Source organism: Microtus pennsylvanicus, chromosome 5 (genome assembly GCF_037038515.1).
Source record: "Microtus pennsylvanicus isolate mMicPen1 chromosome 5, mMicPen1.hap1, whole genome shotgun sequence".
NCBI lineage: Eukaryota > Metazoa > Chordata > Mammalia > Rodentia > Cricetidae > Microtus > Microtus pennsylvanicus.
Window position 1 is genome coordinate 51603289 of NC_134583.1, and position 111436 is coordinate 51714724.

General features: G+C 46.7%; 3 protein-coding genes and 1 non-coding gene across 16 annotated transcripts; 1 reads left to right on the forward strand and 3 right to left on the reverse strand.

Annotated features, from left to right (window-relative positions):
- The first annotated feature begins 9789 nt into the window (after window positions 1-9789).
- On the forward strand, window positions 9790-60827 carry Ampd3 (adenosine monophosphate deaminase 3). 7 transcript variants are annotated; one of them, XM_075971878.1, is made up of 15 exons: window positions 9790-9952; window positions 19646-19871; window positions 32536-32740; window positions 34477-34636; window positions 36899-37118; window positions 38639-38768; window positions 46954-47148; window positions 48894-49025; window positions 49539-49702; window positions 50213-50339; window positions 51342-51505; window positions 52447-52567; window positions 54825-54998; window positions 58296-58406; window positions 59254-60827. In XM_075971878.1, exons 1-15 carry the CDS (start codon window positions 9829-9831, stop codon window positions 59428-59430), a joined length of 2430 nt encoding a protein of 809 aa, XP_075827993.1. In that variant the 5' UTR covers window positions 9790-9828; the 3' UTR covers window positions 59431-60827. The 7 variants fall into 7 exon arrangements, with proteins under 7 accessions (XP_075827993.1, XP_075827997.1, XP_075827995.1 ...); XM_075971882.1 differs by lacking the exon at window positions 9790-9952 and adding an exon at window positions 10009-10198; XM_075971880.1 differs by lacking the exon at window positions 9790-9952 and adding an exon at window positions 10297-10764.
- A 1175-nt stretch (window positions 60828-62002) lies between these two features.
- On the reverse strand, window positions 62003-89153 carry Rnf141 (ring finger protein 141). 7 transcript variants are annotated; one of them, XM_075971891.1, is made up of 6 exons: window positions 89043-89153; window positions 81797-82059; window positions 78469-78577; window positions 71989-72170; window positions 68350-68457; window positions 62003-65063 (listed from the first exon to the last, which is right to left on the reverse strand). In XM_075971891.1, exons 4-6 carry the CDS (start codon window positions 72129-72131, stop codon window positions 64913-64915), a joined length of 402 nt encoding a protein of 133 aa, XP_075828006.1. In that variant the 5' UTR covers window positions 72132-72170; window positions 78469-78577; window positions 81797-82059; window positions 89043-89153; the 3' UTR covers window positions 62003-64912. The 7 variants fall into 7 exon arrangements, with proteins under 7 accessions (XP_075828006.1, XP_075828003.1, XP_075828005.1 ...); XM_075971888.1 differs by having other exon boundaries at window positions 81866-82059; window positions 89043-89147; XM_075971890.1 differs by having other exon boundaries at window positions 81866-82059; window positions 88955-89122.
- Window positions 80059-80165, reverse strand: LOC142851509 (U6 spliceosomal RNA). Its single transcript, XR_012910822.1, has one exon. It is a non-coding gene; the product is annotated as a U6 spliceosomal RNA (small nuclear RNA).
- Window positions 89154-95821: 6668 nt separating the features above from the next.
- Lyve1 (lymphatic vessel endothelial hyaluronan receptor 1) lies at window positions 95822-108751 on the reverse strand. Its single transcript, XM_075971893.1, has 6 exons — window positions 108561-108751; window positions 104797-104965; window positions 104564-104703; window positions 98862-99158; window positions 97986-98064; window positions 95822-97505 (listed from the first exon to the last, which is right to left on the reverse strand). The coding sequence occupies exons 1-6, from the start codon at window positions 108643-108645 to the stop codon at window positions 97319-97321; spliced, it is 957 nt and encodes a 318-aa protein (XP_075828008.1). The 5' UTR covers window positions 108646-108751; the 3' UTR covers window positions 95822-97318.
- Between the last annotated feature and the right edge of the window lie 2685 nt (window positions 108752-111436).

Sequence of the window (111436 nt, forward strand, 5' to 3'; positions counted from 1 at the left end):
GTCCTCCTGCTCCCTGACCTGCCTGTTTGAACTGTGACACTTTCCTCTCTGCTCCCTAGAGCAGCCCTGCGTCCTTGCCCTGAAGGGTTGTGGGAAGTTGTGTGGTTGATAACAAGCCATCTGCCCTGCCCTCTTCATGCTTTAATGATGCAAAGAAGTAGTGGAATTCTCAAGAGCACTGAATTCCCTTTTAAGCTTTCGGCTTTTATGTCCTTTATATTTTTATGATTTTTATTATTTTGTAGACAAAAAGGCACACGAATCATAAAAAGGATATAAGGCTAATTTTCTTTCGTAATTTTTTTATTATAGAAAAACATATCGAAGGTAAATTTGTAATTTTAACCTTTTTACATGCGCAGCTCAGTACTGGTTGAGTAACCGTTACGTAATTGTGATAATTTCTTGTTTGTTTGTTTTAGAGGTGGGATCTCGGTTTGCAGCCCAAGTCTTCCCAGAACTCCCCATCCTCCCAGCACTTGGTTTACTGGCTGGGGCCATCGTGCCTGGCTTTCTTCACACAAATTTTGCTGTTTTATTTTCTGCATCAAATTATTCTCTTTTTCCCTCCCTCACTCTTTCCCTTCTTTCCTGACTTCTTCTCCTTCCTAACTGAATCTCTCGCATCCCAGGCTGCTTTGAACTCCCTGTTAGCAGAGGATGAGCTTGAATTTAAGATGCTCTTACCTCCACTCTCAGGTGCTGAGACTAAAGGAATGTGGCCCCACGCTGGGCTTATTCAGCCTGGGTAAAATTCAGGGCTTTGTCTGTGCCCACAAGCGCTCTAACAACTGAGTGTCTTCCCTAGCCCTTCTCATATCAAATGTTTTTTTAATGTAACATATTTATTAATTATCTGAGAATTCCATACATGAATGCATACAATGTATTTTGAGCCCATTCATCCCACCCCATCCCAACTCCTTCCAGGTCTATCCCCACCTTCTCACTCCCTTCTCCTTTTAAGATAACTGTTGAGTCCAATTTGCATTGGATGTGGGGCCATCCACTAAAGCATGGCCAACCAACTGGGGTTCACACTCTTAAAGAAAAGTGACTTCCAGCTGCAGCCATCAGGTGTCAACGGCTCCTAAATTGGGGGTCAGGGCTCATGAGGCCCTCCCTTCTTCATGTTCAAGTGTTGACTGCCTTGTTTGTGTGCATGCAAACACAGCTACCTGCTGTGAGTTTCTAAGTACAATGATCCTGTCATATAGAGAAGATACTGTTTCACCTGAACCTCTGGCTCTTAAAAACCTTTCTGCCTCACCCACAACCACATCAAATTCTTAAACAGACTATTTCCCCCTTGACCAGAAGTATCGTATCCCGTGAGACTGTAACCTCATTCTTAAAGGAGTTCAGGAGCTTGAGCCATAGACTTTTGTCTGGTACCACGTAAGCAGGCCCTCTGCCAGATGTCCCTGGTAGAAGCCACAGTGCTACGGAGGCATTGAGTGTGGACAGTACAGCGAAGAACTGACAGAGGCCAGCCTTCTGGAGCCTGCCACACAAATCTGATGCAAATACTGTGTGACAAGACAGACACATGGTCTGGCTTCTGGTCAGCTTTTGCCTAATTGTTTGCTGGATGGTTGTCGGATGGTCACTCCTGAGCCAAGTATAGGGGAGAGGAAGGCCCAAGATGGGAAAAGTTAGAAGGAATGCTGGGAAGGAGTATGACCTAATAGGGATGCATTCATGTGTGGGGGGTAGTGTGGAGTGGCAACAATGTGGTGAGTACCTCTCTAGGAAGCAAAGGCCCTAGCCTGACCTGCATTCTATACACCTCGCTCTCCCTATTTCCAAATATCACAATAACCACATTAGAATCAGAAACCCAGAGTCTTGTCTGCATTCTATATACCTCTCTCTCCATTTCCAAACATTACCATAACCGCATTAGAATCAGAAACCCAGTTTTTAAACCGCAAGGCAAGAGATAGTGGAGACTGAGGGCTGATGATTCAGGGGAGTTCCAAGAAATGGCTAAACAAGCAGAGATGTTCGAGGTTGCGGTTCCCAGGTATGAAAAGCCAACTGCACTTCTGCCAGAACCTCATGCCTGTGTCACCTACCTTGATTTTGGATGAGTCTTGGAGAGAATGCAGTGACAACAGGCCATTCTTGGGTGAGAAAGGGACTCCTAATTTAGTTAGACTTCATCTCATTGAAGAAACTGCATGCTTGTTAGGCATCCCTTTCTCCAAACCATCAGCACCTGCTGTGCTCTCAGACCACGGAGAAACACAGGCCATGCCCCAAATCCCCAGTCACCTGTCTCCTTCAGTACAATCCAGAGAGAAGTGAGGGACCTAAGCCCAGATATCTCAGCCCTCAAAAGACCTAGTCCTGGTTTCTCGTGACGCCTCTGAACTCGGTCTCCTCTCCCTGTCACAATCCCCAGAGCTTGCGCCCTGTAATCAGGGCCAAACTTCTCACACTAATCTCTAGATTGTTCTGACTGGACCCCATCTCACAAAACAGGATCCGGCTCTTCACAGTGAAAGGATTGCTCTACTCTCTGCTGCTGAGAAGCCAGCTCTCTCAGGTTGGTTTGTCCCTGTGGTGTTGAAGTCCTAAGAAGGGATCAGTCTGTAGCTGAAGTGTGTGCGGGCAAAGGTTTGCAGCCTGCTACACCTCAGTATCTGGGTGGGCTGTGATGTCCTTCCATGGTGGGAGCCAACACCTCTGCCCTGGGCACCTTTCCTTCCAACCACCGGCGATTCCTGCTGCTCCATTTCTTCCCTGTTGCCAGACCATACACCATAATTTCAGTCCCCCCAATTCAATTAGTAGCAGCCCTCAGGCCGCTGGGGTTGGGGGCTGCCGGAAGCTGGCCAGGTACCTTTGAAGCATGCTTCGGAGCAGAGCCCTTTCCCTACAGTCTCTTTTTGGGTTGGGGCATGAAGTTTAGCTTCTAGCACAGGAGACTGTGAGAGGAAGCCGCAGGGAAGCTGGGAGATTAGGTGTTTGGAAAGTTCTACATCCATCTTGAATGCGTACACGTTCATAGCTGAGTGGGAAGTGAGTAGCTCTTAATACTTAAAACTGCGTCAGCAAGTCCCAGACCCCAGTGTACCTGAAGCGCCTCCTGTTGGGGTGTCCACGCCTCTGGCTCCATGTGTCCTTCAAGATGTCAAAAGAACCCACTAAGTTCATTGGAGGAGAGGAGCCAGCTAGGCGGGGTGTTTCCCCCTGGAGACCAAAGCATGAAGAAAAGATTGGTGTGTGTCCCTGCTAGGGTGGGCAGGGGGACAGGTGTCTCAGGGAGGTGGTTGTAGTGGCAGACGCTATCTGCACAGTGTTCACACTGACTCAAGTCAGTGGAAGGGAAGGCTTAAATCAGTGGTCTTTAAAGCGGGGCCTGCAGAACCACCCACTGAAATAGAGAAAAAACAGGAAGATATACATACATATATATGTATGTATATATTCCTATTTGTAAATATTATTTTATGTGTGTATATATATGTATATGTGTGTGTTTAGAAATTTCTCATGCCAATATTTACTAAACAAATCCGCATAGGCACTTCTATTCAGTCCACAGTCTGGTGTCCATTATACATAGGCAGGAAGAGAAGTGAGCTTGGGAACCCCTGGTCCAGCTGCTTTCAAATATAGAAGGGGCCAGAGTCTTCCAAACGACTTCTACCACAAGACTGGATAGAAAGATTATGCAATCTGACTCTGCTGAAGCTGTTCGAAAGGGTGAGTGGTTTGGAAAAACCCCTGCAAAGGCCCAGAGACAGATACAGAGTCAGAAAAATGACAGCGTATAGGCAGAGTTTCTCTGTGTCCCAGCAGCCTTTTCAAATAACCACTTAGAGGCTTAATATTAATTATAAATACTCAGCTGATAGCTCAGGCTGGTTACCAGCTAACTCTTACGTTTTAAATTAACCCATATTTCTTATGTATCCTCTGCCACGTGGCAGTACCTTCTTTCAACACAGCGTGTTCATCTTACTTTTTTCTATATCTGCTAGAAGCCCCCAAGACTCTGCCCTCCTTCCTCCCAGTGTCCTCTCGCTGGTTGTCCTGCCTATACCTCCTACCTAGCTATAGGCTAGTCAGCTCTTTTATTAAATCAATCAAAGGAGTCTTGGCAAAGACACATCTTCACAATGTACAAAAAGATTAATCCATAATATTTCCCTGCTTTTTGTCTAATTAAAAATCAGGTTTTAACTTTAAGATAGTAAAACTATATATATAACAAAAACAGTTATCAAGAATTCCAGCTACAAGATCTAGTTCATTTGTATTTAGCAAATTCAGAGAAAACACTCTATTATCTATCTTTCCTTTATGAGTCTAAAGTTTTATACCTAATTTACTTTTTTTTTTTTTTTTTTTTTTTTTGGTTTTTCGAGACAGGGTTTCTCTGTAGCTTTGGAGCCTGTCCTGGAACTAGCTCTTGTAGACCAGGCTGGTCTTGAACTCACAGAGATCCGCCTGCCTCTGCCTCCCGAGTGCTGGGATTAAAGGCGTGCGCCACCACCGCCTGGCCCTAATTTACTTTTTATCATAACTAAGGAAAACTATAAGTTTAATTATTTAGTCTTAACTCCCTGAAAGACTCCAGAGGGTATAATATTACCTAACAACAAGTACATCTGTTTGCCTGAACAGTCACCGTAGGTTCTTCTGTCATGTTGGGACATCCAACTTTGGCCCACAGGCCTGGTATATCTGACAGACCTGTTTCAAACGCGCTCTATATCAACCTTGAACCTTATTTCCTATGGAAATAAAAGCATAACCTCTTCCCCAAAGTAACATATCTTTTGACTTCCACTCTGAAGTCAAGATGTTTTTAAATTCAATCCAGCAGTTCTTATAATCCAAAGTGTCTTACCAGTTGTTCCTTCATTAGCAATCAGAAAATTTAAAGACAACACAATGACATGCAGAATCCAGACTCTCTGTGTATTTTCCATATTTGATGGCTTATTATACTTTTTAACTATTTTAAGGACTTTATTATTTTTAAACTATTTTTTAATCTATGACTGTCTCTACCCTTTCTCTTTTCTGTCAAAACCCTATGTATATTTATAAACACACTGTAATCCATTTAGCGTCCTTTTTTTTCATCTGGATCTGTCTTCACTGAGCATCTGTAACCTTTTCTGTCTGCATGAGCAGAACCCCAAACCTGCCATGCAGCACACAGATGGAGCTGGCGGCTCAAGATGCCCACAGGCAGCAGCTGGGAGGTGCCTCTCTGTGCTGCAGGCTGTGTGAGAGACTGCGGGAATCTGCCATGCAGTTTAGCTCACAGAGTGCTGGCAGCTGCAGGAGATGCACTCTGTACTGTGTCTCTGTACTGTGGCCGGCATGAGAGACATGATACTAGGAAGCTGTGTTTGGCTCTGTTTTGAGCTTTCTCGGGTTTTATGTGGATGTAGAATGCCCCATGTGGGGCCAATTTGTAGGCAGAAGTTTCCATCAGACCGTAATCAGCTCTCTTCCACAAGCCACTTCCCAAATAACCACTCAGAGCCTTCATTATAAAAGCTCGGTCAGTAGCTTAGACTTGTCTCCAGCCAGCTCTAGCAACTCAAGTTAGCCCATATTTTTTATCTGCCCTCTGCCATGTGGCAGTACCTTCTTTCGGCACAGCATGTTATCTCCTGCTTCCTTTTCATCTTGCTGGCGACTCCTCTGACTCCAGCCTTCTTCTTCACGCCGTTCTTTCTGCCCTGATAATCCTGCCTAGTTATTGGCCAATCAGCTTTTTATTAACAAGGACAGCAATACATTTTCACAATGTACAAAAGGATTATCTCACAGCAACAGTGTTAATAGGTTCCTAGGTGATGCCCTTGCTTTTTCTTCTCCCTCTCTGCTCCACAGAATTCAGGCCTTGTACATACTACACACATGTTCTACTACTGAGCCCTATCCTCGGCCGTGGCAATCTTCTTTGAGGCTCTTATCTAAGAATAAAAGGTAATATGTCAGATGACATTGTTGGAGAAAACTGCCACTTTGTTTGCCATGGCGAAAGTCGCTGCACTGGTCCAGAGAGAAGACAGTTATAAAGGCACTGTCATAGTTACGGTTCCCAATGCTGTGAAGAGACATCATGACTATAGCAACTCTTATAAGGGGAAACATTTAATGGGGTGGCTCCCTTACAATTTCTGAGGTTCAGACCATCCTCATCTTGGCTGAGAGCATGGCAGCATGCAGGAAGACACGGTGCTGGAGTAGTAGCTAAAGGTCCTACATTTTTCAGGCAACAGGAAATGGTCTGAGACACTGGGCAAAGCTTAAGCAAGACAGACCTCAAAGTCCACCCCCACAGTGACACACTTCCTTCAACAAGGCCACACCTCCCAATAGTGCTACTGCCTATGAATTTATGGGAGCCAATTCCATTCAAATTACCACAGGCACCATATGGAAACACACTCAGGAAAGAAACATCATGGAAACGCCAAAGAAAGGAATTTAGAATATGATGTGTTATGCAGGATGAGTAGAAGCTTGGGTGTAAGTTGCTAACATATTTTATTGTAGTAAGAAGGAGTGGGCTGTGTCCCGCCACCCAGCTAGCTTAACCTCCAAAATAACCACACAGAAATTGTATTAATTAAATTAATGCCTGGCCCATTAGCTGTATCCTCTTATTGGCTAACTCTCACATCTTGATTAACCCATTTCTATTAATCTGTGTATCACCACATGATTGTGGCTTACCGGCAAGAGTCTAACCTACGTCTGTCTCAGGCAGGAGATTCATGGGGTCTCTCCGTCTCTGCTTTCTTCCTCACAGAATTCTGTTCTGTCTACTCTGCCCACATAAGTTCTGCCCTGTCGAAAGGCCAAGGCAGTCTCTTTATTCAACCAATGAAAGCAACACACAAACAGAAGGACCTCCTACACCATTTTATCTAGTCTTTGTCATATGTCTTAGCTACGGTTCCTCTTTTCATTGCTGTGATAAAACGCCATGTTCAAAAGCAACTTGGGGAAAAAAGGGCTTACAGTCTGTAGTCCATCGTCAAGGGAAGCCAGGACAGGGACTCAGGGCAGGAACTTAGAGTCAGGAGCTTATGTTAGTGGCCACAAGGAATGCTCCTTACTGGATCGCCTCTCATGGCTTACTCAGCCTGTTTTCTTATAACACTCAGCTGACCAGCCCAGGGATGGCTCAGCCCACAGTGGGCAAGGCTCTCCTTCATCAGTTATTAATCATGAAAATGCCCCACAGACTCATCTACAGCCAATCTTATAGAAGCATTTTTTTCTCAATAAGATCCTCCCTTTCTAGATACGTCTAGGTTTCTGTCAGGTTGACAAAAACCAATCAGTACACCATGCTTCTTCACTATTAACCAAGCTAGTTCTTTGGTGATTTCAGACATATAGTGTATTCTGGGTACTCCTCGCATCCCCGTCACCCTTCTCGATCCTTCTCCCTGACAATCCCTTTCCCAGGTTCATCCTTTAGTTTGTGAGGCCATTGGACTGGGGCTATCCACTGGAGCATGGCAGGGTCACTGGTGGGCATACAGCTGAAGGGAATGACTCATTCCATGAACCTATCAGTAGGGAATAGTTAAGTCATGAGTTAAGGATCCCTGAGCCTCTGTTCCTTCCAGTTCTTGCTGTTGATGGGCCCATTCCGGGGCAGCCCACAACTGTTGAGAGATTCTGATTGCCCAGAAGATGCCATGCTTCCTGATGACAACATTCAGGCAAGCCCATCTACTAAAATAAGGATAAGGATGTATTCAGAACAATGGACAACTGGTGACCCCGCCTGAAGACTGCAGCGTGAAACCAACTGTCCATTCTTCCCTGGATAACTTCAATAAAATTGAAGGGATGTGGTTCAGAAACACCCGTAAAACACAGTGGGAGCTTTACAATGCTTTAAAATAAAATGTTGGGGGACACAGGAAATCCTATTGCTCAGAAGTTCACTGACCATCTCAGGGCCAAGAACTTAATATCTGTGCAATTTAGAGATGTGTCTCTTTAACTTAAAGGGCAAATCCAATCTTGCTGACCTCTGCTGACTATGGCTGTAACAAGTGTGTTATATAGAGGGTGCGCGCACACACACACACACACACACACACACATAACAACAACAAAACAGAAGAAAACAAACAAAACCCCATAATGTCTTTCAGGTAAGGGAGGTATTTTTAAGGGAATATTAATAAATGAACCATATTACAGGATGCACTATGAAAATGGCATTTGAACTGCCCCTGCCGAATAAGTTTAATGACAGAATGAATGAGTCACCTTTCCCCTTTGTCACAATCTCCATGTATGTGCCAAAGCCAGTGGTTGTCTGGTGTCTTTCTCAACTGCTCCTCACCTTGCTTTTCTGAGACACAATCATCACTGAATCTCAAGTCTGTTGGTTTATCTAGACTGGCGGGCTAGTAAGCCCCAAGTGTCCTGCTGCCTCTGCCTCCCCATTACTGGGATTGCAGGGACACATGGGTGCAGGGCCACAGTATGTGACCAAACTAAGGTCCTCATGCTTTTGAGAAGTTCGTTTACTGACTGCACTATCTGGCCAGCATAGTGTTTATAATCTTCTAATCACTATCTCAATGAAAATATCCTATGTATTAAAACTATTTTCAAAAATGGTTGGTAAACACTCACTGGGAACATTGATTTCAGTTTCCTGTGGCACTTCACACTTACAAACTGGGAGGTGTTATTTAAACAGAATTATGATTTAATAAGTGGAAAGACAGAGTTTTGTTTATTGTTGCTTGATGTGTTTTGTTAGAAAACAAATAACAACAGCCAAGGGGTTGGAGAGAGGACTCAGCAGTTAAGAGCACTATCTCCAACACCCACTTGGTGGATCACAACCGCCCATAACTCCGGTTCCAGGGGATCCGATGCCCTCGTCTGACCTCCTTAGGCACCAGGCACAGGGGTGGTGCACAGATATACATGGGAACAAGTTATTCATGCACATAAAATAAACTAAAACAGAACAGTAGCCATTGGAACCAAGTATTGCTATTAATTGAATATGCTTTAGTCTCATCAACTATTAAACTAGGGTTTAGTAAACTCTGATTAGGGTTAATAAATTAGCTTAACCACGGTGCTCTCACCAAGTGGATTGTGGCCAACTTTAACGTGAAGAGAAAAAGATGCAGCAAACCATTCATTAAAAAGAAAATGATTTGCTGGGTGTGGTGGCACGCGCCTTTAATCCCAGCACTCTGGAGGCAGAGGCACGCCTTCCACAGCAAATCCCATGCCAGTCAGGGCCACAGAGTGAGACACTGTCTTATTTTATTTTATTATTGGCTCATCTTTACCACCTCTTTTGACACTTGTTAGTGTGCTTTGTAATGTATATTAGCAGTCACCTGTGTATCATGTAAAAATAAGTAGATCGTAAGCATCAGGTTATGAAGTAGAACGAATAAAATTTGGTGCCTAAGGGAGACAGCTGTAAAGTGAATGAAGGCAAGCAGGGGCAATAACTTAAAGTCGACAAGTCAAGGATGGGTCCCCAGCGTGGCTTGAAGACTGGGTGCTTGGTGATGTCAAGACTAGACTCACAGGCAGACCATTAGGAGTTGGGCCTGGGACCCTCTGTCTGAAATGATCTCTGCTCTGCTAGCACTTGCTGCTCTGGAGGATTCCGAGTCTAACAGCTCTCAGCAGGCAGGAGGCTGTTAAAACCATGGGGATGGGCCCGGATTCTCTGAGAGAGCTGAGGGAATGATCCAGGGAGCTGGCATCCTGAGATTCTCTGGAGCTGGAGCAGCATAATGGAAAACCAGGCCATGGAAGCTGAGAAACCGGTCGCCCAAGCCTATGGAAAGTGTGCCTCACACAGCGTGTCTGTGCGAGGGCGAGGGCGGCAGGCACCCGGTGCTAACTTTGGGAGTTCTGTTCCAGGAAGGAAGGCGTGGTCAGAGGACTCCAGTGCTGGGAAGAGGTGAGCAAGGCTGTACAGAAAGCTCCCGCTGGCCTTGGCAACTCGGAGGTCATTCCGGACTTTGAGGGGCGGGCATAGAAACCAGACCGCAGAAGGCTGGAGAACAAGGGAGTGTGTGTGTGTATGTGTGTGTGTGTGTGTGTACACGCGCACGCCTGTGTGTTGGGAGGGGCGGGAAGGTGATTCAAGGGACCCGGTGGACACCTGGAGAAAACCAATGCTTGAAGATCGGTTTAGCTACCTAGAGTAAGTGTCCTGGCGGGGAACTGAGCCTCCAGAATCTTGTTTGGGGGAAAGTCCTAGTGGGAAAGGGAGGAGGTCTGCAAACACCCTGGGGTGCTGCGTGCAGCTGGGCTGGTGGTAGTGAGGCACAAAGCGGGTATCCCGGCTGGCATCTGACCCCGGACTGTGTCGCGGCCCCGCGGAGCCCGGGTGGAGCCGGGCTCGCTTCCGGCCGAGGACAGGGCGGCCACCGCGCCCGGGTGCTCAGGTTTCCTGCTGGTAGCGCGGCCCAGCGCCTCGGGTAGCTGCGGGTCCTCCAGGTAGTGCGCGATCCCGCTGCGCAGGCCGCTCGTGCCCCCCCCAGCCCGACCACCCGGGCCCTGCTGCGCAGCACTCAGCTCGGTCCCCGGGAGCTGCGGGCTCCTGCCGGAGAGGCAGGGGTTGCAAGCGCGGCCTGGTCTGGTCCAGCTCCACGCGCTCGTCCGCACAGGCGTCAGTGCACTGCAGCCGCTGCCCTGTGCGCCCTGCCTGGCGCGGCACCTGCGCTCCAGCCCGGCAGCCAACCCCCATGGCCCTGCCCTCCGAACCGGGTGAGTGCGCACGATGCTGCGCCGCCAACCTTGGGCTGGCGTCCTGCGGGAGTCCCCTGAGAGCGAAAAGACCTGAACCTCCGCAGTGCCCGCCCCCAGAGCTTGTCCCCCGTCCCGTGCTACCTTTCCTATCCAGCAGTGGCCTGGGCTCCACAGGCCTCCGGTGAGCCTGAAGCGGGTTCCTGGCATAGAACAAATTCGCAAGATTTAGGGATATTAAAGATTCTGGGACTTGCTGGCTATTGAGTTCCTGGACAAGTTTCTAGGCGCCCGAGACCCGTGGGATGCGTTCGGCTGGGGTGGACTTCTAGCGGGAGGCAGAGGTGTGGACGGGATGGTGGGGTGATGAGTCGTTTGAGGCCCCCCTTCTTACCTCCTCTATCACCGTTCAAGGGTGGAGTACAGTTCTCTAGTAGGTTGGTTCCGCCCTTGAACTTCCTGCGTCGGCTTTGCGAGCAGATTTGCTAATGGCTGGTCTGGGTTGGCAGAGGCCTGTCATGTAAGATTGATAGGCACTGGATTAGAAACAACTCCTAACTAGATTGTCCCCGAACTGTATGTAGCCAGAAGCTTCTTAGTGATAAATAAGCCACGTTACCGAGTAAAGGCTGGCAGCGTCGGGTCCAGCATGGTCCTGAGCGGCTGTGGATTAGACTGCAACACTCTAAGAAGACCTGCCTGCCTGGCTCCAAGGAGTCATGGATGTTGCCATGGAGCCTCTGAGCCAGTCGGAAGGAGCCCCTGTCTGCTCCATCATTAGCTCCACCTCTGGGAGCGACTTGGAGGGCCTTGGCTTGCTCTGAAGAGGCTGAGCGGTCACCGTTCTCTCTAGGTGGGTTGGTGGGGTACTCTTAGCCCAGTCTCAGACCTGAAGTCCTGGATACGGGTTAGCAGGCTTTCACCTACATCGAGACATTTTCGAGATAAAATGTTTGCTTTTCTTGCTCTTACTCTTGCGGTCACTCCAGATGGCCTCTAAGTCAATCACAGATCTTGACAGAATCTTGGACAGTGCAATGCAGGCTTAGAATTAGGGAGGAATATACTTTTCTCTCCTGAAACATTCGGCGGCCTGGCTCTGCTGCCGTACCTTAGCCTGTTTTCTCCACGTGCTGTTTGCAGTTCTAGGGCAAGAGACAATGGATCTGCCTTTGTCTGCTATGAGGGTGCAGGCTGATGGCTCGAGTCCAGGAAGTAGCAATAATAGAGGGAACGACTTCTCCCCCTTCAATCTGCCTTCACGTTTAAGCTTGGCTTCCGTCTTCCCGTCCTCCGGTAGGAACTGGGAGAGCACCAGCTCCACCATAATGTTTGATAAACATCAAATAATCAAATAAAAGGAGTCAGTGTCTGTGTGAAACTTTGCATTCATTTTCCTTCTGGACTCCCTTGTATCTGATATCACGATGATGAAGAAGATAATGACGCTGACAGGTAATACCTACAAAAGACACATGCTAAGGTAAGGATGAGTCTAAACACTTCCCATGTGCTGAGCGATTAATCATGGCATCTCATGGCATTGCTATTTTTATTACTCTTCTATTATAGGGAATAAAAAAGCCACGGAAAGTTTCGTCATCCGCCCAAGGCCATGTAAACAAGAGGGGAACAGGATTCAGTGCCGGGTCGTCTGACTGGAGTCTGTAATTTTAACCATGCACACAACTGACTCCTGAGATCCCCAGAGGGGGATTCTACCTCAACTCAGGCCATTCACTCATTCATTGTCTTATGTAAACATCTTTTCAGGGCGCACGTGTGTGCGTGCGTGCTTGTGTGTGCGTGTGTGCATGCTTGTGTGTGTGCGTGTGTGCCGAGTGCCTTGGCACTGGGGTATAATCACAGTGAGATAGATGATGTGTGTGGAGATGATATTTTGCAGGTGCCCAACTCTTGTCACACATGTCTCAGGAATGAGAAGGAAATTGGCCCCTCTGGGCAAGCCTGTGTCTTGCTTTTAGAGAGCAGAATGATGTGTTTCATAATGAGTCATAATTTGATCCCAGCCTTTGCTGCCATGTAGGGACAATTAAGTGATAAAAGTGAACACTCCCTGGTCTCTGGAGTAGGGGATGCAGGCTTGGGTCTTGTTATCTTAGTTCATCCTGTTATCCTTTCACGAGGGATCAGGAGGGAAGTGAGGAAGCTGGGGAGATGGCTCAGTGGGTAAAGTGCTTGCTGCTCAAGCATGAGGACCTGAGTTCAAATCCCCAGAACCCTCATAGAAGTTGGGTACATCAATGCCCATCTGTAACCCCAGTCCTAGGAGGACAAGACAGGCTGATCCTGGGGCCGTCTGGCCAGGCTAGCTGAACAGTGACCAGCTCAGTAAAGGGACCTTGTCTCAGCAGGATATGAGGAACAATTGAGGAAACTGACATCAACCTCCGGCTTTCCCATGTTCAGGTGAGTGCACCTGCACACACATGCACACATTTACAACACACAATGCACACACATACATATGCACACACTCAGAAATGAGACTTTGAGCAAGGGACAAGCACGGCTTAGTCCACTGAGGCGTGTGGGCCACAGAAGCAGCAATTTGCCCGTCTCAAGGTAAACCGTGAGGTTGAGCATCACAGGTCCTCCTGAGACAGAGTGGTCCCTGTTCATTTAGCCGTAAAGGCCCTTGGCCATTATTCTGCCCTTGCCATCAGAGCAGAGCTGCCCTACTGCTCTGCCTAGACTGGTGGAGCTGGCTTCACAGTTAGCTTGGTCTCAGGATGGCAGCTTTCTCTAAATTGGAAACCGAAGACCAAGTGGAAGGCGTTCCCTAGCTCTGATGCCACAGGATATTAATAGATGTTCTTTCCCATGACGGGATGGCCAGTGAAGTGTGTTCAGTGGCTCTCTTTACTGCGGGACTTCTCACTGATGTATCTGCTAGTAGAAACTGTGGTCTGGGCTTTGGTGGTGCATGCCTTTAATCCCAGTATTTAGTAGGAGAGCAGATGGATCTCTAAGTTCGAGGTCAGCTTGGTCTATGTGGTGAGTTCTAGGACAACGGGGACTACATAGTAAGACCCTGTCTAGAAAATAGCAACAACAACACCAAAACCAAGCCAAGCCAAACAGAAGCTGTATGGAAATCCCTATGAAGGAAGCCGTAGTTTCAGATCTTCTTCCCTTTTGGATTCTATAGACTGCACTTTGTTTAGACCAAGGCTATCTAATCCCACTAAAGGGGCAGAATAAAATTATCTGAGTGTGTTGGACTTAGAGTCATGGTCCAGGATGCTCTCTCTGATCACTTTCTTCACATGCCATGGCCTTCCCAAAACGCCCGCAGTGAGAATCATTTTCCCATTTGTCTTTTGACAGAGGTGTGTGTGTGTGTGTGTGTGTCCAAAGGACAGAGAAGGTGTCAGAGCTAGAGTTACAATATGTACATGTTGGGATTGAACTCAAGTCCTCTGCAAGAGCAAGAAGCACTCTTAACCCTCGAGTCATCTCTTTAGCTCCTTGACAGAATAAATTTAAGGGCTTGACTTCCCCTTCCCACATACTATAAGCACACTGAATTATTTAATGAATAAACATGGCTCCGCTTCCAGGTTGTGTGTGGCCTGCTGACTGTACTGTTTATGAAACAGTTGTGTGCACAGGTGGATTGCGATCTCTGGGTTGCTAAAGCACAGCAGGAGGTCATGTGTCAGCCTTGTAATTCTGCTCTGGGCTCCAGGAGTTGCAGTGTGGGCACAGCAAGGCGCAACCTTTCAACTGGACGTGAGCAGGTGACTCAGGTCCAAGACAGGGCCACAGCTAGCCAGCTGGTAAACAACTGACCCGTGCTTCTGGGCTCATCGCTTCGGGATTGAAGCAGCACTATAGAAATAGCCATCTCACTCAGGGGACTTTCCTAGACCCACACAGTTTGGTGAGGTCGCCAGAAGGCTTCTTCACTTTCCTCAAGGGCTGGGGGAAGGCTATACACAGGTCTCGTGTATACCTTTTTATGTCTGTGTTGTCCTCTGTGGATCACTTGTAAAAAGACAGTTATAGAATCCAGCCCGTGCTTTGGGACGCTACTGTGAGTAGGGGTAAGGAAAGGAGGGCTGGGGTGAACTTGGTTGGGTCAGGTTTGGGGTGCTTCTGTCCTGTCTGTGATTGTGGTGTGTGTATATGCATGTATAGGAAAGAGAGGCAGAGACACAGAGAGAGGGTTGAAGGGAGTCTGGCCACACATGTTAGCTGTCCAGTCACCTGGATGTGTGGTTTCTCTTAGGAAGAGGAGGGTAGGCTTTTCCTCTCAGCTGCCTGCCCTTCTGTCGCCTGTTTCTGTGTGGAGGCCCCTTATTCTCGGCTCTGTTCTTTTCTGGCCAAGGAGGAAGCAACCCATAGTCCTTTCCTCTTTTTTGAGGGGGAGGGAAGGAGGAGGAGGTATTGAGCTCCGGGGTGTCTGTCGACTTGTAGTGTGCCTTCAGGAAGATTGTTTTGCTTGACAGGACTTCTGAGAGCAGGCAGAACAGTCTCTACTGTAGATGAATTCCGTTGATGAGGGGAGCCCTATTGTCCCATCAGGCCTAAAGTGGGGTTCATACAGGAAGCAGCCAAGGTGATGGCATCACCAGTCCCCGCTCAGCTTTCATTGGAGCCTGGGCGTTGGAGGGAGGGCAGCTTATCTTGTGTGGCTGCCCAGGAGGGCAGCGGTGCTGGTTGCTTTCATTTCTTCTGGTGAAGGCTGGGAGCAGCGCCAGGACGGGGTGTTCAGGATCCTACATCCATTCTGCCTTAGATAACCAGCATTACCTGAGGCCTTTAGGGCTTTTGGAAATTTTCCACTTGCATTTCGTATTCGCAGGAGAATTTCCAGCCCAGACTTTGCCTGCTCACAGATATGCAAAGCAGAGACCTCCCACCCCAGCCACAGCAGGGAGGACTCAGCTAGCTGCTCCAGCCCTGACTCAGCTCCAGGCAGCACAGGCAGCTCGCCGCCTGTGTGGCATCCTTAGACTCATTTATGGAGACACCAGGCTCAGGTCTGTAACCCGGGTTCTGCATCGATGTTCTGGCAGGAGGAGGGAACAGGTTTCTTAGTGAAGGGAAGGGTTTTGGTGGCATTGAGCCACATTTCCGGGGGTTGTTGGGGAGGGGGTTTTGGTGCTGTGCAAAGTTGCTGTTTGTTGAAACTGGTGGTGTTTGAGACTTTCTAACTCCTGGGCAATTAATTGTTCAGGCTCATGAGCGGGTGCTGTGTGAAGCAACAAGATAAGCTGTATCGTTAGCCGACTGATGCTGGCAAATTCACAGTTAAGTCTTTGCTGGCTTCAGTTGGCAAACGGTTGGAAACCAGGCATGATGGGGCAGCTGGAGCTGAATGAACTCTACTTGGCATTAGCAGAGTGGGCTCTTCTTGGCAAGACCGGCCTGGCAGGTGTTAGTGGCTGGAGAGGGGAGGGATGGCGAGGGTCTGTCTAGGATGGCCAGAAGGCGGCAGATGTGCTGCAGGGGTTGAGGCCCAATGAGATCCATTTGCAAGTCTAGGACCGCGAGAAAGTCCCGACCAAAGTCCTCATCAGTGTGTGGGATGCTCATCAGAATTCTTTAGTTGATTCATGCAAATTTAAAAGGCTCTGGGTGGGAGGGGCCAGGAGGGAAGAGGTAACGTGAGGAAATGACCAAAGTACATCACATACATGTATGAAAATCACATAACGAAACCTGTTATTTCACACAGTGAATTTACACTAGTAAGAATTAAAGAAAGAAAAAGGAAAGGGTCCTATGGGGAAGCACTATTCCACGATCCTGGAGTCTGTGTGCCCGGTAGAGCTGGAGAAGGCGGGTTTTCCTCCATCAATGCTCTCAGGCTCCGCCTAACCAGGAGCATGTATCTTCTCTTGGGGCCCAGTATGAGGGAGGCAGGTTCAAGCTAAGGAACAGGGGAGGATCAGCATAAGGAAGGTGCGTGACGAAGAGTATGTTTGATTGACTTTAATAAGTCAACAGAGCTTTGGGGATGAAGACGGTGGGCTATGGCGGAAGAAGCCTCGGGCGTAAGAGCTATCCCAAATGCTCCTTCGTGGATGGTCCAGAGTGGTGTGTCTGGCTCAGGTTATGTGCATCTGTGGAGGGGGTGGTTGTACACAGGATAGGAACCAGGCAGAGAGGGTCTCTGTGGTACAAACTTCTTTGAGCCAGTATTCTTCTGTGTGGGTCAGGTAGGAGAGGACCCATCAGTCAAATCTCGGAGGAAGAAGTTTGACTTACTTTCTTCTCATGGAGTCTTAAGACCATCCATTTTCTTTCTATTATCGTAGTATCCTAAAAAGTGAAATTAGCCAGGTGTAGTGGTACACGCTTTTAAACCAGCACTCGGGAGGCAGAGGCAGGCAGATCTCTGTGAGTTCAAGATCGGCCTGGTCTACACTACAAGCTCCAGACCAACCAAGGCTACAGAGTGAGCTCAAAAAAAATGAAAATAAAAAATGAAATTATAGTGGCATTAATTATTAAAATAAGATATCCCAGCTGGGTACAGCCATTTATACATTATAATCCCAGACATTAGAAAGCTGAAGCAGGAGGATTGCTACTAATTTAAGGCCAGCTTGGACTAGAGTGAATATCAGGTTAGTCTGGGCTATATCACAAGATTCTATCTTAAACAAAAACAAAGCAACCCAAACCAAAGCAGCTATCCCCTGCGGTCCGGTTGTTTTGAGTGTGCAACACTCTTATGTCATCTGGTTGTTTTCAGTGTGTAACACTCCCGTGGCCCTGGCCATAGGGGATGCATTTTTTTCTTTTTCTTTTTGTTTTTCAAGACAAGGTTTCTCTGTGTAACAGCTCTGGCTGTTCTTGAACTAGCTCTGTAGACCAGGCTGGCCTTGAACTCACAAAGATCCACCTGTGTCTGCCTCTAGAGTGCTGGGATTAAAAGCATGTGCCACCACCGCTCAGCTAAGGGAATGCGTTTTTATATCATTGTAATCAAAACACAACACAGTTTTGTATATTAATTCTTTATTTACTGTTCACAGGATCTTTAAACTGTGGCTACTCCTGTTCCTTAGTTCAGGTTATTTCCTTGCTCTGGCAGGACTGCGTCTGCTGCCCTTTGTCTGGGTCTCTCTGTGTCTGCTTCAGAGATATGACATGAGGTTTGGGATACTGTACTTGACCGATGGCCTAGAAGCTGGGGGACAAGGGTCTCACTTTGTCCTTGCTTGCCCTCCAAGCCTGCATCCTCCCTGTCACCTTCGTCTTGAGCCTCTGCTCTGACAACCCCCAACCACACACACGGCCAGTTCTGTTCCTCTTTCTCCTTGCAGGGGACAGACTTCAGCTTGTTCTTGGCTGATGTGCTGTCCCTGGCTACTCCCTGGACCCTCATGTTTGGATGCTGGGTGGTCCTTCCCCTCTGTCTTCCTTAGACTGAGAGGCCCAGGAAAGACACATCCCTGGGGTGTGGGGGAGGGAGGGATTTGGTTTCAAAATCAAGACCACAGACATGGCTCTGACTGCCCAGTACCAACCCATTTTCTTCCTTCCTGTTCGTCATGAATTAGCCTGACATGCTACAGAGAAGACCAATGTACTGAGCCTTCAGCACAGGAAATCTCTCCACTACTTAGAATTACGCCACTTACAATAAGCGGGCTCTAGAGACCATTTATACCGTCCCTTAATCTCACAGATGAGAAAAATTGGAGGCCTCAGAGCAAATGACCCAAAATGGCCTAATGAGCCCTGTCCTCTAATTGCTTCCCGTCCAAGACTGAGCGCAGCAAGCCCCATCCCACCCTCATCTAACCTAGCCGACAAAACCACCCTCTCTTCAAACAGCCTTAGAGAAACTGGTAGTAGGTGGGTGGGGACCTCCCCCAGCTCCCCTCCTCTGCTACACCTTACAAAACTCCTGGGGAAGGATCTGGACTGTTGATAAGGTGAATTTACCCAGTGAATATGTTCAGGACAGTGAGGAAGAAGGAAGGGAGGGAAGGGGGAGAGAGGGCAGGAAGATGGGAGAGAGGGAGAGAGGGAGGGAAGGAAGCAGCAGCATTAAAGAGAGGCAGATGGGGAAAGCTTCTTCTTTTAGGAAGTGAATTATAGGTGGTGGTGGCACACACCTTTTATCCCAGCACTTGGGAAGCAGAAGCAGGTGAGTCTCTGTGAGTTCGAGGCCAGCCTGTTGTACAAAGTGAGATCCAGGAAAGTCAGAGCTGTTACACAGAGAAAACCTGTCTTGAAAACAAAAAGCAAAACAAAACAAAACAAAAACAAATAAAAAGGAAGTGAATTATCAGCTGAGTGAAGGATATTATTGCTTAAAACCTTTGATGTATGTTCAGTGCCCTGTTAGATAGTTCTGGAAGGTAGCAGGGGGGAGACTTGGGATTGTGGTCTCTTGAGTCCTTCTTTTCAGCTCAAGATCTCATTTCTTGAATGACAGGGCTCCTGGGTATCCCCAGGCTGTGCTGAAGCTCACTGCTTGGTCTGAGCTTGGGCCTTCCCTCTTGGGGAGCAGGTGTGAACGGGATGGTGGTGCAGCAGGGCTGGTGGCCCCCGGCGGTCTGGAAAAGGGTTGTTCCGAACCCGGTCCTCACCCTTTCTATTTTGGAAGTGAAGTTAGGAGGGTGGGGCTGCCCATTCCCACACTTTTGAGAACCGGAGAAGCCTAGGTGATTAGTCTGTCCTTTGATTTCCGACATTTGCTGCTTATGAAATGTGAGCCGCCCTCCGCACCTCACACCCACTTACTAATGAAGCTAGTTTTGAAATCTGGTCTGCTGAGCTTGCTCTGGGAATCCATCTCCATATCCACAGCTGACTCAAGGACCAGGCCTGGGGTCAGTGGCCTGGGCTTCACTCTGGGGACTCAGGACATCCTCAAAGCCAGGAAGGCTCACATTTGGTCTTTCTTTGCCAGCCGAGATGCCGCGCCAGTTCCCCAAGTTGAACATGTCCGATTTGGACGAGCAAGTCCGGTTGTTGGCGGAGAAGGTGTTCGCTAAGGTGCTCCGAGAAGAGGACAGCAAAGATGTCATGTCCCTGTTCACTGTCCCTGAGGACTGTCCCATCGGGCAGAAGGAAGCCAAGGAGAGAGAGCTCCAGAAGGAGCTCGCAGAGCAGAAGTCCGTGGAGACGGCGAAAAGGTTTGTTCCCACGACCTAGCTTTCATGTGTGTAGAGTGTGTGACCTGAGTTGGGGCATCTGAGGGAGAAGATACGTCCCTGGGTCTTCCGATGCTTCCTTAATCAAAACCACTTAGCTCACTAGGTATTTACTGAAGGATGCCTCGCTGCCTCTGCCTACGTGAAAAGACCAAAGCCACCGTTCTGCTGTTAGTGCAGATTCATGTGCGTGCAAGAACATGCGTGTGGGGAACACGGGCATGTGTGTGACCTACATGTGGAGGCCAGAGGTCAACCTCAGGTGTTGTTCCTCAGAAACTATCTACCTTGTTTTATATTAAAAGGTTTATTTATTTTAATTTTAAATTACGTGTAGGCATGTGTGTCTATGTGTAGGCATGTGTGTCTACGTGTGGGCGTGTGCCTGTTTGAGTGAGTGTGGGTGCCTGAGGAGCCTGTCTGATCCCCTGAACTGTAGGCAGTCATGAGCTGCCTAGTGTGGCTTTTGTCCTCTGGGAGAGCAGTATGCACTTTTAACTGTCAGCTATCTCTTCAACCCCAACATCTACTCGTGTGTGTGTGTGTGTGTGTGTGTGTGTGTGTGTGTGTGTTGTGTGTGTATGTGTGTGTGTGTGTTTGTGTGCGCGTGCACGCGCATGCTGGAGTATGTACACAGGTGCCTGAAGGGGCCAGAAGAGGGTGTTGGCTCCCTTGGATCTGGAGCTACAGTTCCTGCTTGAGACAAGCCCTCTGAATGAGCCGTGTAAGACTTTAACTGCTGGAACCCCTCTCCAGCCTCCACCTTGTTTTTTTTGAGGGGGGGAGACTCTCACTGAGACCTGGGGCTCTCTGATTAAGCTAGATTGGCTGACTAGTGAACTCCAAGGACCTGCCTATCTCTGCTTCCTGTGTGCTGGGAGTATACATGTTGAATATCAGGCCCAACTGTTTATATGGGTTCTGGGGCTCAGAGCTCAGGACTTCATGATTGTGCTGTGAGCACTTTACCAACTGAGCCATCTCCCAGGCTCCTCTGCGGCTGTTATGGTAGCAGATTATAGGTGGAAACACACACTGTTTTCATGCAGCCTTCCCTCTGTGGGAATTTGCGGAGCTCGGTCAAACACCAGTTCTACTTGTTCCCAGTTTTTCTCAGCATGCTCTCTCTCTGCCAAGCATGCATTGGGACCGAAGGTGTCACAATGTGTACTGTAGATAAAGTTTCTGCCCCATGAGCTTACACTGGGTGTGGACAAGAATTAAGTAACTGTACAAATTAATAAAGAAATGACAAGTTATGATAAGGACAGGACTAGTCTGAGTCTAACCAGAAGACTGAAGCCACCCGAATACTGGAAATAGGATAATAGTGTAAAGAGCTGGCTGTATGGGGATGGAGAATACAGAGGAGAGCTTTGCCATCTAGGACACGCAGTAGAGGGCAGTCACCACCTCTAGGTGAGACCTACAGTACAGAGATGGGATGTAGCTGCATCTGGAGCTGGGATCACTGGGAGAGCTGGACTAGGCAGTAGCTGAGCGCTGCCTTCAGGGCCAAGATGCAGGCCAGGATTCCGTCCCTAGCTTTACCCTTCCTGGAGCTTCTGTGTTTTTACAGTCTCTGCCATTGGCCAAATCCAGTTCAGAAGGCAGATGACACCGTGGGAAAGAGAGGAGAGGGCACAGACTAGATGGAAGGCAAACAGGTCTAAGCGTGGCATTAGTACTGTGATGTAGGCGGATCAGGAAGTGAGTGTATGTGGGGGGACCATTGAGAATGAAAGTGCGCTATTTAAAGAAGGGGTGGTTGAGGCTGGTTTTAGTTGATATTTCAAGTCTAGCTGTGGTTTGGCACATGGCAGTCTGGCAGGTAGACGGGCCACCCAGAGCCATGGGCTGTCACACCTTCAGGAAGCCCATTCAGTCAGAGGGAGCAGTCCTCTGCCCTGTGGCTGGAGTGAGCAGGGCCCCATAGGCTAGCCTTGTGCTCCTAATAAACAGTAAGGTCTCAGGGAAGAGCAATGGGGAAGTTCTCACTTTCTTACTTTCCTGGGCAAGGAGAATTATAGAGGAATAAGACTCCCTGGAGTCTCTAGCAAGGCTGTCAGCGGGGTACCTCTCTGCGCTGTACCCCACAGTGCAGGGTGCCTTAGACTTAGAACCCTCATTGAACTCTCCCCCTCCCCGCTCCAGAACAGACTCTTGCAAGGTCCTCATTTCACTTTTTTTTTTTGAAGCAGGGTCCCATGTAGCCCAGGTTAGCTGTGAGCTCTTGATTCTCCTTCTTCCACCCCTTAAGTTCTGATGTTACAGGCGTGAGCCACCATGCCTGGTTTATATGGCAGTGGGGAGGGAACCCAGGGTTTTATGCAAGCCTCCCACCATCTAAGACGGAGCCATATCCCTAGCACGGAAGTCCTCCTCTTTGAAAACAAGCCCTACTTCATTTTTCTTGGCAGGATAGGATTCTGGCATTTCTGTGGACAGATGAGGTTGATATTTGTATAAAGAGGCAGGGCCAGAGTTTGAGCATCTGTAGATCAGTCTCTATTTTCCTCAGATGTGCCTGAGCCCTTGAAGGAAGGAGCCATCACCACCACTGAGTGCCCTTGGCACCAGAACTCCTGCCATGTTCATCCCTGCAAAGTAAAAGGAGTCAGACTGTGGCGTCCCTTGTCTACACTGCCCTGGCATCACAAGGGCTGGCTCTGGGGCTGAATGCTCGGCAGAGCCTTCTGTGTGCTGTGAATAGGGCATTCTGGGCCTTCATAATGAAAGCAGGAGTCCCTGGCATTCTGGGCCTTCATAATGAAAGGAGTCCCTGGCATTTGGTAACCAAACATAATAAGTGTCTGAGGCAAGTTTCCACAGGCATCTTCAGAGGGAGCCTGCGCTTTCCCATCAGAGCCCAGGCTCAGAGCAAAATGGAAGCTTTGTTACTCTTGATCCAAATGTCACTCTGTGGTCTCCAGAGAGCTCACAGCAAATGCTGCAGAAATGTATCCTGTCCTTTCCTGCTAGGTGGAAGTTTCCTGGTTTGTAGCCATCTGATTCCCTAACTTGGGCACTGCGTCTGCCTCTCACTTCCTGGAGTCCAGCCCAGGCCTTAGCCAGGCTGGAGACCAGAGAGAGTCAGCAAAGAAAAGGTGTCCTGCCTCCCCATTGCCACTACACACAGAGCAGCCAGGTTCTGCGACTGACTAGCATGCTCTGTGACTCAGGGCGAAGGAAGAAACCTCTCTGGGCCTCAGGTTCTTCCCCATCTAAAAAGGGGTGATGATAATGACCAGTCTTTATGGGACAATTTGAAGAATGATGGAATTAGCATATGCTTGCATGCCTAGGTCATAGTTCACTATGTAAATATTGCCACCCGGCTTCCTGCTACTGAGATGGGCAGAATGGCACCCACTGCTGCCGGATGCTAATGGTGAGCCAAGTCCTAGGCCTCCTGGTTTCGCATGCCTTCCTTCTTCCTCATACTAAGCCTGCAGTGGAAGCTTCTCATGTCCCAACGAGGCTGACTAGGCAAGTAGAGCTCCCAGGGGTTTGCACAAGGGACAAAGTAAGTGACAGGACACGTCCTGTGATCCCACAATTTACCCAGGACACTGCCCTGCTCTCTGAGTGATACCTGATGCTGCTCCCTGGGATGTAACCGCTGCTTCTGAACGGCATGAAGAGGACAGCCAGACATAGCTTCATTTCTGAAAGCCCCCTGGGCCCTAGACTGTCAGATGTCCCAGAGACCCCTGGGGCTGAGTTCATTCACATGAGGTTTGTTTCTTCACTGCTTACTAGAGGTGCTTTTATGTAGCCATTCAGAAACCATCATCTCCAGGGAAGATAGCTTCCCACTTCCTCGTCTGTCCATCGGTGATCCCTCCCCGTATTCTGAGATAAGAGGTGGCAATGAGCCTTGGGACACAGGCCAGCCAGCAGCAGCAGGTCTCCAGGTCCCCAGCCAATGAGTCTATATTTCCAACTGTGACACAAAATATGTCTTCTAGTTTGGGACACACCCCTCCCCCGTCCGTCTGCTCTGAAAGCCAGTGGTACTCACAGAAGGCTTTCTTATGGAGCCATCTTTCTTCTCTTATTTAGACAAAACAAAACACCTACAACTCTTAAATCTAATACAGAGGCGCAAGGCGGAAGCTGAGCCGTGAGCAGAAAAGACGAGCGCCCATCATTTGGTAGCCTGCCATGGAGGACTGCCAGCTCTTGGAACAGGGCCGGGTCTAGACACAGTCCTGGTGGAGCTTGGGGCCAACTCAAGGCTGCTCAGAGAAGTTCTAATTATATAGGTCTGGCCCAGATCTGTAACCAGCAAGACCACTCCTCGAGGGCTGGCTGCCTCTGACAGTAGCTAGGCTTCTGCTAGGCAGGTGGATGGGTGGGTGAGGGTCTAAAGGAGGGAGGGTGGGTTGCCTTTGAAGGTCAAGTTAGGAGGCAAACCCAGCCTGGAGGGCTCTGGACTTGCCAGAGGGTCTTTGTTCTTTTTGAGACTCACACGTGTTTCCTAGCATGTAGAAGGAACAGCTTACAGAAAGTCTTAGAAAAAACCAGAATTGTTAAACAAGTAGGCTGGAGTGGATGTTGTCTAACAACCTGGTGATCTTTTGCTATCCTATGGAGCCAGCCTTCCCGAATCCCCCAAATCCTGAGCATTGTTTAGACCCCAGTCTGGAACTGTGTCTCTCAGTAAACAGATAACTCATTCTATGAAAGAGTCCCCAGGTATCTGCATTCTCAATTAATAGAACCCGTCTTTAAACCCTTCCTCCCTGCCCGGATGCCAGAGCACTGTTTCTCAGTCACTAGACCTCAGTCTTATCTTTTTTTCTTTTTGGATTTTTTCTTTTTTAATGTTTTTATTGAGCTATACAATTTTCTCCACTCTGCTTCCTTCCTCCCCTCTCCCCTTCTACCCTCTCCCTGACCCCCACACTCCCAAATTACTCCGGAGATGTTGTCTTTTTCCCTAGTCGAACTTACTCTATGCTAAAGGTTGCTACACAGATGTACTTTGCAAGGGACTTCCAGTGTAACCATCCTGAAGCTTTGTTGTGATAACTGTCACTAGGAGACCTTTCCCCCAGTTTTACTGTGTTTAAATGAGTAAAAACAATAAACCACTTGGTCAGATTCTAGACGTCTTTGACCCAGCACCGGCTAAAGTGCTGACCAGAATTTTATTCTTTTTTTTTTTTTTTTTAAATTTTTTTATTGATAAAAGGAGGATACAGAAAAGAAAAAAAACAAATTTCCACCTCCTCCCACCCGCCTCCCATTTCCCTCCCCCTCCTCCCACTCTTCTCCCCCTCCTCCCACTCTTCTCCCCCTCCTCCCACCCCTCTCCCCTTCCCCCCACTCCTCTCCCCCTCCCTTTCCAGTCCAAAGAGCTGTCAGGGTTCCCTGCCCTGTGGTACGTCCTAGGTCCTCCCCCCTCCATCCATATCTAGGAAGGTGAACATCCAGACTGGCTAGGCTCCCACCAAGCCAGCACATTGCGTAGGATCAAAACCGCGTGCCATTGTCCTTGGCGTCTCATCAGCCCTCATTGTTCGCCATGTTCCGAGAGTCCAGTTTTATCCCATGCTTTTTCTGGTAACAGTCCAGCTGGCCTTGGTGAGCTCCCAGTAGATCATCTCCACTGTCTCAGTGGGTGGGTGCACTCCTCGTGGTCCCGACATCTTTGCTCATGTTCTCACTCCTTCTGCTCCTCATTGGGACCTTAGGAGCTCAGTCCAGTGCTCCAGTGTGGGTCTCTGTCTCTATCTCCATCCATCGTGTTCATAGCAGCATTATTTGTAATAGCCAGAATTTTATTCTTAACCTCACCTGACCCCAACACTAGCAGAGTTCACATCCTACTAATGCGTGTACTGGAACTCAGCCAACTTTGAGGACAGCATGGAAAACGTTCTGAGCAGCCTGTATGCAGGGAGAGAGCCTCCATCTCTCCTCTTTCTCTTTCTGCCTTTCCCTCCTTTTCTTTTACAGCTGTCCTGAGATCACGCATGTGCCCTTCAATCTGTCCACTTACCATGTGTGTAATTCACTGGGTTTGAGTGTATTTACTCTTATGTCACCAGTATTGTGATCAGTTTGAGAATATATTATTATTATTAACACTTAATTTAATGAATTAGCTTTGTTTATTTGAGACAGGGCTTTGCTCTGAATCCCTGGTTGGTTTGGCTATGCAGCCCAGGCTGACTTCAAACTCATGACAATCTTTCTACCTCAGCCTGCCCCAGCATCCCCTGCTGGAATTAGGTGCACACAGCAAAGCCTAGCTTTAATTATGTGTGTGTGCATGTATGTACAAACAATAGTGTATATATATATGAATAAATGAAAGAGAGAGGGGTGTCTTGCTATGAGACCCACACTGGCCTTGGTCTGACTCAGCCTTTTGAGTTTGGGGATTACAGATATGAACCACCATGTCCAGGCTTTGAACTTTGAGATCATTCCAGAAGAAACCTGATGCCCTTGGCCTGCCACCTCTTAGATCCTCCCACCTCCTCTCTCTTCTTATTTTAGGACATGTTCTAATAAGCATGTCTGTCTTGCTTTTCAGTACCATGGAAGATTTGGATAAGAAAATTAAGAATGTGGATTTTAGTGGCCTGAGCCTGTCTTTTGGTTTGTGACAAGAATATGATCAAAGGACCTGCCTCAAGAGAATTAAACAAATGAAATGAACTAATAAGAGTGATTAGCCAGCATGGTGCTGGGAGCATCTCCCAGTATTTGTTACTGTTTTGTTTGGTACTTGGTGGGGAGGGAGGAGACAGTGATTATGAAAATGGATACAAAGACTGGACACCTAGAAGTCTAGGGACACAATGTTGCTAAAATCGTGATTGAATAACATGAGAATGACCTGAGTCAGCCAGGGAGAATTTCAAGTGATGTCCTGCGTGCCCTGACCAACAGCTCAGGATTTAGGTATTTCATTGAAGAATGCCTTGTACAATTATTTTTGAAGAGTCAGGACATAAAGGGGCAGGCTTAGGAGAAGCATTTGGCTCTTTAGAACAGCTGCCTCCCAGAGAATGTTTTGAGTAAAATCGATAAATGGAATTTTGTTATAAATTGAGCATAGTACAGCTGAAGTGCCATTAAATTATTTTGTCTTATAAAGCTTACTAAACCTGAGTCCATAATTTTTAGATCACAGTTATTGACCACACTTTATTTGAAACATCCAATTCATCTGCTTTTACACTGAAAAACAGAGATTGTAATATTTACTATAAAAGGCAGTAAAAGGGGGCTGGGGAGATAGCGTCCTTTTTAAGTGCCTGCTGTTTAAGCTGGAGGTCCTGAGTTTGACCCTAAGCACTTTTATGAAGAAGGTGGGCATGATTGTGTGCACCTCCAGTCACAGATCTGCAAGGGTAGAGGCAGGAGGATCCCTGGCTTTGCTGGTTCTCCAGGTTCAGTGAGAGAGACTCTGTCTCAAAAGCTAAGGTGGAGATCCATCAAGGAGGACAACTGATGTTGACCTCTGGCCTCCACATGTGCACACAAACACACACGCATGTGCATACCTACCTCACACATATACATACACATGAGCATGCATATACATACTTACAAAGTAAATACATAAATAAGTTGCAGTGAGGGCTGTTTCACTCCGACCACTGGGGTCTTTCAGGAAGAAAGACAGTTGGGCAGGGCTGGGGGAAGAGTGTTGAGACAAATGGGGTCTGTGCTTGGTCAGGCTGGGAATGGAGGACAAAAAGTACCCTTCTGGTGACCAAGAGGGACATAAGACAAATAAGGAAGGAGGGGTTGTGAGTCTCTGCACTTCATAGGCTTCTGAGTGTAGAAAAGTTGCACACTCAGCCTCCGCATCAGGCTGCTGGTCACTTGGCCCTGTCCACAGAAGGAGTGGCCTCCACCCCTGCTCCTATACACTGTCTGTAGATGCCCCTTAGTGCAGTTAGCATGCAGCATGCCCCATGACCAGCTGTTTCCATGTCCTCCCCACATAGGCTGGGATCTCTGGCATCAGGCACGCAACACGTGCCAGCTCTTCAGTTTGCTCCCCTCCTTACACCAGGGGTCTCGTTTCCATGTGGAACAGTTCAGTGACCACGATAAACCTCCAGTGCAGCGGAGTCTGTGGAAGTGCAGAAACCTGCCCCACTCAGTGGCATGCAGAGCTTGCTATTAGTCATTCTTTGCTGGCAGCTGCCTCCAGGATTTAGAGTATTGCTTTTCATCTGGAGGTGCAGGGACCACTGGAATGAACGGGTGTGCTGCAGGGATGAACCCCAAAAGCCTGCCATTCTGAGAAGCCCCCTCTCTCTTCCTCTGTCCCTGTTGTTCCCATGCCCAGTCTGGATTAGGTGTCTCCTCTGGGATCCCAAAATATCCAATGACATGACCATACTGCTGATGAACATTCGTCCAAATTTCTGGGGCCATCTCTGTGTTCCTAGCGAACCCACAGAATCTGGGGTTCTGTCTGATGTACCTGTCATTACCCAGGACCTCAGAGGTTTAGAAAGTGGGGTCATGAGTGGCCCCTTGTTTCACTGCATTTCTGAGGGCTTGGTGAGCACTTGCTTTGATTCTTCTACTTGGCTAGTGGATCTTGGACAGATGCACAGGAGCAGAGGCTTTGGACGGCTCTGAGAAGACCCTACATGCAGACAGACTTCCGGACTTGGTGTAGTATGTGAATCAGATGTTATAGGAAGGCTTTGCTATAGGAATGGGCAGAGGAGGAATGGGGACATGATGAATGGCAGGGGTAGCCAGGCTGTAGCCCAGGTGGGGACACTAGACTGGTACCGGGGGATAACGTACCAGCTTACCCTATTGTCTTAAGAGCCTGGCCAGCAAGAAGCTCCCTGTGGCCCATGAAGATAAAGCTGCTCCCAAGCCCAAGCCTCAGACCTGGTATGGAATCAGTGCCTACACAGTGGCTCACCCTGACAGCTCCTTGGCGAGCAGGGTATTTCTGCCAGGTGGCTGGAGGAAGGAAGGAGCAGGCCAGCAGTGCCAGAGTGAGCTGGCTAACCCTGGCACCCTAGAGGCTAACACAAGGCATAACAGGTGGGCTGTGGACAGACAGTTAAGTCCCTGGCAATGAAGTGCCTTATATCAGTGACAACAGGTCACACTTTGTTTGACTCTGTGGGAGTTTCTGTGTCTTGCATCAGCGTAGCCAGGAACAGGTGTTTGGTAAATGCTCTTTGAATGCTGATCTTTCAGAAATGAAGGGCTGGGTGCATAGTCTTTCAAGTCTTCCCGCGAGAGACCTTATGGTTCTCTAAGTCTGTTGAAGGTCTTGGTGCATCTGTGTGACTTGTTGTTACTGTGGCACATGTAGGGCTCGTACAGCCTTGTGAGGAAAGAGTGTGTGTTTGGCATATGTGCACACTCACATACACATGTGTAGATACTAGTAGACGACTCTACAGTCTATTGTAGGCAGAACTAATCAATCAACTAATTATTCTTGTGTGCTTGTGTGGTGTGTGTAGAGGCCAGAGGTCGTTGTCAGGTGTCTTCCTTTGTGGCTCTCTGCCATTTTTTTTGTTTGTTTTTAAGACAGTGGCTCTTACTGGCCCTAGACTCACCAACTGGTTTGCAAACCCCCAGGATTTACTCATTTTTGCCCACCCCCCAGGGCTGGGACGGGCATGTGTCACCAACTCTCAGATTGTGTGAGGGAGCTGGGACCTGAACTCTTCACGATTGTGTGGCAGTCACTTTATCCTTGGGCCGTCTCTCCACACCCCATAGGCAGAAATTTTTCAATGTCTCTCTCAGCCACGATGTCGCACTCTGATCTCCAGACTCTGTGCATTAGGGTGTCACTCCTGTGATTGCCTGCAGAAAAGGCATCACATGACATGAAGGTGGGGAGCTTGTCAGTGGACTGGATTTAATTACAAAGGCTGTCAAAACAACGCTTGTCCAGGCTAAGCACAGAGGGGGAAGTAAGAGAGACTGGGAACACAGAACGCCATGAGTTTCCTGACTGAAGACAGAGCTCTCCTCGAGGATCAGAGTGAGGTCTGCAGGGGCCAAGGTGACCTCTGGCCAAGTCCCCAGGGAACTGGGGATCTCAGTCTTCACTGTCCTGCAGAATTGAATTCTGCCAACAACCAGACTGATCTTAGAAGAGAATTCTTCCCAGAAAGCCCAATGCAGCCCATGTCTGTTTTGGCCTTTGATGGCCTGAGCTTGGAGCCCTGCCAGTCCCAGCTCACCTTCTCACGAACAGGACTGGGGCGTCACAAATGGGCATTGATTCAAGTTGTCAAGTCTGTGGCGATGTATTCTATAGCAGTAGACAATAGCATTTCTACCCCCAGATGCCAGCTCAGTGATTAGCCGATGGTGATTCCATCCCCCACCCTGCCCCTCCCCAGGATGGTAGTCTTGAGTAGGTGGTCCTGGACTTGTAAGTGTGAACTCTCAGCCTGTGGACATTTTTGTATGACAGTCTGTCTCGTGTAGCCCAGGCTGTCCTTGAACTTGCTGACTATCATACAATGTCCTTTAACTCTGATCGTTCTATTCTCACCCCTGGATTATAGGTGTGTGACGCCGTGCCTGATTTATGTAGTACTGGGGATTAAACTCAGGACTTTGATGAATTCTAGGGAAGTACTCTATCAACTGAGTCATATCCCCACCCGTGTGTGACAGTCTGGCTGGAGCCACAGTGAATATGGGCAAGGAGAGCTCTCTGGGTACCAGCTGGTGGGTACTGGCTTCCTCAATGGACAGATGTATTCATTCCTATTGGGGAGTCTATAGGAGAAGCCTGGTAGGTTCTTGGCTTAGACAGTCTTCCAGACTGTTTTTTAAAAAGTCTTTCTTACCTGTTGCTCACCTGAGAAGTTACCCATTGATTCTCCATGATTGGGCCAGACCCCAGGCTAGACTGAGGCATAGGAGGATGATGTTGGTATAGAGTCGAAACAGTGATTGACAGGTGTGTGTGTGTGACACAGAAACTGGAGTCTCATGGGATGAGCTGAGCAGAGTCAAGACTCTGAGCTCAGGGTGCATCTAACACCCAGGAGTGGCCGACTGGCCCACACTGGCCTGGCATCTTCTCTCTTGGTGTAGGATGTTGGCTCAGTTCCAGGTGAGGCACAGCAGGCCAGAGGAAACCTGGGGTTCCTTGGTGTTCTAGTTAAAGTTCCTGAAGCAGCCTGGCTTGTAAGCCATGGGAGCCCCGGAGAGGCACTTCCTGAGAAGTTCCATCTCTTAGCTTTAAACAGCCTTGTCTCGAAGAGGTGGGAACACAGGTCGTTAGTGTAGACAAGAGCGAGAGTCAGAGAGGTCCACCGCAAAGTAGGTGGGGTGAACTGGGTTCTGGAAGGTTGGGCAGAGAGGAGACCAGGATGGTGCCAGCAGGAAGCTGGCTACTTCTGGGTGAGCATGGTCCCACTTGGGATGGACTGATCTCCCACATCCACTGTCACTGGGATGTCTTAGTTACTTTTCTATTGCTGTGAGGTGACACCATGACCAAGACAGCTTAGAGAAGCAAGTGTTTAATGGAGGACTTGCTTACAGTTCCAGAGGGCTAGCCCAGCTGTGCGGCGGGCATTATCCCAGTGCTGAGTCATTTCCTCCCTGACGATCCCAGGACTTGGAGTGATGCCAACTGAAACTTTTCTGACTTTGTTAACAAAGGAAGTCAAGTCATCACAAATCAGACTCACAAGGAACCATGAACTTGCAGCATTATAAACCAGCCCTGAGAGTTCGTCTTTCAGTGCCAGGACTGGAGGTCCAGGGTCCAGGCCTCACATTGGTGCTGGTCAGTTTCTCACTGACAGCTTGAAGATCTGTACCAGCTCCAGCTGCTGTCAGGATGGCAAACAGCTGGCTAACGGCTGGAGAAAGTAGCTGCCTTGGTGTGTGATTTCACGTAGGACCCCTCTGTCTTGGGGCCCTAACCAAGGAGGCGGACATATTGATTCCTCCCACCCCTTCCAGCTCCTGTGCCCAGATTTGTAGCTAAAATACAATGGTGTGTCTTTGCGAACCTGTCTGCAATCTCCCTGGAGACTTCGTTTGTCAGGGCTTAGAGCGTGGCCTATTGGAAGAGAGTGTGCTGTCCGCACCTTGGGAGATGCCTCTCTCTGACCTGTTGTCACCCTCATGTCCGTGCACTGTGGTCCTGGAGCCCCAGCAGTGCGGTCTGTGTCTGTCTCTCTGTCTGTTCCCTGTCGCACTGACCCAATGTCATGTGCCATGAGCACCGGCTACTCCATCCCCAGCAGTGATGCGTGATCATAGATGCAGTATCTGGAGGGCTGGGTAGAGGAAGTCACAAGCAACCAGAAACTTGTGTGTGGAGGTCAGAGGTTGGATCATTCTTTATTGAGCGCCACCTTATGTTTTGAGATAATCTCTTTACTGTACTTGGATCGACTGACCGGAGAGCCCCACCTCCCACCCCCTGTGCTGGGTCACTGATGCCCACAGTGCTCTTACGGGGATGCTGGAGCTCCAAACCCAGGTCCTCATGTACAGCAAGTGATTTATGATTGAGCATCTCCCTAACCCACCAGAAGCTTCTTAGTGGTACCTAGCACCTGTGGCTGACAGCAGTGGAGTATCCTGCCTCTGAGGCTCTCCCTGTTCGCAGCTGATGTCTCCCCTGTCCTGTGTCCTTGGCTCTTAGAAAGAAGAGTTTCAAGATGATCCGGTCGCAGTCCCTGTCCCTGCAGATGCCAACACAACAAGACTGGAAGGGCCCTCCAACCGTCAGTCCGACCATGTCTCCTGCAACCCCTCTGGTCCCTGGAGCCGCTTCCAAACCTGGGCCAGCACCCTATGCTATGCCTGAGTACCAGAGGGTCACTATCAGCGGAGATTACTGTGCTGGGGTAAGGCCATACCCACCCTGGAAACCTGGCCCAGTGTGTGTATCTGGGAGGTTGTGGAAAGGGGCCCAGGAACTTGAAGAGAAAAAAGGCCTTAGTGGAGACTGGGATGTGGACATGTCTCGGGAGCTGTCCCACCCTTGTGTGCAAAACCAAGGGCTTCAGGCTGCCATGCTGTGGCTGCGCCCAATTAGTTCTGTGTTCCCCAGCCCAGAAATCTGCCCTGTGAGAAGGGTGCAACTAGACCCGTCAACATTCCCAGTGTCTAGGGGAGACTATGTGATGGTGCTAGCTGTGTAAAATTAGCTCTTACGTGCTTAGGTCAGTATCTTTAAATACAGGCTAGGAATCCCTCAACCAGCGAGAGAGGCTCTCGACGAGAAAATGAGTATATTTTTCCTATTCATTAGAGATGATACTGTATTGATTTATTAATTTATGAAAGAGTGTCTTTGTTCTTCTTTATGAGTGCATAGTCTTCCACTGTGCGGTTGCACTACGTGTGTGTTGACTTCTTAGGATGGGAATTTAGATGGGAACTAATGCAGTCCATTTTTGGCCAGACTGCTGCTCTGCCAACTCCTGGCCAGGGCTTGTCTACCTCACACATGTGGGCAGAGTAATGGACGAGGGGATAGATGTGGATTGAATGCATGTTGAATGAGCATAGGAGAGTGCATGGCTGCTTCCCTTTTCCTTCCCTATGCATATCTAGAGAGCTAGGAGCCTATGAGAGGCACAAGGACCTTGCTGATCCTGGTACCCAGAAGGTCTGGGGCTAGCCACTGGGCGGGCCCACCAGCTTGGCTAGTGGCTGTTCCTCCCCAGGAAAACCCTGCCCCTTCTCTCATCTCCTTGGCTTCCTCCTGAACCCCTTGTTAGGGGCATCCTTCTGTTGTCTTGCCCAGTGGCTACTCTGAGCCCAGCCCCCTGGAAGGTGCCGAGGGGAATGAATACATCCGTGTGTGGGTATCTGAGACAGAAAGGGAGCTGCTTCCACTCTAAAAGCAAGGAGTCAGGTTTGGTGAAACGAATGAGGCAGACATATGCTGACGGCTTCCCTTTGATGACAGAGCAGGGCAAGAGAGACCAGAGGGCATTGTGCTCATGACACTTTATTACCCGCCCTGAAGGGCATCCGAAGCAACTGGGAGAAACGCAAATATCAGGGTCTTGGATGACAGGCGCACAGACGTCTGTAGATTGGCATTTCCATCAAACCGGTGATGCTGAGAAGCAGAGGAGGGGCGGTCCAGGCCCAGCCTCCCTCCCTCTGCTGCTCCAGCTCCTGCCCCCCCCCCACTTTGGCGTCCCTGCCCTCCTGTCATGCCTGTCCATCTGCAGCTCATCAAGCAAATTCAGACTTCGGTGACATTTGTCCTCACTGAGTGACTAGGGTAATGAGTCTGGAAAGGCAGAGGTCTCACGCATCTCCATATGTGAGGAGAGCCTCCTGGGGCTTTGGGGATCAGTCAGACCAGGGTCTGAAGTTTGACTTTGTAACCTCCTGGCAGTGATAGATTCTTTCTGGGCCCAGTTTCCCTAGTTGAGAAACAAAATGAAACCTACGGAAACACTTAGTGCTCAGTATGTGATGTTGCGTGGTTGCCAGATTGATTGACAGGTCGGGGTTGGCAGAGCAGCAGCCTGAGAACATAGATGTTTTGCTTTTAACATCTGGTTATCTGTGGATTTTCTGGCTTGTGGGCAGACCGTTCTTGCATGTCTTCTTGCTGCAGATCACCGTAGAAGACTATGAACAGGCAGCCAAGAGCCTGGCCAAGGCCCTGATGATCCGGGAGAAGTATGCCCGGCTTGCCTACCACCGTTTCCCACGGACCACAGCCCAGTACTTGGCTCAGCAGGGGGAAAGTGTACCTTTGGAGGAGGGTCTTCCAGGTATGGTGTCTTAGGAGCTAGTGGGACCCTTGGTGGGGGCCTGACCCATGAGTTGGTTGGGGCTTTTTTATTGGTTGAGAATTTGTCTACTGGTGATGGTTTTTTGGGTGGGGCTCCTGATGTGATTAAGACAGTACAATCAAATGGTCAGCACAGGATGAGTTGGGTGGGATGAGACACAGCACCCATGTGCCCCTGGGCAGAGGAAGCAGACTGTGAAGTGAAACATACTTGTGTTCATGTCTGGATCGTGCCAATTTCTTGGACCTGGAGCAAAGGACTCCTCTAAATTTCAGTTTTGCAGTCTGAAAAACGATGGAATGCCAGCGAAGCTGCCTCCCTGGGTGAGATTGTGTGAGTGTGTGTGGAGTGTTTAGGACAGAGCTGGCATCTAGAATGTTCCATAAATGGCAACCACATCTATGCTGCCAAATTTAGGGAAGGGGGTTGAGAAAGGGTGGGGTATCTTCCTGATGTAGTGAGTGACCTAGGAGCAGCAGAGTCTGGGACTGAAGTCACTAAAACAAGGGCATGGGGACCCTCATGCTTGAGATGCAGGGACAGGGATCAGATGAGGGCCTGAGTGTTACCTCCAGGCCAGTACCCTGGCTGCCTTAGGGGTAACTAGTACTAGGTTGTCCCTGTTTCTGACCCAGTTCTGTGTTGAGCATTCATTCCCACCAGGGAGGGACTTGGGTAAATCTCAGCCTTCCCATGGCTATTTCCCTGTTGTCTCTGGGGTCAGGTGGGAATGACCATCAGATCTGCGCTTTACATGGCAGAAGGCCCTTGTGTTCTGGGCGTGAGTGTGGTGAGGCGACACAGTCTCTGGGTGGGTGGGCTGTGACTTCACACAGGCCTTTCTAACTAACATAGGCCCCTTACACAATCCTGCACTATCTAGAGGTTCTTGGGCTGGCCTCTGCCTGTCCCTGATGCGCCATCAGCGTCGTGTTCTGCCATATTCTGCTTTCTCTGTGGCCATCACAGCTCAGGGTCATCCTGTTCCGGAGTCTGTGGCGGGACACCTCGCCCTGGGTTCTGGGTTCATCTTTCAATCAGTTGCCAAGGTTCCTCCCGCCTGGCAGGCGGCTGGTCTACAAGGTGCTGGCTGACTTGCTGTGTTTATTCCCTGGCTGAGATGGCTTATTAGGAGTCTGAGAACTCGGGGGCTATGAGAAAGCAGATGCTCTCGACTGCTGATGGTGGTGTGCCCAGTAAACCAACCAGAAGCTGAAAATGTCCTAAATTGAAAATGCATTCAATATATCCAACTTATGTTAACCATACTCAGAACATTTCTGTGAACCTACAGTTGAGCAAAATCATCAACCTACTTAGTAACAAAGTGCTGATCATCCCATATAACCCACTGAGTATTTTGCTGGCCGACAGACACACTTCTGTACAATCCTAAAGTCAAAAGAAAGATCATTAAGTCAAGTCACCATAAGCAAGGCCCTATGGTCCTGTACAGGGCACACCTGCTTATAAAGCAGCTTCCTCCCCTGGTTTTTATGGCCCTCACAGCAGCCTGCTGGGTAAGCAAGGGGTGTTTTAAGAGAGGAGTCAGAATGCAAAGAGGCAAAGGGGAAATAGTGAAGGGTTTTACTGCTTGGGTTGGGCTCATTCAAACCAGCTTCCTGCTGGACAAGAAACTCCATCCTAGGCAGTTTCTGAGGGTGAGGAGATGGGGTAGATGGGATAGGGGTGTGCGAGGTGGTTAGGAGTAAGGGCCTGGTCACTGCTCCTTTTGCTCTTTGGGGGACAGGGTGGCTTCTGTCTAATTCCTTGTCTGCATTGGACTCAGAAAAAAGTGTGGGAAGCGGGGCAACTATTCCCCTCAGAGATTCCCGGTGTTGCCCATTCTCTTACTGGGAGAACACACAGGCAGTCTTTTCTAAAACGTAAAAATAAAACAAGCATTCCTGGGGGCCAAGGAAGCCCAAAAATGTGAAGTGCATTTAATTAAACTAAACATACACTTATGCACATGTGCGCATGCACACACACACACATGCATGCATGCACACACACACGTGCGCACGCACACACATTGATGTGCCAACTTTGGGACAGGTTGATCTAGGGACTGGACCATAGCAGCTAACAACACAAATCAGTGGGTCTTCTGATACCCAGTGTGCGAAGGACAATTATTTCATGCAGTGGTGAGAGTTACACAGACAAACAGACCAGGGAAGCCGACAGACTGCACAAGGTCAGCAGTGTCACTTGGCCATCTCTCATCCTGTTTTGCAGACTTCCACCCTCCCCCACTGCCCCAAGAAGACCCTTATTGCCTGGATGACGCACCCCCCAACCTGGGCTACCTGGTCCGCATGCAGGGAGGCATTCTTTTTGTGTATGACAACCAGACAATGCTGGAACGCCAGGAGCCCCACAGCCTGCCCTACCCTGACCTGGAAACCTATACCGTGGACATGAGCCATATTCTCGCGCTCATCACCGATGGCCCCACGTAAGCCAGTTACCCCGACTGCCCCTTTCATTGTGAGGGTGTTGTGGGAAGGAGCAGCTAGCTTTGATGCATACAAACTATCCTGCATTTCCCTTTTTGGGGAGTGACAGGCTTAGAGTTGATATTGCTGTCCCCTCTGCATACACACATGCAGAAACTTCCATGTGCAGTGGCTACTTGTGTCCCTTACACCAGCTGTCACCCTCTTCTCAGGCCAGGAAACACTGCAGAGAGCTGCCAGCCCAGGGCCCGGACAAGCAGGGAAGGAGTAAAGACTGTCGCTTCAGCTCTTGGGCTTTCTGTGGTTTTGAAAGTAGCATGCAGTGAGCTTGGGCCCTTTGTGTCCCCACCCGTGTTTGAGGGCTTGGGTGGAGTTGACAGGGCTGGTAGCTCTCTTCCGGTAGAAATGTGAGCTAACCAACGAATTGTAAAGGGTTAGTTGTCTGCGCCTTGGGAATGGAAGTCTTGGAAAAGTGAGGGGCCACCAGAGTGCATTTGGGGTTTTTCTCTGAAGGGTGTAGGTCTAATCTCTATGAGAAAAGAGCAGGAAGGGAGGGCAGGCAGCTAGCTCTTGGTCCTCACTGAGCAGAGGCCAGAACTAACACCCCGGAGAGGAAGGGACAGTTTCTGGGAAGCCTTCCTTGGCAGGGGTATGGGCAGTGACTGTTGTCTGAGAAGCTGTCAATGAGAGACCTTCTTGGGACAGACACTGAAGAGAGTGACATTATCCTTCCTTTCCCACCCGGAGACCCCTGTGCTCACCCCAGGGCTCGTCTCTGCATGTAGATGATGAATTGCTGTAGGGTGGCATTAGAAATGTCATCATTGTCATTTATTTATATGTACATGTCTATATCTGCATCTGAGAAGGTCAGAAGCAACCAGGTTCTCTGGAGCTGGTTACAGGCAGTCGTGATTTGGATACTAGGAGTCAAACTCAGGTCTTCTGCAAGAACAATATGTGCTTGTAACCACTGAGCCATCTCTCTAGATTCGCGAAGGTGCTCTCCGTGAAGGTCTAGGGCAGTAGATATGAAGGCAACTGCTGTTTGGGTATGCCTAGGAGGCAGGGAGGTGTGAATTGTGTTCAGGTCTGTGACCAGGCAGCTGAGCTGGGTGTGGGAGACGTCTGGCCATAGCAGTGAGGTGAGGGAAACAATGGTGGGACTGCTCAGACACTGGCCTCATCCTGTGCCCTTCAGTCTGGGGTGTTACCGTCTCCATGGCTACGCACCAGACACTTATTCCTGCGCTAATTGCCCAAACACATAAGACAACAGAAACCTGCATGGGGTCCCAGACTTGGTGCTTTCCTCTTGTGTCTTAGCTGTCCCCTCACAGGCAAGATGGCACAGGCATGCTGGGTGGGTCTGAGGGACGCTGGAAGCATCTTAGCTCTCCTCCTCCAACCTATCAGAGCCTGACCTTTCCACCCAGGCGTCACTACCTTCTCTGGAGGTCGCTAAACTGATGTTTGATATGACTTCTTACTGTGGTCTCTATCTCTCACTGACTTGCAGGAAAACCTATTGTCACCGGCGACTGAACTTTCTGGAATCCAAGTTCAGCCTTCATGAGATGTTAAACGAGATGTCAGAGTTCAAGGAACTGAAGAGTAACCCCCACAGAGACTTCTATAATGTGAGAAAGGTACGTCACGGCCAGTATTCGAGCCACTCGCCTGGCCCTAAACAGACTCAGGGCATCAGGGAATGATGCCCTGAGTCTGTTTACGGCTAGAGCGGGATGAGCGTCAGGTCTCCTGTCTTCTTGGTCAGATTCAGCCTTCTCGCTCAGAGGAGCCTGGTGTGATAAGATGCTCAAATGTAGGAGGAAGACTGGTGAACGGCATCCTCAGACACCACGGTGCCATGCTATATCTGTGTGTGCCTCCATTGGTGCAAGTCTCTTCCTGCAGCATCAGGACAGTCTGCTAATGGTCTGAACAGTTAAGCACTGGCAGTTTTGGGGTAGCGAATGGATTAGAGTTATCACGGAGGAAAAGCTGTTAAGACTTCTTTGGACTTAGGAGGTGGAGGGTTTATATCCTCTGGAGTCAGGACCTTTAAAGTGAATCACTGAGTTGCTCCTGTCTCTGCCCCTCTTCTACCCATGGAATAGCCAAGATCTCTGGCACCTTCTGCCTTCTGCAGGAGTGCAACAAAGACAGGTGTGTGTGTCTAGAGCTTTTCACTTTCTTCCAGGTAGGTAGGACACAGTGAGGCTCAGGATCATGCTGTTGTTAAAACTTTCCAGAGACAAGGGTTGTGATGGGGTGGGGAGCGGCTTTCAAGGAAAGGCCGGAACTAAGCAGGGAAGGGTTGTGATGTGGGGAATGCGTGGCATTCCCGCGGAGGTAGCAGCACCTGCAGAAGTCAGGAGAGGGGAAAGGAAGGAGAGAGAGGGCATGCAGGTGGGGCTGGAACTTAGGTGTCAGCCAGGAGGGGAAGGGAGGCTACAGGGCCGTGGGAGGGTTCTGAACCTTGGAACCCCATGGGTATTTTAAGAATGCCAGAAGTCTCAGACTGGACGAGAAGACTTCAGAAGTGAGAGTAGGGCACGTGGGTTAGGAAGACATCTCTAAGTATGCCTGGATAGAAGCGAAAGGTCATGGCTAGACCTAGACTTGATAGCCACTGTCTGTTCCTTCTCTGGGAACCTTGGGTGTTCAGTCAGGTGGTGCCTCAGTTACTGTAGGAACTCAGCACATCCTGGCGGTCCAGTGAAACATCTCACTGAGTCCTGCCCTGGGCAGGCGTGGGAGCTCTAGGCCTGTCTCCCCATGCTTGGGGCCAGGCTGGCCTAGCTGGCTGTGCTTCTGATACGGTTCTGTGGCCATCCCTGCCCTGCCTAAACTATCCCTGGGCTGCTCCTTGGTCATGGCATGGGAGAGAGTCTCGGTGTGGGACTGTGTGGAGACTGCAGAGATGATTCCTTTTTTTTTTTTAACAATATTTATACCTATTTTATCTTTATCATAACTAAGGAAAACTATAACTATAACTAACTATTCTTCAACTCCATCAAAGACTCCAGAAAGATACAACATTACCTAATCAAACAAGAAATAAGCAACTGACAGAGGCATCTCGCTGCCTGGACAGTCACCCAAAGTTTCTCTGTACCATTGGGGCATCCATCTTCTGCCTACAGGCCCATTGTATCCAGAGACATTTCCAAGAAGCAGAAAATTTCAAAGTCAGTTCAGTCACTATCTGTTGTGTCCTGCAGAATGTCTCACAGACTCCTTCATGAATCAGGAACCCCGAAAGATCATCTCACCTTTAGGCAAGTTCAGTTGTCCTCTCTCTGCAGGTTCTCTGTGTCCAGTTTGTGCAGTAGTCCAGGCTAGAGCAGTTTCTTGCCCAAATGGTTATCAAACTCCATAAGGATCCTCTTCGATGCCCATCTTCTTCTTGAAGTAGATTGGTGTTTCCAGGAGCAGACATGTCTTATTGTCATGAAAAACCCTGTTATTAAAACATTAAATGTCCTATTCTGTAGTCTTTGAAAAATGTGAAGAATGTCTATCTAAAATATATCTATGTACATCTAGAAAATCTAACTAACATAACTACAAGCTTGATTATTATTAATGATTATCCATTAACAACCTATATACATTACATCTTTACATGAACTACACAATCACAATACCCTAATCAATATCAGAAATATATATATACATATATATGTATTTATATATATACATATAACAAAATTGACCTTAAATTTATATCAACAAAGCAAAACTTATACCAATGTAAATTATCCATATCTATATCATATCCCCCTTTAAATGTAAAAGAACATTTATAAGCAATATTTGAGAACATGGACGCAGTTTTTTCTCTCCAAACTGTTTCCTGTTGAATGGGGGCGCTGTTAATCAGGTCTTTTATGGTATAACCTGTGTGCTAGATTCATTTCAGTTGCCAGTTGAGCGAAGTAATTTTTTGAGGGTGTTCACAGCAACCTTTCAGGAGGGTGTGGTCTATCATACCATATTGGGATAGAAGCAATTCACAGGGTCTCATCCTCTGTGAAAACAAAAGAAGAAACTCCTTTCCACAGCATCATGTCCTTAGATCCAAATTTTAAAGCCAAGGTATTTTCAAATTATCTATGTTGGATTAGTTCAGCAGTATTTATAAACAAACATCTTTTAGCAGCTGTTGCTCTTTCCTCAGCATTCAAGCAATTCAAAGAGAGCATAATAGCATACAGTATCAAAATTCTCTGTTTTTTTTCCATCTTTAAACAGCTTTATTTTAACCTCTATTTCATTTATTTTACTTTTATTTTGAAACAGGTTTTCTGTATATCTTTGTCCTAGAATATCTCTGTAGACCAGGCTGTCCTTGAACTCTCAGAGATCCGTCTGTCTCTGCCTCCCAGGCATTGGGATTAAAGGCGTGTGCTACCACACCTTGAAGTCTCAGAGGTCAATCTCCCTCTGCCTTCAAAGTGTTGGGATTAAAGGTGTGTTTTACCACACCCAACTACTCTCTTTCTTCCTTTTTTTTTTTACTTTAAGAACTTTAACTTTTAGCATGCATATATTTTTTTTAACACAATGCAAATCATTTAAAGGGGTTTTTTTTTTTGTTTTGTTTTTGAATCTCTCTTTACCGTATCTCTCTCTCTTTTTCTGACCACATGAGCCTTTAAATTACTGAGCAATATGGGTAGGATTAAAGCTGTGGCTTTGCTGGCTAGATCCAGCCCATTCCTTAGTTTTCCAGCCTCACAGTAGAGGTACCGGCTGTAACCATTTTTATTGCCACAACTCTGTGGCATTTCAAGGTCCCTGCCAGCAAGCAAGCTGCAGCACTGTGCTCAGAAACCACACTCAAACACTCTGTAATCAGATCACCTGCCTGAAAGAGTCAGAGTTTGCCCTGGCAGGACAGACCAGAATGCCAGCATTTTAAAACAGCACAACTTTTTCCTGCTACGGCTGAAAACAAACAGGCATTCAATCAGCTTTTATCAACACCTTTTAAGTGTTTCGTGGCAGGACCTCTTAAAGAGCTGCCGGGTTTTGCAGCTAAAGCTGAGTCAGAAAGCCTCTCTTAGATGAGAGCGCTTACTTGCCTCCAGCAGGCAGAGCAGACCCAAGAAATTGCTGCTACCAAGAAAACATGCTTTACTCTATTCTTTCCCAAGTTTTCTCAGGCTTTACGTGGAGTTCAGTCATCCATGTTGGGCGCCATTCTGTTGAAGGAGCTGCGGGTTGCATTCCTGCTGCTCTGCTCCCTGCTGCCTGGCTAGCTTATACCCTAAAATAACAACACACAAACTGTATTCATTTAAACACTGCCTGGCCCATTTCTATTACTGTGTAGCACCGAGGTGCGCTTACCGGGAAGATTCTAGCCTACGTCCATCCTGGGTTGGAGCTTCATCGCGTCTGCCCTGCAGAGATGATTCTTGGCATTCCCTGGCAGTCTGGGGTTGATGCCTACTCTATAGCACAACGGTCTGGTCTTGGGTACCTTGGTTGGTTCATAAACATGAGTCCAGAGCTGCTGAATTAGGCTGTGCTTGCTCCTCCAGGGTAGGAGAGCTGACCTGCTGGGTACTGGATGCTTTATTTCCTCTTCAAATTCTGTGTTCTGGGGGCAAGACTGGGAGCTTAAAATCCACAGTGGCTGGAAGGGGCATCCCATCTCTGTGGTGGCTGTCATGTCCAGGACCAGGCTCTGAAGGCAGAACCTGGGGCATGGCGTGTGTCTGTGTGGGTGGCAGAATGAGTTAGGACAACTGTGAGCCCCAAGCAGAAGGACCCTTTAACTGAGACATGTGTTTTCTTCCCAGCACTTAGAAAGAAGGAAGGGCTAGGTTTGCTACTTGCAAGTTGGGCATTGGATGCAAGTGGACATTGTCCACTTTGGTCAAATGTCACATCAGGGACACCATAGGTTTCATCTGAGCTAAGCCTGACAGTGGGGATTGGCTCCTTGGAGTGTTCAAGCTTAGAGAAAGAATAGTATTATTGATTACTCATGTCTGCATAGTGTGGGAATGGCCAGCATTAGCTCAGGTCCCAAACATCAACCAGTCTTGCCTGAGATGTTACTGTTTGTGGGAACCAGGATCTCATGTGACAGGGTATTCATCTCATGTGACAGTATTCATGTATTCATGTATAACAGAGTATTCATCTCATGTGACAGTATTCATCTCATGTGACAGTATTCATGTATTCATGTATGACAGAGTATTCATCTCATGTGACAGTATTCATCTCATGTGACAGTATTCATATATCATGTATGACAGAGTATTCATCTCATGTGACAGTATTCATCTCATGTGACAGTATTCATCTCATGTGACAGTATTCATGTATTCATGTATAACAGAGTATTCATCTCATGTGACAGTATTCATCTCATGTGACAGTATTCATATATCATGTATGACAGGGTATTCATCTCATGTGACAGTACTCATGTAGGTTTTTCTGGTGAATGGAAGACACTGATCTCCAGTGAAGACCTTTCGGACTTATTCCTAAAAGAGTCACTTTTGAGATTCTAAAGTTTGGACTGGGTGACTCCTAGATGGTCCAGCTGTTTTCATTCTAGGTCCTGTGACTCATGGGAGCCACGACACGCAATGTGTATGACCAGGAGGCTGGAGGACACAGCTAGAATGTGTGGAGTCATGCTGAGATAGGCAGAAGAATGTGTGGAGTCACGCTGAGATAGGAGTCAGGCTGTGCGGCACCGAGTGAAACCAGGCTCATCTTGTCTGGTCTCATCTCTGAAGCCGAGAGCCTCAGCGCTGCTCTGTGTCATGTTTTGGGCTTCACAGCTTTGAGTTGTTTCTGTCTTTCTTGGAGGAGTGTCAGAAACTGATGTCAGGAAGGACCCTGTTGAGTGAGCGATGTGTCCAACACCATGGCTGGCTGAGATAATGTACACAGAGTCCAATAGATCAAATGTCTGGCTTGGCATGACTTACAGATGAACAACCAGCTGTGGACAGCATTCCCTGGCTCGAGGTCAGTGCCTCCTCACCCCAGCCTTGGCAGAGAGCCCAGTCAGCGGCAGCTACAGGGTTCAGGCTGGTGTACGGGAACACCTCTCTTAGTTTTCCTGGGCATATGCAAGGTGACCCAGCATGCCCACTGAGACTTAATCAGCTCTTCCTGGAGCCTGCCTGGTAGGTGGAACATACCAGAAAGAGAAGGAATAGAGGTGACAGGGAGATGGATCCATCTGATGTTGGGAGCGCTCTTGTCTTAGGGTTTTCATTGCCGTGAAGAGAAACCGTGACCATGGCAACTCTTACAAAGGAAAACGTTTAATTGGGTGGCTTACAGTTTCAGTCCATCATTATGATGGTGGGACATGGCGGTGTGCAGGCAGACACGATGCTGGAGAAGAAGCTGAGAGTTCTACATCTTTGGTCCGCAGGCAGTAAGAAGTAAACTGAGACATTGGGCAAGGCTTGGGCAATATGAGACCTCAAAGCCCACACACTTCCTCCAACCAGGCCACACCTACTCCAACAAAGCCACTTCTCCTATAGCGCCACTCTCTCTAAGCTTATGGGGGCCAATTACATTCAAACTACCACAGCCCTCACCCTAAGATTAGTGATAGTGTTTTTAAAATGTCAGCTCTAGCTTGTATGTGTGTGTGTGAGGTTGGTATAGTGGATAGTAGACAAGAGGAGAAGTTGCCAGGACCTGGGAAGAGGTCATTCTGGACCCAGGAGGGAGAGGTCTTATGACAGTGAGGTTGGCGCACATCTGTCTGCAGGGGAAAACTGATGGGATTGGCTGGTACTGGGACAAGGAACCGCAAAGACTGCGTATGCCCCACGTTTTCGTGGTGAACATCTGGGTTCAGGATGTGCCATTTCTCAGACGCTGAGACCCGGGAGATGGCCATGTTTGGACTGTGGTCAGAGACAGGGAGTACAGTGTTGGGGATACATTGCATTTGAACTGTCTTTGAGTTCCTCAAATAGAGATGTGAGATAGGCGATCAGTTAGTTCTGGAACTTTCAACTGATGGTCCACATCTGAGAGTTGTTGAGTAAAGAGGAAAGTTAAAGGCACAGGTGGGGCCTAGAGATGACTCAGTGGTTGCAGTTTCGGGTGTCCTTGCAGAGGACTGAAGTCCAGTTCCCAGCTCTCTCTCTCTCTCTCTCCTCTCTCTCTCTCTCTCTCTCTCTCTCTCTCTCTCTCTCTCTCTCTCTCTCTCTCTCTCTCTCCTTCTCTCTCTCTCTCTCTTTCACACACACGCACACACACACACACACACACTCAAACACAATCACATACACATAAATAAAAGTCTCTAAAGGCACAAGCGGCATGGGTCTGGGGTGAGGATGCGCTGTCCCAGGAGACCAAGAGGAAGAGGCCAGAGGTGAAGTGACAACTTGGCGCTGCAGTTTAGCATGCTATGGAAGACCCAAAACACTGTTGAGAGCCCACTGGGCTCCTTGCTGACACCTCCTGCAAGGAATCTGTTTCCACTGAGTGCAAGAGGAGCCACGCTCCAGGTTCTTGCCTGTTCCAGTGAGTTAGAATTAGCCCTGAAGTCTGAGTCCACACGTGGGCTTAGAGTGAGGACATTAATTGCTGTATGGGGCTTGGAATTCCTGAGTTTGGGGTGAGATAGAATTAACCGAGAAAGGTGGGGTGGCCACCTTCTTACCTCTATTGGGGAGATTGTTTTGGGAACTCCCAGAGAAGTCAGTGGGAAGAGTGGGGTTTCAATAGTTACATGAAACCCTGGAACTGATGGTACCGTGGGTTCACCCATTCATTCATCCACCCATGACTCGGGTGCCACAGACCTGGATGCAGTGCACCTGGTCCCCATCCTTGAGGAAGTCCCAGGTAGACAGACACATGTAAGGGGCGTCAGAAGGATGTGCTCATGGGTGTGGATGACTGGACCAAGTGCCCAGGCTGGGCAAGGGAGAGACTGGATTAGCTATGCCCAGGGGGCTTCCAGGTGGAGGAGGCAGAAGGAAACAGATCAGCCTGGTGGGAAGGAAGACGACCTGCCAGGCTGAGGAAAGGCATGGGCCATGTGACCCAGCATAGAGCAGCTTGGTGCCTGAGAAGTCATAAGTGGCTCCCTACACGTGATGGGGGTAGAAAGGGGAGAATTACGGTGCCTGCAGCCTTGATTTCAGGTTAAAGTTTTGGGTTCCCCGGAGCATACGGGGGCCACTGAGGATTCGTCAAGAGGGAAAAAAAACAATGAACTAAAACAAAAATATCATAATGCTGTTTGGAGGTAAGCTGGGTGGCAGGGCTGCAGGGAAGGGGGCTAACTCTGAGGCCTGGAGGAGAAGCAGGAAGGGGGATGGCAGGTACAGGTTCCACCACCCACGTAGTGCTAAGACTCTGTGCTCCACATCGAGGGCTGTGGTTCTTTGGTAACTAGAGTATAGGAGGAAGGGTTGATTGTCTGTTGGTCCTGGCCACCCAGCTTCCAAATAATCACACAGAAACTATATTATTTGCAATACTGTTTGGCCAATAGCTTAAGCGTATTTCTGGCTAATTCATATCCTAAACTAACCCATTTCTATTAATCTGTGAATTGCCACGTGGCAGTGGCTTACTAGGTAATATTGCCAACATCTGTCTCAGGTGGAAGATTCATGGCTTCTCTCTGACTCCGCCCTTCTTTCTCCCAGCATTCAGCCTAGCTTTCCCTGCCTTACCTAAGTTCTGCCTTGCTATAGGTCCAAAGCAGTTTCTTTATTCATTAATGGTAATCACAGCACACAGAGGGGACTCCCACATCACTAGGGGAGGGGACCCGGCTCACTGGCCAGGGGGGATATGTTCCAGGTGGACACGCACATTCACGCGGCAGCCTGCATGAACCAGAAGCACTTGCTGCGCTTCATCAAGCACACGTACCAGACAGAGCCGGACAGAACCGTGGCCGAGAAGCTAGGTCGGAAGATCACCCTGCGGCAGGTGTTCGACAGCCTGCACATGGACCCCTACGACCTCACCGTGGACTCGCTGGACGTCCATGCGGTGAGTGAGCTTCTGCCCTGGCACCTCCATCAGGGAGTGCTCTGCCCACAGAAGCCACCATAGCTGTGCTTGGCAGCGGGTGGCTGGGGGGATCATCTTTCTCTGCTTGCGGTAGAGGCCGTGGAAGGAATCTGGTGTTATTGAGTAACAGGGCTGGGAACAAATGTGTGTCAAAGGAAGACTATGCAGCATGAAGTCAGATGGTCCCAAGGCTAATCCCACTTAGGAGTCATGTGTCTTTAGGTGACTCATTTAAACTTTTATTTTCTTGTCTATAAAACGATGACTGTGGGGCTGGAGAGCCAGAAGCTAAGAGCTCTTGCAGAAGAGGGGTTCAGTTCCCAGAACCCACAGTCAATAGCTCACTAGCGCCTATAACTACAGTTCCAGGGACCCCAGCGTCCTCTTCTCGATTTTACAGGCTCTGCATGCATTTGGAACACATCCAGCCAAACAGGCACACACAGAGAAGTAAAAAAATATTTTAAAAAGATTTATAAAGTGATGACTATCGTGCAACTTTTAGTTTTCAAAACTGTTAGAGTGTTGCATGGTGGCGTGGTTGCTGTGGAAACTGCATCGTGGTTCTTTAAGATACAGAATCCACTACTGTTGACTCCTCCTCATACACTTGAAGGCATTGAAAACTGGGATGTCAACAGACACTTGCAGACTGGGGTTCATAGCAGCATGACCTTCAACAGTCAGAGAGTAACACAGTATTCACAGACAAAGCAAACATAACAGATACACACAGGAAATACTGCAGACCTAAAAAGGCACAGTAAGAACTTTATTCTTTTTTTTTTTCTGATCCCATTTTTCTGTGGTGTATGTATGTTTTTGCACTTGTGCGTGTGCATGTGCGTGTGCGTGTGTGTGTGTGTGTGTGTGTGTGTGTGTGTGTGTGTGTGTGTGTAAAGGCCTGAGGTCAATCTGGGAGTCACCCTGGATTGCTCTCCCACAATATTAATTGAGGCAGGGTCTCTCGATCAAACTTAGAGCTCACTGCTATGGTTGGTCTTAGTCAGTCTCTTTGGGGATCCCCTCTCTCTGCCTTCTGAAGCTGGAATTACAGGCAGGACCATGACAGCCACCCAGCATTCACCTGGGTTTCTGGATATCTGAACTCTGATCCATAGTGTGTGCAGTAAGTACACCAATTGCTGAGCCGTTTTCCCCGACGCTAACTCGTTATTTTTTTTTTTAATTTTTCGAGATAGGGTTTCTCCATAGCTTTTTGGTTCCTGTCCTGGAACTAGCTCTTGTAGACCAGGCTGGCCTCGAACTCATAGAGATCTGCCTGCCTCTGCCTCCCGAGTGCTGGGATTAAAGGCGTGCACCACCACCGCCTGGCTAAACTCGTAATTTTTGATTGTTCAGTGGTCTTGAACCCTCTGCTCTGTGTGGCAATTGTGTCCATCAGACTCCACCATCATCCTGTCCAAACAGTGCTGTGTTGACTGCGGGGACATGACCTGGCATTCAGGAAATTACAGCGAGCTGGGCATGGTGATTCAGACATGATCCTAGCCCTTTGGAGATGAGGCAGAAGGATTTCAAGTTTGACGCTACCTTGTACTACATAGTGTGAGATTCTGTCTCAAAGAAAGGGAGGGAGGGAGAGAGAGGGAAACAGAGATGGAGATGACAACATTTCCAGTGTGGCTGTCTTGTAATGGCCTGGAGAAACATGGTAGCTGCAGAGAAACGTGGTGGAGCTGACTGGTGTCTCCTGCTCATAGGGCCGGCAGACTTTCCACCGCTTTGACAAGTTCAACTCCAAGTACAACCCTGTGGGGGCCAGTGAACTTCGGGACCTGTATTTGAAGACTGAAAACTTCCTGGGAGGAGAGTACTTTGCTCGGATGGTCAAGGTGAGTGAACCCTTAGTCCCTTCAGATGCTTGATGTCAACTGCCTTCAAAAAGTAGGGGCAGGCATGACCTCTGTCCCTTCCTCTCCATGAAGACCCTTGTACCACCCAGCACTGGCCCCTGCTGGTCTCCTGCTCTCAAGCATGGGAAGGTGTGTGGGTCAATGACAGGGAAGGGGAGAGGAAGGAAGAGCTCATAGTATCCTGGTGCCACCCCTGTCTGCTTGCAGCCTGAACTCGGCTGGTCGCAGGCTGGCTCCAAGTGGAGACACAGCCGCTGCTCAGCTTGGTTCTACAGCCAGGCCCGTTTCTACAGCATGCCTGTGTCGAACCCTGGCCTCCCTCCCAGGAGAAGCCTTGGCTGGGGAGTCGGTGCTTACATGGCAACACCAGAGATTTAGATCAGCCTTCCCACCTACGAGCAAGGAGCTAAAGGATCCCAGGGCCCACTTGGAGATTGCGGTCTCCCATAGAGCTGGGATCTCTTTGGCTGACTCAGTTCTTCTTGGTACCAGGAGGTGGCCCGGGAGCTGGAGGACAGCAAATACCAGTACTCAGAACCGCGACTCTCTATCTACGGCCGAAGTCCCCAGGAGTGGCACAGCCTGGCCCGCTGGTTCATCCAGCACAAGGTCTACTCCCCTAACATGCGCTGGATCATCCAGGTGCCCCGGATCTAGTAAGTACGGTGCCCTTGTCTGCCCTGGGTTCTCTGGGGACCGCAGCTTGTATCCATGACTCCTGTGCTATTGAGGGGTGGGGAGAAGTGGTCGTGTTTGGCTCTCAGAACACGCCGTTCTTGCTTTTGAAGAATATGCGGCAAGGCCTTGGTGGGGACTTCTTCCTGCCTTCTCATTGAAGACTTGGGTGAGCCTGGGGCACAGCATGACCGGCAGAGTCCTGCACTGCTGACCTCTCCCTGTCACTCAGAGTGCCTCTCTTGTCCCCAGCTGGGCCGGGCGTGGGCTTTAGAGCAGCCAAGGGCAGAGTCTGCTTGAGGACTCATTCATCCGATCTCACCCATCCTGAAGCCCAGCGCTTCACTCTTCCGGGTGGCCTCTGACTTGGTGGGCACAGAAGATGCGGAGTTTGCAGACACTCTCAGCACTGGGTGTTTGCTCTGCTGAGAAAGTGACCGGAGCCCACCCAGCAGATCAAGTCCTAACGAGCGAGCCTTTGATTTCCCCAGTGACATATTTAGGTCAAAGAAACTACTGCCAAACTTTGGGAAGATGCTGGAGAATATCTTCCTGCCCCTTTTCAAGGCTACCATCGACCCCCAAGATAACCGGGAGCTTCACCTCTTCCTCAAATACGTAAGTTCTGGGGCCTCTCATGAGCTCAGTGTGCAAGAAGGGGGCACACCTGCTCCACAGGGCCCCGGTTGGTCTTCCTCCTCCCTCCTACTCTGCTTCCCTCCCAGCTCCTAGACCCCAGTCCTGGGCTGCCAGCTCCAAGAAGCTGTCTAAAGGACGGAGTGGAGAGGAGGCTGCTTCTCAGGGTAGCAGTTGCTGGTAATGCTGGGCAAGGTTGTATCTGTCCACAGTGGAGAGGGGCGGCCATGGGCAGGAATCCCCAGTAGAGGAGGAAGGGCGGCCATGGGCAGGAATCCTCAGCTCAGCCTGGAGATTAGAGATACTTGCTAGAAAGGATTTCCCAGGTCCTTCCCAACAGCAGAGATGCCTCTTGGGCCACTGCTGTGTCAGGCATCCAGCTGGTGCCTTACCCGACAAGCCCAAAGGAATCCTCTCCCTATAGCCCTGGAGTCTATATGGGCCCAGAACCCGCTCATCCCACTTGGGCGGTTTCCTAAATCACTTCGGTTCCGGCTTGCTCAACAATAAAACGAGGCCATAGTCACCCCCTTCCCCGCCCTGCCCCCCCTCCGCACAGTGACACTTGAGTGCTAGCTCGCTGGTGAGCTGGAAGGCCAGGAGGGCTTGAGCGATGAGAGTGGGCGCACAGACTCTCATGGAGGTTCCCCTCCCACCCCAGACTGTCACTGCTGCTGTTGGCAGTGGCTCCCGTTTCCTGCAGCACCTGCCTCTTCAGCATGGCAAAGAGAAAACTTGGCAGCTCAGACTCACCCTCATCCGGCCCAGCCTCAGGTTCTTCATTGTCTCTACTGCCACACCAGAGCTGGGCATTCTCCAGGCTGGAGCCCTATGGGACACACTGAGGGGCTGCACCCCATCTCTGTGCCTTTGAGGGCTAAGGATCCCCAACAGAAGAGTGAGCTCCTTAGCCCCGCCTGGAGCTGAGCCGAGTCCTGATGCTCCTACCCTGGCTCAATGTCACTGTCGTTACTTCCCACACAGGTGACAGGGTTTGACAGTGTGGACGATGAGTCCAAGCACAGTGACCACATGTTCTCAGAAAAGAGTCCCAGTCCAGACCTCTGGACCAGCGAGCAGAACCCACCCTACAGCTACTACCTGTACTACATGTATGCCAACATCATGGTACTGAACAACCTTCGCAGGTGGGTGAGGTGGCTCTGGAATGAGCCCGTGTTCCACACGCGTTCACTTCTGCCAACACGCACACCCAAACAGCTACTTAAATTTATCACAGCTGCTCACACATGCGGGCATGCGTATGAGGAGGCTCACGCCAGTACAGATATGAATCCTGTGTGCAGCGATGATTTGCAGGCATGTGTTCATATGTACATATTCACCAGCACACATCTCTATGTGGCCTTGTAGATCCTTGGGACATGCCGACACATATGCATGCTTGTTTACTGCTGTTCAGCCATCTGCACACATGCATTTGTGCTTTGGAAAAACGTAACTGCATGTGATTGGCAGAGTCCAGGCACAGGAGAGATGGGGGTGAAGCATGTTCAGTCGACATAAGCCCAGGGGACACAGGACACAGCCACACTCCCTTCTCTACAAGTCTGATATTCCTTTACCTTCCTTTGGGAGCATGGCTTCTCTCTGGCTAGCACGGAGTCAACCTAAGTTTGTGGTGTGGAGGTTTGGAATAGGGTTGAGGGAAGAGCATGGCACCAGGGTGGAGGGGGGCCTAGCTGAGCTCTGGGAGACAGGCTTTCCAGGTGTGGCTTTGTCACTGACTTGCTCAATGTCTTCCACATACGCCACCCTCTGGGCCTTTGCTCATTTCTATGGCAAAGAGTTTGGACTTGGTTTCTCATGGTGGATGGAGGCCACAGTCCTGGAAAGCAGGGAAGGGAGGAAGGGTGAAGGAAGGCAGGGCCTCTCTCTATTGCTATTCCTCTGCCCTGGAAGTCATGTCTCTCAGCTTCTGCGTCATAGGAGGGGCAGTTTCTAGGCTACACTGGGTTAGCTGTGCTGACCATGCCATGGGGATGTTCCCCCTGGAGTGTGTCTCAAGCTGGGGGTGTGGGCAAGGTAAACCAGGGGCATGTCCTGACCTGGAGCCTCCCTTCCACAGGGAACGAGGCCTGAGCACGTTCCTGTTCCGGCCTCACTGTGGGGAAGCAGGCTCCATCACCCACCTAGTGTCCGCCTTCCTGACTGCAGACAACATTTCCCATGGGTTGCTCCTCAAGAAGGTAGGTGGACCACTCCCCGAGGCCATGCTGGGTGTGCTGGGTTCCATTTCCTCCCCAACCCCAGAATGGTGGTCAGTGGTGCTGGAGACCATAGCTTCTGGGGGGCTGGGCTACCTGCAGTCTTCTTAGGTTCACTGACAATTTTTACTTAATTGTTTTCATATATTTTGATCATTTTCTTTCCCCTCTAACTTCTCCCTACCTCCCTTCACAACTCTCTCTCTCTCTCTCTCTCTCTCTCTCTCTCTCTCTCTTTCTCTTTCTCTCCCCCCTCTCTCCCTCCCTTCCTCCTTCTCTTCCTCAACAACAAGCAAAACAAATTAATGCAGGAAAGACAACAAACAAAAACAACCAGATTCAGCAGAGCTGTGGTTTAATCGCATGCCTTTAATCCCAGCATTTGGGAGACGGGGCAGATGGATCTCTGTGAGTTCAGGGATAGCCTGGTCTACAGAGTGAGTTCTTGGACAGCCAGAACTGTTACACAGTGTAACCCTATCTTGAAAAAAGAAAAAAAAAAGAAGTTGGGTTCACTTTTAATCATAAAATAACCAAAATCATGATTTAAGATTTTTTTTATTGATAAAAGGACAATAAAGAAAGAAAAATACAAATTTCCACCTCCTCCCAGCCTCCCATTTCCCTCCCCCTCCTCCCACTCTTCTCCCCCTCCTCCCACCCCTCTCCCCTTTCCCCCACTCCTCTCCCCCTCCCTCTCCAGTCCAAAGAGCAGTCAGGGTTCCCTGTCCTGTGGTAAGTCCTAGGTCCTCCCCCTCCGTCCATATCTAGGAAGGTGAACATCCAAACTGGCTAGGCTCCCACCAAGCCAGCAGATTGCGTAGGATCAAAACCACATGCCATTGTCTTTGGCGTCTCATCAGCCCTCATTGTTCGCCATGTTCAGAGAGTCCAGTTTTATCCCATGCATTTTTGGTAGCAGAATAAATCAGTGAATGGTTTTCCAGGATTTAAGATTTTTTTAAAAAGTAAATGGAAATTGCCTCCTTACTTTATAGAAGCAGCGCCAGTTATTCAGTATTTCCAGCCCCCTCTTCTTTCTTTTTTAAAGACTAATTTTTTAAAATTGTGTTTATACATGTGTGTCTGTGTGTGGGTCCGTGCATGAGTGAGCGCAGGGGCCTGCAGAGGCTGTTCTGTCCCTTGGACAGGAATTAAGGTTATTGTGAACTGCCTCAACGTAACTCAGGTCCTCTACAAGAGCACTGCCTGCTCTGAGCCGTCTCCCCCAGCCACCTTCCTCTATAGCAGAATTTTAACGCAATGTTAAGCACAGAATTGGGATTCCTCCACACTGACTAACAGCCCTTGCTCTGCGCTGCAATATTCCTAGGCCCCTCATTCTGGAGACTTTGGACAAAGGATTTACATGAGGTCCGTAGCTGACTCAGATTGTCCACAGCAGCCATTTAGCTTCTGCTTTGTGCAGGTGATGTCACTGAATCTGGGTACTTAGCTCTGCTACGTCCCCTTGCTATGGTCCTGACGTCCTCTCTCTGGTCACACGTGTAAGGGACCTATACACGTGTAAGGGACCTACAGCAGGGAACTATAGCACAAAACCTGCCTCCTCCCTTCAGGTTAGGTCTCCGAGGGGCTAGACTGTGTACAGCCCTCTGCTGGTCACTTCCTCACTGCCCTGTTCAAATACCTAACAGGAAGCATCTTAAAGGGGGAGGGGCCTAGCTTGGCTCACACTTTGAAGGATACAGCCCATCATGGCAGGGATGCAATGATACTCCGGTTATGTTGTATCTGAAGTCCGGAAGTGGAAGATGGGTGGGAAGTGGGTCCTAGCTATTAGAAAACTTCAAGTTTTATAATAACAACCAGTGACCCACCTACTCTGCGAGGCTCTATTTTCTAAAGGTTACACAACCTTTTAAAACAGTGCCACCAGCTGGTGACCCAATACTCAAACGCACAAACCTATGAAGGATATTTTATATCCAAACCAATGAAAGTCTGAACTTGAATGTTTCTCACACATATGGGGGTTCTTGTGGCCTGCCCACCCTGTGCAGAGAGTAAGATGTGGCCTCTCAAGCCAGAAGTGGGTATTGCAAACAGTGGGCAAGACTCCCTGCATGTCACAGCAATGAGAGGAGTGCAGGCAGCAGAGGCGGGTGGGCCTGGACATCGCCGCTTTCGCTGTCCAGACACTCTCAGCCTCTGGTTTCCGTCAGCATTGGCCAGTCCTCTGGCACATGTCTCATGAGTGTTCGCTGTTCTCTTGCAGAGTCCTGTACTGCAGTATCTCTACTACCTGGCTCAGATCCCTATTGCCATGTCTCCTCTCAGTAACAACAGCCTGTTTCTGGAATATTCCAAGAACCCGCTTCGGGAATTCCTGCACAAGGGACTGCATGTCTCGCTCTCCACTGATGACCCTATGCAGTTCCACTACACCAAGGTGAGGATGTGGGGGTTCAGGGGTGCTCCACAGCCACCGGTCCTGGGGCTCCCCAGCCTGCCACTGTGAGGATATGGGGGTTCAGGGGTGCTCCACGGCCATCGGTCCTGGGGCTCCCCAGCCTGCCACTGTGAGGATGTGGGGGAGTTTGGTGGTGATCCACAGCCACCGGTCCTGGGGCTCCCCAGCCTGCCACTGTGAGGATGTGAGCCCAAACCCCAATTTTGTTTGGGGGTAATGTGGCTTGGTGGAGTCAAGGGGTGAGTCCATGGTGAGGGGAGTCTTTGCCTTTCTCTCCATTACACCTTTTTTTTTTTGATGTAGCACAGTTATTAGAACACTCCATATTGTCTTCCTTTCTATTTGTGCAGTGGGCAGAAAACATCGTCTTCCCTAAGCTAACGGAGTCTAATAGCCTAATACACCACACATCCAAAAATTGAGGCAAAAGTTTTTAAGATTAATAGTATTTGTCCCTTTTGGGAGAGAACAAGTTTCACTGTATAGCCATGACTGGCTAGAACCTAGAACTCGATGTGTAGACCAGGTGGCCTTGAAATCACAGAGATCTTCCTGCTTCTGCCCGTGCTCTGGAATGCTGGGATTGAAGGTGTGTGCCACACATCTGGCTTTGCCAGCAGTATCTTCATGATTGTGCTTTGGGTCTCTGGGAGGAGAGAAGGGAAGGATGATGTCACGCATGGGTAACATCCACGAGAGTTCCCAGAGCATTCTACTGGTGCTGACAAGATCAACCACCAATTAGCAGGCAATAGAAGCTGCAGAGTCCTGGGCCCTTGGCACCCAGAATGGAAACCTTCAGGGGGCTTCCTCCCATCTTTATTGTGTCTGTTGCTCTTTATGGTATGAGAAAGTAGGAATGCTTTTAAAAATATTTACAAACTTATTTAAAAACAGTTATATACTACCCTGGTTTCTCTTCTGAGTGTAAAAATCTTTCACCTTTAAAAAATAGTACTGTGTCGGTTTGCTGCCAGTAATCCAGCACTGGGGGGGCTGAGGCAGTGGACCCAGAGTTGGGGGCCAGCCTGGGCTACAGATGAAACCTTGCATCAAAACAAAACAAAAACAACCAAGAAACTAAAACCAACGATGATGACAATAACACACACACACACACACACACACACACACACACACACACCTCCATCCATCCCAAAATAGTAATGGGATCATTAAATATTGTATAAATAGCAAAAAAAAAATGTTAAGAAAATATTTCCCAAAACAGCAATCCCAAGAGGAGTGGTGGTGTTCTGCAGTTTGCTTTAATATCTCACTTAATAGGAGACAGCTGGGTTCCCATCTCTGCATGCATTCAGTTTCCTGAAAAGTGGATGAAAGCAATCCTGCCTCGCAACAGCTACACAGTTGGCAAAAGGTCTCTGAATACCAGAGGTCTTTGTCAGTGCAGTTTAAGACCCTCAGCTGGAGGCAATGGGTGGGAAAGAAAGGGCTGGTGATGGATGGCAGACAGTTCCTGGTCAGAGCAGGGCCGTGGCTAAGCCCAGCCCCTTGGGACTGCAGCATCTCCCCATGTCGGGGGAGCCTTTCTTGTTCATATTTAATGTTACATTTTACTCATTTTAACTTTTATTTTTGGACATTTTAATGAAAATAGTGTGTTAAATAAAAAGCAGAGCTAGTCAGGCGCAGTGGTGCACGCCTTTAATCCCAGCACTCAGGAGGCAGAGGCAAACAGATCTCTGAGCTCCAGGCCAGCCTGGTCTACAGAGTTCCAGGACAGCTGGGACTGTGACACAGAGAAACCCTGTCTCCAAAGACAAAACAAAACAAAAACAAAGTAAAGCAAAAAGCAGGCACTATAAATGTGCCTGATTTAGCGGAGGGACGGGGCCTGGAGAGATGGCTCAGCAATTACCAAGCGCTGGTGCTCTTCCAGGGGACCAGGGTTTAATGCCCAGCACCCACATGGCAGCTCAAGACTAGCTCCAGCTCCAGGGGATTTGACACCCTCACAGACACACGGACAAGACACCAATGCACACAACATAAAATGAATTATTGAACATGTGCTGGACTACAGGGGCTCTGAGCTTTTGAAGCAGGCCACTGGCCTTGTGTGTGAGCTCCAGCAGAAGGCTCAACAGCTCAACTCAGGCTCGACCTGGATTACAACAACTCAGCTCCAGTTGGATGTATGAGGCCCTGGAATGGAGCTACTGATCACACTGCACCAGTTAATCCCACTGTACAAATTAATCCCACTGCACCAGTTAATCACACTGCAACAGTTAATCACACTGCACAGTTAATCACACTGCAACAGTTAATCCCACTGCACAGTTAATCCCACTGCACCAGTTAATCCCACTGCAACAGTTAATCCCACTGCACCAGTTAATCACACTGCACCAGTTAATCACACTGCAACAGTTAATCACAATGCAACAGTTAATCACACTGCACCAGTTAATCCCACTGCAACAGTTAATCACACTGCAACAGTTAATCACACTGCACAGTTAATCACACTGCAACAGTTAATCACACTGCAACAGTTAATCCCACTGCACCAGTTAATCCCACTGCACCGGTTAATCCCACTGCACCAGTTAATCCCACTGCACCAGTTAATCACACTGCACCAGTTAATCACACTGCAACAGTTAATCACAATGCAACAGTTAATCACACTGCACCAGTTAATCCCACTGCAACAGTTAATCACACTGCAACAGTTAATCACACTGCACAGTTAATCCCACTGCACCGGTTAATCCCACTGCACCGGTTAATCCCACTGCAACAGTTAATCACACTGCAACAGTTAATCACACTGCACAGTTAATCCCACTGCACTCTTATCACAACCACAACAGTTATCACACTACAACAGTTAACTGGTTGAACTGCTTGACCAGCTGTTGCCAGTTAGGGTTCCCTCTGCTCACTCTGTTTCTCTGTCAAAGCCTTCATCACTTATGGTCAATCTCAGAGGCTGCTGCTTTGGGTCGCACTTACAGATTCTTGTTTTGTTAGTTGGCATGAATGTTCCTTCACTTACCTAAGGAGCCTCCCTTTTATAAGGGCTCTCACAGAAGAGCAGGACCCCGCTTTCTGACCTGCTAGGCCCTCAGTGCTGGTGAGCAAACAAACCTAGAAGCTTCCTTGATTTATCTCATGTGGTGACCCGCAGCTGCACACAAACAGATAGGTGCGAGCCAGTAAAGGAAAGCCACGGGAGAGCGCTTTTTGTGTCACAAGGCTGCAGTGCTGTCTCCCCTAACCCGTGTGCTCTGGGGCGGGGTCTAGGAAGCACTCATGGAGGAGTATGCCATCGCAGCCCAAGTGTGGAAGCTGAGCACATGCGACCTGTGTGAGATCGCCAGGAACAGCGTGCTGCAGAGCGGCCTCTCGCATCAGGTGCGTGTGATTGGCTGGCCCGTCCTTTCCCCTCCATAAATGAGTACAGACCTCTGTGCACGGGGTACCTTCTAGGCACTGGGATAGGTGACAAGCTGAACAAGCCAAGTCTCAGAAGCCCTGACATTTAGGCTCCAGGAGAAACCTCAGGGGCCATCATGGCTGCCCCTCATCTACCTCAGACCTGCCCTCAGCCAGGCCTTCCCTGGCCGCCCTCCTCATTCCCCTTATTTTTCGCCATAGCATGCCACACTGCAGACACTGTGCCATGCATTTTCTTATGTGTTTTTCCGTTTCCCTTTTGAATGGAAGTTGAGAGTAGAGGCTTATTCCACGTTATGTCCCCAGGCCCTAAAACAGTCCTGGCAAGAGCAGGCACACACGAGATTCGGCACTTCAGTATGGCTCCCTTAAGAACCAGATGTGGAAACAACACTGAGAACCTGGGCGTCTGCTCAGGGGATGTCATCTGAACAGGAAGAGGGCTCTTACGGGGTCTTGGGAGATGACAGTTAAATGTCTAAGTGCCGTGTGAGCTGTTCTGGGATCCAGCCTCTCCAGGAACACAGAACTGTCTGCCCTCGTTACCTCTCAGGAGGGATTCCTCTTCTGCTTTCCACCCAGCATGGGCCTATGAGTTCTGTAATTCTCTCTCACAACAAAGGAGAGGATGACCAAGTGGTCGGGATCATGACCCGGAGGTCTGGGGAGATTTGGAGTCCCACGGGAGGAAGATGACCCTACTGAGGATCAGCTTCAGGGACACTAGATGTGTTGGGGTTCCTGTCAAAGCTGTCTGTGCGGATACAGGAATGAATCTGGTCTCGCTTCTCTCTTTGGCCCACAGGAAAAACAGAAGTTTTTGGGACAGAACTATTACAAAGAAGGACCAGAGGGCAACGATATCCGAAAGACAAACGTGGCGCAGATCCGGATGGCCTTCCGCTATGAGACCCTGTGCAATGAGCTCAGCTTCCTGTCCGACGCCATGAAATCGGAGGAGATCACAGCCCTGACCAAATAGGCGCGGCGCACCACACACGCTCTCGCCTTTCGGTTTCAAGTCTGCTGGGGCTAATGGTGGCCAGGATCTCACTAGGGCTTTCGTCTGTGTCGAGGCTGCCTCTGAAGAAATCTCAAATCCCGATTTTGGTTGCACTTTATAAACATGCCTATTCTGTTAGCATTTCTGAGCCAGACGCTGGCCACCTCCCGGGGGCGGGGGAGCCGGGAGCCGGCACTTGTGTATACTTGTTCCTCGTTTTCCACGTCTCTCGTGTGATTGCAGTGTGTATATGGTTGGGCCCGAATGTCAAGTGACTTAGGCCGGTGTGGTATCTGCCATGCTCCTCTCAGCATCTGATTGGCTGGCTGCCTTACACCCCTTCAAAGTTCCCTCTCATAAAGGGGCTACCTTGAGAGAAAATGAGGGTCTCCCGTTGATGATTTGTGCAGTTTCTAAAAATGGGGTTCTTCATGTTTAGCACCCTGTTCCTTTCTCGTCAGGAAGCCTAGTGCACCCACTGATGCCGTCACTCCTGCAGTGTTAGTTCCCTCAGCTAGGACTCAGGAATCCATCCCATGGGCCACTTCAGGGCTGGGGAAGATACAGCACGAGGTTCTGGGGCTGTTCACGCCATAGTTGCCTTTTAATGAAGGCCTCCGAAAAGCAGAGGACCAGAGGACCTCTGTTCCTTTTGATTCTAATATCCTATGTTTGCGACTGCTACCACCTTCCCCCGGGAGTCAGAGCGGGGCAGTCAAACACTCTTAGGGACACACAGGGCCCTGATTCAGTCTTTTCCCTACTCTTCCTTTAGGCCTCACAAATGTTAGATTTTTTTTTTAAAGTTACTTTAATATGGTGCATTTTATTTGAGAGCACAGATTTCTTCAGAAGCTATCATGGTCCCAGGGACCAGGTAGAAAAGTTTTTAATGTCAGTGTGGAGTTACACTTTGTCAGACCACTCATCTGTTACTAGTGCCTAGAACACAGTAGGTGCTCAATAAATGCATATGAAAGAATTAAACGACTTCCTCTTTTGGCATCTGTATGTGCAGAATACTCAATAACGTTCAGACTTTCCTAGCTATTCACAATTCCTTCTGTATCATTGTTAAATGAACCCAATTTTACCTGGAAGATGTGTATTTGATTCTAGACTATCTCACCCTGTGACTGTCATTCTTCAGTGGCCACATAACCTATGGAGCCATGTCATCCTCCTACTAGGCAAACCTCCTATCTTACATGGCTGACTATGAAACTGAATGAAAGCCTGTCGATATCAGAGGGACTGTTTTTGAAACGCCTCCATTTGTATACATTTGCCTAAACATAGTAAGTATTGTACAGTTTTTTTCATTGTACCGATTACTTTTAAAAAAAACCTACAAATAAAGTCTCTTAGGACTATGACTCAGTGGAGCAAGTATTTACTGCTTTAGATGGGGTAGAGTGAAAAGCTGTGAGAAGCGGGGGGCGTTCACGAGGAAAACTCTTGAGCTTGCTGGCTTCTGCCCACCCACCACACGGCAGCAGAGCCGCGCCTCGAGCTTTTCCCTGGCGCGGTCTTAGTCTGTTTGCCAGCATGTGCTGAGTCTTACATGTCCTGAAAGCTGCCCGGGCTTCTTTTTCTCTAACACTATGTTTTATTACATCCTGTATTTCACTGACCCTCTTGGAGGTAGGGACGAATCCCTGCTTCTGCTTGCTTTAGTTTGGAAGCAAAGGCAAGAGTAATGGAGCCAGGTTTCTAAAGGGACAGATCCCATGCAATGCTCTCTGGCCAATTCCTAAGGGCAGATGGTGGCCTTATATCCTACTTAAGCTGTGCTGCTGAAAACCGCCCTGCGTGGTGAATCTGCTCGCTTTGTCTGGAACGAAAGCAGGTTTGAGAGTTACTGCTTGCTGAGGGGTGGGCTCTTTCTCTGGGTCTAAACACAAATGAAGGTGACTGGTTGTGGCGCACATACTGTCCTATGCCTGCACCGTGACTGGAATGCCAACAAGAGGGACACAGCAAACAGCCGCTGGGCTTCTCACCTATAACGGACGTTCTATCATCTATCATCTATAAGCGGCCACCTCCTTATGTCTTCCCTCTTGAGCACTGAGGCTTAAGGCACTTTTATAGTGATATTTTGTTTGTGCTTTAACAAATAAAGCTTGCTTGAAGATTAGAGGGTGGAGCCAGCCAGTAGTTAACCACCGAGGCCAGGCACACACCTTTGATGCCAGGGCTTGGGAGGCACATGCCTTTAACCCCAGCACTAGGAGGGTGGAGACAGGATCTTGGGGACACCCTTTCAGGCTGAGGAGCTGGCGAGGTAAGAAGTGGCTGTGGCTTGCTCCTTTGTCTTTTGGCATTTACCCCTATATCTGACTCCGGGTTTCTACACCCTTCTCTAATGACATCCTTGTTCACCCTCTACTCTGTCTAATGGGAGCAGGGCAGAAGGCAAGCAGAGTCGTGTCGCCGTCTATACTGCCATTGTGCTGCCCCTCGTCACCGTGGGTGCTGAGCTGACAAAGTAAGCTTCAGTTGAGAGACACCCCAAAGCAAGGAAACTCCCAACACTTGCAAATGCAAATTATTTGGATTATCTTTTAATGAACCCAACTTCCCAGTGTTAAAAATCAGGGAACCAAAAGGTTTCCAAGCAGCCTTATTACCCAGAGATATATTAATACAAGGAAATCATCTCAAAACATAGCACACAACACAATTCCCAGAGCACAATATAAAAGTCTTCTAATAAATATAGATATTTAGTATATAAGAATTTGAAATTGCACATCGTATCAGTTTCTCTCAAGAATAAAGGAGGTTCTGCTGCCCTTGGCCTTTACATCAGTACACAGTCAAACTCTTTTCTGAAACCCAGTGTCTACGGCGTCCACGGTTACTGAGTGAGCATAGCACTAACGGTCCAAATTACAAAAATTCCCCAGAGCAGGAGGCAGTTCACACACCTCGGAAGGCACACGGCTCCTTACGATGGTAAATGCATTTAAGTACTCTTCATTTTAAGACAAAGCTGTACAGAGTAGAAAAGTGTGTATTTACCATGAGACAAAGCTACCACTTTTATGATCAGACACTGCAGCAGGCAGGCCCACCTGCCATCCATCTGGAGAGAGACGGAATTCTGCTCATCCACCCGGTGAGGCAAGCCGAGACACTGGCATTGCACAGGGGATCAGTCTGTATCTTGGAGCTCACACTGCAAGGAAAGGGCTGTGGGCAATAACTCTAAACTCACTGTTTAATGCTTCAAAAGTGAAGGATTCTTGGGGAAAAAAGTTTTGCTGAAAAGATCCCAAACCCATACAGCTATGTTATTCATTTTCAGAAACATTTTCAATTAGACAATTGAATTAAAGCCAGTGAGTCTAGTCCAAAAGAACAATTTCAATTTTTAGGGCTGGAAAATCTCTCAGAGGGTCACTTATCCCAGGGTTTTAAAAATACGTTCCATCAAGCACTTGAGAATCAACAGAGGTTGAATCATCTGAAAATATGAATTTTAAAATGCTCTAAAGATTTATTTCTGGGGTGTGGGGGTGGGTCAGAAGAGGAATGGGTCCCCTGGAGCTGGTATTATAAGCTGTTGGTGACTCCACCAGTATAGGTGCTGGGAATTGAACTCGGGTCCTCTGTTAGAACAGCAATTTCTCTTAACCAATGGGCCATTTCTCCAGCCTCACCACCCACACAGTTTTTGAAACAGGGTCCCAATGTAGCCCAGGATGGCCCTGAATTCTCTATGCAGTTGAGGATATCCTTGAACTTCTGATCTTCCTGCTTCCTCCTCCCAAGTGCTGGGGTTCCAGGAATACAGCACTAGGACTGCTTGTTTCTATGCGGTGTTGGGGTGGAACCCAGGGCTCCATGCATGCTAGGCAAGCACTCTACCAGCTGAACCACACCCCCAGCCCTGAAATAGTAGTATTTTTACAAAACAAAAGCTTTTCATCACACAAATTTATTACTCATTAAACTCTAATGAAACTGTATCACCAATCACTGTGACATTTTCCTACCCTGACTTAATGGTGACCACACTGTACTAAGTTTATAAAAGGACACCTGTATTAATAAAATGTAGCTTCTATATAATGGGGGTAACTTGTGCATACACTCAGTGCATATAGACTAAAAATTTACTTGGAAGAAGTTTCACTGCTAAGGTTTGAAAACCACAAATACAGTCAGTTTCTACAGCAGAGTAAAGCCGTCTCAGGCTGGGAAACCAAAACACACAGCTAAGGAGAGAGGACAGCATTGCACTTGCTCACACATCGGGACAGTCAGTAGACAACTGAAGTCTGCAGTACTTGGGGGGCAGAATCAAGTTAGATCTTTTTCTTTGGAAGGGATTTATTTGTATTCTCATTAAGATCTTAATTAAAAATCAATAAGCAGCAACTTCAATTGTGTACCTTTGTACTTAGAAAAACAGGAACACCTGCAATCAGTCAGTGAAATGTCTATGGACTTCTAAGAGCTCTTAAAGGTGGCGTGACTTCATGCACTAGTTCTGTTATAGGCTGAACTGTTAACAGTCTTACTCGTAAGCCATGGCTGCAATTGGCCGAGCACTGCACTCCCATTACCATATTCTTTTCAGACTCTCGGAAGAGTGCAGAGGAATGGGAAGAAGCCAATCGTTCTCTGGATTTCAGGGGTTTAATAATGCGTGGTGAAAAGCTTCGTCTCATCTTCCTTTTCTTTTAATCCAAGAGATTTGAGGAAACTGAAGCCTCTGAAAGGTGCCTTTACTTAAAACAAAGACTCCAGCTCAGGATTTGATGACTCAGAGTGACCCGGGAATATAAAAGTGTATCTGCACGAAGAAAGATTTCCTTCGGGGCATTATGGATAATCCAGCGAACCCCTCCCTAGGTCCGGAGAACAGCCGTGAAAATTCTTCCACTGCAAGACCAAGTCCCAAGCTCAGAGTCCTTCTCTGAGTGCTGCAGCACCGCAGTGATCAAGAGTAGCGCCAGAACCCATGCTGAAGTTACAGTGACACCAGGAAGCAACTGGGCCATAGTAGTGAAGGATCCAGAAAGAACCACAAGGGGGCGGAGTGCACCTCAGGTCCCAGCAGTAGCAACCCCACTGAGACATTAGTTCCAGTAGTTTAGCTCAGATGGCTACAACTTTCAATACCCTACATTTTAAACCTAGCTAAGAAGATGCAGAACACCCCCTCCCTGAAAAGTAGTAGTGTCAAGTATTGCTGCTATCTGTAGCAAAGGGTTCAAGAGCAACAAAGAACAGGTGGACAGTGGGGAATATGGCCAAACAGTAGCAAAGTGTAGCCCACCCTACATGGAAGACATAGGAAGGGAGTTTATTTAAGAATGGGACATATTATCAGAATAGCAAAAATAAGAGGGTGGAAAACCTGATCTTCCTGTGTGCGCCACACATCTCTCCACTCCTCCTCTATGACCAGTGTATTGCAGCTCACAATAACAAGAGTCTTCCTCAGTCACGGCCTGTGGGGCTGGCCTGCCTCATCGGCCATGTTAAGAATATAGTTGGCCATGTCATCCTCAGTGGGTGCATCTGATACCACCCACGACTCATTTGCTCCAGTCATCTGTAGGCGACAAATGGGGCAGTTCCTGTGCCGATCACTCCTGTCAGGGAAGTTCAAGCAAAACAAGATTATTTTCTTTCTTTTTCTAAAAAAAAAAAAAAAAAACAGGTTCGCTTGAAAAGTAGATGGCTTAAAAAAAAAAGCAAATACCATAAAAGTACACAAAAAAGAGTTAATATTTCTCTTCATCCCAATCTTTAATTCTCCTCCCCAGGGCCAACCAGTTGTCTACATATTTTACTAGGGATAAATTAAAACCTCGGGCTTGTGGGAAACGGAGGCTTGTGTGTCTTGCTGACCTTGTGCTACTACTCACACATCTCAGAAACCATTCTGCACCAGCAGATGCTGTTTTAGTCTTTCTGCTTTTCCCTTTGAGACAGAGTCTTGCTATCCAGTCCCCAGGCTAGCCTAGAGCTTGCCATCCTCTTGCGTCCACTTGCTCAGTGCTGGGACTGTAGCACACACCAACACACCTGGATTTGAGTTTACTTTGCAAAGAGCATGTACTGTATGAAGATGCCATACTGTATCTAATCTCCAGTAAAAAGACACGCAGTGTTCTCCCCCCCCCCCCACACACACACCATTTTGTTTGCTACCACAAGCCAGGGTCTTTAATTTTTATTCCTGCATCCAAGTAAATTTTCCTTTACAACAAAAATTCCTTATATGTCCTAAGAGAAAGCTACCTCTTACCAGTGGGAGAGTTGATCAAAGTGTAAATAAGCAGAAGTCACTGTGCCTTGGGACTCATGTTTAGCTAGTGGTAGGTATATGGTAGCAGCAAAGATTATTACTAATTATTATACTGAGTAATAAAGGTCATTCTTTAAAGATAGGGGCCTCTACCTTGCTATGTAGACCATTTGGCTGTGAACTCACAGAGATCTGTCTGCCCCTGCCTCCTCAAGTGCTGGGATTAAAGATGTGTGCTACCACATGCAAAAAAAATAAAAGACTTTTGACAAGTTAATTACAATTAAAGGTCTGATAAAATATCATTTGGTTCAAAACCAAGAAAAGTTTAGAAAATTGTACAAAGATGGAGCATCTGAGGTTTAAAACAAGAGATGGCACTTATATACAGGATAATTTTCTGATACAGAGTACACATTTGATTACTTAAGATTATGTTTTACAATGGGATTGCCCTAATCAAATACTACTTTGGAAACTTAAATACCATATTTAAGCTAGAAATATATTATGAAAGGAAAAGACAGTATTTTTCTCTTCTCACAGTGAAATCTAGGGTCAAAATAACCAATTCATCAACTGTTCTTTTGCTTTTGTACAAAAGCTGAGAAACTTATTCCAAAAACTTATTCCAAAAAAACGTATGGAGTTGGCATACATTATTTGGTTGATTTGGGCTCCCTGGAGATGGTTTACAAGATGTGTGGTTTTCTGTAAATAAAACATCACAATTTAAAAACAATCAATTTCTGCTTCTGGCCAGCAGAAACCTGATTTATTTTCTGTGATGGTTTCAAAGAAAATTGCCCCCAAAGGGAGTCTCACAATTAGGGAGTGTGGCTTTGTTAGAGTGGGTGTAGCCTTGTTGGAGGAAGTGTGGCTAGTGGGGGGGGGTCTGAGGTTTCATATATGCTCAAGCCACATCTAGTACCTCAGTCCACTTCCTTTGCCTTCTAATCAATATGTAGCCACCGTGTCTGCCTGCACATCGCCATGTTTCACCATGGTGACAATGGACTAAACCTCTGAAAATACAAGCCACCCCAATTAAATGTTTGTCCTTTGTAAGAGTTGCTGTTGTCATGGTATCTTTTCATGGCAATAGAAACCCTAAGACATCTTCCCACTTAAAACAACTAACACACAGAAAGAATGGTGTCAGCTGAGGTTTCATGTAAAACACTGGACACAGACAAGGATGTGACTCCCAAGAGGTGAGAGATGTCCTGTGAGTTTCCAGGACTCATAAAAAGAGGTAGGGGACCTCGGAGGCCTGGCAGGCTATTGAAGAAACAGCTAAGGCAAGGCAGCTAGAGCACTGCACAGCAGGCAGCCATACAGAGGCAGGGCCAAGAGACAGCAGGCCCACCACTGAACAGAGCACATCAGTGTGAGCATGTGAGCAGATGCCAGGAGGCTGGAATTCAGAGGGCACAGGATGTGGACCCTTCTGAAGGATTGTGTCCCATCAGTGGGGCAGACAGTGGACCTCCTATGTGGTACTGGAGAGCGCACACCTGTCATTCCAGAGTTACAAAGTTGAGGCAGGAGGAACGTTGCAAGTTCCAACTGAGGCATGCCTGGGATAAATACTACAAGATCTTGTTTCAAAAAACAACAACAAAAATTTTTTTTAAAGTAATGACTGCTTTGGGACTGAGTTGGCAATTTCTTGAGAAACATCTGTTATATATGATCTGGCCACTTGAGGTAGAAAAAGAAAAAGTCAAACTACATGTCCTTAAAACATACCTGTCCACAAACAAACACAGAAGCTTTTACTTGGCACTTATCTGCACCTACACCATGGTTAAATCTGAAGATGATTACACGGAATGAAAGAACCCAGACAAGAGAGAGAGAATACCCTGTATGGTGCCACTCTAAAAGTCTAGCAAATCTAAAGTATTTTTAGCAACTGAAAGCGTTTAATAGCTGCTCAAGAATCAGGCTACAGGTGAGTTTGGGGTGTAATGGATTGCTCTTCATCTTGTTCTGACAGATTTCATTAGTATGCACATAAATTAAAGCATATGAGATTATACTTCAGATACATATCTAGCTTATTGCATATCAATCATAAATTTTTCTAAATGCTCCATTACCTTGTAAGCAAATGACCTTAATTAGTTGACCAAACATCCCTCCAGATCACACAGCCGAGGATTTGTTCCTCTACACACATATGGTGAATTATAGTGAATTATGTGGTGGGGGGTGCTGAAAAGGGGAAAGTGTTTGATTCTAGATTCAAGATGCTTATAGTGTCTGGCTGGGCAGTGGTGGCGCACGCCTTTAGTCCCAGCACTCAGGAGGAAGAGGCACGCAGATCTCTGAGTTTGAGGCCAGCCTGGTCTACAGGGCATATTCCAGAACAGCCAGGGTTACATAGAAAGACCTTGTCTTGAAAAATAAAAAAAAAAAAAGCAAAAAAAAAAAAATTCAACGAAGTCACAGCTCCACACTTCGTAAGCATTAGGTATAAAAACACTTACACTAGCGGGCACACCATGAAACTCAGAGCAGCGAAGAGCAAAGCTCTCGTGTCAGTACTGAAGCACTGCATTCCCAGTTGTTTACTCACAGCCCAGCTGCCTCTGCCATCCCAAGGGGAGCGGATAACTTACCATTTGTCAATACACTTCTGACAGAAGCTGTGAGCACAGGGCAGGATGAGGTCAGCTCGCCCGTCCATGCAGATACAACACTCCTCCTCATCCGTCAGCTGCTTCACCCTGAGTGTGAAAACTGAGCTGGAACAATGACAGTCTCTGTCCACACACTTCCTACTTTGTTTCACTGTCTTAAAAAACATCAATAAATACCACAGTATAAAGTACAGCATGACTTACGTGCAAAGCGAAAACCAGACCACAGTTCACATCTTTGGGGGATAGCAAATACATTAGGGAAGAAATACCAAGGTTAAGTTTCTTTAAGAAACTAGAAAGACGTGATAAAAAGACAAATTCTGTGCAGTTTAAAGAAAACAAAATCTGAACAAAAACTGCATATTCAGGTCTTTCTGAAATAACTCAGTCCTTCTTAGACATATTGAATTTACGTACAGGAAATGAATCAGTGTATCATTTAATTGCCATATCAGACACATGCTGCCTCATCAACAGGGCCTTACAGTGGCACTGACAGTATCAGAGTGAAGGGACAGCACAGTGGTCAGCACCAGATGCCAAAGAAACCCAAAGGGGCTGGAGTAGAGCAGCTCCAGCTCAGGAAGCTCCCAGGAAGGAACCCAGTGCCACAGAAGCCATGCTCCTCGGCATGTGGAGTTTCCTCAACACCAACTCCAGTAGCTCAGCTTAAAATATCCATCTCCTTCTGTTCTCAAAACCAAATTTTACCTCAATTAAATCATTTAAAAATTGCATACTGCTGTTCCATGATTAGTCACCCTATAGTTTAGCTTTCTGAATACAAACTTTCTTAAAGTGATTGTAAATGTTTTATTCTCTGTTGTTCTTAAGGGAGGAGCCGGTCTGATACAACTGCCATCCCTGTTGAACTTATAGCATAGCATGTAAGGCATGGCAATAACACTTAGAACTTGCTGATTTGAACATAATATAAACAAACATCAAATGTGCAGTATGCATAGTATGTGCCAAGTAAGTATTTTTGGAAACATGAGAGAGAAATCACAGAATACTGAATAGAGACCATTCTAGAGCATAAAGTAAACCATGAAGGCATGAAAGACATGAAACGTGTGTGTGTGTGTGTGTGTGTGTGTGTGTGTGTGTGTGTGTGTGTGTGTGTGTACAAGGCCGCATGATGCTCAGGAGTTCAACTGGGAGAAAAGACTGATAATATAGCAAAGACAATCTGATTCTTGAATGTCAAAATACAAATCTGAACTTGCCCTAAGAGGCAAACTAGAATCAAGGGAACACAAATTCCTGCTGATTCAAGAAAATTAGCTGAGAGTGGAGAGTAAGAGGCAGTCTAGAGAGAGGGAATGAAGTAGGACTTGATCTCACAGCACACTTGAGGGACAGCTAGGGCCTGCTTTAAGGAGCATTACAACAGACATACCACTAGGGTGAGGTAACACATTGTTTGCTTCAGCCATGGAGAAAAGAGTGCTCACTGAACCGAAATGGTGAAATGAGTGGAAACCTACATGCATGTGGATTGATATGTGCATTCATGCATACATTTGTGTATGCACACATATATGCACATGCAAATACACATATGAACATTTATACACATCCATCCATCAGCTCATGCATATTGACACCTAGGCACCTTTTCAAATCCACACTGGATTCAGAGGGCTTAGTATTTCTGCCTACGAGCTTCCAATCACCTGCAGGACTCTACAGAGTGACAGGGCATTCTGACAGGGACGCTTAAGAATCAGGAGCAGAAGGCCATTACAGACAATAGCAACTGAATATACCCAGAGCAAATGGAGACATTGCCAGCAGAAGCTGCTCTGTGTCCCTCTCTGCTACCTTCCTCTTAGCACAGTGAGCAGGAAGAAGGAACTTTGTTCTACCTGACCAGAGGGAGCTGGAAGAGTGCCACTTCCTACCACAGAACCTGAGGGGCACACTGACAGATGGAGATCACAGGACACTTGTGCAGGGAGAACAGGAAACAAAGGCTGGAAACACTTATTCTGGAGATTAAGCTTAGTGGGAATTTGATTAGTTTTCGACAATTGAAGGACAGAAGAGATCGAACTTGTCTGGTGGCATTCCACTCACGCAGGGCACTCTATAATTTAATAATGATGGTGACAGTTAATGTACCTACACACACCGTTACGAGCCGGGCACCATTCTGTGTCCCATCTATTAACACTGTCCTCTGGGGCACATGCCATTGCTCTCAACCTCTCACAAAAGACGAAGAAACTGAGGAAAGAGAGGACTTAAGGTTTGAACATAGGCAAGTTGGTTCTAGGGCCTCTGTTGTGCTGCCTCCAGAGGGCCAGCTGATACACTGAGGATAGAAGGCAAAGCGAAAACCTTCACAGGAATTCGAGCTATCTGGACGTGAAGAGAACTGCCTCTCTGAGGCGGTCTCACAGCTCTGGGCTGGTGGTAATGTAACTTGTAGTGCATGCTGGTTTCCCTGTGGTGAAATACGGCACAGTCTGGATATTGCAGAGCACAGACAGAGCAGTCGCCTAGGATCAGTGGCACCGGAGCACCTCCAGCTCCTTCCTCCTCCAAACCACTGAGCTGCACACACTAAATGGGAGTCCGCTATGCCAATCCATATCTAGCACTACAATACTCCTCTAAACCTGCTTCCTCATAGGACCAGCTGTATTCCTGGGGACTGTAAGGATTTAATGAACTGCAAGGCTCAACAAACAGCAGCCATTAATAGAACTATACATGTGACAACATGCAGGACTGCAGAAGGCCCCAGGCTCACCTACCACTTGCAAAGTTCTTTTCTAGAAGCTGGGAACCAGGACACCACTAGAAGCCCACAACACATGAAGCCAAGTACTGGCTTACCCAACCAACTGGCACTGCTTTCCTAGTGTCTAAGAGCAACACCTCAGCACCTTCCTGAAGACGACCCCAGCAGGCAGAGAAATGCCACTTGCTTTTCATTGCTGCTGTGTAGCTACAGACGCTTTCAAAACACTCAGAATGAAACAAAACTGCAAGTGTCAATAAAGGAATAAAGAGGAACTCCTGTCAAACACATTCTTAACATTAAGAAGGACATCTCCAGTTCCCAGTAAGGATATCAACATGCCTGGAAACACGGAAGTCTTTTCCAGTAGGCATTTGCAGGTGGAAGCTTGCAACACCGAAAGCATGGACGAAGGAAAGCTCAGACAGAACAGCAGTACATGAGGCCTGAGTAAAGGAGCACCAGGCGGCAAACTCCAGACCAATACAGCGTCAACAGGCACACAGCTGTTTGTTCTTTCCTGAGTGGACTGCCACGGCCTGAAGACAGCATTTAAAAACTTAACTTCCAATTCGATAATTTCTGAAACGATTCTGTCATATTATTGGACTTAATTTTATAAATGGCTTTGACTGTCTAAAAACTCATTAAAGGGGAGGTATCAGTCATTAATGTCATAAATGCAAGAGATGGAGTGGGTTCCTGGAGAGTGAGCTGGGAGCCACCTTAATCTGGGACCGAATGGAAGGCCAGGGTAACCTAAAACTGATCTGGGCTATACCACAGGTGGAGGCAACAGGACTGAGGGAGTCACAGAGCACTGGGGAGAATGTCACCGTAACCGTGCTCCACGGTGCACGCACCTGCCCATCCACAGACTAGCCTGACAAGACGTTACAGAGGACAGGCTCCCATCGGGCTCTTCAGAGGCAGAGCTCTGCGCCAACACTCCAGCAGCTTGACTTGTGATGTCTTTATAAAGCTGAATAAACTGGTATAAATTCATGATCCGCGAGGCTTCCACAATACCACTGCTTTTGTTAATCTAGAAACAGAACAGGGGAGGGGGAACAGACACACAATTCAGTCAAATATCCTAGGAAACAAATTCATGGTGTGTAATAACCTAGTAAAGTAAGAGTCTGATTAAAGAATATTCACATTCTCCTCAGCTGTGGAGCTCGTCAGAGAACTGACTACATTTTCCCATCTGACATTCAAAATAACCTTGCCCAGATAATCAGGCATCCTGTCTGGAGTTGATAACATCAGGCAACCTTCCTGGAGCTGAGAAATGAGTTTTAGAGATTGTTATTAAAATGTATACACTTTGCTGTTTTAATTAATTCTTTTTTGAGATAGGAACTTGCAATGTCACCCAGGCTGGCCTAGAACGGGAGATCCTCCAGCCTAACAGCCTTTAATTACAGGACTTACGTACGCTATTCTGCTACCACTAAGAGGAGGGTGGCTTCCTCCTCTCCTTGTGTGTGACTTGTGTGAATGGGATGTGCAGGTGCTGCAGAGGCTAGCGGTGAACCGAGGGTAGGACACTGGCTACGTGCTCTGTCTCAGGTTCTCTCAGTTGGCCTGGAACCCGATGACTCCACTAGGCTCACACACCAGGAGGCCTCGAAGACTCAACTGCCTGTTCCTGCCTCCCCATCCTGAGATTACAAGTATACTGTACTATACTTGGCTTTTATTTTATTTTTTTAAAATATTTATTTACTTATTATGTATACAATATTCTTTCTGCCTGTATGCCTGAAGCCCAGAAGAGGGCACCAGATCTCATTTCAGATGGTTGTGAGCCACCATGTGGTTGCTGGGAATTGAACTCAGAACCTTTGGAAGAGCAGGCAACGCTCTTAACCACTGAGCCATCTCTCCAGCCCGGCTTTTATTTTTTTAACATGGGTTCTTGAACTCAAACTGGAGTCCTCGTGCTTGCACAGTGCACTCTACTGAGCTAGTTCTTCAGCGCCGTTCTTGAATTATTTGAGCAACTCTGTACTTTTAAACTAAAGCCAGAATGCTACATTAAACAACAAATGTTAGTGAATATTGAGATTTTACAAAGTTTCATTTCCTGTGAAGTGGAACCAGTGGCCTGGAGATAGTTCCTCTGTAGACTGTATCTCTACCCCCTCCATTTGACAATCTGATATAGGATACTTGAGACAGGACAGAGGATATTTTTATAAGACTTCAGAAAATCAGAGTGGGGCATATATTATAGTAACTCAGTAAGGTGAGGATATAACAGCTTTGAAGGGTTGACCAACCAGAGGTCCGGTACCCCTTGTTGTTAAATGCCCCTTTACAGGAAGAGGTACTGGGCGCCTGGCTCACAGCTCCCTAAGGGTGAAATGCTACACCGCGCCAGTCGGTCTGAAAGGGTTGACATATGTGCGCCAGATGAGAAGCACAAGGACTCCAGCAAGGAGCCGCAAGGGTGAGACAGAGGGAAAGGTGATGAAAGCTAACGTTAGGTGAGGCACTGATAGAACATACAGTTTTTCTGATCTCCTCAGTGACTTTGTTGTTCTAAGCACACAGGAAGCCACTGGAGCGCTCTGAGCCAAGACATAACATGATCTACTTTACACTTCAAATGTGCTGAGGAATGGTTACTGGGCTCAGAACACACAGAGGGACACCAAACAGAAGCTGGGACCGCTTAGGAGGTGAGAAGTGATGGCCCCATGAATCACTGAAAGTGGAGAGGCTCAGTGAGGGCCTGACTGAGCGTGGGTGGTCTGGAGCGCTTAAGGACACAAGCAAAGGACAACTGCAAGGTCATCGTCTAAGCACAAGAGATCTAAGATGCACTTCATGAAGACCTGTGTGTGTATATGTGTGAAGGGCAGAGGTCAACCTCGGGCACTGTTTGCTCCTCAGGACACCTTTCACGTTTTTTGACACAGGGTCTTGCATTGCCTTTGAATTTATTAACTGGGCTAAGCTGGCCAGCCAGGAAGCCTAGCAATCCTCCTATGTCTGCCTCCCCAGTGCTGGATTATACCACTATGCACCGCTATGCTGGGCTCTTGCTGACTAAACACTTTCTCAGTCTTCTTTTGAAGTTTTCTTAATAGGCCCTTCAGTCCATAAATTTGGGGGTTATATATTTATTTATTCTATCTGTATCAGTGTTTTGCCTGCATATATTTATGTGAACCGCATTTGTGCCTGGTGCTGAGGACATCAGAAGAGGTCATCAGATTCCCAGGAACTAGAGTTATAGAGGTTGTAAGCCATCATGTGAGTGCTGGGAAGTGAATGCAGGACCTCTGCAAGAGCAACAAGTGCTCCTAACTGCTGAGCCGTCTCTACGGTCCCCTCAGAGCATAATTTTCAATTAATCTAATAACTTTTCTAATGTCATACCCATAAAACATTCCATCTAAACATAATTTAAAAATGAATTAAATATTATTTGAGGATAATCAGAATGATGCATAGACAGGTAAGAGTGGTCTTAGCATAAATTGAAGATTAAAATATAAATGTTTATAATTGTTTAAGAATCATGAATATGAAGTTCTCAGGCAAATGTCGTGAATAACCTTGTACATTCAGCACTTGGGGCAGCGAGGCAGAATAACTGAGACTACAATACTGAGACTGGTAACTCCCCCCAAATTTTTAAAATTAAAATAAAATAAATAAAAATAAAGAGAAGAAACACAACGTTTTCAGCCTCTAATCTTTTTTCCACACTAGACTTAACTCTTTCTAAAAGAAATCCATATACTGGCTTCCCAAGATCTTTGCCAAGAAATGCAAATGAAAATTCTTTGAATAGATCTACCATCAAGAAAAAAAAACCATACAAATGAAGGTGCTAAAGGCCTTTGTCTTTGATAATTTTTAAATTTGGTTTTGTTTTTTTTACAAGATTGTGTTCCTCTGTGTAGTCCTGGCTGTCCTAGAACTCACTCTGTAGACAAGTCTGGCCTCGAACTCAGAGATCTGCCTGCCTCTGTTTCCTGAGTGCTGGGATTAAAGGTATGTGCTACCACTGCCCGATTGTCTTTAATACTTTTATTTTTCTACTTATAATCTTATTTCAAGAAAGAATTTTGCTGGTTGTGTTGATGCATGCCTTTAATCCCAGCACTTGGAAGACTGAGGCAGGTGGATCTCTGTGAGTTTGAGGCCAGCCTGGTCTACAAAGTTCCAGGACAGCCAGGGCTATTACACAGAAAAACCCTATTTCAAAAAGGAAACAAACAAGAAAAGAAAAGAAAAGGAAGGAAGGAAGGAAGGAAGGAAGGAAGGAAGGAAGGAAGGAAGGAAGGATTTCGATAGAATACAGTAATTTAAACTTAACTATATAGTAACGTAGTTAAAGCTGCTGGGGCAAAAATAATCTAATAATAATATCAATCATTAACTCCGTATCAAAAGGAACAACAGAAAACCCAAGGATTAGAAGACTGATACATTCGTATTTTGATAGTTCTACAGGTTATAGAGGTCTCCTCCTTGTAAACTAAGTGTTTGATGAAATGAGGATGGAGAGTGAAGATAATGTAGGTAACACGCGTACCAAACACAAGGAAAGCTCATCCCTGGCCATACAAAGGAGGGACCTCAGCAGGGTTTGGTCATCCGCCGCAAGCCCAGCTGATGGATGCAAAGCACAGTATTTCAGGCAGGACACAGTCGCAAGGAACAGTCCTGCCCAAAGAGCCACAGGGAAGCCAGGGACTGAACAGACTATTTCTTTTTCTTTTTAATTTATTTTTATTTCATTTGCATTGATATTTTTGCCTGCATGCATGTCTGTATGAGGGTGCCAGATCCCCTGGAATTGGAGTTACAGACAGTTGTAAGCTGCCATGTAGGTACTGGGAATTGAACCGAGGTCCTCTGGAAGAGCAGCCAGTGCTCTTAACCACTGAGCCATCTCCCCAGCCTGAGTACACTATTGTTAATGCTGAATGTTAGCTGTAAAGTAGAAACTGAGAGCTACTGGAGTTTAGAAGAGGTGAGAGAATTCCTGTGACGGGAACTATGGATGAGATGGTATCCGAGATGGACCTTTGGAAACATCAAGTGCCAACATGCAAGAGTGACAACAGCCGCTGACTGTCCAGGCATTGTTTCCACTTTAGTTGCTGGGATACCAGCTTTTATTCTGGCATTTTTCACTCCCTGAAATGCATTAGGAACCAATACTGGTTAGTCTGATCTAAACCAATTACCACCACCACCACCCCCGGTGTGTGTGTGTGTGTGTGTGTGTGTGTCTGTGTGTGTGTGTGTGTATGTGTGTGTGTGTGTGTGTGTGTATGTGTGTGTGTGTGTGTGTATGTGTGTGTGTGTGTGTGTGTGTGTGTAGAAGGTATGACTGAATAGTGACCAGTGGGTCATGAGATCTGCTGGGCCTGTAACCAGCTCTGGAGCCAGTGCATTAGGATTTGATGATGCAAGACAAAGATAAAAGGCTTTTGTTTAAACTAGTTTAAAGCAAGTGTTCTGTGACTCATAGCTGACGACCATTAAAGTGACAGAAGGAAAAGACATTCTAGTTGAGGGAACTTAATATCCGAGGGTGTGAGTTGTAAAAGTAACACTTTCAATTCACTAACATTGGTGGCATGCAGAAGGCAAAAGGGAATAGTGAATAAAGCAGAAGAGAAGTCTGGAGTCCCACGTCAGCCCATGAACACCAGACAAGAGCGGGGAGAGTCTGGAGGCGGTGAGGACTGCAGAGTGTTCAGCAAGGCCGTGAGCTGAGAACTGCGCTTCAGAAGTCATTTCACAGCAGCATAAACTGGAGCCTGGAGGATGCTGGAAGTGTGGAGTCAGCAGAGTCTATGGCATTCTTGCTCAGAAGGAACGGGGCCTGAACTATAAACAGTTTCATTTCCTCAAGGACATGGCATTTGCCTGAGCTCTTAGTTCCTAGTGTATTGCTCACATTTCTGCCTGAAGAAACTGGAAGTAAGCAGAGGTAAACCTGACAACTCACTGTGGAAAGGAACAGACCAAGGCAGTCTCTGGTTCTGAGACTCACTAGCGTTTATCTGTAATGTATGATACCATTTGTTCTAGCGTGTTATATATACATATACACAGATCATAAAAAGTTGAGTTTCCTTTTTTAATGAGTAAAATCCAGTGTTCTTTAAAAAATCATCTCCTGAGATAACTCTCTTAAGACTGTCCTTTGTCCTTCAAGATTGGCTTATCAATATTAGACTCCATCCACGTCCTAAACAGAGTGTTATCGTTTACATAATGTGTTCCAGACAGTCAAGTGACTCACCTAGGGGAGAGTTGACTGGTCAGCAATGGACTTCAAAGCATCCACAGCTGTGAATTAAGGCTTATATGGCTTATCTGACCTTTGAGAGGAGGGGTTGAGACTGAAGGAGAGCTAATAAAATTCATTTCCTCTCAAAGGCCGGGGACTAAGAATTGTTATTTTAATTAATTTACTGGGAGCAGGAAGCTTTTCTATACTCTGCAACAGCTGCCAAGATATTTTTAGCAGTTATCTAAAATATAAAAACCCAACTATAAAATAGTACATTCCTGACAAAAATCCATCCATAACTCAAAATCTCCATGGCCTCTCCGGTGGCTATTGTTTTCAGGTGAATGTAACCCAATGTTCTTAAAAGAAGGAATTTCCTAAGGTAACTAATTTTTAAGATATCGTCTCAGAGCTAATGATAGTGTCCTCAGAGGGTTCTACAGCTAGCTGAGCCTCAAAAGACAGATGGAGGGCAAAGGTAAGTTTACTACCACTTCCTCCAGTTACAGGAATCTCTGTGACTTGGCGTTGACAACAGTGAGAGTCAGACAGCTAGCCTGTCGCAACAACAGTATCACATGATGCTGTAGGGGCCGAGAAAGTGTCAACCACACAGGCATGAAAACCTAAGCTCAGACACTCAGCACCCACATAAAATCTGGGTACAAAGGTGTGCATGTAAGCCCAGCACTAGGGGAGCAGAGATGAGCAGATCCTGGCATGGGGTGGGGTTCCTGGCCTGACAGTCTAGCCAAAACAGTAAGTGAGTGTCAGGTTCAGTGGCAGACCCTGTTTCAAAAAGCAAGGTGAAGAGTGATAGAGGCAGATGCCTCATGTCGGTGTCTGGGCTCAACCATGATGTGCACATGCATACAAAGGCTAACACACACGCACACACATACACACACACATGCATACACAGACTAACACATAACACACATACACACACACCCTATGTTTTATAAGACTATAAAAGCAATAACACTTATTTATAGTCTATTACATTATTAATGTGCCTCTAACTACCCAAAGAGCATGACTCTGAAACAGAAGACCTTACCAGTCTTACCTTGGTACAGACCACCCGTACAACCACTTTCCAAAAGGCAGAGGAATCAGACCCAGGTTGGACCTCAAAGAGAAGATGTTTTTCCTGGCCAGCAGCTACCTTAGCAGTTCTGGAAAAAGGGCAAGCACATTTGTTAATTTTATGAAAAGTAAAACCAAACTCAAGAAACACTTTGCCACAGGGCAGACAAAAGCAGAAGTGATGTAAAAGCACAGGGACAGAAACGTTCTGAACACGTACTTAGTTTCCCAAGTTTTTAAAGTCAAAAGTTCTGTGGAATATTTGTCTCCATATCAGTATTTCAATTGTCTTTGAGTTTCTAAAAAGAATGTTTAGAAAAGATTGGTCTAAAGCTGGGCATGGTGACACTAGCCTGGAAGATGGCAGAAAGGACGATCAGGAGCTCAAGGAGAGCTTGGAGCAGGTTTGTGCTGCATGAGAAAACCTGCAGTAACAATCAGCCCTGACAAACACAGCTCAAGAAACCTGGCACTTCAAGTAAAAGCTTGTTGGCTTAACTTACACAAACGCTGACCAAACAGACATAATTTTGAGGAATACCTTGCTTTCGGATGAATCCTGTTTACAGATTAACATACTTTTCTGAAAGCTTTTAAAGTATACTAATTTTGAGTTCAGTCAAGTAAAGCAAATAATTTGTGATATTAAATACAGCTCTACTCCCTTTCCTCAAGAAGAATTACAAGAGCCACACTAGCATAAAGACAACACAACAATCAGAATCTTGCTATAACACCAACTAAAACTGATATGAAGCCCTAAGGCTGCACCTTCCTTTCCCACTGCTGGCTTTTCTCTGAGCACCAGCAGCAGAGCTGCATACAACTAAGTGCCTTCCAGCTAAGCCAAGCAACCTGTCTCCAGGAAGCCGGCCAAAGGGAACAACTGACATGCCAGCTTCCATGTGCTTGGTGGAAACCAAGCCACATCTCTGTGTTTGACTTCAGGGTTGGCAGACAGCAAGCAGGGAGCACTGCACTCATGAAATGCCCAACTCTAGCCCATGGAAATGAGTTTCAAACCATACTGCTGGTATTGCTTAGTGTATAAGCAGCAGTAAGTGCTTAGGTTTAATTTTCAACACTGTTAAAACAAAAACCCATCAAAAATAAACAAAACAAAACCCCTCAAATTCACTCAGGTATCCTGCCCCAGGTAAATAAAGGAATATATTTCTACTGTCGCACAGTAATTTAGCTTGCAGGTGATGTCACAGGACAGGTTTTTTTCTTCTTCTAAAAACTTTAGGTCAATAAGCAAAATTTCATCGGATAGTCTGAGTTTACATATATAAAGTACTAAAGGATGGCAAAAGTTGTGAATTACTCTTCCTAGGAGCTGGAACAGTGGAGATGGCTTAGTGCTCGGTAAAGACACTTGTTATCAAGCCTGGCCACCTATGTTCAATCCCTGGGACATACATGTTAGGAGAGGCAGATTCCTCAAGTTGTCCTCTGACCTCTGCCTGTGTACTGCCCCATAAATAAATGTAGTATTTTTAAAAGTTGAAATAAGAATAAGGTGCACTATTCTTTTGATACTACGGAATTCTCAGTCCTATTTTTTATATATAATATGGAACGCTTCACGAGTTTGCGTGTCATCCTTGCGCCAGGGCCATGCTAACCTTCTCTGTGTCGTTCCAATTTTAGAGTATGTGCTGCTGAGGCGAGCACTCTCAGTCCTGTTTTACTCATCTATATAAATATGATCTCAAAAACAAGCTATTTTTTTAATTAATAAAATCCAGTGTTCTTAAAAGAAAGCAACTCCTAATAAAAACCTTAGGACTGTCCTTTAGGCTTCATAACTTACTGAAAATAGGCACTATATTAATAAAGTATGATCTTATGTTTCATATTGTCAGTGTCCCTTATCTACTATGGGAACTCCTTCAGCCAATAGCCTTTAAGATACCAGCCCACTGTGGGCGTGGTCTCATGTACTATAAAGCATGGGCCTCTTGGCTGCTAGATTTAGTTCCAGTTCCCAGCACACACAGAGGACTGTGGATCATTGCTCTCTCTGTGAGTTTATCCCCAGCTAAATAAGCCTTTGTTATACTCCATTCCGGGCTATTGTGGAACTTTCTTGTACACCAACACTTATCCAACACAATTGTCATAAAAGCCTCTGGCAAAGTAGCATGCGTATTAGCACAAGCTATTAATAGTGTCTGTACTACTATAAATTTGTATATAGTGGTCCTGGGCTTTGAGGTGCTTGAATGAGAAGCAATGTAGGATAACAGAAGGAACTTCTGATTCACAGACAGCTGCAAGTGTCGTCAGTATTTGAGTAGTCAATTAAAATGGATAATCAGTTAAACTTTTCAAACCCTTGGTGCAGTGCACTGTGCATATCATGTGTTCAGTGAACACTGGTTAGACTGAAGAGACTAGAGAGAACCTTTAAGACATCACTTAGGGGAGCTGGAAAGATGGGCCAGTGGTTAAGAGCACCGATTACGCTTACAGGTGACCTGGATTCAATTTCCAGCACCTAATGGCAGCCCACAATGGTACGTAACTCCAGTCTCAGTAGATCTGCTGTCCTCTTCTAGCTTTTGCAGGCACCAGACATGCATGTGGTGCACATACATACATGTAGGCAAACACTTATATATATAAAATAAAATTATTTTGTACATATATCACTTAAAGTATCTTAGGCAAGTTTTAAATAAACTCTCACAGAGACAAAGGGTTGATACAGAATAAAGAAAAGTAGAAGGTGCTACCAGAGGAAGGTTTAAGAGGAGTAAAAGGTGCCACCCATCCATCAGTACTGAGAAAGCATTGGTGTCTGAGGCCATTAGAGGGCAAAGAACCCTTTATATTTTAAAAAGCTTCTACATAGATCAGCACAAAAACCGAGATGAAATCTATAAAGCCTAAGTTTAAGGTGAAAAATTTACACCATCTTAGGAACTCACTCCAGAGAGTTAAGCAGACAGTACTTCAGTGAACAAACTGTAGCCACACACAGATACACAGCTGATGCTTCTGACTGTCCGGCTTTTCCTCCGGTGACTGAGGGCAAATTCTCTTCTGTTTGTGTGCCCTTTAAGTCTTCCACAGCAGAGTCAGCCACAGCCTCTCAGTACACAGCTGCTGAGCTGCAGGACATCCTAGCATTGCTTCGCCATACCCGTTGTCTGTGTTCTAACTTCATTCTACGTTCCTCCCATCTCTGTTTCCTTTCCTTATGGTAAAATAGCTACATTAAAGTCTGCTTAGAGCAGACAGTCAATGTAGCACTTTCTAACTTATGCTAAAAAAATTCATTCATCCGAGCATATGGTTACCTTCTACACAGCCATGACAAACGGGGTCATACATGAAGGGAAAACAGGATGAAGACGAGCAAGCCTTACACATCATTGAGTTCAGCTACTCTCCCAAGAAACTCTTCATAAGTTAAGGAGCCACTTTCTCGAACCAAGGTGACGTGTTTTGCTACTTTTTCTGGTAACTTGTTAATAACCAATTGCGTCTGATCCGAAATTTGCTGTCCCATGGTGAAATGGTGTCTTTCAGAATTCAGAAAGAGTTTTGCTTCACATAATTTCTGTTAAATACAATGCAAAAGTTATTTGTACATAATTATAAAAATACCAACATAAATACCAGTAATCTCATTGTCCTAGTTACGGTAACTACTGCTGTGATGAAAGACCATGCATGACCAGAACAACTTGGGGAGGAAAGGGTTTATTTGGCTTGCACCTCCACATCACTGCTCATCACCAAAGGAAGCCAGGACAGGAACCCAAGCAAGACAGGAACCTGGAGGCAGGTGATGTGGAGGCCATGGAGGGTGCTGCTGACTAGCTTGCTCCTCGTAGCCTCTTCAGCCTGCTTTTCTACAGAACCCAGGACCACCAGCCTAAGGGTGGCCCCCCCTAGTGATCACCAATTAAGAAGATGACCTACGGGTTTGCCTACAGCCCCATCTTAGGAAAGGAGTTCCTCAGCTGAAGATCCCCCTCCTCAGATGACTTTAGCTCGTGTCAAGTTGATATAAAACAAACTAGCACACTCATCCTTCAAAAAGCCAAGAAAAACTACCAGCACCTTTAGAGGGATTCAGTCACCTCAAATGAATCTGAGACACAATTTATTTAACCATAGTTTTTAAAGTTAAGTTTTCAGAATCATACAGCTAAATGACTCACTTACAATATTGGAAGAGTGATGGGTCTCTATCAAAAACAAAGCCATTCTCTCTCTCTCTCTCTCTCTCTCTCTCTCTCTCAGACACACACACACACACACACACACACACACACACACACACACACGTCAGGCTCCAAACCAAACGCTTTCCACAGATGACACATTCACTACTCACAGCACCCTACAGGGGTAGATGCATTTTTTTATATCCCCATTCTATGGATAAGGAAATGGTTAAATCTATGGTATGGAGTAGACATGAACTTTGAACTCCTACCTCAAGAACGTCCATTTTATATACCATTTAGAAAATCTTTCGCTTTTACTCAAACTAATATCCTTACCACATAAAGCAAGAGAAGAAGTAACAATTACATAGAAAAGAATTTCATCAGAAAGCTTGCTTTATCATGTAATTTAAAAGTGACATTATAGTTTTAAGTACAAAACATGTAACTTTAGGGCTGGCAAGGTGGCGTGTGGGCATCTGCACTTGCTGCCAAGCTTGACAACCGAGTTCTATCCCCCGGAGTCCCAGGATGGGAAGAAACAACTCTTGAAAGTTGTCCTCTGACTTCCATACATGCACGGTAGCATGTGCTCCCCTAGACACACGTACGTATACTCACAAGACAAATAATAAATGTTTAAAAAATGTGGCTTCATTATAATGAGGACTACTGAGAACTCAAGAACAATGGCAATGGGTTTTTGATCCTACTGCACGTTCTGGCTTTGTGGGAGCCTAGGCAGTTTGGATGCTCATCTTACTAGACCTGGATGGAGGTAGGTGGTCCTTGGACTTCCCACAGGGCAGGGAACCCTGATTGCTCTTCGGGCTGACGAGGGAGGGGGACTTGATGGGGGGGAGGGAAATGGGAGGAGGTGGCGGGGAAGAGGCATAAATCTTTAATAAATAAATAAATGAAAAAAATGGCTTCAAACTAAAGTATATAACCATAAACATGTATCACTTTCAGTGTTAAAATTTAATGTACTATATGTTTTTTAAAGTTACTTTAAATATAGTAAAAGTACAATTATACTAAAAAATAAATCCCCCATTACTATTTTGGATCTGAACCTATGTGGTAGCAATTAATATCATACTAGAGGAATAGTAAAAAAAGAAGGGAAACTTGGATTACTAAACATTATCTCTGAAGGCAAAAAATTACATTTTAAATGTGTTCAAGTATAACAGACTCACACCAACTATATCCAAAGAGGAATCATTAAAATTCCCAGCTTAGAAAAGGTGTCCAGGGAGTTCACCTTAGTGGTTTCTGGGCAGCACAGACTAGTGACAATCCAAAACACAACAGTGTTGAACTCTATTTTATCCTAAGCAAGAACAGTTTCAAAACAAAAATTCCCAAATGCCCAAAACCTAAGAAAAATGTAAAAGAACAATAACATGAAAAGTAGGGTATGGCATTAGAGTAAGTCCCTGTCGAGAAAGGCGGTGACTTCACCCTGATGCTGCAGATAGATATTTAAACACATGCTATCTTTACTTTTCAGGTTCTATTTCAAATGTGTGAAAACATCATAAGCAAATGGCTACTGACCAGCTGGAAAACAGTGCCATACATGGTCTTTCTAAAAATTATGTTTAGCTGCTCTGTGATGGTGCACGCCTTTAATCCCAGCACTCAGGAGGCAGCAACAGACAGATCTCTGAGTTCAAGGCCAGCCTGGTCTATGAATCAAGTTCCAGGACTGCCAGGGCTACACAGAGAAACGCTGTGAAAAAATAAAAATTATGTTTAACAAGTACTGTTTGCATTGTTTATGGCCTGGGGACAGGATGGTGAGCAAACTAAAGACAGTTCTCGGCACCACAGGGCATCCAACACAGTTGGAGTGGGGCAATAGTCACACAAGTGAGCATATTTACAAAATGAGAAACACTACACCAAATAAATACAGAGTGCCTGAAAAGCCCAGGAGGGTGTTTTGAGTTGGAAAAGAAATTCTGGGCAAACACTTGAGTCCAGAAAGATAGTTTGGGTTTGCAAGACAGTCGGGCATGGTGGGAAGACATTTAGGCAGAAGTTTCCAAAAGTATCTGAGATAGGTAGATCATGATGCCTTTGAGGGAAATAAACACACTGGTGTGACCAGAGATCCTTCTCCCAATGGTGACACCAAAACAAAATCAAGACAATTGTTTAAGTTTTTTTTCAGATCATTGCCCAATCTGGCTGACCAAGACAAGAATGAAAGAACCGTATTACTGAGTCTCAGTGACTTACTAGTCTAACTACAGCAAGAAGCTGATCCTGGGGAGCATTCTGAAAAGTGACTGCACAAAAGCACCTAGGTAAGATGCGCTTTAGAGCAGCACAAGATAGGAGTCCTGAAGCTTTCGATTAAAAATAACAGTACAACAGGTTAAGCAAAGACGTCAAAATAACCCTAAACTCCCGCTAGAAGCAGACGTCTACCGTATTACACAGTGGGCTGACCACACAGGAGGCTTTAATTCAGCTCAAGGCAGCCACACCCTTTAAAGGTACCGATACAGTAGCCCACATTCCAGAGTCGTGGGTTTAGAAGCAGACTGTTTTACACGACTGTGGCTGTGTACAGCTATGTAATGATCTGTGAAGCACAACAGCCTGTTCAAATAACTGAGGAGCTACCACATGGAAGAGAAGTAGGATTGTTTTACTTGCTTACAAAGAGCAGATTGGCCAATAAGTACAGAGGGTAAGGGTAAGAATGCCCTACCACCAGTGATGGAAAGGCTGCTGCAACATACATGAGCTTTTCAATGCATAATATGAAAATGTTTAAAGACTGGAAGTTCATCTAATGAGTTACACAGAGAATTTTCCAGGTGCAAAATGGAGGTGCTAGCCTATAACCCAGTGGTTCTCAATCTGTGAGTTGTGACCCCAAAGACCACCAGAAAACACAGATATTTACATTATGATTCATAACAGTAGTAAAATTAGAGTTATAAGGTAGCAACAAAAATAATTTTATGGTTGGGATCACTACAACATGAGGAACTGCATTAAAGGGTCACAGCATTAGGAAGGTTGAGAACCATTACTCTAACCTAACATTTTGCTCTCAAAATGAAGCTTAACTTTCAAGCTTTTACTGTCCTCGCCTCACAAACAGACTCTCATCAGCCAGCCTGATGCTTTCAATTCCGTCTACATCACCTAACAGAGAAAACCAAACTTCTGAAATGGTCTCAATTGAGACTTAATGGAACTGATGACAACTGGATCAACATTTGTAGGGGAGGCAGCTGTTCCCTCCTTTACCTCTCAGGGTCTCCCGCTGTTCCCAAGATTAGCTAAAACAAGATTAGCTATATACAGTTTTGGTTTTGGTTTTTATACGTATGGGGAAGTCTTCACAAGAAAAATATGACCGTAAATAGGACCCAAAGCAGACACTTACTAGGCAGTTGTGGAAAGATGCCCAGACAAAGGAGCCGGGGCTGGGGCAATTTCCCCTGGTAAGAACCAAGCACTTTTACATGGTTGCTTCACCCCCTATTTGAGGAGGAAGAGTAGGATCTTTTATCTGCTACTTTAAAAAACTGTTTATGCTCGTGTCATATTTGGTACCCTATTCTGCTCATCAAAATCCCATCTGCAAAGAAGCCTTTGTTGTTTTTTGAATTAGACAATGTTGCATTGTCTCACTGGTACCCTAACTTTGAGTGGCAAATACCCATTGTCTCACTGGTACCCTAACTTTGAAATGTTAAGGTTTACAGTGTGAGGCAGCATATTGTTTTCCTGTAATGGCACTTAGAATCCAGGAAACTGAATCAGTGACCCCACACCTACCTGAGGGCATGGAACCAGGGTGTTCACACTGGATAGGAGGGATGGCCTTCATTTAACCAATATTAACAAATTTCTACCACTAGTGTAAAAATATGACAATTACTTATGTGTAATATGGAGACATTGACATTAGTATCCACAAAAGCCATCTGCTGAAGTCACCCTCAGTCACCAGTCAATTACACACCTCCTCCATGACCTGTGTTCTGGCTTTTGAACAACAGACAAGTGTATACTATTTCTCTAGTCAACAACACTGCACTCCTATCACTCATCTAGTATCCTATTATTAGCTCAGTCATGCATCCACAATAACATGGAGCACAAGTTAAAATATATTTATGGAAAATGTAAAACTGTAAAAACTTATCCCTGTTATCTATATATATTGGGAAACGACACAAAATATCTCCCTTGAAACCATAGAACAGTAGTGCCGCTTGCAGACATAATTTGCTGGTAAACCACTGGCAAAAAGACAGGTCTGTGGTCTGGACTTCTCAGAGCTAGGAGGTGGGCTCTCAAATCCCGGAGCCACTTTTAGCATGGCCCCTCTAGAAAAACAGAGATGTGCTTCCTGAAAGCAGCTGCGGGGTGTGTGTGTGTGTGTGTGTGTGTGTGTGTGTGTGTGTGTCCTAAATAAAAGCTGTTATTCTGAAAGTCACAGGGAAGAGCAAGGATTCCAAAAATGCCACATTCTTCAGTGGGTGGCACACGAGCCGCTGTGGTTCAATGCTCCTTCTAAGACTATAACAACTGCAGCACCAGTAATGCTCATGCACAGAGACTCTGAAAATTTAAACCACAAACCTATCCAGAACTGGATTAGCGGGAAACTGAGACAATCAACATGCAAGATGAGTAGGTGAGGGCTAGGGAGCTCAGCTGGAGGCTGAGGGCCAACCGGAGCTCTAGCCCCGAGGTCATGTGAAAAGCAGAGGCTGGGAAGGCAGAGAGGACCCCTGGGACTTGCTAGCCAGTGGGTGCAGTCTAACCTGACCCAAGGTTGACTTCTGGTGTCCACTTAAACCCGCCCCCCCCCCTTCCACACACACACACAGAGACGATGATCAGTTGACAAGGATTGAGGTATTAATGGCACCTTTGAAATCTGTTATAATCTTAGTAATAAATACTAAGTTCTACACCCGGGTCTTGAAGGACACTATTTACCTTATTATTCACTGCTTACACAAACTCTAAATCTACAAAAAGTACCAGCTGTTGAATTAACAGAGATATAACAGTCCAATGATTAGGCTGGTCAGTCACTATAGAGTCTAGTATCCCTGTTCTGGGGCCAAAGGTCTTAAGGAGGAGAAAATGAAACTAAAGAATTCTTTTCACAAAGACTGGAAACCTACAAACAGAGTACTGGTCAATTGCTGGAGTTCTAATAGTACTGGCCTACTTAGTAAGCGTACTTATTTTTTAAAATATACTAGATTTGTATGAATTCTCCTTGCAACTTTTCTGTCTGTTTAGGAAGAGAAGAGAAATCAACTTCCTCTAATCAGAGAATTTAGATGTATTCAGAGAACCAAACAAGATCAAATACTGTAGATATTTCTCTTATATATACTGTTCCCTTATGTCAAATGACAAAACCTTTCTGAAAAAACACAATCATATTAAGGAGGAAAACACACAGAAACTAAAACCAGATGGCATTAAGGTGTGTGTGTCGGGGGGGGGGGGGGGGGGAAACCATGCTACTTATGAGGGTTCTGAACACAGAAGGCATATCTTCTCAAAGACAACTATCAGCTCACGCCCAAGCCGAAATTCTGAAGGATGAACTTCATTCTATAGCAACAATGGTCAGGGGAGGAGTGGAAACGACTTAGTTCGAGACATAGGATTAAACGCAACTTGGAGTGTTACTGTAGCTACATATATCCAGAAGGACAAGAGACGCTGGGCATCAAGAAATGGGGCTGGGTCAGAATATGCAGGCACACTGCCATTTACTTACTAGCTAGGCTGGAGAAATACAACAGTAAACCCATATTCTGGAATGAAATTGCACACAGAAGGCGACTTACCCTACAATTATGATTAGCAAGGAAACTTTTTCATCAATGTCGGTTCTCAAGGTAGCAATTATTTTGACAAGCAAAGGCCCAGGTGAACAGCCTGGGCGGATCGGCCAACGCTCCAGGCCCAGGCTCCCCCCACCCCCCTCAGGAGCCCTGCCCTGCCCTGCCCTGTGGCCACCCTCCCGCCTCGGCCGCCGCCCCTCGGCCCCTCCTCGGCGCACCTGCTCTGCTAACCAACAGCTAAACTGCTTATTGCACCAGCGCCAAGATTCAAAACTGTCAGAGCCGGTCGGAAACCTCTCCTCAGCACCACCGCCCACCGCGAAGGCGGAAGCAGCGCATCCACCCGCCCTGGAAGCCGGTGCCCCAGGCCCCGCAGCCGAAGCCCTGACCAGCACGGACTAGCTCCCTCGAAGCCCCGCAACGCAACCTCGTGCTGCGCGGGCTTCCACTCCCGCTCCAGGACGGTGGAGCGGCTGCGAAGGGACACGGCGAGGGGGCGGCGCTGCAAGGCTCACCCCGTTCAAGGCATTGCTCTTCCAGCGCCAGCGACGCCGCCTCGGCCGCTGCTTAGCTAAACCCGCTAGGCGGCAGCGCCGCGTCGGCCGTCCCAGTCGCACCTCAGTGACGCAAGGTCACGCCCTCGCGCGTTGCCTGGAGACGAAGCTCCACCCCACCTGCTTGCTTTGGAGGACTGTATGGCTGGAGGCTGCTGACATACACTTGCAGGCAAAATGTTCGCATGCATAAAAGTCAATAAAATAAAATAAGTTTTTTAAAACACAGAAAGAAAGAAATGGCAAACTGCAGACTTGGAAAAAGCAGAATATATTAAACAAAGGACTTCTAATTAGAATACACAATTCTTAAACCTCAGAAAAGAAACAACCCCTTTTTTAAATGGCTAGTGAGTGGACAAGCCTTCTAGATTATAGATGGTGAATAATCACATGTAATGCTGTCTGACAACATTATTCATTAAGGAAATGTAAATTAGGAGGAAAATGAAGTGTCAGCACAATACCACAAGAGCACCTAAGGGCAATATGAGATGGTGACAAGAATGCTGAACTGGGATTATTATAGATTGCCTGCAAGATGTGTGTAAGATGATACAATTATAGTGAAAAGATCGTGGTCCTTTTAAATTGTTTTTATTGATCTATACATTTTTCTTCACTCCCATCCCTTCCTCCTCTCCCCTTCTACCCTCTTCCGTGACCCTCACACTCCTAATTTACTCAGAAGATCTTGTCTTTTTCTCCTTCCTATGTAGATCCATGTCTGTCTCTCTTAGGGTCCTCTTTGTTGTCGAGGTTCTCTGAGGTTGTAGACTGTAAGCTAAGCCACTTATGAGTTGAGTACATGTTTGTCTTTCTGGGTCAGGGTACCTCAGTCAATATGGTTTTTTCTAGATCCATCCATTTGCCTGCAAATTTCAAGATGTATTTACTTTTTACCACTGAGTAGTACTTTATTGTGTAAATGTGCCACATTTTCCTTATCCATTCTTTGGTGAAGAGGCATTTAGGTTGTTTCCAAGTTCTGGCTATGACAAACAATGCTGCTATGAACATAGTTGAGCACATGTCCTTGTGGCATGATTAAGCATCCTTTGGATACCCAAAAGTGGTATTTCTGGATCTTGAGATAGTTTCCTAGTTTTCTAAGAAATCATCATACTGATTTCCAAAGAGGCTGTACAAGTTTGCACTCCAACCAACAATGGAGGAGTGTTCCCCTTACTCCACATCCTCTCCAGCATAAGCTGTCATCAGTGTTTTTAATCTTAATATTTCTGACAGGTGTAAGATGAAATCTCAGAGTTGTTTTGATTTACATTTCTCTGGTGACTAAGGATGCTGACAATGTCCTGAAGTGTCTTTCAGCCATTTTAGAGTCTCCTGTTGAGAGTTCTTCGTTTAGGTCTGTACCCCATTTTTTATTGGATTATTTGTTCTTTTGATGTCAAATTTCTTGAGTTCTTTGTATATTTTGGATATCAGCCTTCTGTCCGATGTGAGGTTGGTGTAAGCAACCATTTTGCCTTATTAAGCATTTCCTTTGCTTTACAGAAGCTTCTCAGTTTCATGGGCATTTTTTTTAAAGCTAAGCACACTTGGTCTAACCACATAATGCAGTCATCCCATTTCTAGCACATAACCATGCAAAAATTGGGTCACCAAAATTGGAATTATTTGTAATAGACCCAAACTAGAAACAACCAGATGCCTGATGTGGTGGTTTAAATGAAAGTGGTCCCCATAGGCCCACAGGAGTGGTACAATTAGGAGGCATGGTCTTGTTGGAATAGATGTAGATTTTTGGAGGAAGTATGTCACTGGGGGTGGGCTTTGAGGTTTCAGATGTTCAAGCCAGGCCCAGTGTCACTCTCTCTTCCTGCTGCTGCAGATCCAGATGTAGAACTCTCAGCTACTTCTTCCTGCCATGACAATAATGGACTAATAATGAACTGTAAGCCAGCCCCAGTTAAGTGTTTTCCTTTAAAAGAGTTGCCATGATGTCTCTTCACAGCAATAGAGCTCTAACTAAGATATCTGTCAACAGGAGAATGGAAAACAGTTCACTTTCTTATAAATTCATAATACTACTCAGCAATAATAAAGAATACATTGACACATTCAACAATGTAGATGAATGATGTGGGATTCCCCTCTGTATGCTGTGAATATGCTTTATTATCTTTGGTTAATAAAGAATTTGCTTTGGGCCTATGGCAGCACAGAATAGAGCAAGGTGGGAATCCCATGCAGAGATAAAGGAGAAAAGAAGGTGGAGTCAGGGAGACACCCTGTAGCCGCCAAAGGCAACAGATGCCTGGGAACCTTACTGGTAGGCCACAAGCCTTGTGGTAAAATGCAAAATAATAGGAATGGGCTAATTTAAGATATAAGAGTTAGTTAAAAGAAGCCTGAGCAAATAAGCCAAACAGTGTTGCAATTAATATAGTTTTGTGTGATTATTTCATGTGTGGGAGGCCAGGAAATGAATAAGCAGCTTCTGCCTACAGATGAACCCAAATACCTGGACTAAAAGAAAATAGGCTTTTAAAAATAGAAAAGGCTCTCCCCTCAAGCAATCTTTAGTGACAAAAATCAGATCAGTTGTTGCTGAGAGAATGGTGTCAGGTGAGAAACACTACAGTGACCAAATGGGGACTAGAAGTGGCTACCGCAGTGGTGAACACATGTCTGGCATGCATGAAACCTTGGTTCAGACTCAAGCACCACCCCTCAAAACCTTTGAAGGGGTAGAAAGAAACGTTTTAGGGTGCTGGCTATGTTCGTTGTCTTAGTTGATGATTTCATGGACATGAATATTATGTGAAGACTTTTCAAATTGTATACCTTGCCCATATGTAGTTTACTGTTGGTCAACTATACTTCAGTAAAGTTATGGGAAAAGATATAGCTAGATTATTATTATTATCATTATCATTATTATTTTATGGTTTTTCAAGACAAGGTTTCAAGACAGTTCCTGGCTGTCCTGGAACTTACTCTGTAGACCAGGGTGATCTCAAATTCACAGAGATCTGCCTGCCTCTGCCTCCATGAGTGCTGGGATTGAAGGAGTGCACCATTACCACCTGACTGCAAGTTTATTTTATTTTATTTTATTTTATTTTATTTTATTTTTTGTTTTGTTTTTCAAGACAGGGTTTCTCTGTGGCTTTGGAGCCTGTCCTGGAACTAGCTCTTGTAGACCAGGCTGGTCTCGAACTCACAGAGATCCGCCTGCCTCTGCCTCCCGAGTGCTGGGATTAAAGGCGTGCGCCACCACCGCCCGGCGCAAGTTTATTTTGAAAGACTAATTGTTGTGCCTTACTGAACATGGAAGTCAGAAAAATCACTCTATATAGATTGTATAAAGAAAATCTTAAGTCGGGCCAGTATCCTTTTTATAGTGAGTACAGCAAAGATTGGAATAAAGAAGAGATTACAGGACCAAGATAACATAAGGTGATAATTAAAATAGTACCATCAATGACAAGTCTAGACAGTTACTGCTTAGCGCAACAGCTTTCTTCTTAACTTCACATAAGTATGGTGAATTAACTAGAATACAAAACAAAATAAGACCACTCTCTTATCAGTAAGTGTTACCCGAAACATATATTAGTCCTTGTACTATTGCTGTGAAGAGACGTCATGACCCTGTGCAACTTTTATGAAAGAAAGTATTTAACAGGGGAGGAGGGCTTGATTACAGTTTCAGGGGCTCGGTCCATTGCCATCATGGCAGGGAGTGTGGTGGCATACATGGTGCAGGAGAAATATCTGAGAATTACATTGTGAGCCATAGGCTGAGAGAGAGAGAGAGAGAGAGAGAGAGAGAGAGAGAGAGAGAGAGAGAGAGAGACAGAGAGAGACAGAGAGACAGAGACAGAGACAGAGACGCTGGGCCTGGCATGGACTTTTGAAACCTCAAAGTCCACCCCCAGTGACACACTTTTTCTAACAAAGTCACACCTCCTAATTGTTCTAATTCTTTCATATAGAGCCACTCCCTGGTGACCAAGCATTCAAATATCTGAGGCTATGGGGCTTTCTTATCTAAATCACCACATGAGGATTGCCCACCATCTGTCATTAAATTATTCTATAGCAGGACAGGGAGACCTCTTTCTTATATATAAAAAAGTGTCAAAATGTTTGTAGGAAATCATATATATAGATAATAAGTTATAGAAGAAGCCTCCAAGTTTATAAAAAAGGATTATTTTATAACGCTGTAGTTTGTGGTGAGTATTCAGGTCTCCACAGCTCAGGAATTTTCCAGGGATAACCTGAGGTCGAGTGCAGTCCCAGTATATACAGTTCTGTAGTGAAGCTCAGATGCATTTGCCTTTTGAAATGTATTTCTTTCCCAGGCAGGTACGTCCGAGGTCACCAAACATCTGGACAGGACTGTGGGAAGACTGTGAGCGGCTATGGATGGCGAACATTATCAGCTTCCTGAGTGTAGGTCATGAAGCTGCGCAGTGGACAGGGCTGACTGCATTCTCTACAGAGAAGGAAGCAGAGACCCAGAGGCAGCAAGTGAGTCGCCCAAGAACTACAGAGCGAGTCGTGAAAATGGTTAGACTTCACACTTCTCAGGACCACTCTTCTGCTTTCCCGTGGCGCATGGAACTGCCCTCAGTTCTCAGTGTAGAGCAGAGAGGAGCTAGTTATCCACAGTAAAAATCCAGGGGAATGAAGGTCGCAGCAGCGCCTCTCAAACCATGGTCTTGAGAGAGGAGAATAGAGGAAGTCTATCCATCGCAGCAAGAATGACCTCTTCCCCTGCCATGCCGTGTTAAATCAGCCAGTTAGCCCCAGTGCGAGAGTCTCTGTGGAAGCTGTTTGTTGCGCACATAGCTGGAGACTTAAGTAGGATTCATAATAAGAAAAATATAACCAGAGCTACAGATCCATTCATCAGACTTCGTGGTGGTTTGAATATATTTGGCCGCCATGAGCTCATAGAGAGGGGCACTATAGGAGGTGTGGCTTTCTTGGAGTGGGTAGGGTTTTGTTGGAAAAAGTGTAAGTGAGTCACCTCAACTACTAAATGTTTCCTTTGGGAAAATTGCCACGGTCACGGCGCCACCTCACAGCAATAGAAGCCCTAACTAAGACAGATCTCATTTCTCAGTTCTGATTGACCCCACAAGACTCTTCCTCCACACAGATGCAAACCTCAGCTTATCCACTGAATTCTTGACATTCTGAGAGAGCATCTTCGTGTTTGGGTTTACTTGCTTGCGTTGACAATCATGCAGGGCAAAATTCCTGGCAGACAAAGCCTTGCTTCCATTCAAGTTAGAATCAGGTTTGTCTCTTGTCTCTGACATCGTTTCCAATGCCTACCAGTTCCATCCACCTAAACACAAACAACAACAACTCCCCCCAAATTCCCAGACACATTATGTGTTCTCTTCATTGCAGAGGTGAGTCCATTTAAACTCGGAGAGAAAAGATCATATTCAATAGTATTAATTTATCATAATTTATCCTTTGGTTAGTTCACAGCTGCATTCTGCAGCAACAGAAAGCCATCAAGACAAGATTTAGGTGGGCAGGGACAGTTAGCCGTACAGAAAATATTCTTAGCACTTAATACAGATAACTAGCCTCAAGGCTTACACACATCCACTCATTCACTATATACTGAGAGTTGCTTTGCTTTTTGAAAACAATTTACTCATTTTATATGTATGAATGTTCTGTCTGTATGCATGTCTGTATACCACCATGTGCTTGCCTGGTGCTCACAGATCAAAAGATAGTGTTGGAACCCCTGGGACTGGAATACCGATGGTTGTAAACTGCCATGTGGGTCCTGGGAACAGAACCTAGGTCTACTTCAAGAACCGATGATGCTCTTAATACCGAGCCATCCCTCCAGCCCTCTGAGAGCCTTTGTTGTCTGTGGTACCTCCATGTATCTGCACAAACGCTAGGAAAGGAAGGAAGGATAATGTGTGTAATTATAATAACGCATGGTGGCGTATGCTAGCAGGGCAGCAGGAGCAAGCTGCACTGGAGCGGGGAGGACTCATTCATTGCTGTGGTAGCGGACAGTCTTCTAAATCAGCTCCCCAAGCTCCCTGCATCCTGGCGTGCACACACTTGGATAAGCCTCTCCTTCTAAGCATGAACTGGACACAGAGTCTAAAAGATTACGACTGCTTCTACTCTCGCTCTTGCTCTCTGGCTCTCCCCTCGCTGCCTCTCATGGGAACTCTGACGAAGACTGGGATGCAGGACCTGAGTTCCAAGCAAAGGACTACTGTGCGTGAACTTGACTGTGCAATCCTCTTCTCACAGCTGTGCCGATGCCTGAGCAGAGAGGAAGACTTCGCTCTGGCTCGGTTTGAAAGCTCATCACAGTGGGAAGACACAGTGGTGGGAAACTGAGTCCATGCCAGCAGGAGCATCAGCCGGCTGGCTCATGTCGCTATGGTTCAGGAAGCAAAGAGAGGGCAGCAAGTAGGGCTGGGTTACAAACCTTAAGGCCCACCCCCAGACCTATTTCCTCTAGGTAAAACATAACTCCCAAAAGTCCACAAGACCCCAGAACGGCAGAATCAGGGGGAGACCAAATGTTCAACCACACAAGCCCGTGAGAGGTATTTCACACTAAAATCATGACACTGACCAGCTTAAATGAGACCATTTGAAACAAAGACAGACCACAGGGTGACATATATACTCCTGTGTTCATTATGGATTATGATGTAATTTAATTTTTACACAAGCGTATTCCTATGGAAATAAAGGAACAGAGGAACTTTCTAAATGCTTTATTTGGGGTACAATAGTTCTTAACGTCTCAGGTTCTCCTTGCTGGGAAGATGAGAGCTGGTAATATGTTTGTTAAAGGCACGCAAAGATATGTGTTGACGTGTAGAGGTAAGAATACACTTTCAAATACGTTATTAATAAATTAAGGTTGTAGTAGTTGTTGTGTTAGAGAAAATAAATGGATTAGTCTTAGCAACAAAAAGTTAGTTTGAAGTAGACAAGTTAGGGGCATCAAAGCGGGAAAAACATTAGCTTCAGACAACGCCCCACTATACACAACTCTCTGACAAACAATATGAAACTACAGAATGTCATACCTCACCTAGCACCTGACATCTTCAGTCCCCAAATCTGAAAACCAAACTTTTACCAAGTCTGAAACTGTTTAGAAGTCAACATGATGCCCCCAGGGGACAATGCCACACTAGGAATCTTTATCTCGCGTGCAAAGTTATTTTTAAAATGTTGTATGAAATTACTTCCAGGCTGGGTGTACGGGTGTACGTGAAACATAAATAGATCTCATATTCAGACTGGGTCTTCTAATATATTATTATGTAGATGCAAGTGTGGCAGACTTCAAACATAATCTGAAATTCATAACACTGTTGGTATCAAGCGTTCGGGTAAAAGGTTCTCAGGCTGTAGAAGATCATCAGACTTTTCTTTTGAAACTTTATTAACTTTAAACATAGTTGTTTTTTCAGAATGGTTCTGTAACAGCTAAAAATGGAAATGTGCGTCTTTGTTTCTTTCATTCTGTGTTTGTGAGGGTGGGCGGGTTCTGGTATTGGACCGGGAGCTTTGTGCATGCCAGGCAAAGGCTCTACCACAGACATCTCCACCCCCGTGCCCCTCTGGTTTTGGTTTCTTACAAAAGTGTATTTGTTCATAGAGAACAGCAGCAACCAAAGAGAGATAAGAAAGCGTTTCTGTGTTCGAAGACCTGATTCGGGTCTGTGGAGCGGCTCCAGGCCCCAGCCTTTATTTACAGTCTGCCGACAAGGCTGCTATCAGTACCCAGCCTCCCTGCTAGTGCTCTGTTTATTTGGGGTTCCCAAAGATTAGGTCTCAAGTCACCTGGCTCTCCATGACCTCCTGTATCTTTTCTTATTTTACTTGTGCCTCGTATTTCCCTGTAGGAAGATTTTGGACTACGGGGCTGCCAGTGTCTCAGGGACTCCAGCCTTCACCTGGTGTCTGGCAGCCTGGAGGCCTGTGTATGAATGTGAGCTGAGGAGCTGTTTTAGGGCCTGGCGCTTTGAAAGCTCCCTCTCTGTGTGTCTGGGAGACAGACAGGCTAGGGAGGCTGTGGAAAGATTGGAGGTAGGAGAGTGGAGTCCAGAGAAGATTGCAATAAGGAGAGGCCTCCGTATGGAGGACTCCACAGTCTTTTACTATCTAGGAACCAACAATAGTTTGCTTTTTTGGTTGCCTGGCAAGAAACTTGCCTCAGGTGGAGCTTCTCAGCTCTCGCTCCTCTAAACTTCAGCTTCTAAGCACCGCACAGTAGTTCTGGGTGGACTTTTGGGCTCCTCTGGGTTTTTATCAGTTTTCTTTGATTCTTCATTAGAGTTGATGTCATCGGCTTTCTCTTCCTTTACAACCTTGGTTTCGATCATTTCCTTCTTTGGACTCTTGTTTGTGAAAGGGAAGGCCTTCACATACCTGTCGGTGCAGACATTTATCACAATGAGAGACTTCAGGTGACACACGTCACAGCAAATAGCACTCTGTCTACCACAGGACAGGCTGGTACAGCCCCCTAGGCATTTTTATTTTGATGTTAATACAGGCATACTTGAATATATCACTCATTCATATTAGTGGGTTCATTCATGTGGGATAGTACCTACAGGACCAACTCTGGACGTCTTCCCAACTCCTTCATCCCAGACGAAGACCCCCAACTCAAATTCAGCCTAAGATTTCCCCCAGTGTTGACCTATCCTTTTTCATTTCTTCAGCTTGGTGCCCATTAATCAATATCTACTGTATATCTAGACGACGTACTTGTGCTGAGGTCACAGGGTAGGGAGGTCTGAGAGGGGTTGCCGTCTCCATTTTGACCAAATGCCAGTAACAACTCTGGAAGAGTACAAGCGAGGTGCAAAGATCACAAGATCAGAGATGTGCCAACAGACTCACCTTTTCACGTAGCAGACCGCCAGGACAGCTGCGGCGCCAAAGAAGAGGAGGGCCAGCACCAGCAGGGTTGTGGGGACACCTGGGAGGAGACAGGCTTGTCGGTCTTGTGCCTGCACACCGTGTTGTCTGTGCACGCAATGACTGCTTTTTACATGTGACACGGATAAGAGTGCAGAAGCCCCTTCTCTGTGACTGTTCTTAATCATACACATAGAATTTTATTTTTCACATTGTGTGTGTGTCTGTAGGTGTGTGTGTACGTGTGTGTGTGATATGTGCATGTGTGTACATATGTGTATGTATGTGTGTGTGTGTTGGTGGGTGAGTGTAGACTCTAACATGACACCATCCACACGTGCAGGTCAAAGGACAGCTGGTCGGAGTCAGTTCTTCCATGGTGTGGGTCCCGGGAATTGAGTTTATGTCCCTGGGCTTTGGCAGGAGGTGCCTTCCCCCACCCAGTCCTCTCACCAGCCCTCTGCTTACAATGTGGGGAGTTCTTTACTTCTCCTTTATCCCTGCAATGTGGAAAAAGGTAGAACTTGTTTCTTGGAGCCCCAAGACCAGTCTCACAGGTCCTTGTGAGAAACAGGCATTTGGGTTAAAGTCATAGGCCATGTAGGTACATGTTTCAGGGTCTATAGTAAAAGATAATTTATTTGTAAAAAACAGTAAAGCTCTTTTATGCTCATGATGTGTGACCTGACCCTTGAGGCTTTTTTCAAAGCCAGTGCTATGAGTCTATGGAAGCGGAGTTTGCGCTAAGCTTTTGATTTGTGCCCAGTAGGTGCTGGGTGCTTGGCACGGGGATGAGCTGGATGTTGTGTTTGTTTGCCACACACAGTTGCCTGCCCAATAGACCCAGAAGACATTCACCTCCAAAGCCAACTGCTTCGTTCTTGAAGGCCGTTTCTCTTATAGCAGGAGGCTCTGTTTCTGCAGCTACGGTGTTAGGTTCCGTATAAACTTCCGTCACACAAATCTTCTTTGTCTTCCGTACCATGGAGGTGGAAGGTGGAGCCCGAGTGGTAGCAGGAACATGAGTTGTGGAGTCCGGAGATGAAGCCGAGTCGGTGCTGCTACTGACAGGGAACTCCACTGCGGGTGTTTGAGTGTCAAGCATGGGGTCGAATGTGGTGATGGTTTCCGGAATGCACGAGTTAACCCAGGTGTCTGTTGGGAGAAGGAAAAGAAGTAAGCGCGGCAGCAGGACTCCACCAGGCTCCTCACTGCAGCCAGAACTCAGGTCTCACCAAGATTCAAATCTAATCCCAATGTCGTTCCTTAGTACCTGCAGCACCCGCCTCCCCTGGACGGTCGACGAGGCCTTTGGTGATCCAGCCACGCTGACAGCATGGGGCTAGGAGACTCAAAAGCTCGAGTTCTCTCTCAATGGTCCCGCTGTCCAGCTAGCCCTTCCGTTCTGGTTAGTTTCTTAATCTCCCTGGCTTTCTCATGATACCTTCTCCATCTTTAAAACCTCTGTCTGATTCATAGACAAAATTTACTTGCTCAATCAGTTAGGAAGCTGCAGGGCTGCACAATATCTTACAACACAAATTGACATTTTAAACCCTGGTTATTTGTTGCACTGGATGTCACTGGCCAGGACTGCAGTTATGCAAGAAATTATTTCAGTAAGTTGATTTTACTTTGAAAATTAAATTCTGTTTCCTTAGTCATTTCTCCCCCAGGCTCCAGACTTCTCTAGACTGGGTCTTTAGACACATATTCTGGTCCTTGCCTGATCATATCCTGATTCCCATCATTTTGTTCCCCTCTGGAATGACTGTGAACCGCCCGCAGCAGGACATTTGTCTGATTGGATTATTGTGCCTGGCATGCAGTATATGCTCAGTGAATGTCTGATAAAGAAGAAATAAAGAAAGGAACAAATGAAAGAAAGGAGTAACTTGAGGGGGTGGGAGACCTACAATATCACTTAGAACAGGATCTAAAATAAAATCAGTGATGAGAGAGAGACAGAGAAAAAGAGAGAGAGAGAGAGAGAGAGAGAGAGAGAGAGAGAGAGAGAGAGAGAGAGAGAGAAGAAGAAGAAGAAGAAGGAGGAGGAGGAGGAGGAGGAGGAGGAGGAGGAGGAGGAGGAGACTAGTGTTTCCCAACTCTGTAGAGTTTCGAGGAAACACATCTGTCTGTCTTCTCCTAACTCTGGGTCCGCCATGGATCAGATGTTTAGCTATCTCGGGTAGCCTTTATCAAGCCTTCATGTACACAGGAAGATGCTGAAGTTCATAGACATCAAATTTACTTCCTCAATCAGTTTGGAAGCGGCAGGGCTGCACAATATCTTACAACACAAATGGACATCTGTTTTAAACCCTGGTTATTTATAGCCCTGGGTGCCACTGTCCAGAACTGCAGCTATGCAAGAAATTGTTTCAGTAAGTTGATTTGATTTTGAGAATGGAATGTGTCGCTAGTTGAGGTCATGAGTACTACACACGCATCAAGTCGCTATTGTTTCCTATTCGTGGCGCTTTGCAAACAGCTCTGCTCAAATAGATATCATTGCTGGTTTCATTGCCTTGCGCTTCCCTCTCTTTCCTAGGCTCATCCCTCAGAAAATGGACATTTTTTGTTAAAGCGAGAGTAGAAAACCCAGAAACAATAGACACTGTTGGGTTCTAAACCACAGGGATACATAAAGTATAGTTCCTGCTTCTGCCCAGAGGAACTTGGGTGGAGTGTGGAGGTCTAATGGCGTCCATTCCACAGCTACTTATGGGCACCATCTCCATGCCAGGTGCCTGTTCTTAAAAAGCTTCTGATCCATTGGAAGAATGGAGGTAATAAAGGATAAATAACCCATGAATTTCAGGAGACTATAAACAGTGAAAAGAAGCAGGGTGTGGGTTAAACCGGCAAAGGTGGAGATGAAGGAAGTCTCCCGGGACGACAGTACTTAACCTGAGACCCAGCAGCTGAAAGTAGCCAGTTGCTAGAGATCTAGGACAGACACAGGAAGGAAACAAAAAATCCCAGAGCGAGAGCATGACTGCACTGAACCCGCTCAGTGAACAAGAAGGCCAGTGTGGCTCAAGTAGAGCAGAACTCGTCTACAGGGAGAGAACAGGATGTCCTGGTCAGCAGGACGTGCATGATCCAAGAATAGTCGGGTCAGGAGAATGACAAGGAGCATCGTGTGGCCCCAGAGATGGCGTGAGTGTGCCCGGGAGGGAAAAGCCTGCAAACAGGAGGCAGGGCTGGAGAGATAGATCTGGCCAGGGTATCAAGACTGCTGGTTACCCTGTTAAAGGGCTTGGGATTTACTCTGCAGGAAAGGACATTTCTTACAGGGGTCCACAACCCTTTTTAACCATATTTAAGAGTTTTCATGTGTATCTACTTTTATATGCAAAAGACATCACATGCTACATACTACATTATACAGGAAGTCACCTAAGACTGTAGGGCAAACAGAAGAGTAACGATTACCAAATGGATGAGGTAGGGAAGGGGCCAGACGCAGAATGAGAGAGGACCTCCAGGGGCTGGAGAGGGGTCTCGCAAATTGTGCAGAATAGGAGAATCTAGAAATGTCTAGTTCCTAAAACTTAAAAAGTTCCCCAATAGAAGATGGGCTGAATAAGTCACTATACAAACAGCCACTGGAGTACATTAAAAACACAGTCATTAAAAATCAGAGACCTCTCTGTGAGACAGTCCAGCTAATTTCCAGGCTGTAAGTGGAAAAAGTCATTCACAGAGCAGTGTGTGGTATTCCAGCTTCTTTTCTGTGGGAAAAGTAAACAATAGCCCACAGACCTGTTTATATGCCCAAAACAAGGGCACAGACCAGAAATAAATATGCCAAAAAGACTAGGAGGAAGACCTCCCTCACTATTTTGGACCATTGCAGCATGCTGATGTAAGTATTTGAGGAATTTTAAATAATAAAATCTGTACCCCATAACAGACCACAAACAGAAGCAAATAAACCTCTTCCATTTCAAACGAGGGTGGGTTTTGTCCAGTCACTTCTGTGTGAAGTTCCCTGATCACCTGTCCTAGCAGGACTTTCTTCCAGGGGATGGTGAAGAAATCCTCAGTTTTACTCAATAGATTTATCTCCTTAGATACTGGCGTTGCTATTTTGTATGTTGTAGCACAGAAAAAATGTGCTGTCTGCTGAGAACTGAGATAGTGGGTGTAGGAGGAGGTAGAAAAGGCAAAGTCAGAAAAGCGAATTACTAAATTGGAGTTGAAACTCTCTTTCTCTCCCCCCACCCTTGCTGAGACTCAATAAAAACACCATTAGTAATGAGCATAATTTTCATGCAGATCTCGGTTCTGGTTAGCATCTTGCACTCAGAAGAACCAGAGGGCCGCAGAGGAATGAGCTGTTCTCCCCACAGGAGCAGAGAGGATACAAAGTGAGCCTGGGCCTGTCCACTGCTGGGAAGCAGTAGTGACTCTCAGGACTCCCACATACCAGGTTTGGAACATGCACAGGACTTAAACAATAAGCATAAAACTTGTAATATGCTTGTAATAAATCAAGTGTCACATGCCTGTGGTAGTATAAGGTGGAGAAAGTGTGTGTATACATGCACGCATGTGTGTGTTGTGGGAGGGGCTAGCTGATAGATGTGGAGAGGAGGAATGACTTAGAAAAACCCTACTCTGTAGACTGCTATGTGATGACCGTTTTCAGCAAGGACCACAGTGGTGGTTTGGAGTGGGGATACCTGCATGGCGCTGAAATACCATTTGCTAGATTACCTACTAACTACAAAGGAGAAAATGGGCCTTTTTATTTTATTTTCCATCTGCTAATCACTGCCTTACCCCAATAATCAAAGTTGGAGCGATCAATACCGGGCGCTACTGGCTGTTTGCTGTCATGTGACCCCAGCTACACAACACCACCTACACCAGCAATGAAACCTCTTGACCTTTCAGGGTGTAGGAAATAACAGGGGCTGAGAGGACAACGTAAAGGAAGCAGGAGGAAACAGGCACATCTGAGTCCCCTTCCTCTCCTTTGTTTAGTCGGAGGGATTGGTACCATAGCACTGTGTGGCCAGCAGGTGGGGAAGCAACTAGGAGGCAGGGCCAGCTCCTAGGAATGGTGGCAGTAAGATAAGCCTCACACATACCACTAGTTCTCTGGCTAAGACAGGCTGGGGGGACAGAGAAGGATGGAGCCAAGCCATCACGTCAGAAGGAGAGTCAGCGGGAAGTCTAAGCCCTCACCCCAACACACACACACACACACACACACACACACACACACACACACACACTGAACTATTGGTGAAGGCAGGGACCAGGACGGGTGTCTCTAAGAGCCCTTCTTATGTCAAAGTCCTTTTGTTCAGAGAACTGCTTGGAATTCCTGGATTCAATTTTGCTGAAGTTGGCTGGTGAGCTTTACTTTTCTCTCTGATCTTACAAATTAATATTGACATCTGTCTGTGTATATACAATCACTCACTATCTGACCTTCAGAAAGTTGGACACATGTAAAGAGTAGTGAGTCAAGCAGCCTTCTTACGACACAGAGAACAGCAAAGTATTTTTTGAGAAAATGGTCTGAGAAATGACTTAGGAAAACCATTAGGTTAGGGCAACCAAGGCCTGTGGGCAAGCCCGTCAGGATGGCTGCAAACCATTAGCTCTACTCTCTAAGTTTCAACTTCTTCCTTCAAAAGAGCGAGATGGGGCCTTGTTTTCAAGATGTCAGGTGCAGCGTGTGAGTTCTGTGTGTCAGAGGGAAGAATGCAGTGTCAGAGTTAGAGCCAAGTTTGAACCCTTTCACTGAGACTGGACTTTGAATGTGACTCAAGTGTGTCCCCCAGGGTTTATGTCTTAGAATCCAGGGTGGCGATGCTGAGAGGCGGTGGGACCTTTAAGGGATGGAACCTAGCTGGAGGTAGGAAAGGGTACTGAAGAAATCAGTGCGCTCTCCTGGGACCCTCGCTCTCTGGCCTCCAATCTCAGCGTATGAGCACTCTTCTCCCACGCTGCCCTGTCTTAGTGTGATGACATGAAGTCCTCTCCATTGCTGCTGTGCCATGACCTTGACTTTCCAGAACTTTGAGCTAACCTCCCTTGCTTTATAAACCGGTCAGGTGCAGGTCTTTTATCACAGAAACGGGGAATGTCCAGTACAGAAGCATTAGAAAAGTGGACCAACGTCCCCATAGATACATTTCCTTGTTTGAAGACTGAGGGTGATAAGGCTTCCTCGGGAAATTCAAGGTTCTTTGAGATAGCTAACCCCTCAATTGCTTGGTCTGAGGGGATGCATCACACACTTCTAGACATCTGTTTCTTCCCACTTCCTGTTTATCTTTTAGGAAACCCGGGAAGTGGAGGTGACAACCCTGAGCTTCTGGCAACGCCCTGTCCTCTGCTCTCACTCAGCCGTATCTTCTCTAACATACTCTTCTGCGGGGCACATCGCTTCCCCCAGCCTGGTCTTGGGACATTTAGAGGACCCAGACTTATCCTGTTACTTCCGTGGCTGCTCAGGGTTGCCCGTCCCACAGGTCCCAGATTTAGAGACACTCAGAGAAGATGGGCCACGCAAAGTGGCTGTGGGTCCCACTTACCAGATGCGTTGTGACAATAGGCTCTGAACTTTTGATGGGGGGAAGCGTTCCAAATCAGGACACCTACCCCATTCTTCCCACACTTGGGGTTTGGGAAAATCCGAGGGATCACGGAGATCTGTTCTCCAACCCACCCGTAGCTGTAGGAGAATACACATCGGTTGAGTGGCCGGAGGATAGAAGGCAGCAAGTCTACTGTTGAGCAGTAACACTGGCTTTAGTGAAGCTCTTACCTGCAAGTCTCAAAGCCAGACTTCTGTGCTGCTTCCATCTGGGCCTTGCTGGCCAGCGTCAGTCCCAGCACCTGACAGGTCTCCCTAGCTTCTGTGAAATTCATCTGCGTGCTTACCTTTCTGCCCACAAGGGCGACCCCCATGTATCTGCATGCAGAAATGGAAAGCTCTGGAAGGAAATCATAAAGTCTTCAGTTTGCCTCTGGCTTTGTTCCCAGCTCTCTGACTCTGCTTTCTCACAGAGAATCATTGTCTCGACCCAGGTCTGTGAGGTTGCGGCTAGATTTAGAAATAACACCACAGGCCAGGAACATCCCACAAGGACTACCTTCTGGATTAGATGCTTGCTATGCCTGGCGGCGCCTGTAAATCTCCAGACCAAGAGCTCACTCCGCACTAAGGAACTTGCCAATCACACGAGAGCTTTAGCTATCAATCAGTTCCTGGGGTGGGGTTTAGGTGATTTAGTTGCTTCAAACATTGTCTTTTAGTCTCTTAAGGAAAGCTCTGAGGCTTTGAGGAAGACAGAATTCAGAGCTCAGGTTAACACAATAATCATTACCAGTACTCCAAAGTAATGTGGCCAGGGATGCTCCTGTCTTGACAGGGCCTGGCCATGAGCTTGCTAAAAAGAATGTGAGTTCTCCATTTCAGGTCCTTTCTGGCCATTGGAGGACAGGCTCACTCAGAAATTCCTGCAGGAGTTGGCAGGAAAACTTGCAGGGCAGGGGAACTAAATAAAGAAAGTTGAGTTTGAGTGGGAGCAGGGCTTGATATCACCTACGCTGCTCTGTAGTTCTGAGACCTTATGATTGTTATTCTAGCTTTTTGCGCTCATTTCCTTATTTGGAATTTAGAGAGTAACATCATCGACTGCACAGGTGGTGGGAGTCATGTGAATGAATTTTAACAGGACTTGACATAGCATCTGCCATACCAGGAACTAATAGACAACTGTAGCTAACAGCCCTGTCTTTGGTCTTCTAAGCAACTGGTGTACCCACCACAGACTGATCTTCCTGGAAAGGCTGAGACAGTGGAACTTCTCAGAATAATTTTTTTCTCAAAACCTAGTGGATATGGGGGCTTCCCCCCCTTTAATGGAACTTGCAGACCTATACAAAATTACCAGGTTTTATTGCATTCCATTGCCTTCCTTATTCCTGTTGGGTTTTATCTTTGGAGGCCCATAAAAAAAGACATTTTAGCCTTCTAAGTGATGGCTCTGCAGGGCTCTGGAAGGGATGTCCAGCCTTCAGTCCAAGGACCTCATGATTCTGAGATAGCCTAATGGCCCCAAACTGGAAACTTACTTAAAACAGCATGAAATTTTCTTGTCAGACACACATATCCCTGTCGGGTTTTATCTGTGAAAGTCCATTTCAAATTCCCAAGCCCGGGCAAAGAACTCCTTGCTTCACTAGCTGCTACTTGGCTGTTTGAATCTTGGGGACAAGTCAATACCTTCATCTGTGAAATTCTACCCTGTCAGGCCTTGTGTTCAGAACTAAACTAGGTAATGCGCACCTAGTCGGATGCACGGGAGGTGATGGATTATAGAATCTTCATGCTCTCCAGTTTCATTTAGAAACTCTAACACCGAGCTGGAATCTAACGGTCCACTCCTATCCTGCTTTCTGTAAGACTGCTTAGAAAACATCACAGATTGTAGGAACAGTACGCTCTTGGAACTCATAGAGGGTGGAGTCAACGCCAAGTGTTAGTATTTACTACCTGCATGGATCAGACAAATCCCTTGGCTTCACTAATGTCTTTTGCGGGGGAAGGAGTGAGACAGAGTTTCTCTGTTTACAGCCCTAGCTGTCCTGGAACTAGCTCTTATAGACCAGGCAGGCCTCAAACTCACAGAGATCCGCCTGCTTCTGCCTTCCAAGTGCTGGGATTAAAGGCGTGCGCCACCACCACCCAGCCTTTTATTTCATATAGAAAATGTTTTATTGAGAGAGGAATCAAAGAACTCCATATACACTCAATTCTGGATCTCTCTCTAACAAATTCTTTAAGATGTTTCTGTCTGTGCTCACCACATCACCAGAGTTCAGTAGGAGTTTCTGCTGGCAACCAGCTACCTTTCTGCTCTTTCAAAGTATTTAACTTCCTTAGGAAAAAATTGCCATTACTGAGGATGAAGCACATAGGTAGGGTCATTATCAAAGAATGATTTTCTAAGTCTAGAGATGTGGCTTAGCTGGGAGAGCTTGCCTAGTGTGTGCAGTGCCTTCAAGTCACTCTTCGCCATTGCTAAGGCTGGGCATGGTGGTACAAACCTGTAATCCCAACATTCACAAGACAAGATGAAGGCAAAAAGAATCAGGGGTTCAAACTCATTCTCAGATACATAGTGAATTTGGACTATAAGAAGCTATCTTTAAAAAAAAGACTCCAAAATAACTTGTGTGACGGCAGCGTTGCAGGGGGGTTGGGGATGGTCTCTGGGTGGGATTTATAAGAGGACCAGGAGGGGGGAAAGGGAATGGTCTCTGGGTGGGATTTCTAAGAGGACCAGGAGGGGGGAAAGGGAATGGTCTCGGGGGGATTTCTAAGAGGACCAGGAGGGGGGAAAGGGAATGGTCTCTGGGTGGGATTTCTAAGAGGACCAGGAGGGGGGAAAGGGAATGGTCTCGGGGGGATTTCTAAGAGGACCAGGAGGGGGGAAAGGGAATGGTCTCGGGGGGATTTCTAAGAGGACCAGGAGGGGGGAAAGGGAATGGTCTCTGGGTGGGATTTCTAAGAGGACCAGGAGCGGGGAAAGGGAATGGTCTCTGGGTGGGATTTCTAAGAGGACCAGGTGGGGGGATGGGAATGGTCTCGGGGGGATTTCTAAGAGGACCAGGAGGGGGGAAAGGGAATGGTCTCGGGGGGATTTCTAAGAGGACCAGGAGGGGGGAAAGGGAATGGTCTCGGGGGGATTTCTAAGAGGACCAGGAGGGGGGAAAGGGAATGGTCTCGGGGGGATTTCTAAGAGGACCAGGTTTATTGAAATGTGACAGTTCTGGGCATCCAGCTCTAACCTCTCATAAAAACTGTCTCCAGCAATCTATCAATCAAGCCCGAATGTCTGTTCCTGATACAGCGCCTGTCTCAGCATCTTCAGCAGAATGATTTCTCCTTAATAACCCTGTTACCTCACTTGCCCAGGACTGTAATCCGTGATCTGTGGTTTCAGTGTTTCTCCTATGCAGAAAGAGGTTTCCTCATATGCTTCCCACAAACACAGAAGCCCCAGAGTCCTTCCCTTCAGTGCTGCTGAGAGTAGAAATTTAAACCTGTATTTTCAGTTGATTTTCTGCCTATTGAATTTACTGCAAATTAAAACATTGTATTCCACTAGCAGCAGAATAACCTTGTGATTAAAGCAATTACATAGAGTAGTATAACGTGGGTGATATTTAATAAGTTACCCATTCCTCCTCAGGCTCGACATCGCTTTACATATTCACAACCCTGGCTTGTTTCTTAAATAAACGCTTTGAAATCAAAAGACTTCTCATTATTTTATTTCAAACCATTATTATTAAAAAACATATCCCATAACCTAAATAAAATTCCAAGTGATGTAAAGGTAAATTTAAGTCATTTTGATGAAGCTGACAACACAGCAGAAACATCTCTGGCTGAGTAACAAGACTCATCCAATCTTCTGTTGACCTCAAGAGTCTCCCCATTCCCAACAGCCCACGGTCAAGAGCAGAGTTCCCCAGACCTTGTCTATCCTCCATTTAGAAACCTGGTAAGACACCTACCTTGTGCTAGGACAGCACCTTGGACAGGGAGCCTCGTAGTCCAAGCAGAGGCAAGAAGCAACACCAGGCTAAAGTGCTTGAGCATTGTGCAGACCCCTCAGAAGCACGGCCGCTGGTCAGCAGCAGTAAGGGAGACAGATGCTCAATCACCAGGCTGGATGGAGAGTTCTGGAAATATGTTGAGGATTTCCCTGCTTTCAAGCTTCTGATTTGTCAGAAACGCTAGAGGAAATGAGTGACATCCCTTGAACGCCCAGGCTGTACTTTGTGGTTGGCTTTCTGGAACATTTAGCTAATGCTGACTCAGAAAGCACACAAACGAGGAAGGCAGATAGCACAGTGTCAGCTGCCGAAGGTTTCCCCTGGTCCCATATTCCCCTGTGGGCTCCGTTCCCACACTTCACTGTGGTGGTTCTCAGAGCCCATTCATCCGTTTACGCCTGCGACTGTGGCTGCCTCTAAGAGAGACGGAAGATAAATTGTGCCTCTTTCCTTCCTACAGCCAGTCATTTCCCCCCTTTCTCAGTGGCATTGCCTGGTAGTGTGTAGAGAAGTAAGAGTGATGCTAATTATGATAATAAATGCTCATCAAAACACCACTCATTCCTTACATGCATTGAACACATCTACATTGCTAGGAGATTCATTTTTTCCAAGAGACCAGATTCATAAAGTCTCATTTGGGGTCCAAACAGTGGCTCAACAGTCAAGAGCACTGTTGCCCTGCCAGAGGATCTGAGTTTGGATCCCAGAACTCACACTGGGCAGTTCATAAGCATCTGTAATTCCAACTCCAGGGTATTTGATGCCATCTCCTGACTCCGCAGGTACCCACACTCATCGCACATACCGACTCACAAGATGTATGCATACATACTAATAAATCATTCTTAAAAATCATACTTCTAAAACACAAATAACATAATTAAACATTTTGCACCCTACGAAAGGAGCTTTGATTTGCATAACAGTTATCATCATGGGGATTATTTATTTATTTATTCATTCATTTATTTATTTTGGTTTTTTAAGATAGGTTTTCTCTGTGTATCCTTAGCTGTCCTGAAACTCATTCTGTAGTCCATGTGGGCCTCGGACTCAGAGATTCGCCTGCCCCTGCCTCCCAAATGCTGGGATTAAAGGTGTGCGCCACCACCACCCAGATTATTGTGCCGCACTTTACTTAGTAACTTCTGCTCTATTCTGGTAGAACTCAACTCATCTCCACCTTCTTCATCTGAAGTATATGGACGATATCCACACTGTGTTCAGTCAGAATGCACTTGACATTTCCAAACTGGATTTTCAGTGGTTCATCTTCTTCAATAATTATAGTTAGAGTTTTTGAGTAATGCCTTGAGCAAAGGTCTGTGAGTTCTCTCCAAAATAAGTGTCCTTTATGGGAGTGGTATTGCCTATTCAAAGATTTATTACACTATTTTTAAATTAATGCTTATGTGTGTGCCCATATGTAGGTGTGTGCACATGAATGCAGAGACCCAGGCAGGTCAAAAGAGGGCGCTAGATCCCAATTACAGTATAACTGCCCGACATGGTGCTAGGAGCTGAATTCGGGTCCTCTGCAAGAACAGAACTTATTTTTAAATACTTAGCCATCTATCCAGACTGAGTGTTGCTTGTTTAATTTAACACATGTAATCACAAGGATAATTAGTTCTACGTAATTGGTATGGGTGACAAATTTAGACATATGTACAGAAAATTCCAGTAATGAAAACCTGTTCTTCACAAACACTGAGAGCTTCTAAGAGACAGGGAAGTAGCCCCTGAATATCGCCAGTGTAAACTCCTTACTTATCTGTGTACAAGCCTAGGGCCTTGCATAAACATAGCAACTCTAGCACTGAAGTTTGAGAGAGAGGTAGGAAAGTGTGTCCTTCTGTAATTGTCTGTAATGCTTGGCATCATGATAGAAAGAATAAATCATCAGAAGAAGGGAGAGAGGATGGCAGAAAGGGAAAATTTGCTGTAGAAGACAGAGCATGTGACACCGACTTCCATAAACAAAGGGACAGACAGGGACTTCTTGGATAAAGAGGGTATGAATGTTTGTACTAGGGCTAAGCAGGAAACAATTTGTTAATGATCTGGGTAAGAGAAGAATTTCGCCATTGTTAGAATATGATTGGGAATAAATATTATTTTCAAGACAGGTTCTTACTAAGTACTAAAGCTAGCCTGGATCTTTTTTTTTAAAGAATGAACAATTTTATACGTGTATATGATGTATTTTGATATTCACCCATTGCTCTCTCTTCTTATCTCCTGCCTTCTCCTTCCCAACTCCCTCTTCTCAGCAAATCCCCCTCCTTCGCTGCCTTCTTCCTATAGTCCGGCGTTTAACTAAGGTAGTTTCCATGTGCACGGATGTGGACTTGTTCCCTGTAGCTTGGGCATCTTAGTAGCGGCTACATTCCTGAAGAGAAATGACGCCTTCTTCCCTGGCAGCCAGTTCTGGCCAGCAGCTGCTCATGAACACCTTCCGGGCGTGATGGGGTGCGGATGGTCGCGTTTGGGTCCAGGTGGCCGCAGCTGCTGTGTTTCACGACTGAGAAAGCCACATCATGCCCCAGAGACCGCACTCCACAGCACTCGTTCTCACCCCAGAGCTCTGCGGCCTTCCTGCTCCGTCTCCTTCCTGTATTCCCCGAGTCTTGGGGCGGGGTGGTGTGAGGAATGGCATAATGTTCTCTTTAGGTCTGAGTACTCAGCATGCATTCTCAGCATCCTGAGACTATGTGCTAACTGTCTCCTCCCGAAAGGGAGCGTCTCTGCCCGAGGTGGGTGATTGGAACTCGATTGGCGCTCGCCGTCTCCCTGGGTTAGAATATACTCAATATCGACTTCTAACCCTC

Coding starts and splice junctions, on each gene's coding strand:
- Ampd3 (XM_075971878.1), top strand. CDS start 9,829: ATGGAAAGTGTGCCTCACACAGCGTGTCTGTGCGAGGGCGAGGGCGGC. Junction 19,872..32,535: donor TCCGTGGAGACGGCGAAAAG/GTTTGTTCCCAC, acceptor CTTGGCTCTTAG/AAAGAAGAGTTTCAAGATGA. Junction 38,769..46,953: donor ACTTCTATAATGTGAGAAAG/GTACGTCACGGC, acceptor GATATGTTCCAG/GTGGACACGCACATTCACGC.
- Rnf141 (XM_075971887.1), bottom strand. CDS start 82,008: ATGGGACAGCAAATTTCGGATCAGACGCAATTGGTTATTAACAAGTTA. Junction 72,171..78,468: donor TACGGGTGGTCTGTACCAAG/GTAAGACTGGTA, acceptor TTCTGTTTCTAG/ATTAACAAAAGCAGTGGTAT. Junction 71,665..71,988: donor GCTAGTCTGTGGATGGGCAG/GTGCGTGCACCG, acceptor TGCTGTCTTCAG/GCCGTGGCAGTCCACTCAGG.
- Lyve1 (XM_075971893.1), bottom strand. CDS start 108,645: ATGCTCAAGCACTTTAGCCTGGTGTTGCTTCTTGCCTCTGCTTGGACT. Junction 104,966..108,560: donor AGGTGCTGTCCTAGCACAAG/GTAGGTGTCTTA, acceptor ATTTCCTTCCAG/AGCTTTCCATTTCTGCATGC. Junction 97,506..97,985: donor GCGGTCTGCTACGTGAAAAG/GTGAGTCTGTTG, acceptor CTGCACCGACAG/GTATGTGAAGGCCTTCCCTT.